Source organism: Dendropsophus ebraccatus, chromosome 12 (genome assembly GCF_027789765.1).
Source record: "Dendropsophus ebraccatus isolate aDenEbr1 chromosome 12, aDenEbr1.pat, whole genome shotgun sequence".
NCBI classification, from domain to species: domain Eukaryota; kingdom Metazoa; phylum Chordata; class Amphibia; order Anura; family Hylidae; genus Dendropsophus; species Dendropsophus ebraccatus.
In genome coordinates, this window is record NC_091465.1 from 85422958 (window position 1) to 85564330 (window position 141373).

Consider the following 141373-nt stretch of genomic DNA (forward strand, 5'->3'; position numbering starts at 1 on the left):
GTGTTGACATATCTGTGCATGTACAGGCACGGTCCTCTTAGTTTTAGTGGCCCAGATGGCTAAGCTAGTGACTATGTGTGGGTCATCTTCCAAGTCTATATAGGGATAATAATAGACTCAAAAGTGTGGTCTGCTCCGATTTTGGATTCTAGTAAAAAATATACGCTTCTAAAATGACTCAAACATCACTAAAGCACATCATCCGGGCCACTGAAATCATTGGGGTCTCTGGCACGCCTCAGAGGGCACAAACACGGTGTAAACCCTGCGTAACACTGCGTATGTGGTGGTGTCTCACCCCATGTAAAAGGGCCACGAGGATCTGGTTGTGAATATAATTGTGGGTGTAGAGGTAGATATGGCTGTGGATACGGTTGTGGGCTACAGGAGGATATAACTGGCTGTTGATATGGCTGGATATGGTTGTGGACATACTGTAGCTGTGGCTATTGTTGTAGCGGTATATCTATGTATGTCTGTGGATAGAGCTGAGGATATGACGGTGGATATAGAGGTGTATAGAGGTGTATATGGGGTTGGATGTGACACGTGTAATATCGCCAGCAGCGAGCGGGGTACGAGGAGCAAGCGAGCCCTGACAGCGCTTGTTTGCTCCTCTGCATCGCCCCAGGCAATAGGGGTTTAAAACTAAGCTGAAACTTCCTGTTGTGTCTGTGTTGATAAGAGGAGGATGCTGTACAGCAACCTATACAGCATTGCAGCATCATGTGACACCAGTAGATAGAGGAGACAATAGCAGCTCCCTGTGGAATGACCTCTTCACAGGTCACAGAGCGCGCTCACTAATGTCTCTCATTCATCTCAAGGGGACAGAGTCTGTCTATTGTAGTCTATGTCCATGAGTCTTGCTGTAAAGCATGTCACTAAATACTGTTAAAAACAGCATAAGCAAGATGGCAGCCCCCATAACAATGTACAAAAAGTACAACCAGAAAATAGAAATGGATTCGAACAACATTCTGTATCTGATTAATCAATAAAAGAAAATTTAGGTGACACATGTCCTTTAAATGTCCTGGTGGGACTGGTTCTATTTCACCAAATCTTTGTGAGTCCAGATGAGATGCTCAGATGTCACAGTCCAGATGAGACTGCCTCCTTGTCACAGTTGAGATGAGATTTCTTCCATGTCACGATCCTGGTGAGTCCAGATGAGATGCTTAGATGTCACAGTCCAGAGGAGACTGCCTCCATGTCACAGTCGAGAAGAAGTAAAAGAAATATTCCAGGGAGATCTTCAGAGAAGTGGTGGTCACCAACAGCCGGGACAGGCAGGGTTGGCGCAGATTTCACATTCATCATCAACAGCTGCTACTATAAGAAAATCAGTTCTGAGTTAGATATGACGGGAAATGTGAGAGGTCATCGACTGTCCTTGACTACCCTCCGCTGCCTGACATGTGACAGGTCACTGACTGTTCTCCACCAACCTCCGCTGCCTGACATGTGACAGGTCACTGACTGTTCTCCACCAACCTCCGCTGCCTGACATGTGACAGGTCACTGACTGTTCTCCACCAACCTCCGCTGCCTGACATGTGATAGGTCACAGACTCTTCTCCACCAACCTCCGCTGCCTGACATGTCAGAAGTCACTGACTCTTGTCTACCACTCTTCACTGCCTGACAAGTGACAGGTCACAGACTGTTCTCCACCAACCTCTGCTGCCTGACATGTGATTGGTCACAGACTCTTCTCCACCAACCTCCGCTGCCTGACATGTTACAAGTCACTGACTCTTGTCTACCACCCTCCACTGCCTGACATGTGATAGGTCACAGACTGTTCTGTGAGATGTATTGTTGCTATTGGCAACCTTAGACAGTCTGTATTAGGGCCTATGTATTTGCTGCTCTTCCTTAGCTCTCTTGTAGTGGTATTGTTTTCTGCTATGTATTTATTTAATATGTTGTAATGTATTAATTCCTAATAATACAAGTGTTGAGCTTGATTAGTGCTCCTCCCCTGCAACCTATCACACTCTAGTGATTGGCCAGGGGAAAGCTAGCTCCGCCCACCTTTTACCCAGAAGGGCTGTGCGGTCTCCTCAGTGACAGTTGGTAGTCTGGCATTGCCAGAGTCACATCTAACCTCCCTACGTCACCTCAGTAATCCTGTCAGACTCCATCCTCAGCCCCCTAACCTGTTTCCAGTCAGCCATAAGGACTTATATGTGTCTTCTAAGTCTCAGCAGGACATCCTCTGTATTTATTAGTGCCTGCTGTCAGATTGGTGAAGTGATAGAGGGTCTTCCATTCACCGTCCACATCTTCCTGGCTTCCAAGTCAGTGTGTCCATGCGTCTTAATCCTACATGATAGTGAGCGTCAACAGCGTCAAGTCTCTTCAGTAACTTCAAGTACCTATTCACACGTATAAAGGCAGAAAGCTATGAAGTCTCTGGAACAGGTCTGTCTCTTTGAAATACTATTTATCCACCAAGTCTAAGCTATAGTAACCAAGGTAACCCTCCCCCTGAAGCAAAGGACTCTGATCAAGCCAACAGTTTGCCATCATCAGACGCCCCTGTATTGGATTGTACATAGTTATCCTTCAAGTAAAGTCTTGATATACTTTCACCGCTATTGTGTGAAGACTTTTATTAAAAATTATATGTCCCTGCGTGTATGCTGAAGAAGACAAGGGCCCCAGCACCCTCGGACCCCACCGTGACAGGAAGGTTTCAGAAGGTGAGCCCTAAGGTTGCACTACACCACCCAGCAACACAACCCCTCAGCATATTACAATAATACCACAAAAGGGACATTATAATAGGTCACAGACTGTTCTCCACCACCCTCTGCTGCCTGACATGGGATAAATCACAGACTGTTCTCCACCAACCTCCGCTGCCTGACATGTGACAGGTCACAGACTGTTCTCCACCAACCTCTGCTGCCTGACATGGGATAAGTCACAGACTGTTCTCCACCAACCTCCGCTGCCTGACATGTGACAGGTCACAGACTGTTCTCCACCAACCTCTGCTGCCTGACATGGGATAAGTCACAGACTGTTCTCCACCAACCTCCGCTGCCTGACATGTGACAGGTCACAGACTGATTCCACCAGCCTCTGCTGCCTGACATGGGATAAGTCACAGACTGTTCTCCACCAACCTCTGCTGCCTGACATGTGACTGGTCACTGACTGTTCTCCACCAACCTCTGCTGCCTGACATGTGACTGGTCACTGACTGTTCTCCACCAACCTCTGCTGCCTGACATGTGAAAGGTCACTGACTCTTGTCTCCCACTCTTCACCGCCTGATATGTGACAGGTCATCAACTGTCCTCTACCACCCTCTGCTGCCTGACATGTGACAGCTCATCGGCTGTCCTTCACCACCCTCCACTGCCTGACATGTGAGAGATCACCGACTGTTCTCCACCACCCTCTGCTTCCTGACATGTGACAGGTCAACATCTGTCCTCCACCATCGTCCACTGCCTGACATGTGACAGTTCACCGGCTGTCCTCAACCACCCTCTGCTGCCTGACATGTGACAGGTCACCGGCTGTCCTCCATTACCACCCTCTTCTGCCTGACATGTGACAGGTCCCCGGCTGCCCTCCATCACCCTTCCCTGCCATGTGACAGGTCACCGCCTGTCCTTTACCAGCCTCTCCTGCCTGACATGTGACAGGTGATGGCTGCAATCCCCTGCCTGACATGTGACAGGTCACAGGCTGTCCTCAAACCCCCTTCACTGCCAGAATGTGAGAGGTCACCGGCTGTCCTCCACCACCCTCCCCTGTCTGACATGTGACAGGTCACAGGCTGTCTTCAACCACCCTCCGCTGCCTGACATGTGACAGCTCACTGGCTGTCCTTCACCACCCTCCCCTTTCTGACATGTGACAGGTCACAGGCTGTCTTCAACCACCCTCGGCTGCCGGAATGTGAGAGGTCACCGACTGTCCTCCACCATCCTCCCCTGCCAGACATGTGACAGCTCACCGGCTGTCCTCCACCACCCTCCCCTGCCTGACCTGTGACAGCTCACTGGCTGTCCTCCACCACCCTCCCCTGCCCGACATGTGACAGCTCACTGGCTGTCCTCCACCACCCTCCCCTGCTGGACATGTGACAGCTCACTGGCTGTCCTCCACCACCCTCCCCTGCCCGACATGTGACAGCTCACTGGCTGTCCTCCACCACCCTCCCCTGCCCGACATGTGACAGCTCACTGGCTGTCCTCCACCACCCTCCCCTGCCCGACATGTGACAGCTCACTGGCTGTCCTCCACCACCCTCCCCTGCCCGACATGTGACAGCTCACTGGCTGTCCTCCACCACCCTCCCCTGCCTGACATGTGACAGCTCAATGGCTGTCCTCCACCACCCTCCCCTGCCCGACATGTGACAGCTCACCGGCTGTCCTCCACCACCCTCCCCTGCCCGACATGTGACAGCTCACTGGCTGTCCTCCACCACCCTCCCCTGCCTGACATGTGACAGCTCACTGGCTGTCCTCCACCACCCTCCCCTGCCTGACATGTGACAGCTCACTGGCTGTCCTCCACCACCCTCCCCTGCCTGACATGTGACAGCTCACTGGCTGTCCTCCACCACCCTCCCCTGCCTGACATGTGACAGCTCACTGGCTGTCCTCCACCACCCTCCCCTGCCTGACATGTGACAGCTCACTGGCTGTCCTCCACCACCCTCCCCTGCCTGACATGTGACACTCACTAGTTGTCCTTTAGGACCCTCCCCTGCCTGATATTTGACAAGTCCCCAGGTGTCCTCCAGGACCCTCCTCACTTATTGTAAGATTCTCTTTGATGCCTATAACAACCAATCACAGGTTAGCTTTAATTTTACCAGAGCAACGTGAGAAATAAAAGCTGAGCTCTGATTGGTTGCCATGGGCAACATCCCATTAGAATCTTATTAAAAGACAGCACCATAAACCTCTTGTTCTCTCTTAATGAATTATAGGATTACAGTGGCAGGGTGCCAGCCTGGCACTTTCCCTGACTGCCAGTGCCTGGTAATCTGAGGGCACCTCCATACACCCTGTGTGCACTAACTCACCACAAATCACAGCAAAACTTGAACTACAAGATGTGCAGGACCTTTGGTGACATCATAGTCACATGACAAAGGTCCTTCATCAAAGTGAGGAGGAGTGGAGCTGCACCTGGTGACGGGGAATCAGGTCACATGATCACAGGCTGAAGGGGAGGAGTCTAACCCTAATGCTGCTCTATGGAAGTAAAAGAAGTGAAGATACCGATGCTCATAGTGCTGAGGAAGAAGGTAAGAAGTGGGCAAGAGCGATCAGAGAGACGGTGTACATGATTACTATGAGGTAATTATCCCTGTATTACAGTATACCATATGTGAGGGGTATCAGATCTTACCCAGTGATACATCTGATATTATTATGAGGTGCTTATATATTATATGTGATATATATGATATTATGAGGTAATTATCTGTATATTATATGTGAGGGGGTATCAGATATTAGTGATACATCTGATATTATTATGAGGTAATTCTCTGTATATTACTGTATATTATATATGAGGTGTTATCAGATATTACCCAGTGATATCTGTGATATTATTATGAGGTAATTCTCTGTATATTATATGTGAGGGGGGATCAGATATTACTCAGTGATGCATGTGATATTATGAGGTAATTATCTGTATATTAAAAATAAAAATAATAATAGAATAAAAACGTGATACAAAAGTCACATTTATGGAAATGTGGTACAGGTGAAAACTACAGATCATGGTTGAGATGTGTAACGCAGCCCTAGCGACAGCAGTCTGGGGAGAATTATAAGAACTTCTTACACCGGCTGACTGAGTATATAACGCTCCACTGACTGAGGATATAATGTCTGCCCAGACCCCACAGACCGAGAAGCATTTATTGCCCCCATGGGCTGTCTGTTATGCGGATATCAATCTAACTAAATAATTGAACACACAGCATCAGATCTGCTGCAGATCCTGTACGTGTGAATGGACCTTAAAGGGGAAAAGGACCCTACTCATTGGCCTAAAATGTACACGAGATTGGGAAAGGGGAAAAACATTTTCAGTCAAAATCAAGCAATGGCAATGTGACACTGATCGTGGTGTTCAAGCCATTAAACATTTTGGGGCGGTTTTATAGTTTTTTTTTTAAGCAGATGGTACTTTTTATGGGCTGCTCAAAATTATACGATTGTTGCTTTAAAATTGTCATTAGGCGCAAGTGCATTGATTAATGCATTGTTTGGCTAAAAAACTAGGGTAGGAGTGGAGGAGTGCTGCACAATTTTTTGTGCAAAAACTGAAAAATCACACATAATAAAGCTACTAACAAATGAGCTAACAAGAAAACAGACCCTCTTCGAGCGTAAAAAGCTAAATTTGCACCCGGCTCAAACTGCTCAAGAGTTGCGCAAAGAAAATGGGCAAATTTTGTATTGGGGGGGGGGGGGGGGGGGTTAACACTGTATTAAACTTTTTTTTTAGTTAAAAAATACTTGCCGCCATCCACAGGTTAGGTGACAAGTATAAGATTGCTGGGGTCTGACCTCTGTACCCCAAGGGATCTCTCTATCAGCGCATGACCCATGGCTATGAAGCCCCCAGAGAGAACCAAGTCATTGCACTCAGCTCTTTCTGACGGCTCCATAGAGAATAAAAAAGAAGCTGTGGGTCATGCGCTGATGGCAACAATGGCCGTAGTTTTAGTGCAGCGGAACACAGCCTATTAAGTTATGGGATCCCGGCCGGAGCGTACACACATTGTACACGCTCCGACTGGGATCCCATACGCCGCAAACAACTGACATGTCAGTTTTCTGCAGCCGGAATTAAGTGAAGACCTGTCAGTTCACACAGTGAAGCGAGCGGCTCCGGCCGCTTGCTTCACTGTGTTGTGGGAGGTTCTGATGCGGGCGCGTGCTGATGTGCCCGCATCAGAACCCTGCGGCCGAATGATCCGGGCAGAGAACGGCCGGTCTCTATACGTAGTGTGAACATAGCCTTAGGGTATGTTCACACTGAGCAAAAACGGTGGAATCCCACCATGCTCAGTGTCTCGCTGTAAGTGAATGAGAGGGCTCCGCTCAAAGAAGTGACATGTGGCGGCTGCGGAGGAGTGCGCGCTTTGCTATAGACGGACTATAGGACGCTGAGACAGGCGGGACTCCGCCTGTTTTACACGTATAGGATCTGCAGCAGATTTGCTGGTGCAGAATTGATGCTGTGTTCAGTTATTTTGATCAAATCTACTGCGATACGGTGTGTGTGTGAAGCTACCCTTACTATATATTATACGTGAAGGGTTATAAGATTACATGCGATACATATGATATTATTATGAGGTAAGTGATCCCTCTATTACTGTACATTATATTTAAAGGGATTATCAGTAGAGATGATCGAACAAGGCCGAAGTTCAGGTTCATATGAGCCTGAACCATCGGCTTTTGACTCCCGTTGCCTTCCCGTTCTGTGGGGAAGGTGGGGACAGCCCGAATACTGTCTGGAAAACAGGGATACAGCCTATTACAGCCCATTACATTACATAGGCTGTATCCTTGTTTTCCAGGCAGTACTCAGGCTGTCTCCACCTTTCCCACAGAACGGGAAGGCAGCAGGAATCAAATGCCGATGATTCAGGTTCGTACGAACCTGAACTTCGGCCCTGTTCAATCATCTCTAATTATCAGGTATTATGCAGTGATACATGTGATATTATTACACGGTAATTGATGAGCGTTATTATTACAAGGTAAGTGATGAGTGAACTTGATGAATGTTTGGCTTCATCTGAACCCAACATTCTGCTCATCACTAGTGAGGGGTTGTCAAACATTACCCAGTTATAGACGTGATATTATTATGAGCTAATGATTTCTATATTACTGTATATAATGTGCAAGGGTTATCTCTGTGTCTCCTGTTACCTCCCTCCTCACCCTGTAGCAGTGCCTGTAGCAGTATCTCCCCCCCGACCCTGTAGCAGTGCCTGTAGCAGTAACCCCGCCCTTCTTCCTGGTCCTGTAGCAGTGCCTGTAGCAGTAACCCCGCCCCCCTTCCTGGTCCTGTAGCAGTGCCTGTAGCAGTAACCCCCCACCCCCGACCCTGTAGCAGTGCCAGTAGCAGTAACCCCCCTTCCTGGTCCTGTAGCAGTGCCTGTAGCAGTAACCCCCCATCCCCACCCCCGACCATGTAGCAGTGCCTGTAGCAGTAACCCCGCCCTCCTTCCTGGTCCTGTAGCAGTGCCTGTAGCAGTAACCCCGCCCCCCTTCCTGGTCCTGTAGCAGTGCCTGTAGTAGTAACCCCCCACCCCCGACCCTGTAGCAGTGCCAGTAGCAGTAACCCCCCTTCCTGGTCCTGTAGCAGTGCCTGTAGCAGTAACCCCCCATCCCCACCCCCCGACCTTGTAGCAGTGCCTGTAGCAGTAACCCCCCCCCTTCCTGGTCTTGTAGCAGTGCCTGTAGCAGTAACCCCGCCCTCCTTCCTGGTCCTGTAGCAGTGCCTGTAGCAGTAACCCCGCCCCCCTTCCTGGTCCTGTAGCAGTGCCTGTAGCAGTAACCCCCCACCCCCGACCCTGTAGCAGTGCCAGTAGCAGTAACCCTCCCTTCCTGGTCCTGTAGCAGTGCCTGTAGCAGTAACCCCCCATCCCCACCCCCCGACCTTGTACCCGACCTTGTAGCAGTGCCTGTAGCAGTAAACCCCCCTTCCTGGTCTTGTAGCAGTGCCTGTAGCAGTAACCCGCCCTCCTTCCTGGTCCTGTAGCAGTGCCTGTAGCAGTAACCCCCCATCCCCACCCCCGACCCTGTAGCAGTGCCTGTAGCAGTAACCCCCCCTTCCTGGTCCTGTAGCAGTGCCTGTAGCAGTAACCCCCCATCCCCACCCCCCGACCTTGTACCCGACCTTGTAGCAGTGCCTGTAGCAGTAACCCCCCCTTCCTGGTCTTGTAGCAGTGCCTGTAGCAGTAACCCCCCCCCCCCCGACCCTGTAGCAGTGCCTGTAGCAGTAACCCCCCACCCACAGCCCCCCGACCCTGTAGCAGTGCCTGTAGCAGTAACCCGCCCTCCTTCCTGGTCCTGTAGCAGTGCCTGTAGCAGTAACCCCCCATCCCCACCCCCGACCCTGTAGCAGTGCCTGTAGCAGTAACCCCCCCTTCCTGGTCCTGTAGCAGTGCCTGTAGCAGTAACCCCCCATCCCCACCCCCCGACCTTGTACCCGACCTTGTAGCAGTGCCTGTAGCAGTAACCCCCCCTTCCTGGTCCTGTAGCAGTGCCTGTAGCAGTAACCCCCCACCCCCGACCCTGTAGCAGTGCCTGTAGCAGTAACCCGCCCTCCTTCCTGGTCCTGTACCAGTGCCTGTAGCAGTAACCCCCCATCCCCACCCCCGACCCTGTAGCAGTGCCTGTAGCAGTAACCCCCCCTTCCTGGTCCTTTAGCAGTGCCTGTAGCAGTAACCCCCCATCCCCACCCCCCCGACCCTGTAGCAGTGCTTGTAGCAGTAGGAGCTATATGTTATAGGGCAGTGATTTTCAACCAGTGTGCCGCGGCACATGGTCGGGTGTGCCGCGGGGAAAGTTCCCCAAACTATGGTGCCCCTGTGTTTTGTTCACCGGCAATGCGCAGCGATCAGTGGCGGATTATAATGTGGGCGGTTGCGTGGTGCGCTGCAGCGCACCACACTCCTGTTCTCCGCTGATTGGAGGCCAGTAGGTGAGGCGGACATCAGCGGCGACCATCTCGGAGGAGGTGAGGAGGAGGGGGGGGGGAGAAACCTGGGGATGGGGGAGAGAAACAGCGGAGAGAAGCAGGGGGGAGAGAAGTTTGGTGGAGAAAAGCAGGGGGGAGAGAAGTTTGGTGGAGAGAAGCATGGGGGAGAGAAGCACAGGAGAGAAGCAGGGGGGAGAAGTTTGGTGGAGAAAAGCACAGGAGATAAGTATGGTGGAGAGAAGCACAGGAGATAAGCATGGGGGAGAGAAACACAGGAGGGAAGCATGGGGGAGAGAAGCACAGGAGAGAAGCAGGGGGAGAAGTATGGTGGAAAGAAGCACAGGAGAGAAGTAGGGGGAGAAGTATGGTGGAGAAAAGCACAGGAGATAAGTATGGTGGAGAGAAGCACAGGAGATAAGCATGGGGGAGAGAAACACAGGAGAGAAGCATGGGGGAGAGAAGCACAGGAGAGAAGCAGGGGGAGAAGTATGGTGGAAAGAAGCACAGGAGAGAAGTAGGGGGAGAAGTATGGTGGAGAAAAGCACAGGAGATAAGTATGGTGGAGAGAAGCACAGGAGATAAGCATGGGGGAGAGAAACACAGGAGAGAAGCATGGGGGAGAGAAGCACAGGAGAGAAGCAGGGGGGAGAAGTTTGGTGGAGAAAAGCACAGGAGATAAGTATGGTGGAGAGAAGCACAGGAGATAAGCATGGGGGAGAAAAACACAGGAGAGAAGCATGGGGAGAGAAGCACAGGAGAGAAGCACGGGAGAGAAGCATGGGGAAGAGAAGCACAGGGGGGAGAAGAAAACAGGCCCAGGTTTCACACTGAGTGAGTATAAATACATTTAGAATCTATATTATTAACTATATGTATGATATGTACTGTTTTAGTGTCATTTTGTGCCATTTTGGTTGGTGGTGTGCCCCGGGATTTTTTAAGTATAAAAAGTGTGCCGCGGTTCAAAAAAGGTTGAAAATCACTGGTATAGGGGACCTGTCACCAGAGTACGCTGCCCTATTTATAGCTGCGTGTAATAATGTTTGGCTGCTGGGCTTGTAAACTGAGGAAATGATGTGCAGTCCAGTTAATAGCTTTCAGCACATAGTTATGACATAGTTATACTCTTCCCGCTGCTGACCCCAATCCGTTGACCTGTGATTGGTGGCGGCTGTATATCCATCTGCATGTACAGCAGATATTAGTGTAGCCGCAACACAATCCTATCATTATAATATTCTGCAGGCTAGGAGCTCCTGTCTTGTTGTGTAGGATGGGACAATGTAACCCTAGTAATGGATTGTAACGTCCTTAGATCCTCGATAACTCAGGGATTAGACCAGAGGATGTGTGCGCCATCAGTCAGAATATCTCTCATGAATGCATTAGGATTTTACTTTCTTAGTAATAAATATGATTGGATCATTTGCTTTCAGTGTTGGAAAATGCAAAAATATATTCCTCACCATACATTGTCCATGGGGAAAAGGTTGACAATTAGTTCTGTATGCAGTAAGCAGTCAAACAATATGACTAGCATGTGCCAGAGTCTTCCTGTTTATGGACAGCTGTATATAGGGGACTGTATATAAGGGACTCGCTCAGTATGGTGGAGACCTGAAAACCTCATTATTATACACCAGATCCCCGGATTACCATGTTATAATATACTGTCGAACTTACTGAAGACCATGTACTATACTTACCGAGCTTGACAAAGATGTCTGAAGCATCATCCTCCACACACACCACATGGAATTCCTCTGGAAGATTTGGGTTATCGCATGCTTCACTGGCGGCGTTATTCAGGTCCTCTCCTTCTCCATGTAGCACTTCCTTTAACTTCAGGACCGATTCCACCAAAAAGGTGAACTTTCCAACCTAGAAGGGAGAAGTGTCCATCATATGCCTGACCTCTGTATAAGACAGCAAGGGTGTTGTGTACGTTGTGTTCTCTAAGACAATGGTTTATGTATAACACAAGGTTTTTCTGTATGTCATGTAAACAGTACAACATTGTATGATGTTATTACTCATCCTACCTATGTTCTTATGTTCAGTTTACCTACTACGATTTATTTAACCCTTTAACATATTTAATGATTTACATCAGATCCCCCATTCCCCTTCTTCCCTCCTGCAGCATAAATGTCCTCCGTTTCCTTTTTTTCCTTTTGCAACATATAGATAAAGGTTTCAATCATGTCCTTTCCTTCAGACTATACTAATTCACATCCTAAAGTCTTTACTGATATGTCCACCACTTTTGCAGGTCATCTTTTGACCCTATTTTATATTTATGAAAATATTTTTATAGGCATGAATACAGTATTGAAGATCTCCCCCACCCTAATTTACCCATCATGTTTATAGAAATAACTTTCTATGACATCCTTCTATAGTTTGAGGTATAATATATCTCTTCTGGAGGAATAGCTCTTTATGATTTCTATAGAAATAACTGTATGATATCCTTTTCTAGTTATTATGCATCCTGTGTATAGAAATAGCTCTTTATGATGTTGCCATTTAGTTATTACACAGTTTGTATGACATCCTCCGATAATCGTGCATTTTGTTTATTGAAACCGTTGTATATCTTCCTCCTCCTAAGCTCCTCTAGTTACTTTGCATTTATTTTATCATAGTAAGGCTATGTTCACACAACGTAAGTTCCGTGGGAATCACGGCCGTTTTTACAACGGCCCTGATTTCCACGGAACTTACGTACTGCTGCCTTCTGAGGGAATCCCAGGCAGAGTGTATACACATAGTATACACTCCACCCCGGGACCCCTAGCGGCGCTGTAGAAAACTTAGCGGCCGCAGAAAACCCTGTCAGTGCACACTATGGAGTGAGTGGCTCTGGCCGCACACTCCATAGTGTGCTGGGTGGAGGTCTGATGCGGGCGCGCACGAATGCGCCCACATCAGAACACTGCGGCGCTAAAGATCATCTTGATGATCTTTTCTGAGACCGTCTGTTCCGTGACCTGGCCGGGTCCCTTACGTAGTGTGAACATAGCCTAACTCTGTATGACATACTATACTAGTTATTACACTTTCTGTCTATGTTGTCATTCACTAGTTATTATGCATCATATTTAAAGGGTCACTGTCGTGAATTGTTTTTTTTTTTTGCAGAAATCAATAGTACAGGGGATTTTAAGAAACTTTGTAATTGGGTTTATTAGCCAAAAATTATTTTTATCATGAAAAAGCAGTTTGAAGCTCTCCCCCTGTCTTCATTGATCTCCTATGGAGAGAGAGAAATAAGAAACCAAAACAGGACAACAAAGAGTTAATTTAAAGCTACATCAGGGCTCTCTGCTCTGACAGTCACCAGGGACCTATCTGACCTCTGAGTAGTGCTCTGAAGAGCTCCCCCCCCAATCCTTTGTTCTCTGTTTTCTGCTGTTGACATTTCTGCTCCGTCTCTTTTCCCCCCTCCCCTCTTCATAGAACAAACAGGATGCTCTAATTGAGATTTCCTGAATCTGAGCAGTGGATGACAAAAAGGAGAGGAGGGGGGGGGAGACTGGGGAAAGTCTTTTTAAATGCAGATAATGGCATATTTGGCTAATAAACCCAATTACAAAGTTTCTTAAAATCGCCTGGACTATTGATTTCTGCCAAAAAAAATTCACGACAGTGACTCTTTAAGGAATAAACACTATAGGTATTTTGTATGTATTGTATATCCTTTTTGTCTATAGTACTTTATATGCTCTAGGTATATCATCTTTAGGAATAATTCTGCGTGATGCCTTTTTGTGGTTATTAGGCATCCTTTCTGTAGGAATAACTGTGCATGATGTCCTCCGCTAGTTATAACACATCCCGTCGACGAGAATAACTTTTCGATGACATTCATACTAGTTGTTACACATCCTCTCTATATGAATAGCAAAAATGTATGACATCTCTTTCTAGTTTTTGTGCCTCCTAAGCGCATGATAACTATTTATCATCTGTCTGTAGATGTTATACATCCTGTCTATATTAAATACCTGTAAATAATGTCCTTATGTTCATATACCATATTCCTGCAAGCATCCCATCTATATAATGACATCCTCTAGTTTTTGCGCATTGCTTATATTGGAGTAACTTTAGACAACATTGTACTCTACTTCTTACGCATCCCTCCTAGTGGAATAACATTGCACAAAATTATTTTCTTCTTATTTCACGTCTTTTTAGTGAACAAACTTTGTGTGATGTTTTCATCTTTGTATTACACATCCTATTTACAAGTATATACATGTATGACGTCTATAGGAATAACACTTTAAGATCCCATTTATAGAAATAATGGTGTATGACATCCTTCCCTAATTATTACGCATCCAGTCTACAGGAATAACCCTGTATGACGCCAGTACTGTGTTACTTGACTATTCTTCAGTAATGTGAGCCCCCACAGGTCACGTCTTTCGCGATCCCTGGCCCCCCCAGCTCCTTTTCTCTGCCCTTACTAGAAATAGATTGGATTTTACTTTATATTTGGTTGCATTAGGCACTGGACTCCCTCCCTGCTTATAGAATAATATCTGGAGTAATACTGACCTGTATCTTTCTTGCTTTTTTTGCTGGGACTCCGGGGAGCAATAGTAAAAGGACACAGAGCAGAACACAGGACCTCATTGTGGACGTAGCGTTTGAGCTCAGTCTATGGCAATCCTGGGTGTCTGCACTGCGCACCTGTAGACTGGGTTTTCCTTCATAGGAAAGTTACTTATAAACTGCTTAACCCCTTCATGTCTGTGATGCTTAGAAAGTTATTACATATTTCTGAGAGTGGGATGAGACAATTCAGTAGAGATAACAAAGTCTCCGCACCATCGCTGTCACCCCACCTTCTAATCACATATCAAGATAAGATAGGTCATACCACCAAGCCTCACCCTTTTGTGGAAGCTTGAGGCAATTGTTTTATCACATTTTTCTGTCTCGTGTATTATCTTTATTATTTCTACCCATTTACATGTAGATAGAGATGAGCGAATTTACAGCACTAGCGAAGTGAAGCACTTGATTATCTCTGCAATCCGCTCATCGGCCGGCTGCCTTTAACTCACTGCCGCTTCTCCCGGGTGCTGGCTCCAGTCCTAAGAAACTTCTTCCAGTTTCCCAGGACTAGATCCAGCTTTTCCAGGCACCCGGGCGACACGGAGCTGCAGTGCCAAAGAGACGGCTAATAAGCGGATTGCAGGGATGACCAAGTGCTTCGCCTCGTCATTGCTGTAAATTCGCTCATCTCTACATGTAGACCTTTCACTATCAGTATTTCTGCTGGTCACTCTTCTGCATTTACACAGAGAAATTATCACCACGCTTACATGACTATGAATCGCTGAATGTTTACGATAAAGCTCTGTGAATTCTCAGCATGAACACTCACATCACTGAATCAGCGTGAATTCCCTTTGCGCATCAAAAGGAATGCTCCAAGTCACTATAAATGCTCTCCATCACTATGAATCACTGTGATTGCTCACCAGTAGTGATGAGCATGCTCATCCGAGTTTGGTACTCATTTGAGTATGCATCTCGTGATACAATGGCATCTTCATGTTTGGCAGCTTTTTTTCAGCCAATCATCATGCAGGAGAGTCTTTAGGAGCTCATAGCATCACGTGGAAACCCTACATGTGGATAGCAGCGATTTGGCAGGCCAGATCAGATGACCTGGGCATATAAGAATCAGGTCCCGCGATGCTTGCTTCAGACGCAGGCAGGATGAGCATAGGGAGAGAGCTGCTGACTGTCAGGGAGAGTGTTAGGCAGGGAATTAGTGTGCGGTTAGGCTGGAATCCGACATGAAGAACCCAACAGTCCTTCTAAGGGCTTAAAATTTTTATATATATATATTTTTTTTTGCTACTCTTGGCTGCTGGCTTGGACTTGTAGTGCAGCTTTCAGTAGTCAGTTTGTCCTGTTGCTGACATTCTCTTGGCTGGCTGGGATCTGTAGTTCAGCTATACCTATCCTGACTGTGCTGTGTCCTGTGCATAGGGTGCTTTAAAAAACAACAGCATCAGTTAAACACATAGGGGGACATGTATCATCTGGCATATCTTTGATTTTCGGCGGAAAGTGCTATTTAGCGAATATTCGCAAAACGGCACTTTCCACCGGGGTGGGGGGGGGGGAGGGGGTGTGGAGGGGGCCGAACGGGCGTGCGGACTCATAGTCCGCGCAATTCATTATTTTTTTCTCTTAAAGTTACGCCGAAAACCTACTCCAGCCCTCATCTGGCGTAGGTTTTCGGCTGTGCGCACTGGAGCGCACGGGATTTATGTAGAAGCAGTCTGCTTCTACATAAATGTAATAAATGTCCCCCATACTCTACACCAGTGCTTCTCAATTCCAGTCCTCAGGCCTCACCAACAGACCATGTTTTTAGTTTTTTCTTAGTATTTCACAGGTCATATAGTTATTCTAAGTGCATCAGATATTATGACAGGTGTTCTTTGTATGCCCCTGCTGTTTCCGGTCCATTTCCATGTAGTTTCCAGCATTTTTTGAGGTTTCCAGGTTTTCAAGCAACCTTCCCTGTAGAGAGCTTTGGTTCCCTGCAAAAATGCTCGAGTTTCCTATTGACTTCAATGGGGTTCGTTACTCGAAACGAGCACCCGAGCATCGGGAAATATTCGTCTCGCGTATCGAGCACCCGAGCATTTTAGTACTCGTCTCTACTTACCAGCTTTATGAATCACTATGAATGCTACAATTACAAGGAGTCATGTAAATCCTCACCATCACTATATAAGCTTAACATTGCTATGAATCACTATGAATGCTCTCAATCACTATAAATCACTACTAATGTTCACAATCCAAATTATTGCACAAAAGCTTATGGCATAATCTATGCCATACAAGTGCTTTATTGTAGGACTCTGCTGGGACCATCGATGTACAGAGAAACACTGTGAAAAAGTTGAAGCATTTTACTATTACTGTAGTTACTACTACTGTTAAAGTTTTGCCGAGACTATAAAAATAATTGTAAAAAATGTAAATAAATTGTAAACAATTGTAAGAAATAAATATGACTGAAGGACAGTGTATTGTATAACAGCGGTGACTCTTCTACAGCTTCTCAGGTTAATATTCCTATGTGTGTGAACCTGGCAGAAAATCACACTTGTGCTGTGATACAGGTGCGGAGACGCTGCCCACAAAGAGGCCTTGAATCTCTTGTTATGGGTAAAAATAGCGGCTGCGATCTTTCCACAAGAAGTATTGATTGCTCCAGAAACCTTCACTTGTTCTGTATGTAAATCTCTATTATTTGGTTGTGCTTTATATTGAGTATAGTTTTCAGATAGCTGTTGGCATGGTCGGCTGACAGCCATCTCTCCCAGTCTCCCCATGCACACTTGCACTTGGCTCAGCCCATGTATGCATGTATTCTGAGTAGGGACAGGTGAGAAAGCTTCTGCCAGACGTCTTTGCTTCTTCCAGTTACCTTTGTCCTCCAGACTCCTCTGGGGGCAGCATATCTCCCCAAAAATAAAAGGAACAGACATATAGAAATCCAGCATGGCCAGACCTTCTTTCCCCCCAACATCTGCCATTGGCAAACAGTCAGATGACTTACCGAAAATTATTAGGTATAAGCACCTTCTAATGGATGTGACCAACTTAAAGCGACTCTGTACCCACAATCTGACCCCCCCCCCCCCCCCCAAACCACTTGTACCTCCGGATAGCTGCTTTTAATCCAAGATCTGTCCCGGGATCCGTTCGGCAGGTGATGCAGTTATTGTCCTAAAAACAACTTTCAAACTTGCAGCCCTGTGTCAAATTGGCGTGGCCTAGAGTGTGTGTGCCTAAGCCTTGCACCGCCTCGCCGTCCCTCCTCCCCACTCTCCTCATCATTGGGATATTTTCTATTCATCACCTGTGTGAACACTGCACATGGGCCTTAACGATTCAGCTCCTGTGCAGTGTTCACACAGGTAATGAATAGGAAAAATCCTGCCCAGGGCAATCCTAATGATGAGGAGGGTAAGGAGGAGGGACGGAGAGGCGGTGCAAGGCTTGGGCACACACAATCTAGGCCACGCCAATTTGACACAGGGCTGCAAGTTTAAAAGTTGTTTTTTAGGACAATAACTGCATCACCTGCCGAACGGGCCGGAGGACAGATCTTGGATTAAAAGCAGCTATCCGAAGGTACAAGTGGTTTGGGAGGGGCAGATTGTGGGTACAGAGTCGCTTTAACTCCCTTCCCATAAAATGATGTACCTGGCATGATGGAATTTTAGTAGAATATAAGTGCAGTCAGGTATATCATGGGGATGAGATGTTGTCCATGGTGGAAGCCAGTTGCTCCTTGTTGCCAGCTCCCTGCTACAACTATCAGTGGTGTAAACGTCCTCCAATCTTTTAGATGCTGTGGTTATTGTGACTGTGGCATCTAACAGGGTAAAAGAGCAAGGAGGCCCTGTTTGCCACCCATCAAAACCCCCCAATATTATCTTTTAACCTTTCAACTCAGTCACTTACTAAAAATGTCAGCACCCTCCTAAACCATCTGCTGGTTTGTGCTAAATTGCTGATCTCCCCCTCTATGGAAGCCAATCAGTTGCCCCTCAGCGACCAGGGCCAATCAATGGACTCTTAAGATCCATCCGGGAAACTTTCCACAAGTCTCCTCACTTTCCCACAGAAACCAATGAATAATCACATTTTTTATTCCAACCTTTGTTTCTCTTTTCTTTATATTTTTTGTACCGTTAAACTCCTCATGGCAACAAACCACCCCAAAGCACACACAACCTCTCCAGGCCTTTCTTCCCGATTCCCTTATTACTATGTGTCTGAATGTACTGCACACATTATTCTGTTTGCTATGTAAAGTTTCCTCCATATCTTGACGACATTTTAATAAAAAGGAATGTAGGTGTGTGTTGCATACATGATAATATCACACGTAGAGGCTTAGCTACACCTGTTAGGTTCGGGTGTTCATGTGATACACCAGGGCTGTACCCACAGCAACTAGATGATCTGCTATGGTGACACAGATCATGTTGTGACTACTGGGAGAGGACATAGTTTAGGTAGAGACCTGTGGTAACTGCTTGCAGAGGGCACTAGGACAATGCCATGGACTTGTACAAATGTACTAAGCATTTAGCATTGCTTACCTGTCTTCCCCAGCATATAGTATTTCTTACCTTTCTGCATTTAATTCTACAGCAGATTATTGCATAGAAAGTTGCAGCACCTGCTGCAAACACTCCCTGTCTACTCTTTCTGTAGCATCATTCACCATAAGGTAACATGCTGTAAACATATATAAATTTCAACTGTCCAACCTAGGAAGGTTAATCTTGAAATATTAAAATAATCAAATAACAAGATATAGATGGCACTCACCCCTGTGTTGTAAGGGATTTGAGTAGCAGACAGACACTTTTTTCTCATATTTAATGACTCACTACTTCTCTATAAATTCTGGTTCAGACAGAGTGGCTTGCTGATACCCATCTTGTCACTGAGTGATAAATGACCTGGCTTGCTAGCACACCTCTGTCCCCAACTTCTCCATGTCATCTCAGTTGTTAATACCTTACTTCGGTTTTATAACATGTCACGTTCATGAATTCTCTGTATTTCTATTTATGTGGTATGTGTTGCAGTATACATAGAGTACAGTATGTTCAGTATCACTTCTGTTCAAGGACACATGGATTAAGACCTTTAAAGTATACATTCTTGTTGATGGTTAATGTTTAGCAAAATTCAATCATATGTGAGGTACATAAACACCTTGTGTAGCAGTCTTACAGTTTCTGGGGAATGCTTTGACATTATTTGTTGGCTGCATCTTAATGGTGCAAATCTCCTTTTTACTTTTTCTTAGGGCCATATTACACGGCTTCATATTCTTGCAGCAAGGGCTGCACGAACATCATTAGCGATGTCTGTGCAGCCCTTGCCTTAAGTGTAAAATAATAAACTTTATATATATCGATCCAAGCTCCTGGTGTTCATGTAGCTTCTGTCCGCTTCCCCGCACAAAATGTTTGTGCAATGAAATTGAAAATGATTCTTTTTTATTTGGGGGGTTTTGTGTTTACACCGTTTGTCCTATGGTAAAACTGACATGTTATCTATGTTCCTCAAGTTAGCACGATCACAACAATATTTAACTTGTATAACTTTTATTTAATTTGATGGCTTTTAAAAAATTAAAACCTTTTTAAAATCTAAATGCTCCTTAAAATTTCTCTATTCCCATCCCAACACTTTTATCCTATGGTCTATGGGTCTATGTGAGGTGTAATTTTTTTTTGCGCCATGATGTGTTCTTTCTATCGGTACCTTGATTGCGTATATGTGACTTTTTGATCGCTTTTTATTACAATTTTTCTGGATTTGATTCAACCAAAAATGCGCAATTTTGTACTTTGGTGGATTTTTGCGCTTACACCGTTTTCTGTGCAAGATCAGGAATGTGATAATTTATTAGTTCATGCGTTAACGCATGCGACGATACCAATTATATTTATTTATTTTTATTTATAAAATGGGAAAAGGGGGGAATTAAATTTTTATTAGGGGAGGGGGTTTTTTATTAATGAAAAAACTTTATTTATTTATTTACACAGAAGTCCCCTGGGGGGCTTTTATATACACAGCATTGATCTCCCATTGAGATCAATGCTGCGTATATAATAGAGCACCGATCAATTAGATCGGTGCTCTATTGGTCTGGTCTGCTGCAGACCAGATCAACAGAATACCGAGCCGGGATCAGTGTCATTCTGACGCTGAGGCCCGGCCAGGTAAGTTAAATGGATCGCCCCTCCACGATCGCACTGAACTCCCCTACCCGACCAAGGACATGCATTTACGTCCTTGGTCATGAAGGGGTTAAACAACACAATCAGGTGATTTTTTTTTTTTTTACAACATTTTGTATGGCACATATTTCAATGAGTTAACATCATATGTCCATCAGAAAAGAGGAATTACAAAGACAATAAATTCTATACATCCTGTACATACATTTTTCTCAGAGTCTTGCCTATGCATTTTTATCTATATAATAATAAAACAGTAGTAGTAAATCATTGGTAAAATCTAGCTTGTGCACAAATAAATTCTAAATTCTCTGAAAACGAAGACCAATGACCTACTAGACATATAGATTGAAAGAAATATATCTTATAGACAGAAAAAGGTGACTACATGCATACACCATATATAATTATATAAATAATTTATCAAGCATTACTTAAGTATAGACTTCGAAAAACATGCCTATTCGCGTGCAAATTTAGTAAAGTAATAAGCATCACCTAAAAAAGTACCTAACGTATTGATGCCAAAGATTTGTCATGTCTTTTTAAACATATTGCACAAATCTAATAACCTAAAAAACAACAAATAACTTTGTATCGTATGAAAACGGGCCTGATAGCTCTATTGTACCAGCCATTCGCCTCCTCCCACTAAGAAATTTCCAGATTCTCTCTAATTTACCAATCAGAGTAATGAAATTGTGTCATTGATCATTTTCATCAGCTGATTGTTGTCTTTGTTACACAGAAAAATAATCTGCAGAATAGGCCTTTTTCAGGAGATTATCGGTCCGTGTAATAGAGCCCTTAGGGCATCTTTATTTGTGGTGGCACTGTCCAGCCATTGAAAGCATGGTAAAACCTCCCCCAAAGACTTACTATTTGGAGAAGATTTCCAATACTGTACTATTTAGTTCCATCACATACTATGCATATTAGTCATCACCACTCCTCTGAAATATCATTTTTCAATGTACAGTATTTTGTGGGTCACACAGTCTGTAGAGGGGATATCACCGGCACTACTAACACGTGTCCATATACATTAAACTTTTTCCATGAGGACTTGCATAAAAAAGCCGTACCGGGGTGCTCCTCATACACTGTAGTAATGCAATATATGAATTGAGAGGAAGAAAGCTGCGGGCACTCACCGGTTCTGTAGCGGTATTTCTTTATTTATTCATGGTTAAAAATGGGATCGGTACATGTATCTGGGACGTCAGACGCCACATCTCACAGGTGCATAACACACATAACGGCCATTTCGCGCGCATGCGCGCTTCATCAGATCATCATCTGATGAAGCGCGCATGCGCGCGAAATGGCCGTTATGTGTGTGATGCACCTGTGAGATGTGGCGTCTGACGTCCCAGATACATGTACCGATCCCATTTTTTAACCATGAATAAATAAAGAAATACTGCTACAGAACCGGTGAGTGCCCGCAGCTTTCTTCCTCTCAATTCATCGTATTTTGTGGGTCACCATCTCATCTTTTACTGTAGATTAGCAGGACTAATCTGTGGTAATCTGTAACAAAATACCCCACAATATTAGTGGTATGAACCATTGACAGAAGACAGAATGGCTTTATATGTCCAAATTCTGACAATACCATGAGCATGGTGCACCAGCAATCAGGACTACACAGAAGAAGCAATGTGCCAGAGCTCTCTCTAGTTTGGCCAGTGTCCTTTGTAGTTTGTTTACTGCACTCTGTAGCTTGACCAGTGCCCGCTTTAGCTTGACATGTGTCCTCAATAACTTGACAGTGTCCTATGTAGCATGATAAGTGCCCTCTGTAACTTAACCAATGCCCTCTGTAGCTTATCCAGTGCCCTCTTTACTTTTGTCAATGCTCATTCTAATTTGTCTATGGCCCTCTGTGGCTTAATGCTTCCTGTGCTTACCAGTGTCATCTGTAGCTTGGCTAGTGCCTTCTGTACCTGACCAGTGGCAGGTACACTGGTAGCTTGAAAAGTGTCCATAGTAGCTTGACCAGTGTCCCATGTACCATGACCAGTTCCTTCTTCAGTATGGCCAATGGCCATTGCAGCTTTTCTAGTGCCCTGTTCAGTATCCTTAACCCGCCGCCACCCGGAGCATACTTTACCCCAGCTCTGGCTGCATCTGAGGCTCCTGGAGGTCCTGCCGTACACTCATTGGCTGAACAGGACCTATGGGGACTGGGAGCCTCAGAGGCAAAAAGAGCGTGGATCAGGTAAAGTACACTCTGGGCCGCAGTGGGTTAAGGGGGCCGGCATTTACATATTTGCAGCAGGATGACGATCCCGCTGCGAGTATAGAATCTTATTTAAGTGACAGGGAAGGTATCCGCAGCGGATATCGATGCGAACTCGCAGCTTGAAATCCGCTGTGGAACGGTATGTGTGAACCCCCCCTTAAAGAGACTGTCAGCAGGTTTATGGTGTTCTATGTAAGGGTAGCATAAACTTGTGACAGAGAAGCTGAACAGAATGATCTATAAATGATCGATCAATCAATTGTTCTATGCAGCTGATCCAGGGATATCCTCCTGAATGAACATGGACAATAAGTAGTCCTTTCCATTATGGGCATGAGCCCAGTAGTCCTGGATATTCATGAGAAGCAGAAAACTCCTCCCACCAGCTGCTGATAGGCAGTTATCTATCCAGGTGTTTATCTATACCGTGTATAGGCAGTCAACTAAATCAGCAGCTGGAGGGTTGGGGAAGGGGTGTGGCAAGAATCCTATTCTCCTGCATATTAGGAGAACAGCTCAACAGAATGATGTATGTAATACACTGATCTGTTGAACATTTTTGTCACTAGTTTATGCTGCCCTCATTTAATGCTCCATAAACCTAGTGACAGATTCCCTTTAAACTGTGTGTGTTTGACCGTTAAGTAGTCATAACTGGAGGCAAAACAGCAAAACAAAGCACACACATTGAGAGGTTAGCAAGTTTATATATTTTGCAATTAGTATATTTTTAGAAATGCTAATACAGTAGAAATGTTTCACATATTGCATCAGTTTAGAACTATTTATCTTCATTGTAATAACCCTTCAATGATCCCTGCAAAGAAATCTACAATACACAAATTAGTTGCCCCTTTGTCAGTACTGCAAGTAGCTTTACCTTTAGTGTTCAGGTGAAATAACAATATTCAAAAGTTAGAAATACTTTTGGCTATGTGTGGTTGTATATATATATATATATATATATATATATATATATATATATAAATATATATATATATATATATATATATATATATATATATATATGAAGCAAGCAAGGGAGAGAATCTCCATCTGTACCTCAAGGAATAAAAAGTAAGAACACTTTATATTGGAGATGCTCTCCTTCGCTTGCTTTTTCTGGATACATTTGGGATAAACGTCAGATCCCTTAAGGACTGTGCATACAGTATATATATAAAAAGAGAGAGAGAGAGTGTGGAAGGAATAAAAATAAGATTACACAAGAGAGCACAGTATGGCATTGTGGGTTGGGAGGCAAAATGTTATTATCTTCCTCCTAACAGATGTTATCCATAGATCGAGCCGTCCTCAGCTCACGCCCAATACTTATCATCTGATGCCGTCTCCATTTAGCCTTTGGCAGCAAAGTTCATTCCTGTGCGCACTTAATAAAGTCATAAAATGTTTTACACATTATAAAACTGGCTCTCTTGTCTCCTCATCTGATAAGAGATATGTAAACCATGAGAGATAGCAAAAGGGTAGGGGCTGACATGTAAGATAAGAAGCTTACAGATGTCCATCCTCATGTCCTGTCTTTGCATTAAAGTCCTTTGCATTAAATTTCCTTCATCTGAGGCCTTAGATGACAAGTCTGGAACTGGTTGCTCACTGTAGAAATCAGACTTAGTAAATCAGTATTAGGCTATGTTCACACTACGTATATTTCCGGCGGTAGTGCGAACCGCAAATATACGCCCGTAGTTTTGAGGTTAATGCGTACGCTTGGAAGTATACGATTTCTGGCCGCACAATGCACACTACGTATGAGCCTACGGCCGGATCGTATACGGCGCCGTGAAAAATGAACAAGACCATTGTTTGCGGCCGGAACTGTTCGAACTCATGGCCGTGGATTTCAATGCGGTCCCATACGGAGAACTTATGTCAGCCAAATTGAACTTTATTTTTAGATTAAAAATGTTCTGTGGGGTTTATTGGGCTGGGCGAAGATTTCCAAGTAAATGACCTGTTTCAGACCGCTTCGAAACAAGCTAGGAAGCATAACTGTACTATGGGCGTATGTTCGCGGTTCGCCCGCATGTTCGCAATCCGGCCGCATTTCTGTTTTTCCCACGGCCGTAGTTTCAGCCGCACATGTCCGGCCGCGTACGAACTACGGCCGGAAATATACATAGTGTGAACATAGCCTTATAGTGAATTTTAAAGGTGAAGTATCTTACCTACCTCCTTGCCGCCGATCCCGCATTGTTAGACTCCACTCCGGAGCACCCTTAGGAGCACTGCCGCATCATTTGGCCTGCCAATTCTAAAGATAATCAGTGGAGGGGTCCGATGATCCGGCAGTGCTCCTAAGGGTGCTCCAGAGCAGAGTTTACCCCGAATACCAGAGTGGGGCCATACCTTCCCCCTTAGCTTCCCCAGTGCTGTAAGGGGCTATGAGCAGGTTAGATTTCAAGGGTGTTCAAGATATAGTGATATAACCAGACACAGGTGTATTACTATAACTGATCAGTCCTTTGGCAGTAGAGTTAGTACAGTAGTACAGTGGTGCACAATTTAAATCTCTCCCCAAGCCTTGGTGGAAATGTAAGGGAAAACAGTCCCTGGTTGGTTCCCTGTGGGTGACTTATAGTAACAGAAGTAGAGCTTCAGTTTTATATGGGAAGATGTAGGTCAGCCATAAAGCCATAAAGGTCAGCCATAACACTTGTATTTTGGGGGGAATTTGTTACCGTGCCACTTAAAATGTTGGTCCAAAAATGAGAAATACCAACATGCCAGTATTGCCAACCCTTTCTGTCCCTTTTTCGAACAGAAACATATTTATTAGCACGTCTTCTCCCAATGTATGTTTTACTGCAGATATATTGATGACATCTTCATCATCTGGAAAGGGAGACGGGGTTTAATATTTACTCATACCACATTTTCCAGCAATGCAGAATTCCTTGACATAATTGTCTTCCACATGGAAAATGCATTTTAAATTTCAATCAGTGAACAGTTACAGTTATCTTTATTATGACAAATGGCTTACAAACATCCCATTTAGGGTATGTTCACACCTTGTTTTCGGTCCCATGTCGGGCTGCACGTTGACTTAAATGAGCAGGACGGAGTCATTATGTGACTGTGTTCTGCTCATTTGCAGGACGTACATGGCTTTTGTGCAGGACTCAAGAGCATTGTCGACCACACTTTTGAGTCCTGCACAAAAGCCGTGTACATCCCACAAAGAGCAGAACACAGTCACATAATGACTCCGTCCTGCTCATTTAAGTCAATGTGGCCGTCGGCCGCACGCCGGGCTGCACGTCCGCATCCTTTTTTTTATTGATTCCTGACGTGCAGCCCGACATGGGACCGAAAACTAGGTTTGAACATACCCTTAGACAGTCACTGGACTCATGTCACTGTCCTATCAGGACCCAGCCAACCACTGACTGAGACTGGACATCTCCGTGAACAGTAATTGGCTGAACGATCTGTCACTCCTGAGGCGAGTTCATCTCGGGAATGGAGGCTGTGCAGTCAGCAGGGGACACCTGCGTCACTGGAGGAGTGCAGAGAGGTAAGCATAACATGTTTATTGTTTTATATACACCAGCAGCAGTTTAATAAAAATAATAGCAAATGTCGGACAACCCCTTAAGATTAAAAAAAGCACATAGGCAAGGGTTAACATAAAACATCTTCTGAGTTGCGGCTCTACATATGTGGCCTATCTCTTTGAATGCCACTGTGGCCTACAATATGTTGGCCGCACCACACAGGCTCAACAAACACAGGCTCAACACTGTTTGATGCTTTGTCTGTCTGATATTTTCAGTGCCGCTTGGCCATTCCCTTAATATATATCTGTGTATTCATATATCTTATGTATTTACGTTTCCTTACTCCTCCGATAGTATGTGAATTCCCACTGGGGAATTCATTGGGATTTACACTTCCTTAGAATTTATAAAAAATATTTTTATTTTATCTTTCAAGGCTGTTTTTCTAGCATGTTTTTAAATTGTGGTTTCCTTTATTATAGAATACATTTAGGATATGCATATTAGGTACACAGTGGGCAATGATAATAATAAAAATGATAACAACCAAATCTAATTTTTTCCTTTCTTCACTTCTCTCATGCACCACCAGATGGCAGTCACTTTGTTTCTTTGTGAGAAGTTTCAGAGCAGAGCCGGGGAGGAAACAGAAACTCTTACACCAAATGCTATCTCAATATACTTATAACTTGACCAGTATCAAAACTTGCTCAGCCACTGCCCGCAATAGATGTGAAGACATGGAGTATTATTTACACTAGTTTTAATTGAACTTACAATATTTTCTAATGGGCATAGAGATTTATTGGGGTCTCAGCTCCACTCATCAGGAGACAGAATCAGGAAAAGCACCTAGTAGCGAATTTCACTCCCCGGGTTGCAACGATCTTCATTAAGGTGGCTTTATTATAAGTCTGTGGGACACTGGACTGACATCACAAGTTTGGCACACTTGTGTTAGGAGATCATCGGCTATTCTTGGCAGATCTTCTCAAGCACTGTCAGGTTGGATGTTGTTCAGGTCTCTTAAGATTTGTCAGTCCACCATTGAGCTTTATATCTGCAGTGGACCTGGTTACTGATCACTTTGCATAGCAGTTTAAGTTCATACTATTTTTTGCTATCATGTTTATCGTTATCGAGTTTACACCACATCCTTAAAAATCAATACAAACTAAAAAATTGAGGTGTCAAAGTGACACCTTAATTTTTTTGGTTGTATTGATTTTTGAGGATTTATTTGGTTTATCTTTTAACGCATTTCCATTTAAGGGGTATTGTCATCTGGGCATGTTATGTTCTTAACAGATCAATGGGGGCCCGACCATCGGTCTTGGAATACCGACCTCCTGGACTGGGAATCGTTAAAGCGACTCTGTACCCACAATCTGACCCCCCCAAACCACTTGTACCTTCGGATAGCTGCTTTTAATCCAAGATCTGTCCTCTGGTCCGTTCGGCAGGGGATGCAGTTATTGTCCTAAAAAAACTACTTTTAAACTTGTAGCCTGTGCCAAACGGGAGTACCTATGCCCTAAGTTTGCACTACCCCTCCGTCCCTCTTCCCCACCCTCTTCATCATTAGGAGTGCCAATGAAACATTTTCTCCATGCTGAACACTGCACAGGTGCTTAACGATCCAGCCCATGTGCTGGGCTGCCACATGTGGGGAATAGGAGGCAATCTGCCTGGAGCATTCCTAATGATGAAGAGGGCGGGGAGGAGGGACGGAGAGGTTGGGCAAAGTTAGGGCACAGATACTCCCGTTTGGCACAGGCTGCAAGTTTAAAAGTATTTTTTTAGGACAATAACTACATCACCTGCCGAACGGACCCCAGGACAGATCTTGGTTCAAAATCAGCTATCTGAAGGTACAAGTGGTTTGGGGGGTCAGATTGTGGGTACAGAGTCACTTTAAGCACCATAGAGAATATTTTGAGAACCAGATGCGCTGGGAGCTTCATTCACTGTTGGGCCTCCAGTGATCAGCTTGTTATCCTCTAACCTATGGATAGGCGATAACAAGCCCAGATAAAAATACCCCAACTTCTCCAGCCACCAGTAATCAAATGTCGCACACTTTTATTCGGATGGGCCCAAGCTTGCTCAGGATTCACTTATCTTTACTCCCAACCCAACATACACTGATGACATCACCAGAACACTGATGATCCTTTCTTCATCTACCTGAAGTGTTTTAAAGTCATCAAGAAAAGCAAATCCCTTGAAGGTTCACTCATATCAATAAAATGGGCTTAGGGCACTATACACAGAATAGCCTGTCACTATAACACAAAACACAAAAAGTAGAGAACAATTGGCTATCCAGGGGGTTACCTTCGGGTAACCATAAATGTGGCTCTTGTAGATGGTGCCCGCAGCTGCAGAACACGGCTAGTGTAAAGTTGGGGGGCCATGATTGGCACATAAGAGATTTTATTACGTGCCAAACTAAATATGTGGTGTATGCGGTGATGTGCAGCTGCGGTTACTACTACATAGGTAAAACAATTCGACCGCTACGAGTAAGATTTGCTGAGCATGTGAGATCCATCCGCACGAAAAAAGGTTGTCCTAAACTAATAGAGCATATACACACTGCTCATAATGGAGATGCAGTACAGATGCGTTTTCTGGGTTTATGCGTAGTAAAAAATTCCCCAATGCACTAATGAAGAAAGAAACGGATTTAATTGTAAGAATGCAAGCGTTAGGCCCCCTAGGTCTAAATGACCGTTTGGAAATGTACAACATGACAAGATAGTTTGTTCTCATGTTATCGTGTAGAATTTTAATATGTTCGTTGTCACTTGTGTAAGTAATGTTTATGTAATTCATGTATTTACTTGTTTGTAATTGTTTGCACTACAAAGGGATGGGCAACGGAGTGACGTAGTAGGCTGAGACAAAGCATGCGTCAGCTGAGCACGCGAAACGATCGTCGCCCGTCTGCACCCATCCCAGTGACCAGAAAATGAAATAAAGTTATTCACTGATTTTGCAACTTATCCTGGTGAGTGCCACTGAATTATTCTACGTTGCTAAACCTAAAATAAGGGCTGCACGGACATCACTAATGATACCGTGCAGCCTGTACAGCATGACTATTAAGCCGTGTAATAGCTCTGTAAGGGCCGTATTATGCGGGATGATTATCATGCGAATTACTGTTATATCGTTTGAATTTAAAGGATAATTCTTTCGTGTAAATGCAGTCAACGATTAAATGACCAAATAGATATCGTTCATCGTTTGGTGCTGACACCAAAATCATTGTTAACCATTTGTTCGCTGTAATTCCGCATTCGTTTACTGTAATTCCGCATTTGTTCACTAATCGTTTAGTGTAATTGCACATCGTTCCTAATCACTATCGTTCTGTGTAATATAGTGAAGCATTTCAGGTTCCTCGTTCCTTGCTTGCTGCTGACGCTATTAAAAGCGCTGACATTGCTCCCCTGACGATCTTTAGAGCCCATAGGAGATAGTGTCCCATAGGAGTCTGCTGCTGCTCCTCCTATTACACGGATCGATGGTAGCAGATCACTGCTATGCTCCTCGTTTGTCTCTCAACATGTTGAAATACATTAAAAGACAACGGTCAGCTGACATCGTGCCAAATACAGCCAATAATCACTTTCTTGTAATAGGGCCTCTGTTTTCTAACCTTTTTGCTGGGATCTTAAATTTATTTTAGAAGATATTTTTCTACATCCTTGTGGATCAGCTGCCGAGACCTGATGAAGGGTGAACATTGGAGATGAGCAAATCGGAGACACGCTCAGGTTCGCCTGAACCCAAACACTCGGCTGACTGGAAAACATGGTTGCCTGGAAAACAGACTGTATCCATGTTTTGCAGGATTTTCTAGGGCTGCATCCAACTTCTTTATTCACCGGTAATCAAAAGCCAAGCGTTCAGGTTTGAACTAAACTGAGCATGCTCGAGGTTCTCTAGTTACCATCTTTTGAAAGCTTTTTGTTAGTGCAAATAAAAAAGTATAATTTACACGACTCGGAGCAAAGATACCCAGTTCCTGTACTATGATTCTTTGCTGAATGGTTCTTGCAACTTGACACCTAACAACAGTCAAAGGACAGAAGTTTGCGGGGTAGTGAGACACCTAATGGCCAAGACTTTTTTTTCTCGGTTATAGAGTCACTTTTGATGAATTGATTTACAAATATGTTAAAATTCACATAGGCTGTCATGTGAAGGGAAGTTGTTTGAAATTACAGTGAACATACAGTAGATCAGGCTAAATCTATGAGCAGTCGAATGTTTAGGCTATGTTCACACGTCTGACACCGGCTGTTCCATGACCAGGTCGGGTGACGGAACAGCTGGTGTCAGAAAAGATCATCCCGGCCGGTACTACAGTACCAGCCGGGACGTTCTTTACTGCCGCTGAATTCTGATGCGGGCGCACCCGCCACACGCTCCATTGTATGACATGACAGGGTTTTCTGCGGCCACTATTCAATCACATGTCAGTTTTTTGCGGCGCCGGTAGGGATCCTGGCCGGAGTGCATACTATGTGTATACACTCCGGCCAGGATTCTATGCTTTCACATACAACGTGTGTGCTGTATAAATCACGGCCGTTCCAATTTTCAACGGCCGTGATTTCTACAACATATACGTTGTGTGAACATAGCTTCATATTGGATAGTGTACTCCTCATAACAGGGACCCAATATCAATCATGATCCAAATGTTACATGGAGCTGCAGTTTATTCTATAGCTGCCTACATTGTGTATGCAGGAGCTTTTGTTATCACCTGTTTGTTCAGGAGCAGCTGTGTGGTTAACTCCTCAGGAGCCACGTCTCTGTATCCGGCTTATACATAGGTTCCGGCACCAGGTGGCGGCAACTTCACAGTCACATGCTGCTCTATTGTGTGCAGACAGTATGATGGTGACCTATTCTCATTGCTTTCACAGCACAGCAAGGCCAGATCATGGTATTTGCATTAGTGACTTTAACTAAACCTCTTTTCCATGAATTGGTTCATATTATAATCCACCCTGTTTGTAAAATATTTATAAGGAGACGGAACATATTTCAAGATCTCCTTTACAGTTCTACTCTAAATACTGAGATGAAATTGCTCCCATGCAGGGGCGGATTAACTTTACCATAGGCCCCGGGCTGTTCACCAAGTCTGGGCCCCCCACCCCACTGTAACTGGGGCAGCACTAGCCTGGTGTTCATAGTCCAGGATAGATAATATTAAGATACCCTGATTTGTGGTAAAAAATTGCGGTAAAAAAGCAGCGATTTTTTTTGCAAATCGTGGCAGAAATGTAGCCATGAGACAGTACACAACTGAAAGTTTTTTGGGTGGCAATAGGCCCCTCAGGAGCTTAGGGCCCCGGGCTACCACCCGAAACGGACCTATTATAATCCGCTACTGCTTCCATGTTATTTATTATGTGCTCCCTCTTATAGATAAGGTTTCCCACCCTGAGTCACGATATGATGCTGCTATAATAATACTACTAAAACTGACAAGGGGCTCAGAGAAGTGTATATCCTATAGAACCATCTCCCTGTTAAATATTGTTAAGAATTATTAATTATTAATTATTTAAAAAAAACTTGAAAGAAGGGTAAAAAACAAGGTAGAAAGTTGTAGAAAGGATGCAATTTTTGTTCATACCTACAAAAACTGCATCTAATAACATTGAAGTGAATATGTGAGACGCAATTCACGTTCCAAACTGCGGACACTGTTAGTTCAAGGAAACATGTGATACCTTTCATATATCCATTTGTGCTTCCAGAATATTGAAAAATGTTTCCCAAACTCCTGATCTTCTGAGGGTTGTAACATCTCCTTCCATCCCTTAGGACCCTTGAACACTGTCTAAAAGAGGCTGAATTGACGAGTTGAGTTTGCACTGCAGATTCCGCTCGAAATTCTGCCTGTCCTATTTGTTCAGTGGGATTTCTCCTGCATATCTGCTCTCTGCTCAAAGAAATCCCACTGAAGAAATAGGACAGGCAGAATTTCTAGCGGAATCCACCACACGGACACCGCTCGTAAATTCGGTCTCTTTAACTCACTGTGCAAGTGCTCATATACACTGCTAAAATGTGTATGGCTGCGAAGAAAGGTCCATCAGTTGATTGATCATTCACCAGTTGTTCAACCTACTTCTCTCTAATATGTATGGCTATTTCCCTAGGGATATGGGTAAACAGTCCTTCAGGTTGGTGCTCCCATGTCCTTGCAGCATCTACAGCATCCACCTTACCATCCAGAAATGACTTTCCACTTCCAAAGCTGCCATTTATCGAATGGAGCACTTAATAGTCTCTATGAATAATAAATCAGACCTTTTTCATGCTAACTGGGAGCCGTGGGACCATTGTTTGCATGCAGAATAACTCCTCATTGCCCCCTTTTTTCCTTTCTGTCTGTGACTTGTTAGATGTCTTCTAATTTAATATTAAAAATGTCTTTTATATGGGAAGTTTTCAAGAAAGAGTTATGATATTTAAGATATTGCCTCATTATAAATAAACAATATGTATTTACATTGTCTTCATTCCCCCATGCCCTGATATTCAGTTTGCAGGCTGCTCCAATGACTAGACTCTTCTCATGTGGGGTTGTTTACCCTGTAATACATGCTGGATGTCAAGCCTAGGCTTTCAGGAGTCTAGAGTTTGCCGTGGGTGCTTTGCTGGTTCTCTACAATTGTATACAGTCCACATCATCCTCCTCTGCAGCCTGCCTGCTGTCTGCTTTCTTCCCTTTCTACAGCTGTAAAATGTCCTCCGTGTATGGTCTTCTGTCCATCTTCAGTCCATGTGAGCTGCTCTCCATGTATGCTCTTCCTACTTTCCACATTTTGATCTGCAGTGCACCTGCCTCCCTTCTCCCCTATCAAACACCTCCCCTTCACCTAATCTATCTAAGTATAGTCACTGGTTCCACTCTCTTCCCAGTCCTACAACTCTGCTGTCCCATGATAACCTTTATTTCTGCAATGTTTTTCAGACCCTTACCAGTTCACGCCACCTTTTTCTTATCTCCTCAATCTAATACACGGAATCCTATCTAAAGGCCATAGGAGATGGCCCAACCCTGTACTTTAAGCGAGCACAGATCTTTTAGATCAGCGCTCGCTTACCGAGCCTATTCACAGCTTTATAATTGTGCATTCAGGGCGGCACAGACATCATTAGCAAAGTCCATGCAGTTCTTGTTTTATAAAGAAAATAATTAAGATGTCGTTATACTTACCTCTTCAGGCCCCCATGTCCTCCTGCCTTTTCCCCCACATTACACGCTGATCACACTTGCCGCTGACACTTCTGAACCCATCTCTACAGTGACAGCTCGCTCAGCCAATCGCTGATGGGGATAGAGCAGTGCCACAGCCAGTGATTGGCTGAGCGCCCTGTCACTGAGACAAGTATGGAAGTGTCAGCGATGGCTGCAGTCAGCAGGGAACACAAGGAAAAGGCAGGAGGACACTGGGAGAGTCTGGAAAGGTAACATCTTTCATCAGCCGTCGCCCAAGCATTAACTATCACATGGAGCGATGCATAGCCAGCGGTCAATACTTGCTGAAAGACAGGGATCAGATCCTCGGCTGATTGCTGTCTTTATTACACGGACCAATATCGGCAGAAAATCTCTCTGTGTAATAGGGCCCTATTCCATTTTTTACTCTGTCCATCGCTAATGCAAATTTCCGATCACCTTACACAGTTGTACACAAATGATCACTCACAATGGCTGATTGCTATAGACAATGAGTGGTATCAGGAGGCCGCCTCTCTGGTTTCTGACTGGCTTTCAAGGAATGTGTGTTTGCTTGTAGAAGAGACACTGGGGCCTGTAATGAGGAAGGTGCCCACATTCCTGTTGTGTATATCAATGATTATTAATGGCTCCACTCTCACAGCACCACAGGCCGCTCTTCTGCACATACCAGGGGTTACTATTATTAGAGACAGGTCACTGGTTGCACAATTTAAATTTCCTCCTTGTAAAGTCCCACAATATGCAGAGCATCCCTTCCTCTTGTAGTTGATGTCAGTCAGGAACTACTGTATGTAAAGCAGTTGACTAGAGCAAATGAGGAAGGAGCAGCAGAATATTTGTCTGTGATTCCTGTTTACATTGGAATAACTTTATCTACACATGATCCGTGTTCCTTATCTGTAAGTTTCCGAGCGGTCAGACAAATACAGGCAGTGTTGTCACGTCATTATAGGCTGTATACAGTATCTTTCAAAAGGAATCTCCATGCCTCACCAGAGATATAGGCCTATTGTGTAAATCCACAAATCTAGTTTCCATCCTAAAAAGTAAAAAGAAAAACTGTACATATGGGGGGAGGGCGGTGTTTAAAATGCTTTCACCAGAAAACTAACGTAAAAAAAATGTAAAATAAGTAATTGCTCAAAATATTGCAAAACAAAAATCTGCACAAAATATATTAATAAATTCCATCAGAGTTAATGTAAGCACATATAGGAGTGTAGTATTCAGCACAGCACACACAGTGGTACAGTATTCAGCACAGCACACATAGGGGCGTGGTAATCAGCACAGCACACATAGTGGTACAGCATTCAGCACAGCACACATAGGTTCTCAGTATTCAGCACACACAAATGGGGGCACAGTATTCAGCACAGCACACATAGGGGTGTGGTAATCAGCACAGCACACATAGTGGTACAGCATTCAGCACAGCACACATAGGTTCTCAGTATTTAGCACACACAAATAGGGGCACAATATTCAGCACACATAGGGGTGTGGTAATCAGCACAGCACTCGTAAGGTCACAGAACTTGGTACATAAAAAATAGGGTCACAGTATTCAGCACAGCACACATAGGGGTGTGGTATTCAGCGCAGTACACGTAGGGTCACAGTATTCGGCACACTTAGGGGATAACTATTCAAAAGTACATGTAGGGGTGCAATATTCAGAAGAGTGCACAAAAGGGCACACCCACACAGTATTCAGCAGAGTACATGTAAGGATGCAGCTGTGCAGAATTCAATAGACCATACATGGGGGGGGGGGGGGGCAGTATTTAGCAGAGCACATGTAGGGGAGCAGTATTCAATAGCCCATACATAGGGGGGCAGTATTCAGCAGAGCATATGTCGAGGAGCAGTTTTCAGCAGGGTACTTGTATGGACACACCATTCAGCTTGGTACATGTACTGGCACAATATTCACTTGTATGGGCAAAGAGTTAAGTAGGGCACACATGGTGGTGCGGTATTCAGTATAGTGCTGTACATATAAGGGCACACTTTTTAGTGTAATACCGTACATGTAAGACTTCCATAAGCATTCTGTGTATTTCATGTTGAGGTATATAATTTATTGGATTATTCAGCAGCAGTACATAGAACACAGTACTTCCACGAATATGGTAAAAATTTCTCTAGACTATTAATCATTTTCAAGCGACGTCTCCTTTGTGAACAATGTGTTCTGCTATGGACTCTTCAGCATATTCACCACCTCCTGGATTGATTAACCACTCAGAGACCGAGAGCTTCACACCCTGCGTGCCACCCTGTGCTGGAGTAAGCCCAGGACAAGAAGCATGTGCACCCACCCAAAGTGTTGAAGTCACCTTTCATGGATTTATTTAGGACATAGCTAGTTTCTTCTGTGTCCATTAAATGACAGAAATATTCTTTACGTCTTTTTTTTTCTCCAATTCATCTAGGACTTCAAATTCGTACAGTTCACACTCCCCAAAAACTGCTCAGAACGCACAGGAAATTCACAATTTCTCACTTTTATTTGAAGATGTTCGTGTTACAAACGCAAATAAATAAAAAAAAAAAAACTAACCATAAATGCAATAAAACAGACATGAGTAGTGAGCGATACCCTGTGACAAGAGACGTTGATACACAAACACGTCAATATTAGTCCTTTATAAATAGCTTGTTGTCGGCTTCTCGGAACAGACGTGTCATCTTTTACTGTTCCAAAATCATAAGGTGTGTAACATTCCCGTGCGGTACAGCATGTGCAGCCGCACGAATACTGGAGTAATACAGTACGCTGCTGGCAAAGTGATTCTGTGCAGACACACAAGAAGTCAGTAACAAGAACCGATATCACAATCTGAAAAACTGGCACCACTCAAGGTTAAAGGTTTCATATCCCTATATAAATGTATATATATATATATATATAATATAAATTCATCTGCCAGTGACCGTCCCAAGTAACCATGGGCTTCACAACAACACAGACTGCCATCTTTATTACATCTTTTCACTGTAAAGCACTCTACATACATATCAGGACATAAGGAAAGACATTTATAACCATTAATATGTTAATGTTACACATCAATAATTCAGGTGAAACAGGTCAAATCCATATTCAGTACACAGAACAAAGTCAAGGGTGAAAATAAAAAAATAAAATCAAAGTTTTCTAGACAATAAGCGTTACACTAAAGTTGCAGCTGAAAAAGTTGACCTATATTTGTCATAAGCTACTGTGCAAAACCCACTGTGTAACTACGATACATATTTACAGAACAGCATCCGAAGTACAATGACCCGGAGAGTAACACCATCCAACAAAAATATCTATTTATATATATACCTATAAATATATATATATATATAAATATCTGTAAAACTATACAAAGAAATGTGTCTCTGTGGGTAGACGGGGGAATGAGCCCGAAGGTACACAAAACAAAAGGCTGCATCTTCTACAAGCATACATTTAAGGCGATTTTCTACCTGCCCAGCGTAAATCGTGATTTTGGCTGGGGATGGAGGAGTCCATGGTCAGTGTTAGGCTGGAGGCATGGAACACCCACTGCGGGGCCACAGCTGTGTAACGTCATCAGTGCTGCTGTCATCACCCCGCAGCTCGCCCCTTGCTGTCTGTCTCAGTGCCGGGTAACCTCACCCCACCGCCCAGCAGTGTGAGGAAAAATCATCAGTGCAGTTCATAGAGGGCCTGTTCCAGCTTCAACTTCTAGGACCACTGTTCCTTCTGCTCCACACATCTATCGGGAATAGCTCAATTCATTGTACCTAAATGTCTGAGCAAGCTTTCAACACAACTGGAATGGCAATGGGGTTCTACAACCTGTACCATGTGAATTTGCACAGAGGTGTCTTCTGGGAAACAGGATTCAGCAGAAGGGGAAATTGGCAGCCAGTACAGGCTCTGGAGAGGGCAAAAGGCAAGAAGGGCAGACACATTATGTGGGAAGACAGTGGCATCCATCAGCAGAAGGCACGAGCATCAAGAACCTCATATCCTAAACTCGCCCCCACATGTCTGCACTACCGGGACCATCTACTCATCTCCACAGCCAGTAATGCTGCCATATTGTAGTTGGGATTCTTTGCAGCCTTGCTTCTTCTCTTTCCCTCTACAGTCACAGAAGAGATAAAAATAAAATAAAAAAACTACAGTACGTAAACAAGAGTCTGTAATGGGCCAATGAAAACGTCGCTCCCCGCTTAGCGTTCTAGGTCTGAAAGCTCACACTACTTATAAAATAATTTGTTATAAAAAGAAAATCATATATATATATATTTATATTTTATAAAAGAGCTTTCATTCTTCATCTCTCCACATACAGGCAAGAAACTTGCTCATAAACGCTAAAGTGTGAACAGCTACCCTGTGGTTTTTCAAGAAGGTTTGAAATGCAGCGAGCGGCGTTGGTTTGGAAATGGTTTTCTGCCTAGCAGTGCCCCCCTGAGGTGGTCAGGAAGAAGCATTGTTATTATTATGCCCAACAAAAACTAGACTGTGCGACTGTGTCCCTCCCTCCCCATCCTAACTCGCAGCCCCTCTGGAACCGTTCAGTGAAGGAGAGGGAAGTGACAGGAGGTAGGTATTGGAGGTTACACTTGGGAGTCTCCTAGGCTGGTAAATTCTTCCGGAGAGGTGTGTTTGTCAGCATTGCTTTCTGTGCCCTGCCTGAAGTCAGATGCAATCTCATCGAAGGTGCGACCTTTTGTCTCAGGCACTTTGAAGAATGTAAAGATGAAGAAGATGATGAGAAGGACTGTGAAGATAACAAAGACGTAGGCACCGCAGAGTTTCTGCAAAAGAAACAAAACACAACGTTAAAGGCAAGGAGTTGACCACAATTTTTCTTTACTAACTAAAAGCAGATACTGGTACATTAATATGGATTAATCATGTATAGATGTTTATGAGAGAAAGTAGTAGGTGTGCTTTATGATGTGCAGAGGTTAGTGTGCAGGAAGGGGAGGAGTTAAGCATTCACTTTAGGGGGAAGGAATGCTATGAAAAAAAGCACTACTCACCTCTACATACTGGAAGCCCATTCCCACAATAAAGTTGGAGGTCCAGTTGGAAAGGCCAGCAACTGCAATAGCTGCAGGGCGAGGACCTTGACTGAAGAGCTCAGCAACAATGAACCATGGGATTGGTCCTGGTCCAATTTCAAAGAAAGCCACAAAGCCAAAAATGGCGACAATGCTCAGGTAGGACATCCCATTCACGCTGTCCTGTTGGTGGCAAAGACAATCATTTGTACTTGAGGGATCTTGTACACATATCAGTTATGTATACACCTCTAGATGGGCTCAAGTGTTTCATTCTATTATCAGCTGTCACCTACCAGTAACGCAAGAGCGATTGTCATCAATATAGCACATGCTGCCATGCCACCCAGTCCAATAAGATGGAGAGTACGTCGTCCAGCTCGCTCAACCACAAACAGCTGCAAATCAAGAACAGAACTTGTGAGATAGACCCTTAAAAAACTTCCCATTTCAGTGATTTGTTAACTTCAAGCACTTTGAATCTCAAGTAGATCTAGATCAGAACATTTTTAGAATAAACATAGGAAGACAGTGGAGGATATGCCATACACAGGCACATAAAGCTTTTTGGCACTGAGCTGAGTATTGTACTCACCGAAACAACAGTAAATGCTGTGTTCACAATTCCAGCCCCAATGGTAGCGTAGATTGGTTGCTCAACCTGGGCCTTCTCGAATATCATAGTCGAATAATAGAAGACCTAAAAGGAGGAATAGGTGGTGTTTATTGCTGTGCTCGAGGTAAGGCTTTTTCTGCAACAGGTGAAATTCCAGAGAGGGCAGAGTAAGGGCTATTTAAGACATAGCTCTTTTCTTTTATATTATTATTTCTTGCCTGGTAAAGAATCTGATGTCTTAGGTCACCACATCTCTATGAGACTTACCGCATTAATACCAGAGAGTTGCTGCGACAGCTGTAGGACAATAGCAATGAAGATTGGCTGGCGATATAGAGGAGAACGGAACAGCTCTAGTATGGTGACTTTCTTCTCCCTCATCATCTGTCGACTCTCTTCCTTCATCTCCTGCAGGTCAGTGGTCACATCTGTGGTGCCGCGAAGCTTCTTCAGGACTGTGGACAATGAAATGAGATGCATTAAAGTCTAAATCATGAGGACCATGAAGTTATAGGTTGACATACACACGGAGATCATATACTCTTAGGTACTCACCACTTTTTGCTTTGTCTTCCTCATTACGGTTAATAAGCAAAAACCGAGGACTCTCAGGACAGAAGGGCAGTGCTGCACACTGGATGAGGGCAGGTACAAAGATGCATCCGAGAAGAAGTGGCCATAAACTGTCATTACCCATGATTGGTTCCAAGCCGAATATCTGCACAGAGAATTGGAGATGTTAAATCCTTTTGTATGGAGCAAAAATTACATACATCAAGCAGCACAGCTGGTACCTACCTGGGCTATGAGGATTCCAACCACAACACCCAACTGGTGCAGTGTTCCCAGAGCCCCTCGAAGAGATGTGGGGGCCACTTCTCCAACATACATAGGCACAAATCCAGTAGTAAGACCACAGTAGAGACCAATGATAAACCGGCCAATAATCAGCATCTCAAAAGAATATGCCATCTTGGAAAAGCCCATAAAAATGGCAGCCACAAATGCCAGAATATTAGCCATCAACATGGAATTACGCCTACAGAGAAGAACAAGAAAAAAGATTCAGTCATGCCCGGAGGATGCATAAACAGTCATGAAGACTCAGCCAAACTTCTTGGATTCATTTCTTTATTATGGTCTGAGGGTTTGGTATCGAATGCTAGCCCATCACATTCATCTCCATCTATGAGAGGGGCTTATGTAGTAACCTGGAGATGATGAGCGTTATACTACATCTGTGTAGATCTGACGAAATGGCGAAGGTAAGGACTAACCTGCCAAATCTGTTCACAAAGAGACCCACGGAAAAGGAGCCAATCATGCCTCCGACTGAGAAGATGGCCACTGACAAGGACCACAGGGTGGTGAGGCTGGCGTCTGTGATCTCCTCCCCATACCGTGACATCCATGTCTCATTGTAAAACTTCTCAATCACCTAAAACAGATCAAAATTGTGAGGATTATAACAGGAAATAGACATCTCTCTGTTTATTGTACTTTGTACAGATTGCATGGTTGGCTATGTGTTGTGTCACCATGTGTTGCGGCTCTTTTGCAGCAATGTTATACAAGACATGCTAACAGGAAATAGTCAACTTGTGGCGAGAACCACATGGATTGTAAGGTAAATCTAATATTGCAGCCCCTGTGCTGTAGACCTCATGTGTGACCAGTCATAGCCTGCCAAAAGACAGTAGGTACCAACATGGAGAAAAACTTGTGAAGATTGTGATAGATGACAGAAAACTAAAATACAGACTGCTTGGGCAAGGATCATGGAAGGGGCACTGTGTAACCCAGAATTAGGAGCTTGACTGACAACAAAGGGCCACAATTTTAGCGAAGACTGGACTACCAGAGTAGCACAGCCAGGTACTGTGTATATATACTGTAACTGCCAAGCTTGGGCTATGCATATTTTGCAAATGCCATATTGGTAAGATGTGTATATGCTGTAATGCCAAGCTTTTAAACCGTGTATATACTGTGATCACTAAGCTGGTAAACTGTGTATATAATGTAACCATCAAGTTGGCGAACTGTGTATATATGATAACTGCCAAGCCTGTGAAGTACACTCATACTATATTCAATGATCTGGTGAACTGTGTTTATACTGTAACTACCAAACCTTTGTTTACATTGGACTATAAGTTGAGTACATGTCTCCCACTACTTTTCTGCAACATTTTTCTCCAATGTGGTCACTGTTAGCCCTTCACCTTGCCAAGTACTCCCCCTCCCTCCAGCACCACTACTAATGTATATGTATATACACAGGTGGTAGTGCGCTGTACTTTAGTACTTTGCAGCCGAGAGCCCTGGCCCTGATACTTTAATATTTAATACATCTGTGGGCCACTTTTCCATGTTCTCAATTGTGCAGTCACGTAGACACCTGGTTAATCCAGCAGATGTCTCTGTGGCACCTTGTTCCATGCCCTGCCTCCTGGGTTTATGCTCAGATCTTATTACTCAGTTTACTCAGCTGATGTAAACGTAGGCGAGCCAAGCAATTGTCACCTGATCTGCCCGGCGCTGGGGTGAGCGGGTGCATGCTGTCAGGCACAAATTCCTCTTCTGTACACAATGCTGAGTTAGGAGGGTGTGTAGGGCAGCGGGCAGGCGATTGGCTGCCACGGCAGGCTTAAATGTAAGAGCCACAATGTCACCAGCCCCCCCCCCAGTGCCCAAAATACCCGCTAAATGTCACCCTGTACATCAATGACACGTAGTGGCAGAAGGTATTTAGGCATAACCTTTAGGCATAACACTGATGATGGGTTAACCTGGATGCCAACTACTAAATCCATAGGAAGGCACGCAAGTAAAATATAATAACACAGTTGAAAACAAGCTTAAAGGAATATCTAGCATGTCAGTAAGGAGGAAGGGGTTAATTCCGGAGATGCAGATCACAATGACTCAGCAGCCTGTGTCTGCGCCAGCTCCTGGCACACAAGGAGGCGGCCGGCACAGACCAGACACTTCAGTCTTGCTAGTGTCATGTGTATAGACGGACATTGTGTGGGCCGCAGTGCCATCCTTACATAACAGAGAAGAGCTGATAGGCGTGACTGACCTCTGCAGCCCTTCTCAGTGGATGAGGGAGGCTCAATTATATGGAAAGAGTTAACAGCAGGCTGGGACCTGAGCTGGAATGCCAGGAAACTATGCAAAGTTACCTAAGAGCCAGCCGGAGCTGTAGCCCTGAGGCCCACACGGGGCCCAGGTGTTTATTTACAGGATAAGAGTCCACACTCGGCAGACAATGTACTACAACGGTGAGGTGTGGCTGGTTCCCAGCTAGCCAGAACTATCCTTATCCACCCCAGTCTAGTCTGCCCAGTGTCACGCTATGGGCAAAGCCATAACAATGACATTGATACCGCCAACTCTTACTTCTAGTTTTATGGCTTACATATGCAAAGCTCAGTGCACAAAGGATGGCAGGCTGTACTGAGGGCACAACTGCTTTATTATTAGAGGTTCAGGGAGGCCTAAGATAATTGTGAATGTTCAAAAAAAAAACTGATTTGGTTTTGGAGATGACCTTGGAGTTATAAGTAGCCTGCAGTTGGCATTTGGAAAGTTTTTCCTCCAGCTTTACCCTGCAGGAGCGAGTTTGCCTGACCCCTACATATGTGGTGAGGCGGCCTCTTGTGCAACCGAGAGATGCAGTTTTCAATTACACATAATGTCAGGGCCCCCTCCCTCTCACCTCCGAACATCCTATCCCAGGGCTTTGAGGATCTACAGGAATATGATGTGTGATGTAATAAATAATATATATATATATATATTATGATATACTTATATATTATAATTCTATATGCTGTATAATATATGTTATATAAATATGGTATATAACGCGAAAGAAGAGCTCATTCCTTTTCCATGACTGTGTCCCCATATTCTTGGGTTGGTCGCTGACGTCCCAGCAGGAATGTGGTTAACAGGATGAGATGTCGGCCCGTGAGCAGGTAATCTTCTTAATGAGATGTACTATTTTAGGCCTGACTTGCCTGCGTGTCTTGGAGTCTTGTTTATGTCTTACATCCGCCTCTCCTGAGGTGCTTGTCTATAGGCTGGAATAGCTCGCCCTAGATAACCTCAGAGGACTCCCAATAGCCCATATGCTCCCCTGTGGGACGGGCACAGCCACGTATGCAGTGACTGTACAGCCAGATTCCATATCGTATTATTATAAGAAGCACTGGTGGGACTGCAGGGTCTGGGTGGGGTATCAGTATGTGGAGGTACAGCGCGGTTCAGTCACCCCAAGTCCCTTACCTTCTGTGGTGCATTAATTACTCCAGTGTTGTACCCAAACTGCAAAGATCCGAGGACAGCAACGCTCACAGCAACCATCAACCGCAACGTCATCTGCAGAAAACACAAAAGAAATATATAACAATGAGTACAAAGGGCTAAAGCAGGCCCAACAAATAACACCTCACATCTCTATAATAGCAACTTGTATATACTATGTGAGGCTGGTAACTGAACTCTTGTATTACAGTACATAGAACTGGAGTATTACTTCTTTACAATAATTCGAATTGCTGTTTTACCTCTATATTGTACACAGAATTGCTATATTGCCACTGTAAAATACATAGGATTTTTGTTTTACTTCTGTTTAGTATAAAGAATTGGTGTTTTACCTCTGTATAGTACAGAAAATTGGTGTATTAACTTCCTTATAATATGTAGAATTGCTGTGTTACTTCTGTGTTCTACATAGGATTGCCGTATTACCTCTGTGTTGTACCTAAGCATATTTGGGAGCTCATTGCTGTTGTCACCTCCTGTATATAGGAGCTCATTGCTGATGTGACCTGTATATAGGATACCATTACTAATACCATCTGTTGTATATGGGATTTCCATGATGATTGGCTTTTGGAGGTGGTTTTAATAAAATAAGTAGGGAATATTTCCTGAGTTAAAATGTTTTTTTTCTATAGTCCTGCAAATTGCACAAATAATACTGTAAATTATCCCATAAAGAATAATTTAAGACAGGGTGGCTACAAAGTGGAATTCTTAAAAATGAAACCGGCATATGCAAATGGTGACCCTCTCTTCCGAAACAGAAGTAGAAGTCTGAATTCTGTGCATATTGCCCAGAGATGCCGTTGTGATGTAGTGGTGGGACTACCTTCAATCACTGCAAAGGCAAAAAAGGCATCTAAAGCATGGGGAAATCTGCTTGTCCAGAGCCTGCCTGGCAGCTGTGGCTCCTGTCTGTACAATCGGCGGTTTGTTTAGGGTCTGACGTGCCCAGAAGGTGAAGCCTGTTTACGGTCTTCCTCAATGAATCAATTCTTTAAAAAAAATAAAAAAATAAAAAACGCACCTCAGCTGAGAAAGGTCCTAGTGTTTGCTAAGCAGCTTAAATACCTTCCTGGGGGACCAACGGCAAGGACAAGGGGAGGAGAGCAACTCAAAGTCCTAAAACCTGGCTGGAGCATAGAGCTGAGCTGAGAAGCTAAGGGGTGTAAGAAGGGTGTACAATCACACAAAAATATCATCATCAGACTCGAAAACCTTCAAAGTCATCTCTGATGCTGGGTGACACATTTATGCACATACTACTTCTTCTGCCCAACTCTAGAGCATATGCTCATATACTATGTAGGAAATGTTCCAATATGTTCTCTAAGAATAGAGGTCCTCTCAGTTACCTCCAATGAGAAGTAACTAGCTGGAGGAAACCACAGTTTAAGAAAAAGAAATCATCTTTCAGATTAAATATATGGAATTGAAGGGCCTGTAAATAAGTGAACCTTGGAGGAACAATTCTATGACTTCTATGAAACCATACACAGAGTTTACAGGATGGAATGCGTGGCCCAAGGGGGTGAATGGATAACAATCCTAGATACTAATTCCTGGGATGGCATCACGAGGGTCACAGAACAAGGTTGATGATGTCACATACTCTGGATGTAGCAGGGCAGCCCCCACATTTGTAAAGGACACATAGAATCCCCTATGCCAGTGGACAAAACTTCCAGAAATCTCAGACCATTAGGAATATAACTCCAATATAGAATGTGACATCTGGTGCTATCTACACCGGTCAGCCTCTGTCTCTGTCACACCCTTCTTTATACCGACATTTTCTTCTAATAAGTGATTAACTTTGAAGACTTATTCTGCTGGAAATGTTACAGAAGTAATAAAGGAGCGTATGTGCGTATATCCACCAGTCAAGGGTAAAAACAACTGAGAAGACTCCAATGCTACTGTGCTTCTTGCTGTAGTGTCACACAACCACAATCTATGTGACATCTTCCATCACTCCTTACAGGTGACACTGGAAGGCAGGCCTCTAAAGAGGCCATGGTGGTAAGCAGTCCCTGGAGCCTGTCCGGTGACGTATGTATATTTCCTCGTTGTCACTATCTCAGTAAATCCCGGCGCAATGCCACAAACCACCCAGACAAGAAAGGCAACAAAGCACCAGGAAATACGAGAGGAGGCCTTTAAAGGACTATGTCTAGGATGAAACCCTGGAAATTTTAGTTAGTTATGGTTGATATTATCCCTTCATTCTTGGTTCCTGTTTTGCTCTGCTCCATTAAACTGCATCTATAATGGATAATGTTACTGTATTGTCTATAAGTTTAGAGATTACTGCACAAAGATGTATGTGGGAAAAAGGGTCCAAAATCAAGACCAAGCGATTTTCAACGATAAAGAATAGCAAAGAAGATAGCTTATCATTAACCTGAAATCGTTCACTATATTACACAGAAAGATAGCCGTTAGTTAGGATTTTTACTAAGATGGAATGATGTGGAATTACACGAAATCATTAGTGAACAAACCTGGAATGCAGCGAACGATTAACGATGATTTTGGTGTCAGCACCAAACGAGCAGTGAACGATTTCTCGTTGGTCGTCTGATCACTGCCTGCATTTACAAGTCAATGTTAAAACATTTTGAATGACAATCGTCCTGTGTTATAGGGCCCTAAGTCCCTTTGAATTGTAGAAACCAACACTGACCATCATTGTACAGGTCACCCAATAACTAGTAACCCAAACCACTAAACTACTGGTCAGAGGAGAGGCCTGCAACACTTGAAGGGCTGTGATGTCACTTGAAGAGCTGTGATATTGTATTTCTTACAAAACCTCCAATCCTTCTGACCCAGTGTCATTCAGAAAGATTGCAGACTTCAACAGAACGTGTATAGATCAGATCCAGAATAATCATTGCAATACTGCAGACAGTGGAGAAGAGTGTAGTGTCACATGACCATGTCCTGGACCAAACCCTAAGAATCAGGAAACCTAAGGCGATGAGGATGGGACAATGGCGTCTTGTGAGCTGGGCGCGGTCCTACCTACAGTGTGTATGGATGTTTTCACTGCATCTCATTGCACTTAAGAATGGATTGTCGAGCTGGATTTTCCAGTTCTGTCTTGTCACATGACAATCATCCATTGTGTACAGTCAGTAAAATGGTATTTATGTAACCCAGTATTTTATAAGCTGATTTACATCTCCTAAATGTGTAGACAGATAACATATATAAACGACATCTCTGTCAGTCGAATGTATAAACTACATCCCTGTCAGTCTTATGTATACAGCACACATGATACTAAGCAGATATGTACGTGCTCCTGTAACAGGATACACAGCACAATCATGTGCTACGCAGCCACACAGAAAACTCCAGTCTTACAGAGAGCTGCATCATTTCCTGAGAAGCCCAGACCCATTTCTGGAAGGCTCGTCCCTCTCCACCAATAGACGCCGCTCTCTTAGGACACTCCTATTCAGTAAATGTATATGATTCACCTTTGTCCTACTAAGCTGCTGCCTGTCGTCATTCTGCGTCTCCTCCACCCTGGCCTCAACTCAAGGCCTCCGGAAGTAGATGCCGAGCAACACTAGCACTAGCCGGAACATGGAACTGATGCCACCGGCTCTATGAACACGTGGTGCTGGCAGTGTCACTGGCCGCAACGATTGCATCATGTATCACACCATGGACAATGAAGTCAAGAGGAAGCCGGCATTCTAGGTCTCTATGCAGTATGGAGCATGTACAGCTATGGTAGTTACAATCACAACCTGGCCTTTATAACCTAAAAGAAAGTGTGCTATCAGTGACACCCATCCTCATCATACAGTGATTTCCCTATATAAAGATGCATCTCACTATTCTGTGTGGACATCCTACAATACAGAAACATGGGTGGATTAAGTCCGGCCTGGGTATTAGTGCCTTCTTGGCACAGAACTGTGTATCAAGACAGACGTGATGCTGAGCTGTATAGCTAGAGGTATAACCAGTAGGAGGAGATTGTGATCCGGCTGTATGGAGCTCTAGTGACATCACATCTGGAATACTGTGTCCAGTTCTGGAGACCTCACCTAAAAAAGGACATTGATAAAATAGAACGGGTCCAAAGACTGCTACAAAAATGGTGGATAGTGTCAGGCATAAAACATACTAGGACTTAAGGATCTGCATCTGTATAGTCTGGAGGAAAAAAGAGAAAGGGGACATGATGGAAACCTAATAAGGTTCAGGAGAGAAGTGTTTTTAGAAACAAACAACAAAAGAACAAGAGGACACAGTGAGAGGTTACTGAGGGAAATACTAAAAGGGCAGACTAGATGGACCCAGGGGTCTTTTTCTGCCGACAATCTTCTATGTTTTTATGATGGATTGATTAAGGGAAAAAGTCTTCAAATCTCCAACGAAATACACAAAATGCAACAATATAAAAGGTACAATTCTGCTGCGGACATCACAGCATCGTGGTCCCAGTATGGCAACAATTGCATTATTCCCATCAAGTGTTCCTAGTCTGTTTCATTGACCTACTCAAAATTTATATCAGAACTTCCCAAAGACTAGATGTGTGATGGGGCAAAGCTGTAATGGGCCTTGGTGTGTCTACTGTCATCTCTGGTTGATAGCAGAAAATAAGTTACGACTTTTATAGGTTTGATGCTGTATCAGTGTCAGCCATTGTCCTGCCTACATCACACGCCTACGTGACACCCTGCCCCAGTCCTTACCATTAAATAATTGTAATGGGTTGAGGAGCAGTATGGTGGCTCAGGGGTTAGCATGGTGGGGGTGCTGGGCTCAAATCTGACAAATCAAAATTTCTGAATGGGGTTTTCTCCCAAGTTTCTCATGGATTTCTTTCAGGCTCAGATTTTAGAACATGGAATTTAGATTGCGATTGAGACCAATGCAAGTGATGACATTCTCTGTACAGCACTATGGAAAATGTTGGCACTATATAAATAAGCTTAACTATTTATATGCGATGTCTCCACAGAAAATATGGAGGACAGAGAGGAGGCAGCCATAGAGAGTGCTGCAGATCTCCAGGCCTGGAATGTCCTTGTGTATAAACAGAGGCTGCTGGGCTTCCGGGCCGGGGGAGGGGTGATGGAGGACACGGCTGGATCTGAAATGCCTTTCAGATGGACATACACCCAACATCCAGGAAGAGGAGAAAGGAAACCTCAAGTGTAAGCAGGAGATACAAAGGCTGGAATGAGCTCCTCTAAAACGGGAAAGGTCAGAGCTGTGCTGTCCAGTGACCTCTGACCTCCTGCAGTTTTTCTGTCCTGGTTTATGAAGCAGACCCCCTCCCCCACAGCCCATATAGGTGGTGACCATAAAAAGAATGCCTCATGCATCCCCCAGCCCTGAAACCTTAAGAACATTAAGGCAAGACAAAGAGCATCCCAGGCCCAAATCCTCCACTGCTGCAGACACTCATCCTGAAGTGGGAGACCGGGTAGGAGCCATGAGCCCCCCAGCAGTGCACAGATGTTACTATAGCTGGCATCCAGCCTTCCCAGCATCAGTTCATCCTTCTGTTCCATCAGATACTGTGCGGATTATGCGTAAGAAGTATCATATGAGACCATAAGAACTGATGCAGTCGCATGTGGCGTAAAGTATAAAGTTCACCGTTTTGGACAATGTCCCAATATAAGGGGAAAAAGTTTAAAGTAAGTGTCAGTAATGGACACCAAGTAACTGGTGGGCCAGATGGGGAGGTCCTAATACAAAGACACATTAATGTATTCATTCAATTCTGATTGTTTTCAATCAACAAATTTTTAGGTAAGTAACGTAGAGGTCAAATGACCACAGATGTTCCCCACCGGACAGACCCTGGGGTATACAGTTATTACGTGTCCACTATTCCACTCTATGATGTCCCTACCACATCCAGCTAGGTTACCAGGAGACGGTAGTCCTCACATTGAAGTGACCTCTAACTTCACCGAACTTCACCAGCCCCCTCCCCCCAACCATTTACTTAGATAGTACCCAACCATCATCACTACCCTCATCATCACCTCATCCAATGTATGCTCCCCAACATACAGGAGAATGGATCTCATCATAGGGGTGTACCCCCTTAACCTTTATCAATGATAAATTGCCTCCTTCCACTCATAGTAAGCAGATGGTGACGGAGCATAGACAGGGTTGTGACCCAGTTTCTTACCTTGCCCCCAGACTCCATGGTCCCCCCGCGTGTTATATCCCAGACAGCGAGGTGTTATAATCCTGATTGTGCGCAGTCTCTTCCTCTGGTTACAGTATATCAGTCTGTCTGTGGTTACAGTGTGTCAGTCTTCTCTGTAGTTGCAGTGTACCAGTCTCTCTCTCTCTTTCTCTCGTTATAATGTTTCAGTCTTTCTCGGTGCTGTGTCTGCTCTTGGCTCCAGGAGTTTTATAGGAGAGGTGTGTATGCCCATCGCTGCCACCATTGGCTGTACAGACTCTTGACGTCCTAAGCCACAGCCCATAAGCAGCACACCCCCGACAAACCCCCACCCTCCTCTTCAGCCTGAGAACAGTACGCCTCCCATCCACAATACTGTATACCCAGCATTGTACAGACTGTATATCCGGCACTGTATACACAGCACTGTACACCCTGTATAGCCAGCACAGTATACACTGTATATCCAATACAGTACACGTAATATATACACCACTGTGCACACCGTATACTTGGCATTGAACACACTGTAAACACAACACTATATACACTATATCCAGCCCTGTATACACACCACTATACATACTGTATACCCAGCATTGTGCATACTGTGAAGCCGACACTATATACCCTGTATATCCGACCCTGTGCACACTGTATACATGACACTGTACACACTTTATATCCCACATTGTAGACACTGTATATTCAGCACTGTGCTCATTGTGTACAAAACACTGTATACTTAGCTCTGTACACACCATATACTTGAAACTGAATACATTGTGTTATAGTACTTTACAGAGTGTGTATACGTATACAGAGTATACGTTGCAGAGCACTCCCAACACTTTATACCCAGCACTGTATACTTGTACAGAACACATTGTATACCTGAAATTGTATTTATGGTGCCCTGACACAGTACACACTGCATACACTCTGAATACCTGGCTCTGTACCCACTGCATTCTACAATATACTCGGCACTGTACAAACTGTATAATGACAGAATACACAGGATGGGGGAAAATTAATCAAACTGGTGAAAAGCAGAATTGGCTCAATTGTCTCTAACAACCAATCAGATTCCACCTTTTATTTTCCAAAGAATCTGTGAGGAATGAAAGGTGGTAGCTAATTCTACTTTACACCTTATATACCTGGAATTGTGCACAAATCATACCTAGCACTACATACTGTATTCTGTATTCTTAGCAGTACACCCTATATTCCCAACATTTGATACAGTGGGCGTCATATTACGGGCTGACACAGTGAGGACCCTTTAATATTGCTCAATGCCAGATACAATAAAGGCCCCCATATACTTTTTATTAAAGTCAGCTTAACCTGCTGCTAGCGGTGTATGGGAACCTCCCGGGTCTCTGCCATAAGATGATTCTGGTGGAAATGTTGGGGTCGGGGGTGATGGATTTTCACTGCCCAACCCCTTTATTCCTTGAGAGATAAGTCGGCCAGACCAGTCTGACAGCAGCTTCCCCATAGGGAATACATGTGGATGGGGAAGATTGGAGAGATAACAGTTGGCCGAATGATCGATATTAAAGCTGTACAGTGGGGTAGATGGCACTTTGTTAAACAAATGTATTGAGTTTTGATTTCCTCTGTGCAACCATCTAATCATTGTTGAGAGAGAATGGAAAATAAAAGAGTCAAATGCACTAAAAAATGTTATTTGTAAAAGATTGATGTGTCACTGTTACCTTTGCTAATTCCATTTCTAAAGAATCTATGCCCACTTCGTAAGAATATCGTCCCCATCAAGTCCTCACTCCCCAAAAGCTCAGGAAAAACAGAATTGTGATGTAAGTAATCGCTACGATGACTGGACCGAGGTGTGACTGTACCACGGAGTCGGGAGCAAATGATCCAGCGAAGCAGCAATTCCAGGGAACCAGCCTGGAATTGGGGATGGAAAAATGGAAGCCAAGTTCTGTAGAAAAGGAGGTTTTATAGAGAAAAAAGGAGCCGGAGCCGAATGTCCGCACTGACGGCTTGTAAGAAATGTAGCCTGTAGGCTGGAGTTACCAATAATACTTCTACATTGGAACATTCAAATATGCTATCCATTTTAAAAGGTCATTCAACCACTTTAACCCTCTTGTAACCTTTTTTCTGCCTCTAACTGTTGGAGTCTTTTGGGCAGCGCTAATATTTATGGATTAGCCACGCACCATTTTTATACTTAGACTAGCCTTATCCCTATGGGCCCCTACCTGGGAGCATCCCGTTGGCTTCCAGCCCTGCATCCCTGCACTCTCCACCAAAACACCATATCCTGGCATCTAAAGACCTGGTACCCATTTGGGTGATATACATAAATCCCAAGGGGCTTGAAGGTGAGCACCCCATCAGCTCCTTATTTGACTTGTTTGTACGTTATCACACGAGGCGTTCCTGCCTTGTCTAGCGGTGTATGGAACCTCCTGATTCTCTACCAGCAGATCATATTGGTGTAGATAGTGGTCGGGTGTGATGGATTTTCACTGCCCAACCCCTTTATTCTTAGATAGATAAGTCGGCACCAAACCAGTCTGACAGCAGCTTCCCATAGGGAATACATGTATAGTAAAGACAGGAGGTTAACCTTATAGTTTCCCATAGACTTTTCGGCAGTGCTAAACATTCATGTGTATGGAAAGGGTGGTGAAAAAGTTTTCTTTAGTAATTGATTGATGTGTCACTGTTACCTTCACTAATGTCAATTTATAAAAAATTTATGCCCATTTCTAAAGAATATCGTCCTCATTAAGTCCTCAATTCTCACAAGCTGAGAAAAAACAGAATGTTGATGTAAGTCATTACTACTATGACTGGACCGAGGTGTGACTGTAGCTGCGAAGTCCCCACAGAGCTGGGAGAAGATGATCCAACCAGGCAAGAATTTCAGGGAACCGTCTTGGAATTGGAGATGGAAAAAGGAAGCTGAGTTCTGTTGAAAAGGAGGTTTTATAGAGAAAAAAGGAGCCGGAGGTTCAGATGTCCGCACTGACGGCTTGTAAGGAATATAGGCTATAGGGTGTAGTTACCAAAAATACTTCTACATCGGTACATAGGAATAGGCTATCCATTTTAATAGGCCGTTCAACCACAAGTGTAACGGTCATTTAAAACATTTTTGCAGAAATCAGTAGTACAAGCAATTTTAAGAAACTCTGTAATTCTCTACTCAAAAAGCTGTTTTGCAGCAGTTCTTATCTGTTCATTATCAAGGCAAAGTCATCTACATTACAGAGGAGCAAAACAAAGACAGGTTTGAGTACTTTATAACCTATGGAGGGGCCAAAGTGGATGAATGAACAGGAAGAGGAGAGAACCAGCCCGTGCAGTTTGGAGACACTCACATAAAATGCTGGATTCACAGGTTAGACTGCTCAGTGCTGGTCTGGGAACTTAGTGAGGTAAGATTGCAGAATGTTGTGTTGTGCTGTCTCCTATACACAGGCGGTTTCTCTCCTATCCCTGCTCACGCACCATCCTTGACCCCTCCATAGACCATAGAATTTCTCTGTTTTGATAATCCAAATAAAACTGAAAAAAAGTTAAAAACTCATATCTGTCTGAAAACAATACTAATAGAAATGAAAATGTTTCCTTCACAAGACGAGCACAAAAACAGCTCTGACAAGAGAGCAATGCAAAACAAAAGTCTTGGAATTTTGTGTTTTCATTACACCAAAGTAATAAACAAACAAAGGTTTGGTATAACTATTGTCGTACTGAGCAGGAGAGTAAAGTTATAATGTGATTCATATTGTATGGTGAACACGTAAATTTGGAATAAGAAAAACACACAATTGCATTTATTCCATTTTTACTGCCCCCCAAAAAGTTTTTCAAACCTGAAAATGGTGTCTTTAAAAAGTACAACTTGTCCCACAAAAAACAAGCCCTTATATGGTTGACAGAAAGGTAAAGTTGCAAATGCAAGAAGGAAAACAGTGGAAAAAAATGGACGATAATGTCCCAATTGGTTTGGCCATCTTTATCCATATATGACTGGAGGATTACGATCTTTGGTGAGCCCTAAGTTACCCAAAAATTACTGGCCGCCTACTCTGGTTGAAGCTTCAACATCCACAAATATGTTTGAGGAATCTTCAAATATTTATTACATTTCTTGGCCAATGCTCAATGTTCTTCTGATGTGTTCCAAGTGGCTTCTCTCTCTAGACCTAGGTGGATTCTCCAGAGCTAGGTGGCTTCTCCGGACCTGGGTGGCTTCTCCAGACCTGGGTGGCTTCTCCAGAGCTAGGTGGATTCTCCAGACGTAGGTGAATTCTCCAGAGCTAGGTGGCTTCTCCAGACCTGGGTGGCTTCTCCAGAGCTAGGTGGATTCTCCAGACGTAGGTGGATTCTCCAGAGCTGGTTGGCTTCTCCAGACCTGGGAGGCTTCTCCAGACCTAGGTGGCTTCTCCAGACCTGTGTGTTTTCTCCAGACCTAGGTGGCTTCTCCACACCTGGGTGTCTTCTCCAGACCTAGGTGGCTTCTCCAGACCTAGGTGTCTTCTCCAGACCTAGGTGGCTTCTCCAGACCTAGGTGTCTTCTCCAGACCTAGGTGGCTTTTCCAGACCTGGGTGTCTTCTCCAGACCTAGGTGGCTTCTCCAGACCTACAGTAGGTGGCTTTTCCAGATCTGTGTGGCTTCTCCAAACCTGTGTGTCTTTTCCAGACCTGCGTGGCTTCTCCAGAGCTAGGTGCATTTTCCAGACCTAGGTGGCTTCTGCCCTTTTTCTTTATGTTGATTTCAGGAGGTGAAAGGACCATGGCTTTCGATGACTGATGAATTTCTGATGACTTCTTAGGCCTATCTTATGGTTTGTACAGAGATTGTATACATACGTAACAGTGAATGTACACATAACTCTCCAGCTTCCTGCAAGTCTTCTAAAAATAAGTGTGTGGGACTAGACGCATCTGCAGCATGGCCCTTGTCCCTGACGTGAATCTGTCCCATGACATCTGCTCCGTCTAGTGCTGGAACAGGATGAGCCCTCCTGGAGGGGACAAATTCTCTGTAAACTGACAGAGAAGGGGGGCCCTGGACGCTGAGATCACCATATCCAGCATTGGCGTCTGCAATGGTCTCCATGTAATCCTTGGGTGCACCATCCTTGGTTTGCAGTAAACTTCTCTGTAAATAGATAGATCCCTTTACTCAAAATATAGCTTTTTTTTTTTTTGCAGTACCACCAAGTAACCCCCATTACAGTATGTCATATATTAGAATGACCAATGTGGAGGTTAAGGATGTGTGGAGACCCAGGGCATAGGAGATCCACCCTGGGCCTTTCACCAACTACCTAGTATAGATATAGTATGCTATATATACAGTCAGTAGAAAGTATTTGTTGTACGATGAGATCCGTGTCATATAAGGACACCTCTAAGTACATCACTGTGGTGGCTCTGCTGTGTCGTAGGGTGGGCTATGGGTCTCGTGTACTGGGCCTGGCTGTACCTGCTACCAGGAAAGCCCTAAGGTAGAAATCTTCAAGGAACAAGAATCCCCCACCCCCCACCCCCCGGTTTGATGATGTACAGGAGCAGGTAGAGCCAATCTCTAGGGACTATGTAGATGTTGTGTTTCTTCATCCGTCACTAAGCAGCCATGCAAATCAATAATAAGCGAAAGGTGACCCAGACCCTGTGCAGCCAGCGGCTATTCATCGTGCTGTATATGCATGATCAGCAGTCCCATGTCACAGCAACATTCCCCTTACATCAGCCTCCAGCAGGGAGACGAGGGGTTATCCCCTATCCCCCCCCCCCCCCAGGTGTGTGAACTCAGCTGGAAAGGTAGTAACCCTGCAGCACCTCAGGGGTTAAGTGTCAGTGATGGAGGATGGGAATGTGTATGTGACTGGCAGCAGGTACCAGCTCTGTGCTGCTGGGGGAGGGCCCAGGGCCACACGTCATGTCTCGGGGGATGTGACTCATCCTGTCATCTCATCTAATGAATACCTGAACCGCGCATGAATGTTCTGCCCTATAACGCACCATACGAAGCATCACTCCCATCATCCCTGACCAGGAGCTGACACTCTAATCTCCTATCACACACACAGTGTATCATCACTCCCATCATCCCTGACCAGGAGCTGACACTCTAATCTCCTATCACACACAGTGTACCATCACTCCCATCATCCCTGACCCAAGGAGCTGACACTCTAATCTCCTATCACACACAATGTATCATCACTCCCATCATCCTCCCTGACCCCAGGAGCTCACACTCTAATCTCCTATCACACACAATGTATCATCACTCCCATCATCCTCCCTGACCCCAGGAGCTCACACTCTAATCTCCTATCACACACAATGTACCATCACTCCCATCATCCCTGACCCAAGGAGCTGACACTCTAATCTACTATCACACACAGTGTATCATCACTCCCACCATCCCTGACCCCAGGAGCTGACACTCTAATCTCCTATCACACACAGTGTATCATCACTCCCACCATCCCTGACCCCAGGAGCTGACACTCTAATCTATCACACACAGTATCATCACTCCCATCATCCTCCCTGACCCCAGGAGCTCACACTCTAATCTCCTATCACACACAGTATCATCACTCCCATCATCCTCCCTGACCCCAGGAGCTCACACTCTAATCTCCTATCACACACACAATGTATCATCACTCCCATCATCCTCCCTGACCCCAGGAGCTCACGCTCTAATCTCCTATCACACACAATGTATCATCACTCCCATCATCCCTGACCCCAGGAGCTCACACTCTAATCTCCTATCACACAGTGTATCATCACTCCCATCATCCCTGACCCAAGGTGCTGACACTCTAATCTATCACACACAATGTATCATCACTCCCATCATCCCTGACCCCAGGAGCTCACACTCTAATCTCCTATCACACACAGTGTACCATCACTCCCATCATCCCTGACCCAAGGAGCTGACACTCTAATCTACTATCACACACAGTGTATCATCACTCCCATCATCCTCCCTGACCCCAGGAGCTCACACCCTAATCTATCACACACAGTGTATCATCACTCCCACCATCCCTGACCCCAGAGCTCACACTCTAATCTCCTATCACACACAGTATCATCACTCCCATCATCCTCCCTGACCCCAGGAGCTCACACTCTAATCTCCTATCACACACAGTGTATCATCACTCCCATCATCCTCCCTGACCCCAGGAGCTCACACTCTAAGCTCCTATCACACACAATGTATCATCACTCCCATCATCCCTGACCCCAGGAGCTCACACTCTAATCTCCTATCACACACAGTGTATCATCACTCCCATCATCCTCCCTGACCCCAGGAGCTCACACTCTAATCTCCTATCACACACAGTGTACTATCACTCCCATCATCCCTGACCCCAGGAGCTGACACTCTAATCTCCTATCACACACAGTGTATCATCACTCCCATCATCCTCCCTGACCCCAGGAGCTCACACTCTAATCTCCTATCACACACAATGTATCATCACTCCCATCATCCCTGACCCCAGGAGCTCACACTCTAATCTCATATCACACACAGTGTATCATCACTCCCATCATCCTCCCTGACCCCAGGAGCTCACACCCTAATCTCATATCACACACAGTGTATCATCACTCCCATCATCCCTGACCCCAGGAGCTCACACTCTAATCTCCTATCACACACAATGTATCATCACTCCCATCATCCCTGACCCCAGGAGCTCACACTCTAATCTCCTATCGCACACAGTGTATCATCACTCCCATCATCCCTGACCCCAGGAGCTGACACTCTAATCTCCTATCACACACAGTGTATCATCACTCCCATCATCCTCCCTGACCCCAGGAGCTCACACTCTAATCCCCTATCACACACAGTGTATCATCACTCCCATCATCCTCCCTGACCCCAGGAGCTGACACTCTAATCTCCTATCACACACAGTGTATCATCACTCCCATCATCCCTGACCACAGGAGCTCACACTCTAATCTCCTATCACACACAGTGTATCATCACTCCCATCATCCCTGACCCCAGGAGCTCACACTCTAATCTCCTATCACACACAGTGTATCATCACTCCCATCATCCTCCCTGAACATAGCCTAATACTCCTATCTCACACAATGTACTATTTCTATGGTCTCCAACTCCAGTGGCTACACTTTCTGTAACCCTCCTATATAGATGTGTTACTCCCATCATCTGGTGCAGTATGCTGAGGATGATGAGGAGCAGTGCTCTAGAATTGCCCTGATTTATGAATGATATAAGCGAGTGGCGTGCACCATGTCAGTATCTCACATCCATCAGCTTCTATTACACATAGTTACACATAGGGATGACCACTGATCATGTGATGCTAATGAGGTGTCAATTATCATACACACCTGTATTAGTCACGTCATGTGACCACTAATCCTGCCTATAGATGCTGCCCGCCGCTCTCCATCCAGATCACACTCAGAGGGGGATGAGACGTGGTTCAACCTCAGGACTATATGTGCCCACCATCCTAAATGAGGCCCCATTTCTATCGTATATCCAGCACAAGGTGCAGCAGGCCTGCTTGTTCCGGCATTGTCCCTGCTGCATCTCTGTATGTACTAGTACTGAGCTGTGTGGTAAGGGCTTCCCCTTCTCCCCTCTCACAGCATTCAGACACAGAAAGAGAGAGAAAGTGCAGCTGCTTCACTTTCCTCCTTTAGGCCATGTTCACACTGAGGAAAAGGAAGTTGAATCCTCGCTTAATTTTATGCATATTCCGCTTGAAATTCCGCCTGTAAAATATGTGCAGAGCAATGTCCCATGGTGTTTAATGGGATTTCCTCTGTGTACATGGCCGAATTTACACACAGAGGGGGGGATTTATCAACGGTAAAAGTTCTGTTTTTTTGCGTAAAACGGGCAGATGCAAATGAATTTATTCGCAAAAGTCTTTTTGCTTTTTGTACACGGAAAAATGATAAGGAAACCTACGCCAGCTGAGATCTGGTGTAGGTTTCCCTCCGTGCGCTCAGGATCTGCGTACTGTAGGCGAGGCAGGAACATTTTTAAGCCCAGCACAAAACACCGGACTTAAAAAATATCCTCTGGAATGTTTTACCGCTTTCTGCCCAAAGAATTGACTTATCAGCCCTTTGGGCGGATTCCACTAGGGTTATCCCTTAGAAGTCATTGAGGCTTTGAATTATCGCACTCCTAAAGAAAGACACAGGTCTAATCATACATACATACATCAGTCACCATCTACACTGGGCACTAATCATACATACATACATACATAAGTCACCATCTACACTGGGCACTACATCATACATACATACATACATACATACATCAGTCACCATCTACACTGGGCACTAATACACACATACATCAATCATCATCTACACTGGGCACTAATCATACATACATCAGTCACCATCTAAACTGGGCACTAATCATACATACATCAGTCACCATCTACACTGGGCACTAATACACACATACATCAGTCATCATCTACACTGGGCACTAATCATACATACATACATCAGTCATCATCTACACTGGGCACTAATCATACATACATACATCAGTCATCATCTACACTGGGCACTAATCATACACACATACATCAGTCATCATCTACACTGGGCACTAATCATACACACATACATCAGTCATCATCTACACTGGGCACTAATCATACACACATACATCAGTCATCATCTACACTGGGCACTAATCATACACACATACATCAGTCATCATCTACACTGGGCACTAATCATACACACATACATCAGTCATCATCTACACTGGGCACTAATCATACACACTTACATCAGTCATTATCTACACTGGGCACTAATCATACATACACACATCAGTCACCATCTACACTGGGCACTAATCATACATACATCAGTCATCATCTACACTGGGCACTAATCATACATACATCAGTCATCATCTACACTGGGCACTAATCATACATACATCAGTCATCATCTACACTGGGCACTAATCATACATACATACATCAGTCATCATCTACACTGGGCACTAATCATACATACATCAGTCACCATGCACACTGGGCACTAATCATACATACATCAGTTACCATCTACACTGGGCACTAATCATACATACATTCATCAGTCATCATCTACACTGGGCACTAATCATACATACATCAGTCATCATCTACACTAGGCACTAATCATACATACATCAGTCACCATGCACACTGGGCACTAATCATACACACATCAGTTACCATCTACACTGGGCACTAATCATACATACATACATCAGTCACCATGCACACTGGGCACTAATCATACATACATCAGTTACCATCTACACTGGGCACTACATCATACATACATCAGCCAAAATCTACACTGGGCACTACTCATAGATACATACATCAGTCACCATCTACACTGGGCACTAATAATACATACATACATCAGTCACCATCTACACTGGGCACTAATAATACATACATACATCAGTCACCATCTACACTGGGTACTAATCATACATACATACATACATCAGTTATCATCTACACTGCATTCTGTACATAGGTGATGAAGGAGCGGCTCAGGTACCCTGCTTTTCAGATGTGGTAATATTAATGGGGGAGAACGGCCTCTTGCACTTCCTGTCACCTGTATTTACCAAGAAACCTTAGAAACACTGACTGCAGCCGCATCACATGTCTGCCTCATAAAGAGGCCAACTATTCTATAGAAATCCTATGTCACCGCTCAGTGTTTACTAACAATAGAGTCCATCTCCTTACATGGAAAGTAAAAGAGAGCAGACTATGACGACACACCTGCCGGTCACAAGACCCGTGACACACCTGGAGAATGTGACACACCTCCCTGCTACATACCGCTGATGAAATGCACGGGAAACAGTCAGTAAGGTGTCAAGGTCTCCTGCTATAGCAGAATGATGCAAGACCATATAATACTGCAGTGACAGAACTGGCGTCCATTCCGTGGATTTCTGAAATTACAGAATCAGGAAGCTATCACCGGTGTCAGCTGAATGACATCACAGGTCATAGTGACATCACAGGTCATAGTGACATCACAGGTCACAGTGACATCACAGGTCACAGTAAAAAAGCAAAAATTTACAGCACCCCAATGCCTCTGTTGCACGCTGCATGTGGTTTTAGTACAGACAAAAAAACGGAAAGTGCAACAGCAACCTAAAGGAGCAAGTGCCTACCGTATATACTCCCCCCGGCGTACACGATAAAACCTGCTCTATAAATATAAAAATGAGGATCTTAGCAAACTATTTGCATGGGTGCATATATAAAAAAGAGATTTGGCTCCTATCTGCCCAGTCTGTAGGCTTATTGTTAGCCCAGGAGAGGATATTGCTAGTGTGAGAATGCTAGAATAGGACTATGTTTCTAAGGAATCCTTAACGTGGCGACGTGGGACACTCTGTAAAGTAGTGACATGGTATACACTCTGACCAAACAGTTTGCTAAGATCCTGATTTGTTTCATCTATAGAGCAGGTTTTTATCATGTGTACACTGGGGGGAGTATATACGGAAAGAGCTTGCACCTGCAGGTTGCTGTTGCACTTTCTCTTTTTTTGTCTATATCACAGGTCACAGTGACATCACCGGAAAAGTAAAGGATGCAAATTTTCATACTAATAAAAGTCAGAGGTCAGAACCTTCAGTAGTGCAAAAAAGGTGCAACATTTGTCCTCATGGTATTATAAACCTGAGTGTATTCACTATTGTGCAATTTATTATCAGTCTACAGAATGTTTGTGTTATTTTTTTTACAGTTGCTGAAGGGGCACCGCATACAGCTGGTCAGTGTGTATGATGGTGCTTATTGTATAGCGAACACGGTGTGAGGCGAGCCTAACGTGATTGACCCTCACGTATTAGGTCAGAGATGGGAAAACTTCACTTTGGCTGTCCAGGGATGATGGCAATTGTATTAGGTGGTTGCATCTCTCCATTTTAGCTACACATAACCAGTAAATCTTTTATGCAACAAGTACATAGGGAGACATTTATCAAGGGGTTTGCGCCAAATTTTTGGTGAATAATTGCATATTTTACCCATTTTTGGTCTAAGTTTTATTTATGAACCAGTATTCGACAGGTGAATATTTTTAGATGCGACTTTTTTTTTAATCTGCCTGTTTTAAGTATTCATCCAAAAGTTCCCATAATCCGGGATTAGCGCCCAATATATCATTTGCGACTTTTTAAAAAGTCGCATAAATAGGCGCAAGCTTACGTCTGGTCAGAACCAGTTGAATAAAACTGCGCAATTTTTTCATAGTTGCGCCTTTTTTGTGCCTTTTTATTTAGATGCATTTACTATGGCAGTGCTACATTTTAATGAATCAGTCATAAGATATTAGAGCAAAATACACACCAATCCCCATTAGAATAGTTGCTCTTATTAGACTCCTTAGTAAATGTCACTCATAGTGTTTATACACCGCTCAGGCTCCATCGCCCGGTGCCGTCACTTGCCCATCGACCCCCCTCCCCCGCCCTCTCTGAACTCGCATCTCGCCATTTGAAGATAAGAGTGCTTGTTCCTTTGTGGGTTGCGAATTCCTTAGCTATTAATATTTTTATCTTAGCTTTGTCATCCAAAATTAGTCTGTATATCAGCGAGTGACAGAGCTGCAACAAGGCCGAGTGATCCAGTGACTAGTGCACCTAGCGTCCAGTGATAGGGTGAGTGAGTGCCAGTCTGCTCCTCGTGACCACCCAACAAACCCTACTACAACTTTACCAATGTGATCCATCAACATGGCGGATCAGGGTCAACAAATAACTTGGTCCAAAAATACCCTTTAGGCCGTATTACACATAGCGATTATTGTTTAAAGATTCCCTATGATGATCATTCGTTGCGAACGATTCTGAGGTTATTACATTCACCGATTACTGTTATGAACGATCGTTTTTACCGACGTTATATGGTCCCTTATCATTCCTCAGGACAACCCACACAACATGTTTTATTGGCGAACAGCTAATTACATAGGCAGGGCTCCAGACTAAAAAATTTACCTGGGAGCCATTGGCTCCTAACCTGAAAAATTTAGGCGCCAAATAGAATATTTGGTCGCCAACATTTTAAACCATGTAAAATTAATGTTATGTTACATGGGACTTACTGTGTGCAGAGGCCACGGCAGCCTCCTCCTCCTTTAGATCCTTTCTTTTCTTAGTTTGAAAATGTTCAACATGGAAACTTGCAACTTGACAACCATATCCAGTCTGACTCAGTACTTCAGCCTCACTTGGCTAGCCTTTTAATGAGGCTTACTCTTCTGAACTTGAACTTAAAGGGAACCTGTCGACCCCTGTGCCGGGGTGACAGGCTCCCAACCCCCCTATACTCACCTCATCGCGCCGGGTCCCGCTTCTGAAGATGGTCGGGTCACGGAGATCTCAGCCGCTGCAGCCCGGCGCGCACACTGAGAGATGAGTCCAACGCTCATAGAGAATGACGGGAGAGTCCAGCGCTCCGTCATTCTCTATGAGCGTTGGACTCATCTCTCAGTGTGGGCGTCGGGCTGCAGTGGCTGAGATCTCCGTGACCCGACCACCTCCAGAAGCGGGACCCGGCGCGATGAGGTGAGTATAGGGGATTCTAACGGGGGGTTGGGAGCCTGTCACCCCGTCACCGGGGGTGACAGGTTCCCTTTAAAAGCTTGCAACAGTCTATACATACTGAGCTAGACTTATGACTGCAGCCATAGTGACCCCCCACAAGATGTGTATATAGATAGATATATCTCTCACCTAGTGACTAATGCAAGTGACCCCCTACAATACAGACACCTGAGGGGCCCTGATAATAATAATTGTGCATATATCTATCTCCCAGTGTATGCAGCCAGTTTGCCCTACACTTATAGATGGCCCCCTCCCCTTATAGATGACCCCCTCCTTTTATAGATGACCCCCTCCTTTTATAGATGACCCCCTCTACCCCCATTATAGATGCCCCCTCCTCCCCCCATTATAGATGCCCCCTCTCCCCCCCATTATAGATGCCCCCTCTTCTCCCCCCCTTATAGATACCCCCTCCCCTTATAGATGACCCCCTCTACCCCCATTATAGATGCCCCCTCCTCCCCCCCATTATAGATGCCCCCTCCTCCCCCCCATTATAGATGCCCCCTCCTGCTTCCCATTATAGATGCCCCCTCTTCTCCCCCCCTTATAGATACCCCCTCCCCTTATAGCTAGCCCCCTCTCCCCCCCTTGAAGATGGCCCCTCTTCTCCCCCCATTATAGATGCCCCCCCTTCTCTTCCCCCCATTATAGATGGCACTCTCTTCTCCCCCCATTATAGATGCCCCCCTTCTTTTCCCCCCATTATAGATGCCCCCCCTCTCCCCCCATTATAGATGCCCCCCCCCCCTGTCCTTTATGCTAAGCAGTATTTAAAAAAAACAAACACACAAACTCACCTGACAACCCGCTCCCCCGGCGATCCTCTTCTTCTTCAGGCACTGTCCTCGGCTGATGTGCGGCTGCCGGGGGTGTCCCGTCCTATCCCCGGCAGCGCGGCGCGTCAGTGAGCTCCCTGTACGCCGGGGCTGTGACTTCTGACACAGGAAGCGTCTCTGACGCGCGCTTCCTGTGCCGGAAGTCAGGGCCCCAGGCAGCTCACTGATGCGCCGCGCTGCCGGAGATAGGACGGGACACCCCCGGCAGCCGCGCATCAGCCGCGCATCAGCCGGGGATACTTAAAGAGACAGCGCGCCGCCGCCGGGGCCAGTCGCAAATGGCGCCCAGATTAATAAATCTGGGCGCCATTTGCAAAATATTAGTCGCATTGGCGACCATTTTGGTCGCCATCTGGAGCCCTGATAGATAATTACCAACGATATTTTTTCAACATGGTCAAAGACAAAAATGAACGATTTTTCGTTCACCGTTTGATCGTTGAGTGTTATTACACGGACAGATAATCGCTCATTTTCGATCTTTATAGCGAATTTTGAAACGATAATCGCTCCACGTAATAGGGCCTTTAGAAAGGGGATGAATGATCACCTGATTATATTATACATAAGTCATTTTGTAAGGTAAGGTCAACAAGCTTCAGATAGGGCATGTTCTCATGGATTATAACCATGATTCCTAATGCAGCTAGGGGGCCAATGTGGGGTCATGTGACCCCCTGGAAATTACATGTGTTTTTCTGCTCTCAGTGGAGTCACCATCTCAGCCAGTAGAACCACCTGTATGATGAGGCTGCACAGGCTGTTTACACAAGCTCTTGAGAGAGGAAGACAGAAACTCCCATCACAGTTGTGGATGATGATTATACAGCTCCTGTTACACAGCTATAATGGGTCTGATGAAAGTTCTTTGAACGGAGAGCAGAGGCGCTCAATACATCACATTGAGACACTGGGGCAGGCGGAATTTCCGCCTGTTTTACTTAGTGTGAACATACCCCTATGCTGTAGAGATCACTTTACAGCAGTCTCAGCTTAGTTCACTTTTTGTACATTGTTATGGGAGTGGCCATTTTGCCTAACATCCTATAGTGACATGTCTTACAGCAAGCCTCATGGACTTAGAAGAAAATAGACAGACTCTGTCCCCTTGAGATGAATGTGAGACATTACTGAGCACGCTCTATGACCTCATTCCACAGCTCCTCTATCTGCTGGTGTCACATGACGCTGCAATGCTGTACAGATCACTTTACAGCAGCCTCCTCTTATCACCACAGACACAATAGGAAGTCTTAGGGCCCTATTCCACCGGACGATTATCGTTCGCATAATGGTTAACGATTAACATTCTCAAACGACCGCTAATTGTGAAAGACCTGAAAACGTTCACTCATTTCCATGGAACGATAATCGTTACTTATGATCGTATTTGCGATAGTTTTTTCTCCACTATTTCCTTGCCATTGCGTTCGTATCTACTGCGAACGACATCTTATTCAATGTGAACGAGCAACGATAAAAATAGGTCCAGGTCTTATAAAGCGTTCAGCGATTTCTTGTTGGGTCGTTAATCGTTAACTGCATTTCAACCATTTCAACGATTTAACGATAATCTGAACGATAATCGTCCGGTGGAATAGGGCCCTTAGCTTAGTTTTAGCCCCAGTGGGGAGAATGAAAACTGCAAGATCTCAGGAATATTTTAAAACAGAAAAATGGAAAATTGGAAAAAAATTTCACCAAAAATTCTTAAAAATAAATTTGATTATTTTGTTTGGTAATTTTCTCACAACACATTCCCTTTAAGACTAAATAAAAAGGTTTTCAGATCGGGATATCCTCCTGTCACACCCAAAGGGATGATCTACAGAAGCCAAGACTAATGGAGAAAATAAGCCATTGATCCCCGGTCCTTGGAGCCTGGTATGATTGCAATGTCGCGGTCATTAGGCTGGAATATAGCAGTCACTCCACTCCTATCAACGGCCAACATTGTAATCTAATCGTAAGTAGATAACCTTCAGATTACAGGGCTATCCTCACACCTCAGTAACATCCTGAGCTCATGCGGCTTCCAGATTATGGGTGTTGGTGTAACAGGTGATTATGTGGTAATTATTCCATGTTTTATCACTAGTGTCTAGTGTATCAGCCTATTCAGGTGATAGGTGTGACCTCTTATCATCAAAAATCTATTAGTGAGAGGCCGGCTCCAGCTGGATGCGTGTAGACATCTTACACAACTGTCCCCATCAGCGGTTCAGAGCTCAGCACGTACACGCCATTTCTCCTCTGTTAGTAAAGGAATGAAAATCCACCGGGGCACATTAGAGAGTGAGGCATCCAGCTCGCAGGGCAGATTTTATGACCGAGGGCTCACATGGTCCTCTGCCTTTTGATGCTATGAATATTTCCTGTGTGGGTTCTGAGCTGTTCACCTCCTAAGACATAAAAGCCGCTGCAATATCCTGATGGCATCACATAGCTGAGACATGGTGCCGGAGATTCCTGAGAAATCCAGACACAACTCCTGATTACTGGCAGTCGGAATATCCACCAGGATGCAATGAGACTGAGGAGTCAGAAGAGTCAGGTCCTGTTCACACCACGTTTTTACATCCCGTTGAAAAGTCCTGACTTTCTCTCAAGGTTACATAAAAAGGACAGGATGATCTGAACAGGACAGAGAACATAACCTGCACCATTGTTGGATCCTATTTTTATAGTAAATTTTACAAACAAAAACAACACTTTTTTATAGGATGCAGAAATATGGCTAATGACTTGTCTAGCAAAGAGCAAAATGACTACACCCCCACCCTTTAAATCTTGCGGTTGTTAGGCTATGTTCACACTACGTTTGACAGAATGGGCGTTAACATAACACTGTGTGATGACAGCGGGTATTGCATTGACTACAATGGTTTGGGTCGCCATGGGTACAAATATGAAATGAGACCTTAATGGACATGACCTTCATTGGATTAGAATGGGGGTCACTTGCAGTACGGTCTCATTGTGTGTTCGTATTCATGGACACCTAAACTTCTGGATGAACAAGAAATCACCACTAATCCGGCAGTGGCACTCATGATAGGTACACTTTAATGGGTTGTCCAGCATTAGCAAGTTTCTCCTATATAGCTGCGGTCATATTAAAAACAATAAACATCCTATGCTTACTTGTCCACGCTCCCCCGGTGTCCTGCTGGTGGTGTCTCCGGCTGACTGCAGATGCTTCAAAGTGACAGCTCGCCCAGCCAATCACAGGTCTAGGTAGTGATATCCCGCTCAGCCAATCACAGGTCTCGGTAGTGATAACCCACTCAGCCAATCACAGGTCTCGGCAGTGATATCCCGCTCAGCCAATCACAGGTCTCGGAAGTAATAACCCACTCAGCCAATCACAGGTCTCCGGAGTGATAACCCGCTCAGCCAATCACAGGTCTCAAGAGTGATAACCCGCTCAGCCAATCATAGATATCAGGAGTGATAACCCACTCAGCCAATCACAGGTCTCGGGGGTGATAACCCACTCAGCCAATCACAGGTCTCCGGAGTGATAACCCGCTCAGCCAATTACAGGTCTCGAGAGCGATAACCCGCTCAGCCAATCATAGATCTCGGGAGTAATAACCCACTCAGCCAATCACAGGTCTCGGGGGTGATAACCCACTCAGCTAATCACAGGTCTCGGGAGTGATAACCCACTTAGCCAATCACAGGTCTCGGGAGTGATAACCCGCCCAGCCAATCACAGGTCACGGAAATAATAACCCGCTCAGCCAATCACAGGTCTGGGGAGTAATAACCCACTCAGCCAATCACAGGTCTCGGATTGATAATCCACTCAGCCAATCACAGGTCTCGGGAGTGATAACCCGCTCAGCCAATAACAGGTCTCGGGAGTAATAACCCGCTCAGCCAATCACAGGTCTCGGGGGTGATAACCCACTCAGCCAATCACAGGTCTCGGGAGTAATAACCCGCTCACCCAAACAAATGTCTCAGGAGTGATAACCTGCTCAGCCAATCACAGGTCTCGGGGGTGTTAACCCACTCAGCCACTCACAGGTCTCGGGAGTGATAACCTGCTCAGCCAATCACAGGTCTCGGGAGTGATAACCTGCTCAGCCAATCACAGGTCTCGGGAGTGATAACCTGCTCAGCCAATCACAGGTCTCGGGAGTGATAACCTGCTCAGCCAATCACAGGTCTCGGGAGTGATAACCTGCTCAGCTAATCACAGGTCTTGGGAGTAATAACCCACTCAGCCAATCACAGGTCTCCGGAGTGATAACCCGCTCAGCCAATCACAGGTCTCGGGAGTGATAACCTGCTCAGCCAATCACAGGTCTCGGGAGTGATAACCTGCTCAGCCAATCACAGGTCTCGGGAGTGATAACCTGCTCAGCTAATCACAGGTCTTGGGAGTAATAACCCACTCAGCCAATCTCTGATGGGACAGCACTGCCACCTGTGATTGGCTGAGGGGGCTGTTACTCCTGAGAGGAGTCTGTCTCGAGAGAGAAGTGTCTGCAGTCGGTTGAGGACACCAGAGACACCTCCAGCAGGACATCCGAGGAGGGAGGACAGGTAAGCTTAAGATGTATATTATTTTTTATATGAACGCAGCTATTAAGGTCTATATCAAAGCAGTACAGCCCAGGTCATGAGTGTGACTTCTACACAATGACATTGATATCTCTGACATGTTGCATAAAAGGGGATGAGAAATAAACCGGCTGAGGTCTTGGTCACCTGTACTCTTCTATTTTCTAGACCTAATAGATATGGCTACCTGATTATATTTAATCCGTGTCGTCCAAATGGCAGTAAGAGAGGCCATTAGCCTACTCTGTGAGATCTACGGAGAGATGTATACATAATGTATAGCATTGTTTATCGCACGGATGGAGGGAGATAAGGTCACGTGATCTGGCACCACTCACAGGAGGGCATCATGGGCCCCTCCATCACCCTCTTATTCATTATGAATGTGGCAGGCGCATAATTACAACATCTTGGGGGAGAGATTTGGAGGTTTCTATGTTTGCTTATACTGGCAGATTCCCGGAGCTGATGGGAAAGTTGTGTTATAATGAACTATTCTGAGAGCATTAGTGGAATTTTTCCAGAACAATGCTCCGTAACGTCCTGACACTTTGCTCCACATCCTGTTTGTGTGTTAATGGCCAGCGATGTCGTTGTGCTCGTTTTATAGAGGTAGCGAGAAGGAAGGAAGATTGGCGCGGCCACACACTTTAATACAATTAACATTTCAGAACTTTGTTTTCCAACAAACACGATTCCAAGTAAAGGACAGAAGAGAAAAAATGCAATGCGTTCTTGGAAAAAAAAAGAAAAGCACAAAGACATGTCATGGCTGGACGTTATCAGCAATTGTGCAATCCCAGAGTCCTGCCTTACTCCACCATAGCCCGTGCTTCATATGAAAACCCCAGAGTCCTGTCTTACTCCACCACAGTCCATGCTTTATATGAGAACCCCAGAGTCCTGTCTTACTCCACGATAGCCCGTGCTTCATACGAGAACCCCAGAGTCCTGCCTTACTCCACCATAGCCCGTGCTTCATACGAGAACCCCAGAGTCCTGCCTTACTTCACCCCAGTCCATGCTTTATACGAGAACCCCAGAGTCCTGCCTTACTCCACCATAGCCCGTGCTTCATACGAGAACCCCAGAGTCCTGCCTTACTTCACCCCAGTCCATGCTTTACATGAGAACCTAAGAGTCCTGACTTACTTCCCCAAGTCCATGCTTTATATGAAAACCCAAGTCCTGCCTTACTCCACCACAGTCCATGCTTTATATGAGAACCCCAGAGTCCTGACTTACTCCACCATAGTACATTATTTTTGTGAGAACCCCAGGGTCCTGACTTACTTTACTTACTTACTTTACTTACAACCACAGTCCATGCTTTATAGAAGAACCTCGGAATCCTGCTTTACTCCACCTCAGTCCATGCTTTATATAAGTACCCCAGAGTCCTGCCCAACTTCACCACAGTCTACACGTCCTGCCTTAAAGGGGTTATCCAGTGCTACAAAAACATGGCCACTTTCCCCCTACTGTTGTCTCCAGTTTGGGTGGGGTTTTGAAACTCAGTTCCATTGAAGTAAATGGAGCTTAATTGCCAACCGCACCTGAACTGGAGACAACAGTAGGGGGAAAAGTGGCCATGTTTTTGTAGCGCTGGATAACCCCTTTAAGGTCCTATTCCACGGAACGATTTTCGTCCGTTACGGCCTATAATCTTCCCGTGGAGTAAAAGGCAACAATCAGCCGACATCGTTGCGTCGTTTGTCTTTCAAACATGTTGAAAGACAAACGACCAGGATAGCGGCGATCTGCTACCGTTGCTCCATGGAATAGGAGGCAGCAGACCGCCACTATCCGCTATGGGGTGCCCGGACAATCTAGCGATCACCCGGGCAGCCCCCTGCAGCGCCCTCCGGCCCACCCTGTACTAGCTCGCATAATAGCGCTTGTTTGCTCCTCACTGTGGGCCCATGGAATAGGGCCTTTACTCTACCACAACCTATGTGATATATAAGATTCACAGAGTTCATGCTTTATAGAGAACCCCAGATTCCTGTCTTACTCCACCCAGTCTGTCTTACAAATTAGAACATATCAGAACTTCTGACTCCGTTCACTACTCCTCAAGGGTGTGAGGCTTCCTATATTGTGTCTATCTTTGGATGGTTTTTTGGTTTTCATACAGGATACAATGTAGATAGACTCAGCTAATCCAACGTCCCAGATGTGATGTTATCAGTGTTTGGTAATCAGTAAACTCCAGGTGGATGAATAACCTTGCTGCATTATGTATCATTATTACAGGGTGAGTCCTGGCAGGATTAGGCCGGGTTGTTATAGTGAGGTCACAGTCTTACAGTTATATGAGAAGCCCACAGTCCTGATTTACTCTATCACAGTCCATGTGTTATATGAGAAGCCCACAGTCCATGTGTTATATGAGAAGCCCACAGTCCATGTGTTATATGAGAAGCCCACAGTCCATGTGTTATATGAGAAGCCCACAGTCCATGTGTTATATGAGAAGCCCACAGTCCATGTGTTATATGAGAAGCCCACAGTCCTGATTTACTCTATTACAGTCCATGTGTTATATGAGAAGCCCACAGTCCTGATTTACTCTATTACAGTCCATGTGTTATATGAGAAGCCCACAGTCCATGTGTTATATGAGAAGCCCACAGTCCTGATTTACTCTATTACAGTCCATGTGTTATATGAGAAGCCCACAGTCCATGTGTTATATGAGTAGCCCACAGTCCATGTGTTATATGAGTAGCCCACAGTCCATGTGTTATATGAGAAGCCCACAGTCCATGTGTTATATGAGTAGCCCACAGTCCATGTGTTATATGAGTAGCCCACAGTCCATGTGTTATATGAGTAGCCCACAGTCCTGATTTACTCTATTACAGTCCATGTGTTATATGAGTAGCCCACAGTCCATGTGTTATATGAGAAGCCCACAGTCCATGTGTTATATGAGTAGCCCACAGTCCATGTGTTATATGAGTAGCCCACAGTCCTGATTTACTCTATTACAGTCCATGTGTTATATGAGAAGCCCACAGTCCTGCCTTACTCCACCACAGTCCATTCTTTTTATGAGAACCCCAGAGTCCTGCCTAAGAGTCCTATTACACAAAACGGTTATTGACCTTACTTGGCCGATTACCGGCTGTTCCGGGCGATAATCGTTTCATGTAATAGCTCACGTTGAAAGGCAACGATCAGTAGACAAGTACAATGATGGCTGATCGTTGTCTTTCAGCATGTTCTAAATTCATGACAATAACAACGTAGCAACTGTCTGCTGCCTGCCATTCCGAGTAACATGAGTGGCGGCAGCAGACTGCCTTTCTCTCCTGTGGGCCACCTGGACCATCTAAAGATCTATGGGCCACCCCAGAGTCCTGCCTTACTTGCCACAGTCCATTCTTTTTATGAGAACCCAAGAGTCTTGCCGAGTTCTGGCTGGATTAGACAGGGTTGTTATAGTGAGGTCACAACCCACGCTTTGTGACCACTTGATGGTTAGACAGGGTTATGCTGAGTCCTGGATCTCACTTAAACTTTGCATTGTAGTTTTGTACAACACACCCAAAAATCCCTCATGAACCCACAGAAGTGCCCCGAGACCTGGTCCGGTTATAACAGTACAGTGGGTAGATCATGAAGGATACCCCATATCTCAGGGCAGGGGTCCTTACAATATAAATAAATGTTAAAAAACTAGAAACTAAGAATATTCCTGTATGAAGATATCATTGAAAGAATGAAAACCCCCAGCACCTCTGCTCCAATGTTCCTATGACAACCCTTCCTGTTTAATTCTACAAATCCATATTAGTCAGATGGTGGTGAAGGCTTATATCTGCTTTGCTGTGCAGTCAGATAAACGTAGACCAGTTATTACTAGTTGTAATGACTAGATGAATGTTATTTTCAGGTTTTAAGGGAGTAAAGCTTTGTCCCTGTGTAATAAACAATTCTGCACATTTCCAATAGACTTTGGGTCCTACCTATTACACAAAGCGATTTTTAACGACTAACGATAAACGATGGCAAACGAGATTGTTTATCGTTAACCTGCAATCGTTCACCATATTACACAGAGAGATAGTTGTTAGTTGCGATCGCTACTATGATCGTTATTGCGATCGTTACTATAATTGTTTACGCCATCTGACCCCAGCAAAACAATGGACAACGTGCAATCACACTGAACGATTAGTGAAAAAATGCGGAACTTGAGCGAACGAATGTGGAATTACAGCGAACGATTAGCAAACAATTAACAATGATTTTAGGTTCAGATTTAAATAAACGATCAACGGCACACGAACGATTTTTTGATTGTTGCCTGCAATTACACAGAACGATTATCATTTAAACTCGACCGATATAACGATTTTTCGCACCATAGTCGTCCCGTGTAATAGGGCCTTTTAACGTTCCAATTGTTTATTGTGATCAGGGTGTCTGTTTGCTGTCGGTAAATGGGGGCACTGTTTACATTCAGCAAACCTTGTATATAGCGAGCCCTTTTAAGGCCCTATTACACGGAATGATTATTGTCTGATAACAGCCGTTACGGGCGATAATTATCCCGTGTAATAGAAGGCAATGATCAGCCGGCATGAACGATGTCGGCTGATCGTTGCTGTCGTTTGTCTTTTAACATGTTGAAAGACTATCGACTGTGATAGCAGCGATATGCTGCCGTCGCTCTGTGGAATAGGAGCAATGGCAGCAGACTGCCACCATCCTCTATGGGCTGCCCGGACGATCTAGCGATCACCCGGGCAGCACCCCCACATCTCACCGCGGCCTCCCTGTACTCACCCGCTCGCTGCCACCACGTGTGATGTTCCCCCGTGTAATAGGTGCTTTAGGGGTGGATACAATTACAACCAGTTTAGACAAAGCAGTGAAAGCCTTGGTGTGTATAGACATGATGGCCGCCACTGGACAGTAACAATCTTTGGTGATTTTGGTTTGTGGTGTTTACTATTGACACAATTGCAGCTTGCAGGGTGGGGGAGGGATACAGATCCCTCTTCTGTCTTGCACATCCTCATCGCTGGGCTGCAGTCACAACTCGTCTGGGGATTAGTGTTTAATACAAGACAATAGCGATAGATGCGTTCCTAGACGCATTCCGAGCCAGAATGACTATGACGAGACTAGTTATGAGGCAGAACTTCACAGCAATGAAGGAAAATCATTAACGCTTGGGATTAAGAAACATTGATGTGATGTTTTTAGGAACTTCCTGCTAATTCTGTAACTCTTGCCCCAGGTCATACAGACTGTAACGTGAGTGCATCCATCACTTGGTGGTGCCACAAGCTGTAGCTTCTGCCAGGACTTCCACAAGGTGAATCCTGCTGATCCTCCATCTCTTCTCTTTTGCTTTGTTTTCTGACATCATCCCGTCGTTTCATATGTTTCTTATCACTTTGGGGTTTGTTGACTCATCAATGCAAATTTTTCCCGATTTAGAGAAGTGTGTGCTGGCGGAGGAGCCGACCCTCACGTGGCGGACGGCTTTCTGCAACTGTGTCGGTATTAAATAAAGAATGAGCTGTTTCCCGATCTAAGACGGTCACATGATCTGCAGATATCCAGCTCGTAAAGCAACAAGTCCAAACTTGGAGACTGAGCGTGTAGGAAGCGCCATCACCTGTCACACCGAAGCACCATGGCAGCACTTTACTGCATTAACCCTTTAGCTCATTGCCAATGCCTGACAGAGAATATACATCCTGGTTATTTATCAGCCACAAACTCCTAAACACTTTCAGTATGCTGCTGGCACTCTCTAATGCGGCAAAGCAAAGGGATTTGTCCTGCGCAGTCAAAAACGGTCCATAGAATTACTCATGGACCACGGACCAAGGTCTAAGTTCTCTTCTAGAGCCCAAATTTGTCCGTTTTATGCACAACACAAGACCAGTGCCAATGACAATGTGCCAATGACAATGTGCCAATGACAATGTGCCAATGACAATGGCCGTTTAGCTTCAGAAAGTTGGAGTCAATCACAAGGACCTTGAAAACCTAAACAGACAACCAAAATCAGACCAGCTTCCAGTACTAAAGCCTTATGGCATCAACACAGCACACTGTGCTTGCACCGATGTCGTTGATGCCCGGGGGAGGGGAAGTTCATTATAAATAAGAAAAAAAACACAGATTATAGCCGGAAGACTGGATCAAATCCACTTCAGTAGCATTACAAGCATCATGATGTATATTTAGTATCAGGCGGTAACATGATGAGGATGATGCTAAGTTGGCATCAGGCAATATGAAGATGATGTATAGTATCAAACATTAGCATTACAAGGATGTTATATAGTTATTATTCGGCGGTAAGAGGAAAATAAAAAGAGGTGAAGAGGAAAAGAAAAAGAGGTGAAGAGGAAAAGAAAAAGAGATGAAGATGAAAAGAAAAAGAGGTGAAGATGAAAAGAAAAAGAGGTGAAGATGAAAAGAAAAAGAGGTGAAGAGGAAAAGAAAAAGAGAGCTTATAGTAACACTACAGGGATATTGTTGTATATTTAGTGTGAGATAATAACATTACAGACACAATGTCATATATTTAGTATCAGATATTAACAATACAGAGACGTTGTATATTTAGTGTCAGATAGTAACATTGTGGGGATATTGTTGTATATTTAGTGTCAGATATTAACAATACAGAGACGTTGTATATTTATCAGATAGTAACATTACATGGATGTTGTATATTTAGTATCAGATAGTGACATTATGAGGATACTGTTGTATATTTAGCATTAGATAGTAACAATACAGAGACGTTGTATATTTAGTATCAGACAGCTTTATTTTTAGACTTTTATGTTGCAACATCTGTTCTGTCTCTGGTATTAGCTTCAACAGCATTTTTTGCAGTGTCCTCCTTTAGCCGCTCTACAGTCCTGGATCTACAAGTATTCCTGTATTGATCATCAGTCGTCTTTATTGCCCCCAACCCTCTGACTGCTTTTCATGTTCTATACGTGAGTGTAGGGGGAAGGGCCGTCCCTCTGACTCATAAAGAACAGAGATTCTGAATAAAAACTTGGTCATAAAAATAGGAAGTCATGTACAGCACGTAGACCAGGAGCGGGGCAGCCGAGAGCTCAGCCCCCACTATGAGGGCGGATTGTAGTGAGGGCGAGGGGGGGTAATTACTTTGTTGCCAGCTTAGCTAATACAGGGGACAATGCAGGTCAGTAAATAAAAGGACATCAAGTGACTTGACAAGAGATACAATGGATATTCATCTGATGATGTTACCATGGCGAGGCGGAAGTGTCAGTAACATCAGAGAACCCATCCTGCCCTGTCCCCACCAGAGTCATACAGCCTGGTCTGCGTACATGTGACACCCCAGACAGACATATATGCTACAGTAACCATAACTATAACAGTGTAAACACTCATTGTAAATATCTGGGAAGGTATATTCCTTTAAGAAAAAAATCTAACATTTCTGTGAAGACAACCAAGACAGGAAAAAGTAAAGTGTGTGCATTTTACTAATTATTATTATTATTATTATTATTATTATTATTATTATTATTAAATAAAAAATAAATTAATTATATATATATATATATATATATATATATATATATAATGTATTTTTTTTTTCTTTACACAAAAGTGTGGTAGACTAGGGTTTGAGTCCTGCAAAATAAAAGTATGAGGTGCGGGGTGTAGTTCTTACTAGTGAGGTGCGGGGTGTAAGGGTACTATTACACGGAACGATAATTGGCCCGATTCGGCCGATTATCGCTCCATGTAATAAATGCAACGATCAGCCGATGACAACGATCATTGGCTGATCGTTGATATAGGTTAGACCCTATTTTTGTCGGGCGCCGACCGCGCACCGCTACATGTAATAGCGGTGCGTGGCCGGCGACTAACGATATACATTACCCATCCACGTTCCAGGGCTTCTCCTGCCGTCCGCTTCTCCCGGGGTCCCGTTCGCGCTCTAGCTTCACAGCGGCCTGTCAGCTGATAGGCCGCTCAGCCAATCACAGGCCGCGGTGGTCCCGGCCTGTGATTGGCTGAGCGGCCTACCAGCTGACAGGCCGCTGTGAAGCTAGAGCGCGCACGGGACCCCGGGAGAAGCGGACAGCAGGAGCAGCCCTGGAACGTGGATGGGTAATGTATGCCAGTTTAGCAGTGTAATACCACCCTAAGTCTTACTAGTGAGGTGCAGGGTGTAGTTCTTACTAGTGAGGTGCAGGGTGTAGTTCTTACTAGTGAGGTGCAGGATGTAAGTCTTACTAGTGAGGTGCAGGGTGTAAGTCTTACTAGTGAGGTGCAGGGTGTAAGTCTTACTAGTGAGGGGCAGGGTGTAGTTCTTACTAGTGAGGTGCAGGGTGTAGTTCTTACTAGTGAGGTGCAGGGTGTTAGTCTTACTAGTGAGGTGCAGGGTGTAAGTCTTACTAGTGAGGTGCAGGGTGTAGTTCTTACTAGTGAGGTGCAGGGTGTAGTTCTTACTAGTGAGGTGCGGGGTGTAAGTCTTACTAGTGAGGTGCGGGGTGTAAGTCTTACTAGTGAGGTGCAGGGTGTAGTTCTTACTAGTGAGGTGCGGGGTGTAAGTCTTACTAGTGAGGTGCAGGGTGTAGTTCTTACTAGTGAGGTGCAGGGTGTAAGTCTTACTAGTGAGGTGCAGGGTGTAGTTCTTACTAGTGAGGTGCGGGGTGTAGTTCTTACTAGTGAGGTGCGGAGTGTAAGTCTTACTAGTGAGGTGCAGGGTGTAGTTCTTACTAGTGAGGTGCAGGGTGTAAGTCTTACTAGTGAGGTGCAGGGTGTAGTTCTTACTAGTGAGGTGCGGGGTGTAAGTCTTACTAGTGAGGTGCAGGGTGTAAGTCTTACTAGTGAGGTGCAGGGTGTAAGTCTTACTAGTGAGGTGCAGGGTGTAGTTCTTACTAGTGAGGTGCGGGGTGTAGTTCTTACTAGTGAGGTGCGGGGTGTAAGTCTTACTAGTGAGGTGCGGGGTGTAGTTCTTACTAGTGAGGTGCAGGGTGTAGTTCTTACTAGTGAGGTGCGGGGTGTAGTTCTTACTAATGAGGTGCAGGGTGTAAGTCTTACTAGTGAGGTGCAGGGTGTAGTTCTTACTAGTGAGGTGCGGGGTGTAGTTCTTACTAGTGAGGTGCGGGGTGTAGTTCTTACTAATGAGGTGCGGGGTGTAAGTCTTACTAGTGAGGTGCGGGGTGTAAGTCTTACTAGTGAGGTGCAGGGTGTAGTTCTTACTAGTGAGGTGCAGGGTGTAGTTCTTACTAGTGAGGTGCAGGGTGTAGTTCTTACTAGTGAGGTGCGGGGTGTAAGTCTTACTAGTGAGGTGCGGGGTGTAAGTCTTACTAGTGAGGTGCAGGGTGTAGTTCTTACTAGAGAGGTGCAGGGTGTAGTTCTTACTAGTGAGGTGCGGGGTGTAAGTCTTACTAGTGAGGTGCAGGGTGTAGTTCTTACTAGTGAGGTGCAGGGTGTAAGTCTTACTAGTGAGGTGCAGGGTGTAGTTCTTACTAGTGAGGTGCGGGGTGTAGTTCTTACTAGTGAGGTGCGGAGTGTAAGTCTTACTAGTGAGGTGCAGGGTGTAGTTCTTACTAGTGAGGTGCAGGGTGTAAGTCTTACTAGTGAGGTGCAGGGTGTAGTTCTTACTAGTGAGGTGCGGGGTGTAAGTCTTACTAGTGAGGTGCAGGGTGTAAGTCTTACTAGTGAGGTGCAGGGTGTAAGTCTTACTAGTGAGGTGCAGGGTGTAGTTCTTACTAGTGAGGTGCGGGGTGTAGTTCTTACTAGTGAGGTGCGGGGTGTAAGTCTTACTAGTGAGGTGCAGGGTGTAAGTCTTACTAGTGAGGTGCGGGGTGTAAGTCTTACTAGTGAGGTGCAGGGTGTAGTTCTTACTAGTGAGGTGCAGGGTGTAAGTCTTACTAGTGAGGTGCAGGGTGTAAGTCTTACTAGTGAGGTGCAGGGTGTAGTTCTTACTAGTGAGGTGCGGGGTGTAGTTCTTACTAGTGAGGTGCGGGGTGTAAGTCTTACTAGTGAGGTGCGGGGTGTAGTTCTTACTAGTGAGGTGCAGGGTGTAAGTCTTACTAGTGAGGTGCAGGGTGTAGTTCTTACTAGTGAGGTGCGGGGTGTAGTTCTTACTAGTGAGGTGCGGGGTGTAGTTCTTACTAATGAGGTGCGGGGTGTAAGTCTTACTAGTGAGGTGCGGGGTGTAAGTCTTACTAGTGAGGTGCAGGGTGTAGTTCTTACTAGTGAGGTGCAGGGTGTAGTTCTTACTAGTGAGGTGCAGGGTGTAGTTCTTACTAGTGAGGTGCGGGGTGTAAGTCTTACTAGTGAGGTGCGGGGTGTAAGTCTTACTAGTGAGGTGCCGGGTGTAGTTCTTACTAGTGAGGTGCAGGGTGTAGTTCTTACTAGTGAGGTGCGGGGTGTAAGTCTTACTAGTGAGGTGCAGGGTGTAGTTCTTACTAGTGAGGTGCAGGGTGTAAGTCTTACTAGTGAGGTGCAGGGTGTAGTTCTTACTAGTGAGGTGCGGGGTGTAGTTCTTACTAGTGAGGTGCGGAGTGTAAGTCTTACTAGTGAGGTGCAGGGTGTAGTTCTTACTAGTGAGGTGCAGGGTGTAAGTCTTACTAGTGAGGTGCAGGGTGTAGTTCTTACTAGTGAGGTGCGGGGTGTAAGTCTTACTAGTGAGGTGCAGGGTGTAAGTCTTACTAGTGAGGTGCAGGGTGTAAGTCTTACTAGTGAGGTGCAGGGTGTAGTTCTTACTAGTGAGGTGCGGGGTGTAGTTCTTACTAGTGAGGTGCGGGGTGTAAGTCTTACTAGTGAGGTGCGGGGTGTAGTTCTTACTAGTGAGGTGCAGGGTGTAAGTCTTACTAGTGAGGTGCAGGGTGTAGTTCTTACTAGTGAGGTGCGGGGTGTAGTTCTTACTAGTGAGGTGCAGGGTGTAGTTCTTACTAGTGAGGTGCAGGGTGTAAGTCTTACTAGTGAGGTGCAGGGTGTAGTTCTTACTAGTGAGGTGCAGGGTGTAGTTCTTACTAGTGAGGTGCGGGGTGTAGTTCTTACTAATGAGGTGCGGGGTGTAAGTCTTACTAGTGAGGTGCGGGGTGTAAGTCTTACTAGTGAGGTGCAGGGTGTAGTTCTTACTAGTGAGGTGCAGGGTGTAGTTCTTACTAGTGAGGTGCAGGGTGTAGTTCTTACTAGTGAGGTGCAGGGTGTAAGTCTTACTAGTGAGGTGCAGGGTGTAGTTCTTACTAGTGAGGTGCAGGGTGTACGTCTTACTAGTGAGGTGCAGGGTGTAGTTCTTACTAGTGAGGTGCAGGGTGTAGTTCTTACTAGTGAGGTGCAGGGTGTATGTCTTACTAGTGAGGTGCAGGGTGTAGTTCTTACTAGTGAGGTGCAGGGTGTAGTTCTTACTAGTGAGGTGCAGGGTGTAGTTCTTACTAGTGAGGTGTGGGGTGTAAGTCTTACTAGTGAGGTGCGGGGTGTAAGTCTTACTAGTTAGGTGCAGGGTGTAGTTCTTACTAGTGAGGTGCAGGGTGTAAGTCTTACTAGTGAGGTGCAGGGTGTAGTTCTTACTAGTGAGGTGCGGAGTGTAAGTCTTACTAGTGAGGTGCAGGGTGTAAGTCTTACTAGTGAGGTGCAGGGTGTAAGTCTTACTAGTGAGGTGCAGGGTATAGTTCTTACTAGTGAGGTGCAGGGTGTAAGTCTTACTAGTGAGGTGCGGGGTGTAAGTCTTACTAGTGAGGTGCGGGGTGTAGTTCTTACTAGTGAAGTGCAGGGTGTAAGTCTTACTAGTGAGGTGCGGGGTGTAGTTCTTACTAGTGAGGTGCAGGGTGTAGTTCTTACTAATGAGGTGCAGGGTGTAGTTCTTACTAGTGAGGTGCGGGGTGTAAGTCTTACTAGTGAGGTGCAGGGTGTAGTTCTTACTAGTGAGGTGCAGGGTGTAAGTCTTACTAGTGAGGTGCAGGGTGTAGTTCTTACTAGTGAGGTGCCGGGTGTAAGTCTTACTAGTGAGGTGCAGGGTGTAAGTCTTACTAGTGAGGTGCAGGGTGTAAGTCTTACTAGTGAGGTGCAGGGTGTAAGTCTTACTAGTGAGGTGCAGGGTGTAGTTCTTACTAGTGAGGTGCAGGGTGTAAGTCTTACTAGTGAGGTGCAGGGTGTAGTTCTTACTAGTGAGGTGCAGGGTGTAGTTCTTACTAGTGAGGTGCAGGGTGTAGTTCTTACTAGTGAGGTGCAGGGTGTAAGTCTTACTAGTGAGGTGCAGGGTGTAGTTCTTACTAGTGAGGTGCAGGGTGTAAGTCTTACTAGTGAGGTGCAGGGTGTAGTTCTTACTAGTGAGGTCCGGGGTGTAGTTCTTACTAGTGAGGTGCAGGGTGTAAGTCTTACTAGTGAGGTGCAGGGTGTAAGTCTTACTAGTGAGGTGCAGGGTGTAGTTCTTACTAGTGAGGTGCAGGGTGTAAGTCTTACTAGTTAGGTGCAGGGTGTAAGTCTTACTAGTGAGGTGCGGGGTGTAGTTCTTACTAGTGAGGTGCAGGGTGTAAGTCTTACTAGTGAGGTGCAGGGTGTAAGTCTTACTAGTGAGGTGCAGGGTGTAGTTCTTACTAGTGAGGTGCAGGGTGTAAGTCTTACTAGTGAGGTGCAGGGTGTAAGTCTTACTAGTGAGGTGCAGGGTGTAGTTCTTACTAGTGAGGTGCGGGGTGTAAGTCTTACTAGTGAGGTGCGGGGTGTAGTTCTTACTAGTGAGGTGCAGGGTGTAGTTCTTACTAGTGAGGTGCAGGGTGTAAGTCTTACTAGTTAGGTGCAGGTTCTAGTTCTTACTAGTGAGGTGCAGGGTGTAGTTCTTACTAGTGAGGTGCAGGGTGTAGTTCTTACTAGTGAGGTGCGGGGTGTAAGTCTTACTAGTGAGGTGCAGGGTGTAGTTCTTACTAGTGAGGTGCGGGGTGTAAGTCTTACTAGTGAGGTGCGGGGTGTAGTTCTTACTAGTGAGGTGCGGGGTGTAAGTCTTACTAGTGAGGTGCGGGGTGTAGTTCTTACTAGTGAGGTGTAGGGTGTAAGTCTTACTAGTGAGGTGCAGGGTGTAAGTCTTACTAGTGAGGTGCAGGGTGTAGTTCTTACTAGTGAGGTGCAGGGTGTAGGTCTTACTAGTGAGGTGAAGGGTGTAAGTCTTACTAGTGAGGTGCGGGGTGTAAGTCTTACTAGTGAGGTGCGGGGTGTAAGTCTTACTAGTGAGGTGCAGGGTCTAGTTCTTACTAGTGAGGTGCAGGGTGTAGTTCTTACTAGTGAGGTGCGGGGTGTAGTTCTTACTAGTGAGGTGCGGGGTGTAAGTCTTACTAGTGAGGTGCAGGGTGTAGTTCTTACTAGGGAGGTGCAGGGTGTAGTTCTTACTAGTGAGGTGCAGGGTGTAGTTCTTACTAGTGAGGTGCGGGGTGTAGTTCTTACTAATGAGGTGCGGGGTGTAAGTCTTACTAGTGAGGTGCGGGGTGTAAGTCTTACTAGTGAGGTGCAGGGTGTAGTTCTTACTAGTGAGGTGCAGGGTGTAAGTCTTACTAGTGAGGTGCAGGGTGTAGTTCTTACTAGTGAGGTGCAGGGTGTACGTCTTACTAGTGAGGTGCAGGGTGTAGTTCTTACTAGTGAGGTGCAGGGTGTAAGTCTTACTAGTGAGGTGCAGGGTGTAAGTCTTACTAGTGAGGTGCGGGGTGTAGTTCTTACTAGTGAGGTGCAGGGTGTAGTTCTTACTAGTGAGGTGCAGGGTGTAAGTCTTACTAGTGAGGTGCAGGGTGTAAGTCTTACTAGTGAGGTGCGGGGTGTAAGTCTTACTAGTGAGGTGCAGGGTGTAGTTCTTACTAGTGAGGTGCAGGGTGTAAGTCTTACTAGTTAGGTGCAGGTTCTAGTTCTTACTAGTGAGGTGCAGGGTGTAGTTCTTACTAGTGAGGTGCAGGGTGTAGTTCTTACTAGTGAGGTGCGGGGTGTAAGTCTTACTAGTGAGGTGCAGGGTGTAGTTCTTACTAGTGAGGTGCGGGGTGTAAGTCTTACTAGTGAGGTGCGGGGTGTAGTTCTTACTAGTGAGGTGCGGGGTGTAAGTCTTACTAGTGAGGTGCGGGGTGTAGTTCTTACTAGTGAGGTGTAGGGTGTAAGTCTTACTAGTGAGGTGCAGGGTGTAAGTCTTACTAGTGAGGTGCAGGGTGTAGTTCTTACTAGTGAGGTGCAGGGTGTAAGTCTTACTAGTGAGGTGAAGGGTGTAAGTCTTACTAGTGAGGTGCGGGGTGTAAGTCTTACTAGTGAGGTGCGGGGTGTAAGTCTTACTAGTGAGGTGCAGGGTGTAGTTCTTACTAGTGAGGTGCAGGGTGTAAGTCTTACTAGTGAGGTGCAGGGTGTAGTTCTTACTAGTGAGGTGCAGGGTGTACGTCTTACTAGTGAGGTGCAGGGTGTAGTTCTTACTAGTGAGGTGCAGGGTGTAAGTCTTACTAGTGAGGTGCAGGGTGTAAGTCTTACTAGTGAGGTGCGGGGTGTAGTTCTTACTAGTGAGGTGCAGGGTGTAGTTCTTACTAGTGAGGTGCAGGGTGTACGTCTTACTAGTGAGGTGCAGGGTGTAAGTCTTACTAGTGAGGTGCAGGGTGTAAGTCTTACTAGTGAGGTGCAGGGTGTAGTTCTTACTAGTGAGGTGCAGGGTGTAGTTCTTACTAGTGAGGTGCAGGGTGTAAGTCTTACTAGTGAGGTGCAGGGTGTAGTTCTTACTAGTGAGGTGCAGGGTGTAGTTCTTACTAGTGAGGTGCAGGGTGTAAGTCTTACTAGTTAGGTGCAGGGTGTAGTTCTTACTAGTGAGGTGCGGGGTGTAAGTCTTACTAGTGAGGTGCAGGGTGTAGTTCTTACTAGTGAGGTGCGGGGTGTAAGTCTTACTAGTGAGGTGCGGGGTGTAAGTCTTACTAGTTAGGTGCAGGGTGTAGTTCTTACTAGTGAGGTGCAGGGTGTAAGTCTTACTAGTGAGGTGCAGGGTGTAGTTCTTACTAGTGAGGTGCAGGGTGTAAGTCTTACTAGTGAGGTGCAGGGTGTAAGTCTTACTAGTGAGGTGCGGGGTGTAGTTCTTACTAGTGAGGTGCAGGGTGTAGTTCTTACTAATGAGGTGCAGGGTGTAGTTCTTACTAGTGAGGTGCGGGGTGTAAGTCTTACTAGTGAGGTGCAGGGTGTAGTTCTTACTAGTGAGGTGCAGGGTGTAAGTCTTACTAGTGAGGTGCAGGGTGTAAGTCTTACTAGTTAGGTGCAGGGTGTAAGTCTTACTAGTTAGGTGCAGGTTCTAGTTCTTACTAGTGAGGTGCGGGGTGTAAGTCTTACTAGTGAGGTGCAGGGTGTAGTTCTTACTAGTGAGGTGCAGGGTGTAGTTCTTACTAGTGAGGTGCGGGGTGTAAGTCTTACTAGTGAGGTGCAGGGTGTAGTTCTTACCAGTGAGGTGCAGGGTGTAGTTCTTACTAGTGAGGTGCCGGGTGTAAGTCTTACTAGTGAGGTGCAGGGTGTAAGTCTTACTAGTGAGGTGCAGGGTGTAAGTCTTACTAGTGAGGTGCAGGGTGTAGTTCTTACTAGTGAGGTGCAGGGTGTAGTTCTTACTAGTGAGGTGCAGGGTGTAGTTCTTACTAGTGACGTGCAGGGTGTAAGTCTTACTAGTGAGGTGCAGGGTGTAAGTCTTACTAGTGAGGTGCAGGGTGTAAGTCTTACTAGTGAGATGCAGGGTGTAAGTCTTACTAGTGAGGTGCGGGGTGTAGTTCTTACTAGTGAGGTGCGGGGTGTAAGTCTTACTAGTTAGGTGCAGCGTGTAGTTCTTACTAGTGAGGTGTGGGGTGTAAGTCTTACTAGTTAGGTGCAGCGTGTAGTTCTTACTAGTGAGGTGCAGGGTGTAAGTCTTACTAGTGAGGTGCGGAGTATAGTTCTTATTAGTGAGTCGTGGGGTGTATTTTGTGTTGGTGAGGTACCAGATGTATGTTATGTTATTCCGCTGGTGGCTGGTGAGAGGGTACAGAAAATAATAAAGATGAAATGCTTACCTGCTGATGGATCCCTCTGTGAATAATAAGAATGTATACTTACCTGTCCATGCACTCCAAGTGAATAATAAAGATGTATACTTACCTGTCCATGCTCCCCCAGTGAATAATAAAGATGTATACTTACCTGTCCATGCTCCCCCAGTGAATAATAAATATGTATACTTACCTGTTCACGCTCCCCCAGTAAATAATAAAGATGTTTACTTTCCTGTCCATGCTCCCACATTGTCCTCCTGCCTTTGCGCTGTGTTCCCTGCTCACCACAGCCGCTGCTGACACTTCTGAACCCCTCTCTGCAGTAACAGGCCCTCTAGTGGTTGACTGAGTGGACTGTCACTGCAGAGACCGGTGCAGAACTGTCACTGGCGGCTGCGGTGAGCGGGAAAAAGGCAGGAAGACAACGGGCGAGCGTGGATGGGTAAGTATACATCTTTATTATTTACCGGGGGAGTGTAAACAGGTAAGTATACATCTTTATTATTTTCTATACACATCGGAATACCCTCCCAAGAGCTGCACAGATATTGGGGTGCAGGGTGTAATGCTTGTTAGTGTAGTGCATGGTGTAACGCTTGTTAGCCATGATTTTTGTTCAGTAAAGAGGAATTTTTTCCAGGTAAGTTCCAGTAGCGTGCGTGACTGAGAGGGATCTGGAGCTAATTGCTTATACCGGGAGTACAGACACACATCAATCCCTGTGTGATTTCTTTTTCCTAATCTGATAATCGCTTTATATCCGGAGCCTGAAATTTCTCCAGAAAGGTCTAGGATCTAATTCCTGAGCGGAATCACAAGGCTATGTGCGTTAACCCTCTGTGTGCCATTGCATCTGTATGGCTGATGTTGACCAGGACCTGATGTCACTGTACCCCGGGGTTGTGCGTGTTCACGGATGACTAGACTTCAGCATTTAGGAAATTGTCTTTTGGAGGGATTATAGACCCAGCGACGAGATTCAGTTACCGTACAAGGGATCAGGGCAAAAACTTTATAAATGTATAAAAAGCAAAAAGCAAAATCTACATCAATGTAGACTAAAGTTCACCATAAATAAGAGCAAAGGCAGAAATACAAACACAATCACATGAGTAAATGCGCTTATTTCAGATATTCCATCCTCCGCTATACTCAACTTTTTAATCCCCCAGCCCCTCTGGTCACAATTACTTGGAGCGGCTTTGTGTCGTGAGCGCTGTGTACATTTTACGTGCCTTTACACCAGAAGCTTGTAGAGAAACAAAGGCCACATACATTTCAGTGACCCCCAATCACGAGCAGCTGGGGGAGTACAACAGGACTTTGTCTCAGCGGCCGCCTGATTATTATCTGATGGGACAGTTTATTTATTGCCCAGTTATAAAACTGCAGTATACATGTATAACAGCCAGAAGGTGAGAAGACCATACACAGCAGTGTCACCGCTGATCTCTAGTGATGGATAGGCTGTATTCTCAGTGATGTCACCGCTGATCTCTAGTGATGGATAGGCTGTATGTGATGTCACCGCTGATCTCTAGTGATGGATAGGCTGTATTCTCAGTGATGTCACCGCTGATCTCTAGTGATGGATAGGCTGTATTCTCAGTGATGTCACTGCTGATCTCTAGTGATGGATAGGCTGTATTCTCAGTGATGTCACTGATCTCTAGTGATGGATAGGCTGTATTCTCAGTGATGTCACCGCTGATCTCTAGTGATGGACAGGCTGTATTCTCAGTGATGTCACCGCTGATCTCTAGTGATGGATAGGCTGTATTCTCAGTGATGTCACTGCTGATCTCTAGTGATGGATAGGCTGTATTCTCAGTGATGTCACCGCTGATCTCTAGTGATGGATAGGCTGTATGTGATGTCACCGCTGATCTCTAGTGATGGATAGGCTGTATTCTCAGTGATGTCACCGCTGATCTCTAGTGATGGATAGGCTGTATTCTCAGTGATGGATAGGCTGTATTCTCAGTGATGTCACTGCTGATCTCTAGTGATAGGCTGTATTCTCAGTGATGTCACTGATCTCTAGTGATGGATAGGCTGTATTCTCAGTGATGTCACTGATCTCTAGTGATGGATAGGCTGTATTCTCAGTGATGTCACCGCTGATCTCTAGTGATGGATAGGCTGTATTCTCAGTTATGTCACTGATCTCTAGTGATGGATAGGCTGTATTCTCAGTTATGTCACTGATCTCTAGTGATGGATAGGCTGTATTCTCAGTGATGTCACTGCTGATCTGTAGTGATGGATAGGCTGTATTCTCAGTGATGTCACTGATCTCTAGTGATGGATAGGCTGTATTCTCAGTGATGTCACTGCTGATCTCTAGTGATGGATAGGCTGTATTCTCAGTGATGTCACTGATCTCTAGTGATGGATAGGCTGTATTCTCAGTGATGTCACTGATCTCTAGTGATGGATAGGCTGTATTCTCAGTGATGTCACCGCTGATCTCTAGTGATGGATAGGCTGTATTCTCAGTGATGTCACCGCTGATCTCTAGTGATGGATAGGCTGTATTCTCAGTGATGTCACTGATCTCTAGTGATGGATAGGCTGTATTCTCAGTGATGTCACTGATCTCTAGTGATGGATAGGCTGTATTCTCAGTGATGTCACCGCTGATCTCTAGTGATGGATAGGCTGTATTCTCAGTGATGTCACTGCTGATCTCTAGTGATGGATAGGCTGTATTCTCAGTGATGTCACTGATCTCTAGTGATGCATAGGCTGTATACTCAGTGATGTCACCGCTGATCTCTAGTGATGGATAGGCTGTATTCTCAGTGATGTCACTGCTGATCTCTAGTGATGGATAGGCTGTATTCTCAGTGATGTCACTGCTGATCTCTAGTGATAGGCTGTATTCTCAGTGATGTCACTGATCTCTAGTAATCGATAGGCTTTATTCTCAGTGATGTCACTGATCTCTAGTGATGGATAGGCTGTATTCTCAGTGATGTCACTGATCTCTAGTGATGGATAGGCTGTATTCTCAGTGATGTCACTGATCTCTAGTGATGGAGAGGCTGTATTCTCTGTGATGTCACCGCTGATCTCTAGTGATGGATAGGTTGTATTCTCAGTGATGTCACCGCTAATCTCTAGTGATGGATAGGATGTATTCTCAGTGATGTCACCGCTGATTTCTAGTGATGGATAGGCTGTATTCTCAGTGATGTCACCGCTGATCTCTAGTGATGGATAGGCTGTATTCTTAGTGATGTCACTGATCTCTAGTGATGGATAGGCTGTATTCTCAGTGATGTCACTGATCTCTAGTGATGGATAGGCTGTATGTGATGTCACCGCTGATCTCTAGTGATGGATAGGCTGTATTCTCAGTGATGTCACCGCTGATCTCTAGTGATGGATAGGCTGTATTCTCAGTGATGTCACCGCTGATCTCTAGTGATGGATAGGCTGTATTCTCAGTGATGTCACCGCTGATCTCTAGTGATGGATAGGCTGTATTCTCAGTGATGTCACTGCTGATCTCTAGTGATGGATAGGCTGTATTCTCAGTGATGTCACCGCTGATCTCTAGTGATGGACAGGCTGTATTCTCAGTGATGTCACCGCTGATCTCTAGTGATGGATAGGCTGTATTCTCAGTGATGTCACCGCTGATCTCTAGTGATGGATAGGCTGTATTCTTAGTGATGTCACTGATCTCTAGTGATGGATAGGCTGTATTCTCAGTGATGTCACTGATCTCTAGTGATGGATAGGCTGTATTCTCAGTGATGTCACCGCTGATCTCTAGTAAGTGAATAGGCTGTATTCTCAGTGATGTCACTGCTGATCTATAGTGATGGATAGGCTGTATTCTCAGTGATGTCACTGATCTCTAGTGATGGATAGGCTGTATTCTCAGTGATGTCACCGCTGATCTCTAGTGATGGATAGGCTGTATTCTCAGTGATGTCACTGATCTCTAGTGATGGATAGGCTGTATTCTCAGTGATGGCACTGCTGGTCTCTAGTGATGGATAGGCTGTATTCTCAGTGATGTCACCGCTGATCTCTAGTGATGGATAGGCTGTATTCTCAGTGATGTCACCGCTGATCTCTAGTGATGGATAGGCTGTATTCTCAGTGATGGATAAGTTATTGATGCTGATGCAGTAGGACACCCATGTATAATTGTCATACCTGCCAGGTGACTTCCATGTCACGTCTTCATCTCTACCACCTTAGGCCCGGGCCAATATAACCTTATGGGCATTGTTTATGCTTATTTGGTATTTCCTTCTATTTGTTACAAATGTATTAGCACCCTCTCCATGTGTGTGACAGCTGTACAAGAACATAGGTGCAAGTTTCACACTGTATACGCAAAAGTGTACAGAGCGGTGAGTGGTAGCCGCAGTTGCTTGTGTCAGACGGTGACACCTCTTTCTGTATATATTTCTCAGTTTGAGGAGACTTAGTCGTGTTCTATTTTAAGAGTTAGGAACACATCCAGAAATGTTCAGCAGTGCGTCAACACCAACTCCAGGTATTGGAATCCCGGAGGAGGTATCTTCATCACGTGCGTGTTATCGTAGTGCGAGTATCCGGCAAGTGGGGGGGGGCATTACTTACAGTAGATTGCACAGATGAATGGAGAAGTGAGTGGAACATCCTTGATTGTAAACTACAAGCTGTGAAAGTAAAGGGGGGATGGGGGTGCTGGCTGCTTGGAGGCAATAAGTAGGGAAGCTGGAGCTGATAGATTCAGGAGGTGGTGCAGGCAAGTAAAATGGTTGGTGGTGCTTGCAGAAGGGCATGGGTGTAGGGTGTGAGGAAGGTCGTAGAGGGGGTGCAGGGTGTGGGGGAAGGCTACAGGGTGTAGAGGAGGTGGTGCTGGGTGTAGGGGAGGTGGTGGTGGAGTGCAGGGTGTAGGAGAGGTGGTGGTGGAGTGCAGGGTGTAAGAGTGGTGGTGCTAGAGTGCAGGGTGTAGGGGAGGTGGTGCTAGAGTGCAGGGTGTAGGGGAGGTGGTGCTGGAGTGCAGGGTGTAGGGGAGGTGGTGCTGGAGTGCAGGGTGTAGGGGAAGTGGTGGTGCTGGAGTGCAGGGTGTAGGGGAAGTGGTGGTGCTAGAGTGCAGGATGTAGGGGAGGTGGTGCTGGAGTGCAGGGTGTAGGGGAGGTGGTGCTAGAGTGCAGGGTGTAGGAGAGGTGGTGCTGGAGTGCAGGGTGTAGGGGAGGTGGTGGTGGAGTGCAGGGTGTAAGAGTGGTGGTGCTAGAGTGCAGGGTGTAGGGGAGGTGGTGCTAGAGTGCAGGGTGTAGGGGAGGTGGTGCTGGAGTGCAGGGTGTAGGAGAGGTGGTGCTGGAGTGCAGGGTGTAGGGGAGGTGGTGCTGGAGTGCAGGGTGTAGGGGAGGTGGTGCTGGAGTGCAGGGTGTAGGAGAGGTGGTGCTGGAGTGCAGGGTGTAAGAGTGGTAGTGCTGGAGTGCAGGGTGTAGGGGAGGTGGTGCTGGAGTGCAGGGTGTAGGGGAGGTGGTGCTGGAGTGCAGGGTGTAGGGGAGGTGGTGCTGGAGTGCAGGGTGTAGGAGAGGTGGTGCTGGAGTGCAGGGTGTAGGAGAGGTGGTGCAGGGTGTAGGGGAAGTGGTGCTGGAGTGCAGGGTGTAGGGGAAGTGGTGCTGGAGTGCAGGGTGTAGGGGAGGTGGTGCTGGAGTGCAGGGTGTAGGGGAGGTGGTGCTGGAGTGCAGGGTGTAGGGGAGGTGGTGCTGGAGTGCAGGGTGTAGGGGAGGTGGTGCTGGAGTGCAGGGTGTAGGGGAAGTAGTGTTGGAGTGCAGGGTGTAGGGGAGGTGGTGCTGGAGTGCAGGGTGTAGGGGAGGTGGTGCTGGAGTGCATGGTGTAGGGGAAGTGGTGCTGGAGTGTAGGGTGTAGGGGAGGTGGTGCTGGAGTGCAGGGTATAGGGGAGGTGGTGCTGGAGTGCAGGGTGTAGGGGAGGTGGTGCTGGAGTGCAGGGTGTAGGGGAGGTGGTGCTGGAGTGCAGGGTGTAGAAGAGGTGGTGCTGGAGTGCAGGGTGTAGGGGAGGTGGTGCTGGAGTGCAGGGTGTAGGGGAGGTGGTGCTGGAGTGCAGGGTGTAGGGGAGGTGGTGCTGGAGTGCAGGGTGTAGGGGAGGTGGTGCTGGAGTGCAGGGTGTAGGGGAGGTGGTGCTGGAGTGCAGGGTGTAGGGGAGGTGGTGCTGGAGTGCAGGGTTTAGGGGAGGTGGTGCTGGAGTGCAGGGTGTAGGGGAAGTGGTGCTGGAGTGTAGGGTGTAGGGGAGGTGGTGCTGGAGTGTAGGGTGTAGGGGAAGTGGTGCTGGAGTGCAGGGTGTAGGGGAGGTGGTGCTGGAGTGCAGGGTGTAGGGGAGGTGGTGCTGGAGTGCAGGGTGTAGGGGAAGTGGTGCTGGAGTGCAGGGTGTAGGGGAGGTGGTGCTGGAGTGCAGGGTGTAGGGGAGGTGGTGCTGGAGTGCAGGGTGTAGGAGAGGTGGTGCTGGAGTGCAGGGTGTAGGGGAAGTGGTGCTGGAGTGCAGGGTGTAGGGGAGGTGGTGCTGGAGTGCAGGGTGTAGGGGAGGTGGTGCTGGAGTGCAGGGTGTAGGGGAGGTGGTGCTGGAGTGCAGGGTGTAGGGGAGGTGGTGCTGGAGTGCAGGGTGTAGGGGAAGTAGTGTTGGAGTGCAGGGTGTAGGGGAGGTGGTGCTGGAGTGCAGGGTGTAGGGGAGGTGGTGCTGGAGTGCAGGGTGTAGGGGAAGTGAGCTGGAGTGTAGGGTGTAGGGGAGGTGGTGCTGGAGTGCAGGGTATAGGGGAGGTGGTGCTGGAGTGCAGGGTGTAGGGGAGGTGGTGCTGGAGTGCAGGGTGTAGGGGAGGTGGTGCTGGAGTGCAGGGTGTAGAAGAGGTGGTGCTGGAGTGCAGGGTGTAGGGGAGGTGGTGCTGGAGTGCAGGGTGTAGGGGAGGTGGTGCTGGAGTGCAGGGTGTAGGGGAGGTGGTGCTGGAGTGCAGGGTGTAGGGGAGGTGGTGCTGGAGTGCAGGGTGTAGGGGAGGTGGTGCTGGAGTGCAGGGTGTAGGGGAGGTGGTGCTGGAGTGCAGGGTTTAGGGGAGGTGGTGCTGGAGTGCAGGGTGTAGGGGAAGTGGTGCTGGAGTGTAGGGTGTAGGGGAGGTGGTGCTGGAGTGTAGGGTGTAGGGGAAGTGGTGCTGGAGTGCAGGGTGTAGGGGAGATGGTGCTGGAGTGCAGGGTGTAGGGGAGGTGGTGCTGGAGTGCAGGGTGTAGGGGAAGTGGTGCTGGAGTGCAGGGTGTAGGGGAGGTGGTGCTGGAGTGCAGGGTGTAGGGGAGGTGGTGCTGGAGTGCAGGGTGTAGGAGAGGTGGTGCTGGAGTGCAGGGTGTAGGGGAAGTGGTGCTGGAGTGCAGGGTGTAGGGGAGGTGGTGCTGGAGTGCAGGGTGTAGGGGAAGTGGTGCTGGAGTGCAGGGTGTAGGGGAAGTGGTGCTGGAGTGTAGGGTGTAGGGGAGGTGGTGCTGGAGTGCAGGGTGTAGGGGAAGTGGTGCTGGAGTGCAGGGTGTAGGGGAGGTGGTGCTGGAGTGCAGGGTGTAGGGGAGGTGGTGCTGGAGTGCCGGGTGTAGGGGAAGTGGTGCTGGAGTGCAGGGTGTAGGCTCTTGTCTTTTCTCCTGTAGTGAGGAGATTTTTATTTTGCAGTCCCAGTACCACAACCCGAGTGCCCGTCCTCTATTCAGCTATAGAAGAAAACAACAAAGCCATGATGGAAATGAACTGTCTGAACTGTCTAGATGCTTTAACAGTGTGAAGAATGGAGACTTGTGACACACAGAGGCAGAAGCATGGTATATAGAAAACCAACTATAACTCAGACAAATATATATAAATAATAGAGATGAGCGAACCGGGTTCGGGTTCTAGTTCATCCTAATCGGCATTTGATTAGCTGGGGCTGCAGAACTTGGATAAAGCTCTAAGGTTGTCTGGAAAACATGGATACAGCCAATGACTATATCCATGATTTCCACATAGCCTTATATAAGCAAAAAAAGACACAAGAGTAAAAAGGGAAGTTGGCAATGAGAAATCATATAAGTGAGACTGGATGTTGTCAGTCCGAAGTCACCTGAACCAACACGATGACATGATTGTAACATAGCGCTAAGATGCAGTCTTAACAATAGTGGAAATGAAAGGATCTTCTGCATTTTGTATATTATAACTCTGCACTGTTCCTGATCATCGACGCAATAACGGGCAGCTGAAATAACCCACAGTAGTTGTTGTCACCATGTTGGACACTTGTCTCCGCAGACGTCTTTGGACCGCTCATATATCAGATGTGTAACCTGAGGTCCGGCCTGGGTTTAGGCCGTGACTGCCTAAACTATTGCCGCAAATTTCTGCTGCTTAAAGGAAACAAATGATTGGTGAAAATAAAGTCTGTGCTCCATCACACGCAGCACAGACGGGAGTGAAGGATACGGTAGCAGCGTTACATGTCGTATATATCTCCAGCTCAGACAGCGGCGCCTGCAGTGGCCGGCACAGGGTGATCAGGACAGCCCTGTTGTTCACTGTTTGCCCTGTAGTTGGTGCAGATGAAGCACTCAGCCAGCGAGATCTGCAGCCTCTCACGTAGCTCACGCAGCTGTGTCAGCCCAGCCGCTGCTGATGCAAGGGAATGTGCGCTGGCTGAGCCTCCATCTCTTGTCACAGTCGCAAAGGCCCAAGCCAGACGAGACACATCCCAGTAACACGTCATGCGTTTTACTCATTTGTGCAGTTCTGAGACAATGTGAAGAAGTCACCTTCAGAGGAGCTGTGTCAGGCCCTCAACGCCATCCAGAGAGAAACAATAGCTATAACCAAAAGCCGGAAAGGCTGCAGCACCACACGATGGAGGAGGAAAAGCGCCAATGAATAGTGCTATAAATAACATGGTCTCCTGGTTTTCTCAGGAGTCACCCTATTTTTAGCCCCAGTCTTCCCGTGATAGAGACTTTTCACCCAGTACCTGGGAGGAGGTTTAGAAGTTAAAAAAGACAGAGAAAAATCGTCCATTATTATAGATGAGGGTTTAAGTTTAATTCATCGTCCAGTCTCTTCATCTCCTTTCCCTCTCTTTAACCTTATCTGACCTATGACAGACATGTACATCATGGGTCATGTGAGAGAGTGTAGCGCCGACACAGCAGTGATTCCAAGCCCCACCCGGTGCTATCTACAGCTGACACCCGCTGGTCATGACAAACCAGATCGGAGATCACTCCATTGACGGTCATTTAACTGTTTAGATACCACAATCAATAGTGATTACAGCATCTAAACATTTTGACAGGTGTCATTGGTGGCACAGTCAGTGGCAAAAAAAATGTAGGTCAGTGAGCAGCTGGGGATCTGCTACTGCTCTGGACAGTTCCTGACATGGACAGAGGTGGCAGCAGAGAGCACTGTGTCATACTGGAGAGAATACACCACTTTCTGCAGGACATACAGCAGCTGATAAGTACCGTGTTTCCCCGAAAGTAGGACCCCCCCGAAAGTAAGGCAGGGTGAGGGTTTCGGGGGGGTCCGCCAATGTAGGGCACCCCCCGATTGTAGAGCAGGGTAGCTGGGAGGGGGGAATGTAAGGCCGCATATGGGTGGGGTCCCTGGGGAAAGTACAGGAACTGCTACGGTACCTCGCTCCATCCAGGAGCCGCCCGTATTCCGCCTTCAGTAAATGGCCTGCGGCGCATCCTGCTGCTCGAGCTGCGATTGGCCAGTCAGCTCGAGCTGCGATTGGCCAGTCAGCCGGCTCGCAGCTGATTGGCCGAACGTCACCTCGTCAGCCCGGTACCGCAGAGGAATCGCGTTGAGACAGAAGAAAGGTAAGGTGTGTATGTGTGTCTGTGGAATGAGAAGGAACAGGGGAAATGGAGGGGAATGAATAAGAAGAAGGATAGGAAAGGAATAAGGAGGAGTGGGAGGAAGCATGAGAAATCCAAAGGATCAAAGAGGAATAAGGGGGAAATGAATGGGGATGTATACAGGAGAGGAATATGGAGGAGCGAGAGGAAGCATGAGAAGTACAGGGGGAATGAGGAGGAATGACAGAAAAAAGGAAGGGGAATGACTAGGAGGAAAAACAGTAGAGGAATTTCCCAATGTAAGGCCTCCCCCGAAAGTAAGGCAGGGTGGGACTTTTGGGAGTAAAATTAATGTAAGACAGGGTCTTACTTTCGGGGAAACACGGTACTAGGAGACTGGAGATTTTTTAATAGAAGTAAATTACAAATCTCTGGCACTTTCTGGCACCAGTTGATTTGAAAGAAAAAAAAACATATGGTGGATAACCCCGTTATTGCCAAGGTATATAAGCCTAACATAGGGTTTATAGGGTTATGGTCCTTAGCCTTAACTCCTCTTGTGTGTGCCAAAACGACACATCTAAATTTAGGGGAAAATTGTGAACAAATTAACTCTATCTAAACTAATTCACTCATTTCTATCTTCTATTAGATCAACTCCTTAGATAGGAGCCTGTACATTAACCCTTCTCGATCCTGACTTTTCTTCAGCTAGGCTATCTCAGTGGGTCAACACACCAGGGGCAAAATGCCCTGACACTAGAGACGACAGGACAGGTAAGAGTGATCTCCTCCGGTGACTGAGCAATGTAACATCACCCTCGGGTTACCACAATAGGAGCGTGCCTGCAAGGGATAAGAAGGTTTATGGAAATTGACTTTCTCCAGTGAGCATCATATATAATTCATACATGATGATCTGAAGAACAAACAGGAGTGAAGTGTGCACTCCAAATGGAGCCATACACATCCTATAGCTGTAGGCCCAACACTCCTCGTCCTCTGATACACATAAGCATGCTTTCCTAGTGAATGGAGAAGGAAGGGGGGGGGGGATCTGAGTTACCGAAACATATCCTGGAGGCTGAGTTAGTTTTTAGTCTGATCTTGAGTCTGAAATAACTTAAGGGTCTGAAGTGGGGTCTGAATATTTTTGGGGTGTGCTCAAGGGTCTGAGGTCCAGAGTGAGGAGTCAATATCCCACCAAGATCCTGTGTAATTCATGTCAAATGGAGGCGAGATAAAGCAGTAAAGCAGGACTGGATATGACTTCCTGCTCCGGGAATCGGCCCTCCTGGTGCTTCTGTTCCCAGGACCCTCAACTCCAACCAGTCTTAGTTGTGGTAAAACAAAGAGCACGAGATATGAACGTGCTGCCACATCTGCTTTGTGTCTCAGGACCAGGGCTGACCTACTTGTACTCATTGCTTCTCTCCAATCGCCTTGGATTGATCCCTGCGGGGAACCATTTACAGCTCTCTGCATCAGGTGATGTCCTTGGATTGTCAGAAATCCCATGAGCAGCCATCTTATTTGTACACTTAGTAGAGCGCCCCCCTCAGGGTGTGACAGTACATGCCTCATCACATTTTATAGCTGATACTCTCCCACAGAGCATGTTGGCTGTTATGTGGACGTTTGCACCATACTGTGTGAATGTTTTTCCCGTATATACTAATAAAAGCTGTCATAGTACGCAAAGTAATGCACACTAGAGTAACATGGGCAGGACCTATACACCTGGGCCTATGGGTTGTACAGACAAGAAAAAAACAGAAGGTGCAACAGCAACCTAGAGGTGCAAGTGCTTACTCTACATACTTTTCCCAGTGTACAGTGTGAACAGAGGCATGGGGTGCTGCCCATTTTTGCTTTTTTTCTCCTATAGGTTATATACCATGTGTGTGGAGATGCTTGGGTGATCACTTGTATGTAACACAAGTTATGATGAGGAATACCAATGGTAAAGAGTCATCGGGGTATAAGGGACGTACAGGTAGTATAAAGTCATGAAACAGATTAGTAAAATCATCAGATACATGTACACAGAGATCTTTTGTTGGGACAGCACTCGGTTTCCTCGACTGATCTTACGATATTTAGCTGGTAAGTACAATATCACGGGTTCACTATAATCCTATACATTCACTACAACCCTGCACAGTTACTGCAGTCCTGAGCACTCACCACAGTACTGTACGTTCACTATGGTCCTGCGCACTTAGTGCAATCCTTGGGGGCCATTCTACACATTTCCCTCACCAGTGCCTATCTTGCATAAGGGTAAAATAAATGCTATGATCCTATAATTTACCACTAATGGCCAAGACAATAACCAGCCGATGGAGCATCAGCAGCGATCGCTGTAAGTACCATAGGCAGAACAGTCACTGGTAAGGAAAATTGTTTGGATCCTAAACAGTATTGAGTGGACCTGTCAAAGTGTTTTTGTTTGGCAATGTTATCTGAACCCAAACGCAGGGAATCAAATGTGGAGCGATACGAGCTCCACGGGAAGCTGCCACCTCTGTACCTCGTGGCAGGAGTAGCCTCCATTCTCACTATAGGCTCTATTACACCAAGCGATTATCAGCCCTATTTTCACAGATTATCAACTCTTTTGGTCGATATTTGATTGGTGTAATAGGTAGTGTTCAAAGGCAACAATCATCCGACATGCATGATTTTTTGATGTTGAAAAAAACGAAAACGGTCTGCTGATCCACGCAATAGCAGTGGCGGCAGTAGATCGTTGCTCTCTCCTACAGGCCATTGGTCTAAAGATCGTAAGGGCAGCCCCTCCTGCAGCCCTCTGCTCGCACATTGAGCGGGGAACGAGGAGCAAGTGAGTGCTGATCTGACAGGTTGGCGCCCGCTGGCTCCTAAATATCGGCCTGTGTAATAGGGCCTTATCTCCGATTCCTGTTCTCCAGATACCTGCACACTATCCCGTGACTAGAAGGCGCACACCTTCCACCCCACATTCCCAGCGGGTGACACGCCCTCATTATCCCTATTAACATGGCTCGTCTGGTTTTATCTGCAAATCTCTGGAATTGTCTGAAAACATAAAAGCTGTCACTGCCGATTTCATAATTCGCCCAGCAGAAAAAAAAGCTGAAATGCACAATTTGCGCTTCACGGATCAAAGAGAAAAGACCCCGTCTAAGTCTTCATTGGGGCAGAAGAATTTAATAATCGGCTTGGGCGCCAGGTGGCATAAGGTAAGATCTAGCTCCCCCCACAGGTGTGTGAGCAGCACTACCATGTGTTAGAGGAACGGTTCATAAATAATTGCCCTGATCCAGTCACGCTATGCAGTGTAAATCTTTATTCTTCTAGGGTCTGTTCAGTGGCCTGAGTAGCATAGACTCCCAACCTATGACAGAAGCTGTATGAGACCATAATCAAGTGGACCCTTTAACTAACGACCATGGACCACTCCATGCCTCCTTTACACATCTCTAAAAAGGCCATCAATCTGTAGCAGAGGCGACTTTATGTCTGGAGCTCCGTCATCTCCTGTTACTTCTCCCATACCCTGATGACATTATCAAGCCTGACTGAATATGAATACAATATGCCCCGCTAGCAAAAATCACCAGATTCACACTAATCCTAGCGGAACCATCGTAGGCATGGGCCTGAAAAAGGGGCCATCCAACCATGGGCACACCCCAGGAGAGGCTTGTATAGGTGTTGGTATAAGGGCCTGTTGTTCCAGCGTATGCCCCTGGTGTGGCAGCCTCCATTTTGTATATATGTGGACAGTGTTGCAGGGCATATATTTATGGCCTATCTAATACTGTGTGCAGTCATTACAGAGGATATATATTGTCCATGTAATTAAAGCCCCATCTAGTAGCATATTGGACCTTATTTGGCATAGACTCCATTAAGCGATGAACTCATTCTGCAGAAATCATCCCATGCGGACAAGATTGTTTCTCGCAATTCTCCCTGGACATTAGATGGAGGTCCTGACATGCTCTGAACAGCCCGTTCTATCTCATTCCATGTATATAGCTATATGGCCCCAGTGGATGGTGCACTGTCCTGCTGACAATCTCCTTCTGCCAAAGGGATAACAGGTTCCATAAAGGGGAGAACTTGGTCACCACATTGGTTATAAAAAATATTCCCCATACCACTATGCCTCCTCCACCAGCCAAAACGCTTCACACCTGACAGGAAAGACTCATCAATGTACCTAATTCTGCACCCCATTATCATGATTCCACGGAAATTTGGATACTCATGGCTGGCCATATTTCTCCATATGAGATTTGACAAAGATTTGAAACCATGTGACCGGCCATGTTTCTCCACAGAGATCTGGATCCACCTGACTGGCCATGTTTCTTCACAGAGATCTGAATCGATCTGACCGGCCATGTTTCTCCACAGAGATTTGGACCCATCTGACCGGCCATGTTTCTCCACAAAGATCTGGATCCATGTGACCGGCCATGTTTCTCCACAAAGATCTGGATCCATGTGACCGGCCATGTTTCTCCACAAAGATCTGGATCCATGTGACCGGCCATGTTTCTCCACAAAGATCTGGATCCATGTGACCGGCCATGTTTCTCCACAGAGATCTGAATCCACCTGACTGGTCATGTTTCTCCACAGAGATCTGAATCCACCTGACTGGTCATGTTCCTCCACAGAGATCTGGATCTCAAAGGTTCATGTTCCTCTACTGCTCAGTATTACAATTTTTGCACTTTTGACCCCCAGTCCCACCTTTTTTTTCCCTTAGAAACAATGGTGCTGGAGCTGATCGTCTGCTGTTATAGCCCATCTGTGCTCAAGAGCGGTGAGTTGTGAGTTTGGACATGTATTCAGACACCAGCATTGTATTAAGCTGCAGTTTCCTGACAGTGCTCCTCCTGGTTATGACAACGATTCCTCACATCCTCCTCGGTGATGCACTGGATTCCCTTTCTCCATATACTCTCCAGTTTATTCGAGCCCCGATGATCAGGCCTCAATCCTGGATGTTTAACGTTTTATGTTGATTCATACTGAGACTGAACCCAGAAAAACGATCACTGGATTTTTTGCTGCATTCTGGGGTCACAGGTCTAATGTCCAACCATGAAGGAATATTGGGCAATAATAAAGGGGTCAGTGTATATTGTGGTTTCATTATCTAAGCTGTGCTTCTATTATTAAGAGATCATCATTAACCAAAGTGATCTCTAGAATCACAGAAATATCATACTTATAAACTGTATGTACTGTGGTTGGTGGAGTTCACTGTCATCAACATAGACACACTGCTCAGGGACCCCAGGACTGGGATCGGACCACTAGACGACATTGCTGATGGCATCATCACACATATGACATCATCACACATATGACATCACCAATGCAGCAAGTTCAGTATCAACCGTACAGTCCTCTCGACAACACAGGAGTACGAGCAGCAGAGAGTTTACTGAGGACTTTCTCCTTTTCGAGTATGTTTTCGCGATGGGCCCCAGAATGTGACAGTAACAGTGAGTCAGCGAGAAGTGGGACAGTGTTTACAATCCGTCAGTGACGTCACCGCCGCTTCCTCAGTCCTATAATAAAGGAAGCCAGACATACAATGCAGGGAGACACTGTATGTGACCCTGGGTGTTACAGTTCAGGAAATGCTTCAGACCTGTGACCTGCTACCTACATTCCCTCCCAAGACGTGTGTCACTTCTCGTCACATAACTATTACATATGTGTGCCAAGAGGAGACGCACTGTGCAACTCAGATGCAACTTCCTCCATAGATGTAAGGTAGAGCCATAAAGGAGAAGAGACAAAGCTTCATAACTGCACTGTGTGAACAAGAGCCAAGCAGAACCACAGTGCATTTATTTACTGATGTTGCACTAATAAAAATATATATATATGATCAACAGGTAGTATAGTCAGTATGGTAGTATAGTCAGGAATACAGTCAGTTATTCAGTATGGTAGTATAGTCAGGAATACAGGCAGCTATTTGGTATGGTAGTATAGTCAGGAATACAGTCTATATACAGTCAGTATGGTAGTATAGTCAGGAATAAAGTCAGTTATTCAGTATGGTAGTATAGTCAGGAATACAGTCAGCTATTCAGTATGGTAGTATAGTCAGGAATACAGTCAGTTATTCAGTATGGTAGTATAGTCAGGAATACAGTCTATATACAGTCAGTATGGTAGTATAGTCAGGAATACAGTCTATATATAGTCAGTATGGTAGTATAGTCAGGAATACAGGCAGCTATTTGGTATGGTAGTACAGTCAGGAATACAGTCAGTTATTCAGTATGGTAGTATAGTCAGGAATACAGGCAGCTATTTGGTATGGTAGTATAGTCAGGAATACAGTCAGTTATTTAGTATGGCAGTATAGTCAGGAATACAGTCTATATACAGTCAGTATGGTAGTATAGTCAGGAATACAGTCAGTTATTCAGTATGGTAGTATAGTCAGGAATACAGTCTATATATAGTCAGTATGGTAGTATAGTCAGGAATACAGTCTATATACAGTCAGTATGGTAGTATAGTCAGGAATACAGGCAGCTATTCGGTATGGTAGTATAGTCAGGAATACAGGCAGCTATTCGGTATGGTAGTATAGTCAGGAATACAGTCTATATACAGTCAGTATGGTAGTATAGTCAGGAATACAGTCTATATACAGTCAGTATGGTAGTATAGTCAGGAATACAGTCTATATACAGTCAGTATGGTAGTATAGTCAGGAATACAGTCTATATACAGTCAGTATACATCTGATCTCCCCTCCACTATACACTCACTGACCAAAATAATATAAAATACTGCACCACAAGATGTATGATAATATGCATAGTAATGATGATGGGTGATTACAGTATTATGGGAAAGGAATATAATTGTATGGAGGCTCTAGGACCCTGTTGGTGCTTCTAGCCTGGATACAAGATGAGATACAGTTGGGTACCTCTAGCCTGGATACAAGATGAGATACAGTTGGGAACCTCCAGCCTGGATACAAGATGAGATACAGTTGGGTACCTCTAGCCTGGATACAAGATTAGATACAGTTGGGCACCTCTAGACTGGATGCAAGATGAGATACAGTTGGGTACCTCCAGCCTGGATACAAGATAAGATACAGTTGGGCACCTTTCTTGAACAATATAATATTACAAGTTATGGGTATTAGATTTCTGGTGATACGTTGATCCGGGGATTGTTCTGGTTGCCATTGCAGTCGGGGGAGGGGGGGGGGGGAGTTTCTCCCTGTGGTGGGGCCGTTGTCTTCTGCCCCATAGGGGTTTTTCGCCTTCCTGGATCGACACAGTAGGATTCTCCTAGGTTGAACCTGATGGACTCTTGTCTTCTTTCAACCTTGTTTACTATGTTACCTCTAGCCTGGATACAAGATTAGATACAGTTGGGCACCTCTAGCCTGGATACAAGATGAGATACAGTTGGGCACATGTAGGCTGGATACAAGATGAGATACAGTTGGGCACCTCTAGCCTGGATACAAGATGAGATACAGTTGGGCACATGTAGGCTGGATACAAGATGAGATACAGTTGGGCACATGTAGGCTGGATACATGATGAGATACAGTTGGGCACCTCTATCCTGGATACAAGATTAGATACAGTTGGGCACATGTAGGCTGGATACAAGATGAGATACAGTTGGGCACCTCTAGCCTGGATACATGATTAGATACAGTTGGGCACCTCTAGCCTGGATACATGATGAGATACAGTTGGTAACATCTAGCTTGGATACAAGATGAGATACTGTTGGGCATCTCTAGCCTAGATACAAGATGAGATACAATTGGGTACCTCTAGTCTGGATACAAGATGAGATACGGTTGGGTACCTCTAGCCTGGACACAAGCAATCACACCAGAAGGGGGCAGTGTGTCCTCCATCACACCAGCAGGGGGCAGTGTGGCCTACATCACACCAGAAGGGGGCAGTGTGTCCTCCATCACACCAGCAGGGGGCAGTGTGTCCTCCATCACACCAACAGGGGGCAGTGTGGCCTACATCACACCAGCAGGGGGCAGTGTGTCCTCCATCACACCAGCAGGGGGCAGTGTGGCCTACATCACACCAGAAGGGGGCAGTGTGTCCTCCATCACACCAGCAGGGGGCAGTGTGTCCTCCATCACACCAGCAGGGGGCAGTGTGGCCTACATCACACCAGCAGGGGGCAGTGTGGCCTACATCACACCAGCAGGAGGCAATGTGTCATTCACAGCATAGGCAGGATTGAAGCACTCACCATGAGGCTCCGTACTCCTTTGGTTCCCAAGTAGAACCTGTTCCCAAAGATCACTCCAGTATAGATCTGCTCTCTTATCTAGTATAGATCTTTCTTAAGTATTCATCTGCTCTCCTCTACATTATAGATCTGCTCTTCTATCCAGTATAAATCTTTCCTATAGATCTGCTCTTTTATCCACTATAGGTCTATTGTCAATATAGAGCTGCTCTCCTTTCCATTATAGATCTCTTTGCAGTATAGATCTGCTCTCCTTTCCATTATAGATCTCTTTTCAGTATAGATCTGCTCTCTTATCCAGTATAGATCTCTCTTCAGTATAGATCTGCTCTCTTATCCAGTATAGATCTGTCTTCAGTATAGATCTGCTCTACTATCTTGTGTAGGTCTTGTCAGTATAGATCTGCTCTCCTTTCCATTATAGATCTATTTTTAGCATAGATCTGCTCTCTTATCCAGTATAGATCTTCTTTCCTATCTCGTGTAGGTCTTGTCAGTATAGATCTGCTCTCTTATTTATTATAGATCTCTTTCACGTATAGATCTCCTCTCCATTATAGATCTCTTTTCAGTATAGATATGTCCTCTTATCCAGTATAGATCTCTTTTCAGTATAGATCTGCTCTCTTATCCAGTATAGATCTCTTTTCAGTATAGATCTGTCCTCTTATCCAGTATAGATCTCTGTTCAGTATAGATCTGCTTTCCTATCTCATGTAGGTCTTGTCAGTATAGATCTGCTCTCTTATTTATTATAGATCTCTTTCACGTATAGATCTGCTCTCCTCTCCAGTACGGATCACTTATCCAGTATAGATCTCTTTTCAGTATAGATCTGCTCTCTTATCCAGTATAGATCACTTTCATGTATAGATCCACCCTCCTGAGCAGTTTGTGTGCTGTACTCTATACAGTTGGGCACCTCTAGCCTGGATACAAGATGAGATACTGTTGGGCATCTCTAGCCTAGATACAAGATGAGATACAATTGGGTACCTCTAGCCTGGATACAAGATGAGATACGGTTGGGTACCTCTAGCCTGGACACAAGCAATCAAACCAGAAGGGGGCAGTGTGTCCTCCATCACACCAGCAGGGGGCAGTGTGGCCTACATCCAGTAGTGGATTATAATAGGGGCGTTTTGGGCGGCAGCCCGGGGCCCTGAGCTCCTGGGGGGCCCTGACCACCCAAAAAGACTTATACTTTCAGTGGTGCACTGTCTCCTGGTTACACTTCCGCCATGATTTGCAAAAAATCACTGTTTTTTAATGTCAGTTTTGCACAAATCAGGACATCATGACATTATCTGTCCTGTACTACGAACGCCAAGCTAGTGCTGCCATAGTTACAGTGGGGTGGGGGGGCCCAGGCTTGGTGAACAGCCCGGGGCCTATGGTAAAGTTAATCCGCCCCTGCCTACATCACACCAGAAGGGGGCAGTGTGTCCTCCATCACACCAGCAGGGGGCAGTGTGTCCTCCATCACACCAGCAGGGGGCAGTGTGTCCTCCATCACACCAGCAGGGGCCAGTGTGTCCTCCATCACACCAGCAGGGGGCAGTGTGTCCTCCATCACATCAGCAGGGGGCAGTGTGTCCGCCATCACATCAGCAGGGGGCAGTGTGTCCTCCATCACACCAGCAGGGGGCAGTGTGTCCTCCATCACACCAGCAGGGGGCAGTGTGTCCTCCATCACACCAGCAGGGGCCAGTGTGTCCTCCATCACACCAGCAGGGGGCAGTGTGTCCTCCATCACATCAGCAGGGGGCAGTGTGTCCACCATCACACTAGCAGGGGGCAGTGTGTCCTCCATCACATCAGCAGGGGACAGTGTGGCCTCCATCACATCAGCAGGGGACAGTGTGGCCTCCATCACACCAGCAGGAGGCAATGTGTCATTCACAGCATAGGCAGGATTGAAGCACTCACCATGAGGCTCCGTACTACTTTGGTTCCCAAGTAGAACCTGTTCCCAAAGACCACTCCAGTATAGATCTGCTCTCTTATCCAGTATAGATCTCTGTTCAGTATAGATCTGCTTTCCTATCTCGTGTAGGTCTTGTCAGTATAGATCTGCTCTCTTATCCAGTATAGATCTCTTTTCAGTATAGATCTGTCCTCTTATCCAGTATAGATCTCTTTTCAGTATAGATCTGCTCTCTTATCCAGTATAGATCTCTTTTCAGTATAGATCTGTCCTCTTATCCAGTATAGATCTCTTTTCAGTATAGATCTGTCCTCTTATCCAGTATAGATCTCTTTTCAGTATAGATCTGCTCTCCTTTCCATTATAGATCTCTTTTCAGTATAGATATGCTCTCTTATCCAGTATAGATCTCTGTTCAGTATAGATCTGCTTTCCTATCTCGTGTAGGTCTTGTCAGTATAGATCTCTCTTATTTATTATAGATCTCTTTCACATATAGATCTCCTCTCCAGTACGGATCACTTATCCAGTATAGATCTCTTTTCAGTATAGATCTGCTGTCTTATCCAGTATAGATCTCTTCAGTATAGATCTGCTTTCCTATCTCGTGTAGGTCTTGTCAGTATAGATCTGCTCTCTTATCCAGTATAGATCACTTTCACGTATAGATCCACCCTCCTGAGCAGTTTGTGTGCTGTACTCTATATCACGTATCCCCCCCGATCTCCCCAGAGACAGGGAGGAATCTTTAAGGACATCTTGTCTGCACAACATTTACTTTCCCTTTTATGGAGAGACATTCAGTGTCCTGCCCCTGGATTCCCCTCAGATAGAGGCGGTGACAGTGATCCCCGTGACCCCTACCATGATCACTGCGCAGAGTCTGCAGCCATGAGAGAAGGACGGCGCCTGATACACGACATGGCGCAGACACAATCGATTGGTTTCTTCCATCACTGGATCCTTCTGCACATGGACAAATCTCCATGACACCAAATCCATGTTTCTATCCTGCATTCCCTTCATTGTTTACCAGGTGCAGCGCCGTACATACTATTGTGGCCATGCCTGGTATTGCAGCTATTAGTTCAGTTCTTTTTATATGAATAGGATTGATCTGCCACAGCTGGCACAGCCACAATGGTAAGTTTGTCTGGCATGAAGTGGCATCCATTACCCATAGACTAACAAGGATACTCTACTACGCCGTCTCATGCTTTATTCTTTGTAATATACTGAAAACCTGTAAGTGCTGTGGTTGTGAACCATGGGCCCCCACCATGGGTATAGAGGGCCGGCCCCAGGCCTGTGTGCCATGTCACTATGAACGCAGTCTGTCCAGAGCCGCCTTCGTGGGACGCCTGACGTCACGGATTTGCCCTCTTGCTCCTTAAACATTGAGCAATAGAGAAAAGTAAATCCTGATAAGGTGCGAGGACCACAAACAAAAGCCGCAATCTCCATGAATGTAACGTAACGCTGGAGACTGCACCCAAGTGAGGACACAGCCCCATATACACAAGGGCCCCGATAACACTGCACAAGAGCTGACAATCAATGACTGGTCTGAGAGGACGTGGGGTGTAATAATCTGCAGGATATAGCACTATGTATCTGTCAGGAGGTAGAGAGGACAGAGCGATGTTCTGCAGATCTGTAGAGAGGTATAATAATCTGCACGATAAAGCACTATGTACTGTATCTGTCAGGAGGTAGAGAGGACAGAGCGATGTTCTGCAGATCTTTATAGGGGACAGTGGTGTAATAATCTGCAGGATATATCACTGTATCTGTCAGGAGGTAGAGAGGACAGAACCATGTTCTGTAGATCTGTAGAGGGGTCAGTGGTGTAATAATCTGCAGGATATATCACTGTATCTGTCAGGAGGTAGAGAGGACAGAGCAATGCTCTGCAGTGGGGGTCAGTGGTGTAATAATCTGCAGGATATTTCACTAAGTATGTAGTAGGAGATAGTAAATACAGAGCAATGTTGTGCAGATCTGTATAGTGTCCAGAAGTGTAATAATCTGCAGGATATATCAGTCAGGAGGAGAGAACAGAGCGATGTTTTGCAGACCAGTACAGGTCAGTGGTGTAATAATCTGCAGGATATATCACTATGTATTTGACAGGAGATAGAGAGGACAGCAATGCAATACATATCTCTAGACAGGACATGGGGTGTAATAATCCGCAGGATACTGTATATCACTTTGTATCTGTCAGAGAAGACAGAGCAATGTTCTGCAGATCTCTAGAGAGGTAAGGGGTGTAATAATCTGCAGGATATATCACTATGTATCTGTCAGAGAGGACAGAGCAATGTTCTGCAGATCTCTAGAGAGGTCAGGGGTGTAATAATCTGCAGGATATATCACTATGTATCTGTAGAGAAGACAGGGCGATGGTCTGCAGATCTCTAGAGAGGTCAGGGGTGTAATACGCTGCAGGATATATGTGTCAGTCCCTTTGTGGGTAGCTACTTATAGTTGTCTATGCTTTGTAGGTGTAGGAGGAGTGAATTATCCCTTATGCCCCAGCGCCCCCTGGTGGCCGCCTCCCAGGACTTCACAGATTATACAAGCAGTTCATTCATAATAAGTAATGGTATCTAATCCGATTGTGTGTAATTCTGCCTCCTCATTCACTGTATCTAAGCCTTTTATCTATACAACTGCCTGTTGTGTTGCTGTATCTAATCTTCTGAGCTGCTGTAGCTAAACTTATTATGTTTGATACTGTCTTCTGAGCCATGTATCTAAGCCTGTCATTTACAGTACATCTGCTGGAGTGATGTATCTAATTCTATCATGTGCCATATAGTCTGCTAAGCTATGTATCTAATCCTCATGGGATACTTTCTGATGCACTTAAATGTATTTGTATTGTATTTAAAGGGGTACTCCAGCGAAAATATTTTTTTTTTCAAATCAACTAGTTTTAGAAAGTTCTATAGATTTGTAATTTACTTCTTTTTAAAAATCTCCAGTCTTCCAGTACTTATCAGCTGCTGTATGTCCGGCAGGAAGTGGTGTATTATAGACACTATGACACAGTGCTCTCTGCTGCCACCTCTGTCCATGTCAGGAACTGTCCAGAGCAGGAGAGGTTTTCTATGGGGATTTGCTGCTGCTCTGGACAGTTCCTGACATGGACAGAGGTGGCAGCAGAGAGCACTGTGTCATAGTGTCTATAATACACCACTTCCTGCAGGGTATACAGCAGCTGATAAGTACTGGAAGACTGGAGATTTTTAAATAGAAGTATATTACAAATCTATATAACTTTCTGAAAGCAGTTGATTTGAAAGAAAAAGATTTTCGCATAGTTGCTGTAGCTGTGTTGTGAGATACTGTTTGCTGACTCTGTATCTAAGCCTATTATGTGTGATACTTTCTTCTGAGTGTTGTTCCAGGCCACGTGTGACACTACATGCCGTGTAACTAATTACACAATATATAGTCTGCTGTGCCCTGTATCTAATCCTGTTCTGTGTGATACAGTCTGCTGAGCTGCTGCGTCTGATCCTCATGTGTGATACGGTATCTAAGCTTGGTATGGGTAGCAGACGTTCATGGGTTGCTGTATCTCGGTGAAGGATGGCTGGATGATATATTCCTGCAGTCATGCAGTAGGGCTGTGTTCACACATGGCGTTTAATTACCGTTTAATTTGCGTTAATTAGTGCGATTTTACTGCAAATTGCCCAATTCGCTGTAAAATAGAGATATTTTTGCTGGTTATTCCAGGACAGTGACCTGTTATAGTGAGTGACCTTGACTCGTGACCTTGTGGTATCTCCATGGTGATGGGGTGTGACCCCCCCACAGATCATGTGACGCCGTCATCAGACAATCAATACCTTAGCGGCAGCCAATGAGGGGACGGACTAAGGAAAGGATGCGATTCTGTGTCTCTATGGTTTTCTCCCCCGTCATGGTTGCTATGGTAACGTCTACGTGCCTACATGCCATGCATCATATAGGAAGCTCGTGAACGCATCATCCATTAACCCTGTGTGTATGTGACGTGACTGTGACAGCAGCAGAGAAAACCCCGCCCCCTGCGCTGGATGACTCGTCATGATGCGTCACATGTGTTGTAATAGCACGGAGGGGGGAGGGGGCAGGTGCAGCCCAAGGCAGATGGACAAACCCTACGTCATCTCCATAGAGATCAGCTATGATATAGAGTGAAGAGTCGGACAGCGGGGATACATGGAGTCACGTCGCCCCCCTCCCCCATTATCGCCTGCGGCCCCTGACGTGTATTTCTGGACCTGTGATTCATCCTTTGCTGCACAGTTTGCCTCATATCGTCTTCTATCTGCCACAAGTGCAGCCATGATAATGCAGGAGGAAGAAGAGGGACGGAGGCTGGGGGTCCTCTGTATATTACCCAGATACACTCATCACAGAGACCCTCACACCCTCATATACCTGACCGCCCCATCACAGGGACTGACCCCCTCACACCCTCATATACCTGACCGCCCCATCACAGAGACTGACCCCCTCACACCCTCATATACCTGACCGCCCCATCACAGAGACTGACCCCCTCACACCCTCATACACCTGACCGCCCCATCACAGAGACTGACCCCCTCACACCCTTATATACCTGACCGCCCCATCACAGAGACTGACCCCCTCACACCCTCATACACCTGACCACCCCATCACAGAGACTGACCCCCTCACACCCTCATATACCTGACCACCCCATCACAGAGACTGACCCCCTCACACCCTCATACACCTGACCACCCCATCACAGAGACTGACCCCCTCACACCCTCATATACCTGACCGGCCCCATCACAGAGACTGACCCCCTCACACCCTCATACACCTGACCACCCCATCACAGAGACTGACCCTCTCACACCCTCATATACCTGACCGCCCCATCATAGAGACTGACCCCCTCACACCCTCATATACCTGACCGGCCCCATCACAGAGACTGACCCCCTCACACCCTCATACACCTGACCACCCCATCACAGAGACTGACCCCCTCACACCCTCATACACCTGACCACCCCATCACAGAGACTGACCCCCTCACACCCTCATATACCTGACCGCCCCATCACAGAGACTGACCCTCTCACACCCTCATACACCTGACCACCCCATCACAGAGACCCTCACACCCTCATACACCTGACCGCCCCATCACAGAGACTGACCCCCTCACACCCTCATATACCTGACCGCCCCATCACAGGGACTGACCCTCTTACACCCTCATATACCTGACCGCCCCATCATAGGGATTGACCCTCTCACACCCTCATACACCTGACCGCCCCATCACAGGGACTGACCCCCTCACACCCTTATATACCTGACCGCCCCATCATAGAGACTGACCCCCTCACACACCTGACCACCCCATCACAGAGACTGACCCCCTCACACACCTGACCGCCCCATCACAGGGACTGACCCTCTCACACCCTCATACACCTGACCGCCCCATCACAGAGACCCTCACACCCTCATATACCTGACCGCCCCATCACAGAGACTGACCCTCTCACACCCTCATACACCTGACCGCCCCATCACAGAGACTGACCCCCTCACACCCTCATATACCTGACCGCCCCATCACAGGGACTGACCCTCTCACACCCTCATATACCTGACCGCCCCATCACAGAGACTGACCCCCTCACACCCTCATCTACCTGACCGCCCCATCACAGAGACCCTCACACCCTCATATACCTGACCGCCCCATCACAGGGACTGACCCTCTCACACCCTCATACACCTGACCGCCCCATCACAAGGACTGACCCTCTCACACCCTCATATACCTGACCGCCCCATCACAGAAACCCTCACACCCTCATACACCTGACCGCCCCATCACAGAGACTGACCCTCTCACACCCTCATACACCTGACCGCCCCATCACAGAGACTGACCTCCTCACACCCTCATATACCTGACCGCCCCATCACAGAGACTGACCCTCTCACACCCTCATACACCTGACCGCCCCATCACAGAGACTGACCCCCTCACACCCTTATATACCTGACCGCCCCATCACAGGGACTGACCCTCTCACACCCTCATACACCTGACCGCCCCATCACAGAGACTGACCCTCTCACACCCTCATACACCTGACCGCCCCATCACAGAGACTGACCCTCTCACACCCTCATACACCTGACCGCCCCATCACAGGGACTGACCCTCTCACACCCTCATATACCTGACCGCCCCATCACAGGGACCCTCACACCCTCATACACCTGACCGCCCCATCACAGAAACCCTCACACCCTCATATACCTGACCGCCCCATCACAGAGACTGACCCTCTCACACCCTCATACACCTGACCGCCCCATCACAGAGACTGACCCCCTCACACCCTCATACACCTGACCGCCCCATCACAGAGACTGACCCCCTCACACCCTCATACACCTGACCGCCCCATCACAGGGACTGACCCTCTCACACCCTCATATACCTGACGCCCCATCATAGAGACCCTCACACCCTCATACACCTGACCGCCCCATCACAGGGAACGAACCCCTCACACCCTCATATACCTGACCGCCCCATCACAGAGACTGACCCTCTCACACCCTCATATACCTGACCACCCCATCACAGGGACTGACCCTCATACACCCTCATACACCTCCCCCCTCCAATCAGTGTTACCCTCTCACACCCTCATACACCTCCCTCCTCCAATCAGTGTTACCCTCTCACACCCTCATACACCTCCCTCCTCCAATCAGTGTTACCCTCTCACACCTTCATACACCTCCCTCCTCCAATCAGTGTTACCCTCTCACCTTCAGGCACCTCCCTCCTCCAATCAGTGTTACCCTTTCACACCTTCATACACCTCCCTCCTCCAATCAGTGTTACCCTCTCACACCTTCAGGCACCTCCCCCCTCCAATCAGTGTTACCCTCTCACACCTTCATACACCTCCCCCCTCCAATCAGTGTTACCCTCTCACACCTTCATACACCTCCCCCCTCCAATCAGTGTTACCCTCTCACACCTTCATACACCTCCCTCCTCCAATCAGTCTTACCCTCTCACACCCTCATACACCTTCCTCCTCCAATCAGTGTTACCCTCTCACACCTTCATACACCTCCCTCCTCCAATCAGTGTTACCCTCTCACACCTTCAGGCACCTCCCCCCTCCAATCAGTGTTACCCTCTCACACCCTCATACACCTCACTGCCCTGATCACTGTGACTGACCCTGTCACACCCTCATACACCTCCTTCCTCCGATCAGTGTTACCCTCTCACACCCTCATACACCTCCCTCCTCCAATCAGTGTTACCCTCTCACACCTTCATACACCTCCCTCCTCCAATCAGTGTTACCCTCTCACACCTTCATACACCTCCCTCCTCCAATCAGTGTTACCCTCTCACCTTCAGGCACCTCCCTCCTCCAATCAGTGTTACCCTTTCACACCTTCATACACCTCCCTCCTCCAATCAGTGTTACCCTCTCACACCTTCAGGCACCTCCCCCCTCCAATCAGTGTTACCCTCTCACACCTTCATACACCTCCCCCCTCCAATCAGTGTTACCCTCTCACACCTTCATACACCTCCCCCCTCCAATCAGTGTTACCCTCTCACACCTTCATACACCTCCCTCCTCCAATCAGTCTTACCCTCTCACACCCTCATACACCTTCCTCCTCCAATCAGTGTTACCCTCTCACACCTTCATACACCTCCCTCCTCCAATCAGTGTTACCCTCTCACACCTTCAGGCACCTCCCCCCTCCAATCAGTGTTACCCTCTCACACCCTCATACACCTCACTGCCCTGATCACTGTGACTGACCCTGTCACACCCTCATACACCTCCTTCCTCCGATCAGTGTTACCCTCTCACACCCTCATACACCTCCCTCCTCCAATCAGTGTTACCCTCTCACACCTTCATACACCTCCCTCCTCCAATCAGTGTTACCCTCTCACACCTTCATACACCTCCCTCCTCCAATCAGTGTTACCCTCTCACACCTTCATACACCTCCCTCCTCCAATCAGTGTTACCCTCTGACACCTTCATACACCTCCTTCCTCCAATCAGTGTTACCCTCTCACACCTTCATACACCTCCCTCCTCCAATCAGTGTTACCCTCTCACACCCTCATACACCTCCCTCCTCCAATCAGTGTTACCCTGTCACACCCTCATGCACCTCACTGTTTACAATTGCCGTCAGTGCATTTTCCTATGTGTTTAGAAATCTACAAGAAAATGGTGTAAAATCCAGTGTAAGGGCCGATTCAGCCGATTATCTCTCCGTGTACTAAAGACAATAATCAGCCGCTATAGCGCTATATACAGAGCGGTGTGTACACAGCCGTATACATACCATTTTATATACACTATGATATATAGAGTGCTATATACAGAGCGGTGTGTACACAGCCGTATACATACCATTTTATATACACTATGATATATAGAGTGCTATATACAGAGCGGTGTGTACACAGCCGTATACATACCATTTTATATACACTATGATATATAGAGCGCTATATACAGACCGATGTGTACACAGCCGTATACATGCCTTTTTATATACACTATGATATATAGAGTTCTATATACAGACCGGTGTGTACACAGCCGTATACATACCTTTTTATATACACTATGCTATATAGAGCGCTATATACAGACCGGTGTGTAAACAGCCGTATACATACCATTTTATAAGCACCGTTTCATATAGACTGTTTATTACACACTCTTATGTACACACTGTCTTATATGCACTGGATGACATGGATTCAGTGTGTGAATCTATAGGTGAAGTGTGTAACATTATAGATACAGTGTGTAACCACAGATAGTGGGTGACTACAGGTACAGTGTGTGACACTACAGATACAATGTTTTACTATAAGTACAGTGTGACATTATACATGGTGTGACATTATAGATGCAGTGTGTGACATTATACAGTGTGTGACATTATACATGGTGTGACATTATCATTGCAGTGTGACATTATAGATATAGCGTGTGGCATTATATATGTAGTGTGTGGCATTATACAGTGTGTGGCATTATACAGTGTGTGACATTATACAATGTGTGACATTATACAGTGTGTGACATTATAGATATAGCATGTGGCATTATAGATACAGTGTGACATTATATAGTGTGTGACATTATATAGTGTGTGACATTATATAGTGTGTGACATTATAGATGCAGTGTGTGACATTATATAGTGTGTGACATTATAGATGCAGTGTGTGACATTATAGATGCAGTGTGTGACATTATATAGTGTGTGACATTATACGGTGTGTGACATTATAGATGCAGTGTGTGACATCATATAGTGTGACATTATACAGTGTGTGACATTATATGGTGTGTGACATTATATAGTGTGTGACATTATATGGTGTGTGACATTATAGATGCAGTGTGTGACATTATACAGTGTGTGACATTATATGGTGTGTGACATTATACAGTGTGACATTATATAGTGTGTGACATTATACAGTGTGTGACATTATAGATGCAGTGTGTGACATCATATAGTGTGACATTATACATGGTGTGTGACATTATATAGTGTGTGACATTATAGATAGTGTGTGACATTATACGGTGTGTGACATTATATGGTGTGTGACATTATACGGTGTGTGACATTATATGTTGTGTGACATTATATAGTGTGTGACATTATAGATACAGTAAGTGACATTATACGGTGTGTGACATTATACGGTGTGTGACATTATATGTTGTGTGACATTATATGTTGTGTGACATTATATGGTGTGTGACATTATAGATGCATTGTGTGACATTATACAGTGTGTGACATTATACAGTGTGTGACATTATATAGTGTGTGACATTATATGTTGTGTGACATTATAGATGCAGTGTGACATTATACAGTGTGTGACATTATACGGTGTGTGACATTATACAGTGTGTGACATTATACGGTGTGTGACATTATATGTTATGTGACATTATAGATACAGTGTGACATTATACAGTGTGTGACATTATACGGTGTGTGACATTATACAGTGTGTGACATTATACGGTGTGTGACATTATACAGTGTGTGACATTATACAGTGTGTGACATTATACAGTGTGTGACATTATAGATATAGCATGTGGCATTATAGATACAGTGTGACATTATATGGTGTGTGACATTATACAGTGTGTGACATTATATGTTGTGTGACATTATACAGTGTGTGACATTATACGGTGTGTGACATTATAGATACAGTGAGTGACATTATATGTTGTGTGACATTATACGGTGTGTGACATTATAGATGCAGTGTGTGACATCATATAGTGTGACATTATACAGTGTGTGACATTATACAGTGTGTGACATTATATGTTGTGTGACATTATACAGTGTGTGACATTATACGGTGTGTGACATTATAGATACAGTGAGTGACATTATATGTTGTGTGACATTATACAGTGTGTGACATTATACGGTGTGTGACATTATAGATGCAGTGTGTGACATTATACAGTGTGTGACATTATACGGTGTGTGACATTATACGGTGTGTGACATTATACAGTGTGTGACATTATACAGTGTGTGACATTATACGGTGTGTGACATTATACGGTGTGTGACATTATAGATACAGTGAGTGACATTATATGTTGTGTGACAGACTACAGATAACCGTGCACTCCTCCTGCCTCTCACCTTCTTCTCCCCAGCTCCATGGACCAGGCTGGTGTTCTCATTGGCAGCAGGTTTGGGGGTGGGCTCCTTCTCCTCGGTCTCAGTCATCTTGCAGGGATGATGATGATGATGAAGACACAGGACACCTGGATTCTCCTCTCCGGGCTCTTATCCTCTATCCTCCCTCTAATGTCTTTTTCACTATCTAAGCTGCAGCCACTTCTGCTGCTTCCCTGTCTCTTCCCCTACTCCCTACCTCCTGCTTCATATTCCCATCCTCCTCCTCCTCCTCGTCCTTCCCTATCTTACTCCACCCCCATAGATCCCGGTACGTCTGTCCCCTCCCTATAATATCACTGTATATTTGCTGCTTCCCCATCATATCCTTGAACATCCAAATGGAAGGATCGCAGCGTAGTCAGAGGTTCCAAAAACCAGCGTATGCGTTACGTGTATCACCTACGGTAATGTATATAAAGCAGCTGGAGATTTCTTAGAGCCTATGACTATGATGTGATCCTTCCATATTGATGGTCGTTGTTATTGGTTGGGCAGTCCTATAGATCACATGTGGGGTAAAGGCTCCTTTAAAACTATCCCCATAATACTAAGGCGCATCTGTTGCCATAGATCCCTGTATATACTCCTTATCTATAACATTCTTGTATATCTGCCCCTCCCCATAATATCCCTGTATTTACTCACTTTGTATATTACCATCTATCGCCATTCACCTATACTATTCCTGTGCATACCCCCTCCTAATGATATCCCCGCATATATCAGTTCTATCTGGTGTCTATTTTATGGATGTTCTCAGGCTGCCCAGAGGGGTTAACATTTATAGGGTCATGTTTAATATTTATATAGCGCCAACTTATTCCACAGCGCTGTACATAGCTTGTCGACAATGTAAATATGTTTATTATCCGTCATGGTCGGTGCACCGTGGAGCAGACAACAGGAGGATTTTCTGGATGAGTCTGACCAGTAACACAGGGATCTCCTTACACTTGTCTGTACTTTCCGTATGGCCTCTTCACTGCTCTTATTGGCTGTACACAACACTGGCATCTCAGGCGCATGCGCAGTTATATTCCATAGATGATATAATCATAGTGCATGTTTGAGATCTTCAGATCCTGCAATACCTTACATTCTGCTTATTGAGCTTCCTCAGTGGCCATTTTAAATGCCTTCTTGTAGATGAACTTTTTTCTTTCCCTCTTCTTCATGCTTACATCTTACGGCTGGGTTCACACTACGTAAGTTTCCGGCCGTAGCGCGTTCCGTGAATAAGCGGCCGGAAACTTACGTAGTTTGCGTACTATGTAAAGTATACGATCTACGGCTGCACAGTTCACACTATGTACGAACTTACGCCCGGATCGTATGCGGCGCCGTAAAAAATGAACCAGACCATTATTTCGGGACGGAAATGCCGTAACTTACGGCCGTAGCGTTACATGCGGTCCCGTACGTAGTGGTGATTTCTTCATTTTGAAAGCTTTTTGTGCCGATCCAAAAGGTTCTGTGGGGTGTCCGGGGCTAGGCGAAGATTTCCAAGTAAAAGACCACTGTCAGATCGCTGCGAAGAACGCTCAGGAAGCGTAAGTACACTACGGGCGTAAGTTCGCGCTCCGTACGTATCCGGCCGCATCTTGCGTAAAGTCCCGGCCTGAGTTTCATACGTATATGTCCGGCCGCGGAAAATATGCGGCCGGACATATACGTAGTGTGAACATAGCCTACACGTGTATGTTGTATTTCAGACATCCAGCAATTGGGGTAGAGAGAAGAAGAAACCTTCTACCATGTAATGTAATCCCAACGTCAAAAAGGGCAAAGGAGTTGAACAAGTTTCTAATAGTCTTGAAGAGTTGCCGAACTGTTCGGGTTCGGCAACATTGTCTAACCCCCCTCGGCTTTTGACTTCTGGTACCTGTGGAAGTAAGATGTCACCCTAGGGAGGCTGAACATTTCGGCAACTGGACACTTATTTCTAGCCTTAAATCTGCCTTGTCTCCCTCCCCTGATATTCTAGCAGTATCTAAGTTAGTATAATATCAGATGAGTCATCCTCTCATGATTATTATCTCTTAAGTAAAATCTAGTAAATTACTGAAAGCCGCTAAAGAAAGAGTTAAATAAAAAAACACTGATGATTACGGGTCCTTTTACAGGTAGGGTTAAATCGTTAATGTCAAGCAATATTTTTTTCTTTTAAACAAAGAAGTTTAGACGAAAAGATAAATTGCTACAAAAAGTCGTTGATACGATCATTCTAATATCGTAATATAATACTAATCCCTGAGAACAACTGAGCGACGAGTGTTTGCACCAAAAGACTTGCAAGCGATTAACAATGATTTTGAGGTCAGTTCAAAAGATGCGATCAATGACATACGGGTGACTACTCCTTCCTCTTTTGATCATTGCCCCATTTACACCAGAAGATTATTACTTACATTTGAACAACATAACGATTTATTACACGATAATCGTCCCGTGTAAAACAGCCTTTACTCCATAAAGAAACTGTGTTTTATTTTCCAAACTGGTGAAATTTTTCCTTTCCATCCAGTCTTGGAGGAATGTTTGTAGACAAATCTGGGCAAACCTAAGAGAAGAGTTACCCCGATGTTAGAAGATTTGGGTCTGTATACAGATTAGACCCTTAAAGCATACCTGTCATCTGAAAAAAATGAAGTATCATACATAGTTATTTGAGGTTAAAGTGACTCTGTACCCACAATCTGTCCCCCCCCCCCCCAAACCACTTGTACCTTCGGATAGCTGCTTTTAATCCAAGATCTGTGCTGGGGTCCGTTCGGCAGGTGATGCAGTTATTGTCATAAAAACAGGCAGATTGCTTCCTATTCCCCACCTGTGTGTATAATGAACATGGGCTGGATCGTTAATACACCTGTGCAAAGCTCAAACAGCAGTAAATGTTCCTGGATCATTCCTAATGATGAGGAGGGTGGCGAGGAAGGACAGAGAGGTGGTGCCAGCCTAATGCATATACAAATGTAAGCCCCGGCCGTTGGGCACAGCGCTGCAGGATTAAAAGTTGTTTTTTTAGGACAATAACTGCATCCCCTGCCGAACGCACCCCAGGACAGATCTTGGATTAAAATCAGCTATCCCAAGGTACAAGTGGTTTGGGGAGAACAGATTTTGGGTACAGAGTCACTTTAATGTTCAGACAGGAATGAACTGGGAGATGTTCACTCTTAGCATGCTCTTCCCTGGTTTTGTCATGTGTCCTGGATGGACTCCAAGTCAATAGGGCTGTTCAGGTCTCGCATCTCTTCTTGCTCTTTCTGCTAATCAGTCAAAGGTTTTTGAGTGACAGGTACACTCTAAGCTTCTGAGTCTTGGGAATTGCCTCCAAAAGTTAATCAGATAGTTGCTAAGTGGATGCTAAGGTCTGTTTTTCCCTATGAGGATTCTTCATTGTTACTTAACTCTATGAAAAACAAATATGGTGGTGACGGATAAGGTCATCACTTGACCTCGATTCGATAAGCAAGCGAGAAAAAAAAAAAAAAAAGAAAAAAACTTCCTAGCGTCTCTAGTCTCGCCCTACTAAGGGAACAGATATGTTACAATATAGATATAAGGAAGAAAGACAGAAAATCACATGACGGTGATGCAAATGTCATGCATAAACCAACAAAATAGTTACAAAAGTCAAGCCTTGCAAGATGACACTCATATGATTTTTAAATTAAAAAAGATGATAATAAACTGTTGGAATGAAAACACACCTAACTAATATAACCAATATATATACAGCACTAATGCAGCTTGATTTCTCTTCACCTCTTCACGCACACAGGTCATCAGGAAGACAAAGTGTGGTAATAATATAACATTGATAGATACTTAATGATAGATTACTGCAATTACAAATTACCATATTGCTCAAAAAGCAGTATTGACTGATGAACGGGTAAGTTCCCTGCAACCATAGCTGACCTGAGATGTAATAAATTGTCCCTGGTGAGGCAGCGCACAGTAACGGCTCTGGGAGCGTACACTTACAACGACAAAAAGCCTCTCAAAGAATGGCGCACTCAGCCCAGGAACGCCCACCATGATGATATGAAGTAACCTCATTGGCCTCCACAAAGGACATGGATAGATGTAAGGTGTGACACAATAAATGGGTGGCTTTGTGGCATACCATTACGCAGAAGAATGACACTGCCCCTAAAGGGTGTAGGTGGGCCAGTTGGACACCCTATTTTCATTACTACTATGAGGGTGGTGGAGACAGCTGAATAGTATGGGGGTGGCAGAGGTGGGTCAGAACACTGTGGGGATGGTGGAGCAGAATAATGTGAGGATAGTAGAGACGGGACTAAATATTGTGGGCATGATTGTACGGCCCTACGCATAATAATAATAATAATAATAATAATAATAATAATAATAAATTTATTTGTATAGCGCCAACAGATTCCGCAGCGCTTTTTTTCTATGCATACAGTACAGAGGTACATAATACGCAGTTAAATTGGAATAAATAAGTACATAGTTAATAAAAATAACAAAAAATACAAAATACAGAGTATAGACGAGACCTGCTCGTTGGAGCTTACAGACTAATTTTCATAGACACCAGGCATAAGTGCTTTATTTGTCCATGGTCCAGCCATTGTACATAATTAGAATTACAGGATGAGCCAGTAACAACGCCAATGTCTGATGCAGGTAAACATATAAAGTGCAGGAACAGTCACAGATATAGAGCAAGGGAAACAGAAGGGGGAAACAGTTTAGGGAACGTTATAAGCGAGCCTGAAGAGATGAGTCTTCAGGGCACGCTTGAAACTGTGGGTATTGGGTATTAGTCTGATGTATTTGGGTAGGGCATTCCAGAAAATTGGTGCAGCACGAGAGAAGTCTTGGAGGCGGGAATGAGAGGTTCTGATTATGGAAGATATTAAGGTTAGATCATTTGCAGAGCGCAGAGCACGGGAAGGATGGTAGGTGGAGATGAGGGAGGAGATGTATGGAGGGGCAGAGTTGTGGAGAGCTTTATGGGTGAGGGTGAGGAGCTTGAAGTGGATTCTTGATTTGATGGGTAACCAGTGCAGTGACTGGCACAGGGGGGAGACGTCGGTATAGCGGCTGGAGAGGAAGATGAGTCTGGCTGCTGCATTCAGGATAGACTGGAGAGGGGAGAGCTTAGACAGAGGAAGACCGATTAGTAGGGAGTTACAGTAGTCAAGACGGGAGTGGATCAGGGCGACAGTCAGAGTCTGAGCAGTGTCAGTGGTGAGGAATGGGCGGATTCTGGAGATGTTTTTGAGATGGAGATGACAGGAGCGTGTAAGAGCTTGGATATAGGGAGTGAAGGATAGGTCAGAGTCTAGCATAACCCCCAGATATCGAGCCTGATGCACAGGAGTGATGCTAGTACCACAGACTGAGAGGGAGATGTCGGGTTTAGGTTTGTTAGAGGGAGGAAATACAAGAAGTTCAGTTTTAGAGAGATTAAGTTTGAGAAACAGAGAGGTCATAGTGTTAGAGAGAGCGGATAGGCAGTCACTAGTATTTTGCAGGAAGGCAGGGGAGACGTCACGGGAAGAAGTGTATAACTGGGTGTCATCAGCATAAAGATGGTATTGGAAACCAAACCTGCTGATGGTCTGTCCGATGGGGGCTGTATAGAGGGAGAAGAGGAGGGGACCCAGGACTGATCCCTGGGGAACCCCAACAGTAAGAGGTAGGGGACTGGAAGTAGAGCCAGAGAAGGATACACTGAAGGAGCCGTCAGAGAGGTAGGAAGAGAACCAAGAGAGAGCAGAGTCCTTGAGGCCAAGAGAGCTGAGCATGGAGAGGAGAAGCTGGTGGTCCACAGTGTCAAACGCTGCTGAGAGATCCAGGAGAATCAGCAAGGAGTAGTTTCCTTGTGATTTGGCCTTCAGGAGGTCGTTTGACACCTTGGTGAGAACAGTTTCAGTGGAGTGAAGGGGTCGGAAACCAGACTGTAGAGGGTCAAGAAGAGAGTTATCTGAGAGATAGCGGGTTAGGCGAGAGTAGACCAGACGTTCCAGGAGTTTAGAGATGAAGGGGAGATTGGAGACAGGCCGATAGTTGGCTGCACAGGATGGATCTAAAGAAGGTTTTTTCAGCAGTGGGGTTATAATAGAGTGTTTGAATGAGGAGGGAAAGATACCAGAGGAGAGGAAGAGGTTGAATATTTTGGTGAGGTGAGCAGTGACAGCAGGAGAGAGGGACTGGAGGAGGTGCGAGGGAATAGGGTCACTAGGGCAGGTAGTAGGACGAGAGGAGGAGAGGAGCTTGGAGACTTCTTCCTCTGTCACTGGGTCAAAGGCTGAGAGCGAAGGGGGAGAGGGAAGGGGACCTATGGGAGAAGTAATAGGAGCTATGGGACTTTGGGGCTGGGAGGTGATGTCGGAACGGATGGTGTCAATTTTGGTTTTAAAGAAGGAGGCCAGGTCTTCAGCGCAGAGGTCAGTAATGGGTGTCTGAACTTTGGGCTTAAGAAGAGAGTTAAAGGTGTTGAAGAGGTGTTTTGGATTGTTGGAGAGGGAAGAGATGAGAGAGGTAAAGTAAGCCTGTTTGGCAAGGTGGAGGGCAGAGTAATAAGATTTGAGGGTGAATTTGTAATGAATGAAATCAGCGGAGGTTCTCGATTTCCTCCACAGACGTTCGGCCGTCCTGGAGCACCGCCGAAGAAAGCGAGTTTCCGGGGTGTGCCAGGGCTGCCGGGGTGTGCCTACGCATGCAGCTGAACCACACTGCATATGATTAGATCACAGCTTGAAGAGGGAAGTTCTCCCTCCAAGACCGGAAAATAATACAGGAGTAAATCTGCAAGAATATAACATTAGACTGCACACAATAGCCATACACAATGCTTGTACTGTTATAAGTATTTTTATAATTAATAAGAGCGTTCAAGCCGTATCCTATACTACATCTGATCTCAAGAGACAACAGTCACATGGCCATGGCCCAAATTCTGGTGTAACATGTCATCCAGTGTCATATAACACTTAAAGGGGTATTTCAAGAAAAATTAACTTGTCCCTTATTCAGAGGATAGGGGACAAGTAAGAGATCACGGGGGGGGGTCCCACCTCCGAGCCCCCCGGTGATTTCCGTATTGGTACCCGGCTTCTGTGTTATGAATAGAGGCGCAGGTATGGCACATGACCCGCGGCTCTATTCATTCCTATGGAGGTGCCGGAAAGAGCTGAGTAATCCGGAAGAGCACTGTACTCGTCTCTCTCTGGCGGCACCATAGGAATGAATAGAGCCACTGGAGCTGTGGACAAGTAAATTTTTCTTTGAATACTCCTTTAACCCACTTTCTGCATACATGATTGATAATTATCACTTTTTGTGTACTAGAGGTATGTATTTATTTTTGAAATAAGAAATTTCAACAGCTACTTTTACCATAAAAAGTCTACCCTTACAGGGGTTATCCAGGCATGGTCACTTTCTACTAAACCAGCACCAAACTTGTTCTCACTTTGGATGCAGTTTTGCAGGTTAGTTCCATTGAAGTGAATGGAGCAGGATTGTAATACCTCACACAATTTGGGGACATTGTGGTGCTGTTTTTGATGGGTTTTATATAATCCTGAATAAATATTATTAGAACTCCTTTAATCTTATAACATATGCTATCTGCTTCCATGGGCTAGAATGACACAATATGCCTTAATATGTGCACAGTTTTAGACACCTGGGTTTTCTATATGGAGCAAATGGGCTGTGTCCTCGAGTTAAAAAAAAAACAACCTACAAACAAGACTTACCTCAACACATTGGGGGAGATTTATCAAAGGGTGTAAAATTTAGACTGGTGCAAACTGGCCACAGCAACCAATCACAGCTCTTCTTTCCTTTCCCCAGAGCTGGAAGCTGAGCTGTGATTGGTTTCTGTGGCCAGTTTGCACCAGTCTAAATTTTACACCCTTTGATAAATCTCCCCCATTATCTACAAGTCCAGTTCTTCCACTTCTCATTAAAGAATTTGTCAGAAAAGAGGCCGTAGAATACGTTCCAGCAATACAAAGATAACAAAGGGGTCTACTCCAAAGGGGTCGACTGGTCAAAGACCTTACTTTTATGTACACTTTTTAAGTTATGTTTACACAACATACTTTTTATAAAAAGATTTCAATTTTTTTTAATTAAAAACACTTACCTCTTGATCCTTATTTAGTCCTTTAACATATTTAAGGGTTTGGACGTCTACTCCTTTCCTTCTTCCCTCCTGTAACATACACTACTCACAAAGTTAAGGATATTTGGCTTGTCATGGGGCATGGGGCAACTTCTCCTAATCTGTATGGTCCCTAACAGAGATCGCAGAAGGGAGCACCATGTAAGATTGTAGAGAACTACACAACTTCCTCCAGGGCACAGAGCAGCTGATCAGTACTGGAATGTTTCAATGTATTTTTAAATAGAAGTGATCTACAAATCTGTGTAACTTTCTGACACCAGTTGAATTGATCCCCCCCTCCCCCCAGAATAACCCTTGAAAAGACAGATACATCATACCCTGTATGGATTTGAGCAGAATCCGTCGCTCAAGATCTCTGGCCACATTTGCCAATAACCAGAAAAAAATCTTGCAAAGAAATTTCTAGGAATCATTATCAATACTGAACAGATGTCTCACGTGAACTGCCAAGCTCAAGTAGACAATTCAGCTCTTAATATTGTAGCCAGCGACATCTATAAGCGGAAGTCACATTCTGCATGAGATACTCGTAGAGTATCATAAAGAAATTGCATTCCATTTAAAACAAAATCTCATTTCAAAAGGTTGGTCACACTGCAGTGCGCCGGGACTGGAACCAGGTGAATATCGGGGAAGAACGCTCATCCCCCGATTTTACTCCCACGACAAAGCAAAATGCCCACAAGCACTGGATGCTCTTCAGTTTACCCAGCTCCTTTACGTATTTCTCCCCCTTCCCTCTGATATTTAGACTTCTTTAGAATATCAATCAGAAAGACGCAGTAGTGACAGCGGTAATTATATTTTGGCCCTGAATCTCCTTGTTTCCCCTTTTTTTTGGCCCTTTCAAAAGGGAGGTAAAATGGAGTCTGCCACCCAAGAGAAACCTTCTAACCAAGAATACTACAACACTGCTGTCTGTAGCATGAATGCTTCCACCCTCGCTGCTTTAAATAATCAATGTACAGAACTCAGCCTAAGGCACTGAACCCTGTGGTCAATTGGTCAAGGTGGAGGTATGCATGCTGTGGCTAAGTACCGCCTCTTTGACACTTTTCAGCATGACAAAGCTAACAGGTTTCCTTTAAATGCAACACCATATGCCAAAATTGTGCATTTTGGTGGCACAAAATAATCCAACCAATAGGCAATTCCGGCCGTTGTTATGAAATACGGCCATGTTTCTTACGTAGTGTGAACCCGGCCTAAAGATGCATTGTTAATGTAGCTTTAACCCAAGTTACATATCTACCAAAGTGCCTTAGAGCCTAATTCTCCAACTAATCTACTATTAGCAGAATTTGTAAACAGACTGGCCAACTACTTTTACTTATAAGGCTTTCCCTGTTGTAAACCTCTGTATTAAAGTGAGCATTAAGAGCTTCATGCTTTCCAGCACATTGCCATAACCTCAGAGCTCCTGCCCATGGAAGCAGTCAGTAGAGCTCTATACAGCAGGATCACAATCGCCCTCTTCCTATTGGTTATACCTCTAGATATACAGCCCAGCAATCTATTAGCTTTCCCTACCGCCTGTCAGAAATAACTACCACTTAATCCTTCTCTTCTGAAGTCTTTTCAAACTGGTGATATGATACTCGGATAGAGAATTCTTTCTCCCCAAGTGCATTTACATTTGGAAACATTGAACTACAGTTTTCATTGTTTTGACCACATATCTAGTAAAGCTAAATAATTCTCCACATTACTGACACCTCCAGGAATATTAACCCTATTACCCACTTGTGTGTCATCAGCAGACACAAAATTTGCCTACCAAACCTTCTCTTATGTCACTTACACTACCATTCAAAAGTTTGGGGTCACCCAGACAATTTTGTGTTTTCCCTAAAAACTGATACTTTTATTTATCAACTGAGATGCAAATGAATAGAAATATAGTGCAGACACTGACAAAGTTAAAAATAATGATTTTTATTTGAAATAATTTTCTACTTTAAATTTTGCTTTAATCAGAGAACGCTCCCTTTGCAGCAATTACACCATTGCAGACCTTTGGCATTCTAGCTGTTAATTTACTGAGGTAATCTGGAGAAATGTCACCCCGTGCGTCCCCCCTCCTACAAGTTGGATTGGCTTTATGGGCACTTTTTGCATCCCACAAGGTCAAGCTGCCAAACAGCTCAATGGGTTGAGATGTGGTGACTGCGCCAGCCGCTCCATTACAGATATATTACTGGCTGTCTGCTTCTTTCCTAAATAGTTCTTTCATTATTTGGGAGTCGTTGTCCTGTTGCAGGATGAAATTGGCTCCAATTAAGTGCTGTCCACATGGCGTGACATTGCAGAATGGAGTGACAGCCTTAAGGCCCTATTCCACGGACCGACAGAGAGGAGGTATCAGTGCTCGTTGTTCCCTGCCACCGCTATCCCACAGGAATATTTCCTGTTAGGAGGGATTGGTTATAGAGATCCATCAAAGCGTGCAACAGTCATGGATAGTTCTTTAAAAACTCTGGGGTGGACACCATCTGGACCGATTGCCTTATTTTACTTCAAATGGGCAGGTTCCTCTGAAACATTGGTTTCTGAAAACATTGGGGCTAAACCCACACAACTTTCGGCAATTTGTGTTGCCATATTGTGACTGAGCAGAAGTAGCAATTCAAATGGTCATGGACCGCCTTATCTCCATCAATAAATGTATTGCCCCCCATTACTAATTTTAGTAATGCTGCAGTTTTTCTTCTTCTTCCTGCCACTTATATAGCTGAAGGTTTTATTCCCCTCAACAAACTGTGCAGTTTCTTCCTATTTTGAAGCGTTAGCAGGATTTATAATCAGCTTAACCTCCTTCTAATTTTATATACCTGACTGTCAGCTTCACTTCCAGTTCTTTATACCTCTTATAGAATGACTATAGCTTTAACATCTTAAAAGAGGCAGGGTGCAAGCAACACCAGTCGAATAAATAACCAAATTGTTTCTGTCCACATTGTGCCGGGACAATTCTCAATACAAGATGGATTTTTATCTTTTGTTACAGCTGACCTCTTGACTTTAGCAGAGTGTCAAAAATGTAATGTCCCTCGAAAACCAATAATATGTACAGTGGGGGAAAAAGGGTTAAGTCACACTCAGCCTCCAATTGTTCTGCCACTTAAAAAGACGAGAAAGGCCTGTGTAATTGACATCATAGATAGACCTCAACGATGAGAGACAAAATGAGAAAATCCCAAAAATATCACATGGTCTTATTTGGAAAGAATTTATTTGCAAATTATGGTGGAAAAGAAGTATTTGGTCAATAACAGAAGTTGATCTCATCTCAATACTTTGTTAAATATTCTTTGTTGGCCAAATGTTTTCTGTAAGTTCTCACAAGGTTGGCACACACTGTTGTTGGTATGTTGGCCCATTCCTCCAGGCAGATCTCCCCTAGAGCAGTGATGTTTTGGGGCTGTCGCTTGGCAACACGGACTTTCAACTCCTTCCAAAGGTTTTCTATAGGGTTGAGATCTGGAGACTGGCTAGGCCACTCCAGGACCTTGAAATACTTCTTATGAAGCCGTTCCTTCGTTGTCTTGACTTGGGATTATTGTGAAGCTGAAGGACCCAGCCACGTTTCATTTTCAATGCCCTTGCTGATGGAAGGAGGTTTGCACTCAAAATCTCATCATACATGGCCCCATTCATTCTCTCATGTACCCGGATCAGTCGTCCTGGCCCCTTTGCAGAGAAACAGCCCCAAATCATGATGTTGCCACCCCCATGCTTTACAGTAGGTATGGTGTTCTTTGGATGCATCTCACCATTCTTACTCCTCCAAACATGACAATTTGTGTTTCTACCAAACAGTTCTACTTTGGTTTCCTCTGACCATGTCATTCTTCTAAGTACTCTATTGGATCATCTTAATGCTCTCTAGCAAACTTCAGACGGGCTTAAGCAGGGGTACATGTCTGGCACTGCGACATAGTGTGTTACTGATGGTAACCTTTGGTCCCTGCTCTCTGCAGATCATTCACTAGGTCTCCCCGTGTGGTTCTGAGATTTTTGCTCACCATTCTTGTGATCATTTTAACCCTACGGGGTGAGATCTTGGGTGGAGCCCCTGATCGAGGGAGATTATCAGTGGTCTTCTATGTCTTCCATTTTCTAATTATTGCTCCCACAGCTGACTTCTGTCTGCCTATTGCAGATTCAGTCTTCCCAGCCTGGTGCAGGGCTACAATTTAGTTTCTGGTGTCCTTTGACAGCTCTTTGGTTTTCACCATAGTGGAGTTTGGAGTGTCACTGTTTAAGGTTGTGGACAGGTGTCATTTATGCTGATAACAAGTTCAAACAGGTGCAATTGCTACAGGTAAGGAGTGGAGGAAAAAGGAGCCTAATGCATTTACACGAAGCGATAATTCGCCCAATCGATCATTTAACGATTTTGAAGCAACGATTTGGTTTTGATAACGATCAGCGTTTAGACGAGTAAATCGTTAGAAAATTTATAAGAAAAATCGTTATTGCGATCGTTTCTAAGATCGCTTAAGCCCATCTTTCACATTGGGTGAATCTTTGAAAGACTGTTTACATGAAGCAATCTGCAAATTTTTAGCGAATGACGGACGATTTGAAAACATGTTAAAAGATCAAAATGAACGATTTTTCACTTGTCGCTTGATTGCTGCCTTTACAAATGCTTAAATGCCATCGTTATTGCGAAAATTCGAACGATAGTCGTTCCGTGTAAAAGCATAATAAAGAAGAAGTTATAGGTCTGTCAGAGCCAGAAAGTGACCAAATACTTATTTTCTACCATAATTTGCAAATAAATTCTTTCCAAATCAGGACAATGGGGGACATTTATCAAACTAATTGCGCCTGTGTTTAGTCTAATATATCTAGTTTGCACTTAAAATAATTTTTTTAGACAAGACTATCCAAATTAGATGCGACTTTTTGAATTAGATTTTTTGTTGTTAATTAGATCGAAAGTGCGCCAGAATTCTTTTTTAGCTAAATTTATTAACTGCTCAGTCGCATATATTGGCGCATCGCTACGTCTGCGCCGAACCAGGTGAATTTATTAGACTAATTAAAAGACCATTATTTTTAAGACACATTTACTATGCTATTAGACAATTTACATAAATTTGACTAAACACATTAGATTGGAAATTATGCCAAAACATCTTTGACAAAATCGTGTTTTTAGATTTGTTAGTAAATATCCCCCAATCTGATTTTCTGGATTTGTCTTCTCATTTTGTCTTTCATAGTGCAGGTCTACCTATGATGTCAATTACACAGGCCTCTCTCATCTTTTTAAGTGGGAGAACTTGCACAATTGCTGGCTGACTAAATACTATTTTCCCCACTGTATAATGACACCTCTTGTGAAATGTAATTTCTGCTACCTTAAGTCAAGACAGTGGGGAAAATTTATCAAGGGCTTTGCGCCTATTTTTAGGTGAATAATTGGATTGTTTACCCATTTTTGGTCTAAGTTCTATTAATGAACCAGTATTTGACGGGCAAATATTTTTTAGATGCAACTTTTTTTTAATCTGCCTGTTTTGAGCATTCACCCAAAGGTTTGAATAATCTGGGATTAGAGGCCAAATTACCATTTGTGACTTTTTAAAAAGTCGCACAAACAAGTGCAGGCCTATGTCTGGTCAGTATCAGTTGAATATGCTTGGGCAATTTTTGCATTTTTTCGCCTTTTTACTTAGATACATTCACTAAGGCAGTACATTTTAATAAATCAGTCACAAAAAATTGGACCAAAATATACACCAATCCTCATTAGAGAAGTCCCACAAATTAGACTTGTTAGTAAATGTCCCCCTTTTCCTTTTTCTCCTAAGGCCCTGATATAGGCGATACCCGTTTAGCTTCCTGGCAGAATTTCGCAACCTTTTTTTGAACATCTCCCACCACTTTGATTTAGGCCTTATGCAACACATTCAGTATTTTTTCAAGTCCATAGATCAATCTACCCTTACAATCCACTAAAAATTACAGTTTGGGATTATGTAGTGCATCTGTATTTCAGTAAATCCTTTTTTTTAAAAACAGTGGATCCCATTGATTTCTATGAGGATCTGTAAAAAAAACCTAGGTCCACACTAGTACATGTCCTTTTTTTTAGCATTGGTTTGCTGATTCATATTTTCTGGAAAAAAGGACAGTAAAAATTCTGCTGGGGTATGTTTGTATATAGGCTCTGCCTTTCTCTACACTGTCCCTATATATCTGCCCCCTTCCCAATATATTACATTTTATTTGTCCCCACTCTATAATATTCCCTGTCTATAATATGTGACCTTGGTCTCTACTTTATAACCGCTTTCTCTCCTGTTACATGGCCCCTGTGTTTGCACTCCTATATGACTCCTGTGTTTGCCTTCTTAAGGTATATTTACACCGACGAATAGGCAAGGAATTGAAAAGTTTTCTGCTTAAAATTTCCTCTTCTTCAATTCTGGCAGAATAGGAGTAGCATAGAGCGGGATGTAAGTGGAAAGCAGAAATTCAAAGCAATTACTTCTATGGGATTTCTCTAGCTGAATCCGCCAAAAAAACCTGACACAATTCTAGCGGAATCCGCCCAAATTGACACAAAAGCGGATCTGTGGCGGAACATTCCATTCCGTGCGTAAATTCCGCCGTGTGAACAACAGAGAAGAATGGGAATTTCCAGCAGAATACACATATAATTAAGCACAGATTCAGCTTGAAATTCCTCAGTGTGAACATACCCTTATGTGGTCTCCTTTGTCATGTGGCCTGTTACTCTTCCGTGATGTAGTCGTCTCTCCTCCGTTATGTGCCGCCTGTCTCCACAGCTCTGTCATGTGGTGTGGCCCCAGCTGTCCCCCCCCCCAGCCTACTCTCCATTATATGACCCTGTGCCCCATACTCCCCTCCGTAATGTGGCTCCGGTCCCCGACTCTGGCATGTGGCCCCTCCGTCATGTGGCCTCGGTCCCAGGCTCTGTTATGTAGCCCCGGCTCCCCCACCCCCTTAGCCACCCTTCCATTATATGGCTCTGTGCCCCATTCTCCCCTCTCTCATCGGGCCCCAGTTCTGGTCTCCCCTCAGTCATGTAGCCCCAGCTCTGTCATGTGTCCCTGGTCTCTCCTCAGTCATGTAGTCCCAGTCTTTGTCATGTGGCCCCGGTCCTCAGTTCTGGTCTCCCCTCAGTCATGTAGCCCCGGTCTCTGTCATGTGGCTCCGGTCTCTCCTCAGTCATGTAGTCCCAGTCTGTGTCATGTGGCCCCGGTCCTCAGTTCTGGTCTCCCCTCAGTCATGTAGCCCCGGTCTCTGTCATGTAGCCCCGGTCTCTCCTCAGTCATGTAGCCCTGGTCTTTGTCATGTGGCCTCAGTCCCCAGCTCTGTCATTTGGCTGCCCTCAGTCATGTAACCCCGGTCCCCGTCTGTGTCACGTGTTCCCGGTCCCCCCTCCGTCATGTAGCCCCGGTCTCTGTAATGTGGTCTCAGTCCCCGGCTCTGTCAAGTAGCCCCGGTCTCTGTCATGTGTCCCTGGCTCTGTCATGTGTCCCCGGTCTCTCCTCAGTCATGTAGCCCCGGTCTCTGTCATGTGGCCTCAGTCCCCGGCTCTGTCAAGTAGCCCCGGTCTCTGTCATGTGTCCCTGGCTCTGTCATGTGTCCCCGGTCTCTCCTCAGTCATGTAGCCCCGGTCTCTGTCATGTGGCCTCAGTCCCCGGCTCTGTCAAGTAGCCCCGGTCTCTGTCATGTGTCCCCGGCTCTGTCATGTGGCTGCCCTCAGTCATGTAACCCTGGTCCCCGGCTGTGTCACGTGTCCCCGGTCTCCCCTCCGTCATGTAGCCCCGGTCTCTGTAATGTGGTCTCAGTCCCCGGCTCTGTCATGTAACGCCGGTCTCTGTCATGTGTCCCCAGCTCTGTCATGTGTCCCCGGTCTCTCGTTAGTCATGTAGCCCCGGTCTCTGTCATGTGTCCCCGGCTCTGTCATGTAGCCCTGGTCTCTCCCCAGTCGTGTAGCCCCGGTCTCTGTCATATGGCCTTAGTCTCGGTCTCTGTCATGTAGCCCCGGTGTCTGTCATGTAGCCCCGGCGTCTGTCATGTAGCCCCGGTCTCTCCCCAGTCACGTAGCCCCGGTCTCTGTCATGTGGCCTTAGTCCTGGTCTCTGTCATGTAGCTCCGGTGTCTGTCATGTAGCCCCGGTCTCTCCTCTGTCATGTGTCCCTGGTGTCTGTTATGTGGCCTCAGTCCCCGGCTCTGTCATGTAGCCCCGGTCTCTCCTCAGTCATGTAGCCCCGGTCTCTGTCATGAGGCCTCAGTCCCCGGCTCTGTCATGTAGCCCCGGTGTCTGTCATGTGGCCTCAGTCCCCGACTCTGTCATGTAGCCCCGGTCTCTGTCATGTGGCCTCAGTCCCTGGCTCAGTCATGTAGCCCCGGTCTCTGTCATGAGGCCTCAGTCCCCGGCTCTGTCATGTAGCCCCGGTCTCTGTCATGTGTCGCCGGTCTCTCCTCAGTCATGTAGCCCCGGTCTCTCCTGTCATGTGTCCCCGGTGTCTGTTATGTGGCCTCAGTCCCGGTGTCTGTCATGTAGCCCCGGTCTCTCCTCAGTCATGTAGCCCCGGTCTCTCCTGTCATGTGTCCCCGGTGTCTGTTATGTGGCCTCAGTCCCGGTGTCTGTCATGTAGCCCCGGTCTCTCCTCAGTCATGTAGCCCCGATCTCTGTCATGTAGCCCCGGTCTCTGTCCTGTGTCCCTGGTCTCTCCTCAGTCATGTAGCCCCGGTCTCTGTCATGTGTCCCCGGTCTCTCCTCAGTCATGTAGCCCCGGTCTCTGTCATGAGGCCTCAGTCCCCGGCTCTGTCATGTAGCCCCGGTCTCTGTCATGTGGCCTCAGTCCCCGGCTCTGTCATGTGTCCCCGGCTCTGTCATGTAGCCCCGGTCTCTCCCCAGTCGTGTAGCCCCGGTCTCTGTCATATGGCCTTAGTCTCGGTCTCTGTCATGTAGCCCCGGTGTCTGTCATGTAGCCCCGGTCTCTCCCCAGTTACGTAGCCCCGGTCTCTGTCTTGTGGCCTTAGTCCCGGTCTCTGTCATGTAGCCCCGGTGTCTGTCATGTAGCCCCGGTCTCTCCTCTGTCATGTGTCCCCGATGTCTGTTATGTGGCCTCAGTCCCCGGCTCTGTCATGTATCCCCGGTCTCTCCTCAGTCATGTAGCCCCGGTCTCTGTCATGAGGCCTCAGTCCCCGACTCTGTCATGTAGCCCCGGTCTCTGTCATGTGGCCTCAGTCCCCGGCTCAGTCATGTAGCCCCGGTCTCTGTCATGTGGCCTCAGTCCCCGCCTCTGTCATGTAGCCTCGGTCTCTGTCATGAGGCCTCAGTCCCCGGCTCTGTCATGTAGCCCCGGTCTCTGTCATGTGTCCCCGGTCTCTCCTCAGTCATGTAGCCCCGATCTCTCCTCTGTCATGTGTCCCCGGTGTCTGTTATGTGGCCTCAGTCCCGGTGTCTGTCATGTAGCCCCCGTCTCTCCTCAGTCATGTAGCCCCGGTCTCTGTCATGTAGCCCCGGTCTCTGTCATGAGGCCTCAGTCCCCGGCTCTGTCATGTAGCCCCGGTCTCTGTCCTGTGTCCCCGGTCTCTCCTCAGTCATGTAGCCCCGGTCTCTGTCATGTGTCCCCGGTCTCTCCTCAGTCATGTAGCCCCGGTCTCTGTCATGAGGCCTCAGTCCCCGGCTCTGTCATGTAGCCCCGGTCTCTGTCATGTGGCCTCAGTCCCCGGCTCTGTCATGTGTCCCCGGTCTCTGTCATGAGGCCTCAGTTCCCGGCTCTGTCATGTGTCCCCGGTCTCTGTCATGAGGCCTCAGTTCCCGGCTCTGTCATGTAGCCCCGGTCTCTGTCATGTGGCCTCAGTCCCCGGCTCTGTCATGTAGCCCCGGTCTCTGTCATGTGGCCTCAGTCCCCGGCTCTGTCATGTGTCCCCGGTCTCTGTCCTGTGTCCCCGGTCTCTCCTCAGTAATGTAGCCCCGGTCTCTGTCATGTGGCCCCGGTCTCTGTCATGTGGCCCCTGTCTCTCCTCAGTAATGTAGCCCCGGTCTCTGTCATGTGTCCCCGGTCTCTCCTCGGTCATGTAGCCCCGGTCTGTCATGTGTCCCCGGCTCTGTCATGTAGCCTTGGTGCCTGTTATGTGGCCTCAGTCCCCGGCTCTGTCATGTGTCCCCGGTCTCTCCTCAGTCATGTAGCCCCGGTCTTTGTCATGTGTCCCCGGTTCTGTCATGTAGCTCCGGTGCCTGTTATGTGGCCTCAGTCCCCGACTCTGTCATGTGTCCCCGGTCTCTCCTCAGTCATGTAGCCCCGGTCTCTGTCATGTGGCCTCAGTCCCCGGCTCTGTCATGTGTCCCCGGTCTCTGTCCTGTGTCCCCGGTCTCTGTCATGTGTCCCCGGCTCTGTCATGTAGCCCCGGTCTCTGTCATGTGTCCCCGGTCTCTGTCATGTGTCCCCGCCTCTGCATGTAGCCCCGGTCTCTGTCATGTGTCCCCGGTCTCTGTCATGTGTCCCCGGTCTCTGTCATGTAGCCCCGGTCTCTGTCATGTAGCCCTGGTCTCCCCTCCGTTATGTAGCCCCGGTCTCTCCTCGGTCATGTAGCCCCGGTCTCCCCTCCATTATGTAGCCCCGGTCTCTCCTTAGTCATGTAGCCCCGGTCTCTGTCATGTGTCCCCGGTCTCTGTCATGTGTCCCCGGTCTCTGTCATGTAGCCCCGGTCTCTGTCATCTGCCCCCGGTCTCTAAAATGTGCCCCCGGTCTCTCCTTAGTCATGTAGCCCCGGTCTCTGTCATGTGTCCCCGGCTGTCATGTAACCCCGGTCTCTGTCATGTGTCCCCGGTCTCTGTCATGTGCCCCCGGTTACTCCTCAGTCATGTAGCCCCGGTCTCTGTCATGTGTCCCCGGTCTCTGTCATGTGCCCCCGGTTACTCCTCAGTCATGTAGCCCCGGTCTCTGTCATGTGTCCCCGGCTCTGTCATGTGTCCCCGGTCTCTGTCATGTGTCCCCGGCTCTGTCATGTGTCCCCGGTCTCTCCTCAGTCATGTAGCCCCGGTCTCTGTCATGTGTCCCCGGCTCTGTCATGTAGCCCCGGTCTCTGTCATGTAGCTCCGGTCTCCCCTCCGTTATGTAGCCCCGGTCTCTGTCATGTGTCCCCGGTCTCTCCTCAGTCATGTAGCCCCAATCTCTGTCATGTGTTCCCGTCTCTCCTCGGTCATGTAGCCCCGGTTCCTGTCCTGTGTCCCCGGTGTCTCCTCACTCATGTGTCCCCGGTCTCTCCTCGGTCATGTAGCCCCGGTCCCTGTCCTGTGTCCCCGGTGTCTCCTCACTCATGTGTCCCCGGTCTCTGTCATGTGTCCCCGATCTCTTCTCGGTCATGTGTCCCCGGTCTCTGTCATGTGTCCCCGGCTCTGTCATGTAGCCCCGGTCTCTGTCATGTAGCTCCGGTCTCCCCTCCGTTATGTAGCCCCTGTCTCTCCTCGGTCATGTAGCCCCGGTCTCTGTCATGTGTCCCCGGCTCTGTCATGTAGCCCTGGTCTCTCCCCAGTCGTGTAGCCCCGGTCTCTGTCATATGGCCTTAGTCTCGGTCTCTGTCATGTAGCCCCGGTGTCTGTCATGTAGCCCCGGCGTCTGTCATGTAGCCCCGGTCTCTCCCCAGTCACGTAGCCCCGGTCTCTGTCATGTGGCCTTAGTCCCGGTCTCTGTCATGTAGCCCCGGTGTCTGTCATGTAGCCCCGGTCTCTCCTCTGTCATGTGTCCCCGGTGTCTGTTATGTGGCCTCAGTCCCCGGCTCTGTCATGTAGCCCCGGTCTCTTCTCAGTCATGTAGCCCCGGTCTCTGTCATGAGGCCTCAGTCCCCGGCTCTGTCATGTAGCCCCGGTCTCTGTCATGTGGCCTCAGTCCCCGTCTCTGTCATGTAGCCCCGGTTTCTGTCATGTGGCCTCAGTCCCCGTCTCTGTCATGTAGCCCCGGTCTCTGTCATGTGGCCTCAGTCCCCGGCTCTGTCATGTAGCCCCGGTCTCTGTCATGAGGCCTCAGTCCCCGACTCTGTCATGTAGCCCCAGTCTCTGTCATGTGTCCCCGGTCTCTCCTCAGTCATGTAGCCCCGGTCTCTGTCATGAGGCCTCAGTCCCCGACTCTGTCATGTAGCCCCAGTCTCTGTCATGTGTCCCCGGTCTCTCCTCAGTCATGTAGCCCCGGTCTCTCCTCTGTCATATGTCCCCGGTGTCTGTTATGTGGCCTCAGTCCCGGTCTTTGTCATGTGGCCCCGGTCTCTCCTCAGTCATGTAGCCCCGGTCTCTGTCCTGTGTCCCCGGTGTCTCCTCACTCATGTGTCCCCGGTCTCTGTCATGTGTCCCCGATCTCTTCTCGGTCATGTGTCCCCGGTCTCTGTCATGTGTCCCCGGCTCTGTCATGTAGCCCCGGTCTCTGTCATGTGGCCTCAGTCCCCGGCTCTGTCATGTAGCCCCGGTTTCTGTCATGAGGCCTCAGTCCCCGACTCTGTCATGTAGCCCCAGTCTCTGTCATGTGTCCCCGGTCTCTCCTCAGTCATGTAGCCCCGGTCTCTCCTCTGTCATATGTCCCCGGTGTCTGTTATGTGGCCTCAGTCCCGGTGTCTGTCATGTGGCCCCGGTCTCTCCTCTGTCATGTAGCCCCGGTCTCTGTCATGTGGCCTCAGTCCCCGTCTCTGTCATGTAGCCCCGGTTTCTGTCATGTGGCCTCAGTCCCCGGCTCTGTCATGTAGCCCCGGTTTCTGTCATGAGGCCTCAGTCCCCGACTCTGTCATGTAGCCCCAGTCTCTGTCATGTGTCCCCGGTCTCTCCTCAGTCATGTAGCCCCGGTCTCTCCTCTGTCATATGTCCCCGGTGTCTGTTATGTGGCCTCAGTCCCGGTGTCTGTCATGTGGCCCCGGTCTCTCCTCTGTCATGTAGCCCCGGTCTCTGTCATGTGGCCTCAGTCCCCGTCTCTGTCATGTAGCCCCGGTTTCTGTCATGTGGCCTCAGTCCCCGTCTCTGTCATGTAGCCCCGGTCTCTGTCATGTGGCCTCAGTCCCCGGCTCTGTCATGTAGCCCCGGTCTCTGTCATGAGGCCTCAGTCCCCGTCTCTGTCATGTAGCCCCGGTCTCTGTCATGTGGCCTCAGTCCCCGTCTCTGTCATGTAGCCCCGGTTTCTGTCATGTGGCCTCAGTCCCCGTCTCTGTCATGTAGCCCCGGTCTCTGTCATGTGGCCTCAGTCCCCGGCTCTGTCATGTAGCCCCGGTCTCTGTCATGAGGCCTCAGTCCCCGACTCTGTCATGTAGCCCCAGTCTCTGTCATGTGTCCCCGGTCTCTCCTCAGTCATGTAGCCCCGGTCTCTCCTCTGTCATATGTCCCCGGTGTCTGTTATGTGGCCTCAGTCCCGGTCTTTGTCATGTGGCCCCGGTCTCTCCTCAGTCATGTAGCCCCGGTCTCTGTCCTGTGTCCCCGGTGTCTCCTCACTCATGTGTCCCCGGTCTCTGTCATGTGTCCCCGGTCTCTGTCATGTGTCCCCGGCTCTGTCATGTAGCCCCGATCTCTGTCATGTAGCTCCGGTCTCCCCTCCGTTATGTAGCCCCTGTCTCTCCTCGGTCATGTAGCCCCGGTCTCTGTCATGTGTCCCCGGCTCTGTCATGTAGCCCTGGTCTCTCCCCAGTCGTGTAGCCCCGGTCTCTGTCATATGGCCTTAGTCTCGGTCTCTGTCATGTAGCCCCGGTGTCTGTCATGTAGCCCCGGCGTCTGTCATGTAGCCCCGGTCTCTCCCCAGTCACGTAGCCCCGGTCTCTGTCATGTGGCCTTAGTCCCGGTCTCTGTCATGTAGCCCCGGTGTCTGTCATGTAGCCCCGGTCTCTCCTCTGTCATGTGTCCCCGGTGTCTGTTATGTGGCCTCAGTCCCCGGCTCTGTCATGTAGCCCCGGTCTCTCCTCAGTCATGTAGCCCCGGTCTCTGTCATGAGGCCTCAGTCCCCGGCTCTGTCATGTAGCCCCGGTCTCTGTCATGTGGCCTCAGTCCCCGACTCTGTCATGTAGCCCCGGTTTCTGTCATGTGGCCTCAGTCCCTGGCTCAGTCATGTAGCCCCGGTCTCTGTCATGTGGCCTCAGTCCCCGGCTCTGTCATGTAGCCCCGGTCTCTGTCATGAGGCCTCAGTCCCCGACTCTGTCATGTAGCCCCAGTCTCTGTCATGTGTCCCCGGTCTCTCCTCAGTCATGTAGCCCCGGTCTCTCCTCTGTCATATGTCCCCGGTGTCTGTTATGTGGCCTCAGTCCCGGTGTCTGTCATGTAGCCCCGGTCTCTCCTCAGTCATGTAGCCCCGGTCTTTGTCATGTGTCCCCGGTCTCTCCTCAGTCATGTAGCCCCGGTCTCTGTCATGTGTCCCTGGTCTCTCCTCGGTCATGTGTCCCCGGTCTCTGTCATGTGTCCCCGGTCTCTGTCATGTGTCCCCGGTCTCTCCTCGGTCATGTGTCCCCGGTCTCTGTCATGTGTCCCCGGCTCTGTCATGTAGCCCCGGTCTCTGTCATGTAGCTCCGGTCTCCCCTCCGTTATGTAGCCCCTGTCTCTCCTCGGTCATGTAGCCCCGGTCTCAGTCATGTGTACCCGGCTCTGTCATGTAGCCCCGGTCTCTCCCCAGTCGTGTAGCCCCGGTCTCTCTCATATGGCCTTAGTCTCGGTCTCTGTCATGTAGCCCCGGTGTCTGTCATGTAGCCCCGGCGTCTGTCATGTAGCCCCGGTCTCTCCCCAGTCACGTAGCCCCGGTCTCTGTCATGTCGCCTTAGTCCCGGTCTCTGTCATGTAGCCCCGGTGTCTGTCATGTAGCCCCGGTCTCTCCTCTGTCATGTGTCCCCGGTGTCTGTTATGTGGCCTCAGTCCCCGGCTCTGTCATGTAGCCCCGGTCTCTCCTCAGTCATGTAGCCCCGGTCTCTGTCATGAGGCCTCAGTCCCCGGCTCTGTCATGTAGCCCCGGTCTCTGTCATGTGGCCTCAGTCCCCGACTCTGTCATGTAGCCCCGGTCTCTGTCATGTGGCTTCAGTCCCCGGCTCAGTCATGTAGCCCCGGTCTCTGTCATGTGGCCTCAGTCCCCGGCTCTGTCATGTAGCCCCGGTCTCTGTCATGAGGCCTCAGTCCCCGACTCTGTCATGTAGCCCCAGTCTCTGTCATGTGTTTCCGGTCTCTCCTCAGTCATGTAGCCCCGGTCTCTCCACTGTCATATGTCCCCGGTGTCTGTTATGTGGCCTCAGTCCCGGTGTCTGTCATGTAGCCCCGGTCTCTCCTCAGTCATGTAGCCCCGGTCTCTGTCATGTAGCCCCGGTCTCTGTCCTGTGTCCCCGGTCTCTCCTCAGTCATGTAGCCCCGGTCTCTGTCATGTGTCCCCGGTCTCTCCTCAGTCATGTAGCCCCGGTCTCTGTCATGAGGCCTCAGTCCCCGGCTCTGTCATGTAGCCCCGGTCTCTGTCATGTGGCCTCAGTCCCCGGCTCTGTCATGTAGCCCCGGTCTCTGTCATGTGGCCTCAGTCCCCGGCTCTGTCATGTGTCCCCGGTCTCTGTCCTGTGTCCCCGGTCTCTCCTCAGTCATGTAGCCCCGGTCTTTGTCATGTGGCCCCGGTCTCTCCTCAGTCATGTAGCCCCGGTCTCTGTCATGTGTCCCCGGTCTCTCCTCGGTCATGTAGCCCCGGTCTCTGTCATGTGTCCCCGGCTCTGTCATGAAGCCCTGGTGCCTGTTATGTGGCCTCAGTCCCCGGCTCTGTCATGTGTCCCTGGTCTCTCCTCAGTCATGTAGCCCGGGTCTCTGTCATGTGTCCCCGGTCTCTCCTCAGTCATGTAGCCCCGGTCTCTGTCATGTGTCCCCGGTCTCTCCTCAGTCATGTAGCCCCGGTCTCTGTCATGTGTCACCGGTCTCTCCTCAGTCATGTAGCCCCGGTCTCTGTCATGTGTCCCCGGTCTCTCCTCAGTCATGTAGCCCCTGTCTCTGTCATGTGGCCCTGGTCTCTCCTCAGTCATGTGTCCCCGGTCTCTCCTCAGTCATGTAGCCCCGGTCTCTTTCATGTGGCCCCGGTCTCTCCTCAGTCATGTAGCCCCGGTCTCTGTCATGTGGCCTCAGTCCCCGGCTCTGTCATGTAGCCCCGATCTCTGTCCTGTGTCCCCGGTCTCTGTCCTGTGTCCCCGGTCTCTGTCATGTGTCCCCTGCTCTGTCATGTAGCCCCGGTCTCTGTCATGTGTCCCTGGTCTCTGTCATGTGTCCCCGGCTCTGTCATGTAGCCCCGGTCTCTGTCATGTGTCCCCGGTCTCTGTCATGTGTCCCCGATCTCTCCTCGGTCATGTAGCCCCGGTCTCTGTCATGTGTCCCCGGTCTCTGTCATGTGTCCCCGATCTCTCCTCGGTCATGTAGCCCCGGTCTCTGTCATGTAGCCCCGGTTTCTGTCATGTGTCCCCGGTCTCTGTCCTGTGTCCCCGGTCTCTGTCATGTGTCCCCGGCTCTGTCATGTAGCCCCGGTCTCTGTCATGTGTCCCTGGTCTCTGTCATGTGTCCCCAGCTCTGTCATGTAGCCCTGGTCTCTGTCATGTGTCCCCGGTCTCTGTCATGTGTCCCCAGCTCTGTCATGTGTCCCCGGTCTCTGTCATGTAGCCCCGGTCTCTGTCATGTGTCCCCGGCTCTGTCATGTAGCCCCGGTCTCTGTCATGTGTTCCCAGTCTCTGTCATGTAGCCCCGGTCTCTGTCATGTGTTCCCAGTCTCTGTCATGTGTCCCCGGTCTCCCCTCCCTTATGTAGCCCCGGTCTCTGTCATGTGTCCCCGGTCTCTGTCATGTAGCCCCGGTCTCTGTCATGTGTTCCCAGTCTCTGTCATGTAGCCCCGGTCTCTGTCATGTGTTCCCAGTCTCTGTCATGTAGCCCCGGTCTCTGTCATGTGTTCCCAGTCTCTGTCATGTAGCCCCGGTCTCTGTCATGTGTTCCCAGTCTCTGTCATGTAGCCCCGGTCTCTGTCATGTGTTCCCAGTCTCTGTCATGTGTCCCCGGTCTCCCCTCCGTTATGTAGCCCCGGTCTCTGTCATGCGGCCTCAGTCCCCGGTCTCTGTCATGTGTCCCCGGCTCTGTCATGTGTCCCAGGTCTCTGTCATGTGTCCCCAGCTCTGTCATGTAGCCCCGGTCTCTGTCATGTGTCCCCGGTCTCTGTCATGTAGCCCCGGACTCTGTCATGTGTCCCCTGCTCTGTCATGTAGCCCCGGTCTCTGTCATGTGTCCCCGGTCTCTGTCCTGTGTCCCCGGTCTCTGTCATGTGTCCCCGTTTCTGTCATGTAGCCCCGGTCTCTGTCATGTGTCCCTGGTCTCTGTCATGTGTCCCCGGCTCTGTCATGTGTCCCCGGCCTCTGTCATGTGTCCCCGTTTCTGTCATGTAGCCCCGGTCTCTGTCATGTG

The 141373-nt window shown here is 46.4% G+C and overlaps 2 protein-coding genes across 4 annotated transcripts in view; both read right to left on the reverse strand.

Moving 5' to 3' along the window:
• The window catches only part of LOC138769976 (guanylin-like), a 14671-nt gene extending 210 nt beyond the window's left edge, over positions 1–14461 (reverse strand). The window contains exons 1-3 of one of the 2 annotated variants that reach the window (XM_069948778.1): positions 14296–14461; positions 11433–11607; positions 1–1332 (exon numbers count right to left, since the gene is read on the reverse strand). The exon at positions 1–1332 is cut by the window's left edge and continues 210 nt beyond it. In XM_069948778.1, the coding sequence (XP_069804879.1) occupies positions 1274–1332; positions 11433–11607; positions 14296–14373 (312 nt within the window). In that variant the 5' untranslated portion in view covers positions 14374–14461 and the 3' untranslated portion in view covers positions 1–1273. Of the gene's footprint in view, positions 1336–11432; positions 11608–14295 lie in introns of both variants that reach the window. The other variant, XM_069948777.1, reaches the window with a different exon arrangement.
• A 21645-nt stretch (positions 14462–36106) lies between these two features.
• SLC2A1 (solute carrier family 2 member 1) lies at positions 36107–115876 on the reverse strand. Of its 2 annotated transcripts, none has more exons than XM_069948775.1 (10): positions 115740–115876; positions 43577–43669; positions 40558–40718; positions 40079–40319; positions 39836–39998; positions 39548–39735; positions 39260–39364; positions 38961–39062; positions 38644–38847; positions 36107–38415 (listed from the first exon to the last, which is right to left on the reverse strand). In XM_069948775.1, the coding sequence occupies exons 1-10, from the start codon at positions 115824–115826 to the stop codon at positions 38215–38217; spliced, it is 1545 nt and encodes a 514-aa protein (XP_069804876.1). In that variant the 5' UTR covers positions 115827–115876; the 3' UTR covers positions 36107–38214. The 2 variants fall into 2 exon arrangements, with proteins under 2 accessions (XP_069804876.1, XP_069804877.1); XM_069948776.1 differs by lacking the exon at positions 115740–115876 and adding an exon at positions 49800–50019.
• Between the last annotated feature and the right edge of the window lie 25497 nt (positions 115877–141373).

Coding starts and splice junctions, on each gene's coding strand:
- SLC2A1 (XM_069948775.1), bottom strand. CDS start 115,826: ATGACTGAGACCGAGGAGAAGGAGCCCACCCCCAAACCTGCTGCCAAT. Junction 40,719..43,576: donor TAATTAATGCACCACAGAAG/GTAAGGGACTTG, acceptor GATCTGTTTTAG/GTGATTGAGAAGTTTTACAA. Junction 40,320..40,557: donor TTTGTGAACAGATTTGGCAG/GTTAGTCCTTAC, acceptor TCTTCTCTGTAG/GCGTAATTCCATGTTGATGG.